Consider the following 140,209-nt stretch of genomic DNA (forward strand, 5'->3'; position numbering starts at 1 on the left):
TGACCTTTCAGACACTGAAAGCTGAACAAGAGTTTTCAGCACTACACTTAATACTACTGCAAAAGTAGTTGTGTTTTTGTCACACCCCTCGTCATGGGAGGGGGTCTGAAAGTTCCCGGTTCGACTCCAGCTCCTCCTGGCAGCATGTCGAAGTGTCCTTGACCAAGACACTTAACGCGATTGGTGACGAGATTGTGCTCGTCCCCAATGCAAGAGACTCCGGTCTCGACTCCCCGAATCAGCGTTGCCTGCGGCTTGGGCCAGTCGTCATACTATGTCAATTGGCAGAGGTAGTGGGTGGAAAGTCGATGGGTGGGGATTGGACGTTGTGGACAGTGACTCCTACAGGTCGGTTGGGTGATGCCTGTACGTGTCTATACTTTTACCAACCGATTTCCAGTTCCGCGTTCTGTGATCCGATTGGCCACTGACGTTTCTGGTCATGTGACATGTGCGCCAATCGCGTGACGGCTGTTTCTGCGCCTATTTCCGTCTCGAACAGCCTGCAAACTACCTAACGCCTAGTTTATCACTGGTTAAGCTTAGGCGACTCTTTCGAAGTTGGTTAAGGTTAGAGTTTGGAATCAGGGCTGGTGTTCCATCGCCCTGCTCTAAGACAAACTCTAACCTTAACCAACTTCGAAAGAATGCCTAAGCTTAACCGGTGATAGAAACAGGCGTCACACGATTGGCGCAGATGTCACATGACCAGAAACGTCAGTGGCCAATCAGATCGCAGAACGGGAACGCTCCTCACCACTGAGAGTTCGCGCTGTCTGGTGAAAAGATGCGACAGGCTGCCTCCTCGTGTACCGGAGGGGACACGTGATGCAAGGCTTCTATCCTCACTACAGCCGACCAGTGAGAGGCATAGTCTAGCAACGTTCAAGACAGGGGAGAATTTAAGGGGAGAATTGGCGATACGAAATTGGGATGGGAGAAAAATAAGGAGAAAAAAGTGGATAAAAAAAAAAGACACTTAACCGCTAACTGCTCACGATGTGCAGGTTGGCACCTTGCATGGTCGTGAATGTGAGGCATAAGTTGTAAGGTGCTTTGGATATAAGCTATATAAATGCAGTCCATTTACCATTTACATTAGTGTCAACAGTAGCAATATGCAGGCAGCATGTGTGATGAGCTTTCAGACACTGAATGATAGTTTACAGCACTATAAAACTCAAACAGAAGCCTGTAACATCATCTTATCATATCAGGAAATTCACACTAGATAAACACCTGGTTAGTTTAGTGAGGTTAGTCCCTGAAGTGGAGATATGGCGATGCTACGGCCAGGGTGTTTTATAGTAGAGAGGCAGAGTCAGCTCTCCTGTGTGATGGAGGGGGCTGTGGGTCTCAGCACATAACAGAAGCAGGTCAAACTCAGAAAACCAGAGAGGACGGCTGTCCTTGAAAGTAACTGTTTTACATGTGAGAAAGAAAGAAAGAAAGAAATGAAGAGATGTTGTGTTTGTAGGTGTAGTATTTCAAATGTCTGGTAAAGGATGTAGCTTTAATTGTTTAATAGTTTGAATAGTGATTTTGTCATGGGTTATCTACAGGCCAAAACTAGTATTCTCAACATCAGAGGTTGGCGACCTTAGGCACGTGTGTCACCATTGGTGTGCAGTAGCTTAAAGTGTGCAAGACAGGAACTTGTGAAATTGTGTGTCCTCTCATCCTCTCAGTTACCTTTCAGTCATTGGCAGTTGCACGGCCTGTTATTTATGGTAGTTTGATTTATATATAAAAAAAAATATCAGAGGCAGAGTAGGGGCAGGTCTTCGCAGGATGTGGGTGGGGGAACATACCAGGGATGACAGTGGCGGTAGAGCAGGTCGTCTGGTAATCAGAAGGTTCCCAGTTCAGTTCCGGCTCCTCCCGGTAGCATGTCGAAGTGTCCTTGAGCAAGACACTTAACCTCTAACTGCTCCTAAGCATGGTTGCCTCTGCCATCGATGTGTGAATGTGAGTGAATGGGTGAATGTGAGCTGTAAATTGTAAAGCGCTTTGGATAAAATCTCTATATGAATGCAGTCCATTTACCATTTACCATATAACGCTGCTGGAACGGCCTGCTAGCTAAGAAGGATAAAGTAAAGACAGAAGAGAAGTGGTTTTGTGTCTCAGAAGGACCGTGCTGTGTGGACTTTATGTCTTGAAGATCGTTGTTTGTCATGGAGTATTAAACACCATGTTGAGACCAAACATGAGGTAGCCTATAGGAAGCAAGCATTTCATAAGGATGGCAGTGTTCTTGTATAGTGCTCATAATATATAATTACAATGTCCTGATTATGGGATATTAAAAAATAAATGTTTTATTAAAACTGCTGGGAGATTTACATTTTGATGTAGTGTCATAATTAATTATAGATAAAATTTTTATGTAGAGTAATCATTGTTTCTTTTTTAATAATACACCCACAGAGCTTTTAGAAAGGTGCTGAATAAAATTATTGCTTTCCCCCCCAAAGAAATATTGATTAATGAATGTATTATTTATTAAATGTTTGCAGAATGAATGTTGTTTACATGTATGCATGTATCACCTTCCTACTTCTCATTTCCCAACATGGAATGGACCCGATTGGATAAATTACATGCTGGTGCTCTAGTGTGACATTTAGTGGCTGAATGTTATCTATAACACTTTTAAACTTAATGTTGATATGGCAACACTGATTAATAAGAATGTGTAAAAAGAAATGGCAAAAAGGTTGCTGACACCTACTCTACACAAGCAATCAAGCTGGAATACATCTCAAATCAGACAGCTGGTTTCTGTCCCAAAACTCACAAAATTGCTATTTGATAGTCACTGGAAACTACTCGATTAGTAGCATTAGCGTTAACATATGATTTTGTTTTTACTTAATAGCGCATGTGAGATAATCAAACAAGAGAGCTAGCTGGCTGCTGTCATAACAGCTAGAGACTTGGGAGTCGGAGAGCATTTTTTTTTTATCCACTTTTTCTCCCATTTTTTCTATATTTTCTCCCATCCCAATTTCGTATCATCCAATTCAACCCTCCCCTGTCACAAACGCTGTTTCTTGCCACCCACAAGCTGGCTGCAATGTGGACTAAGTCATACATAGCACAAGTCCCCTCCGGTACTTGAGGTAACAGCAGTCGCATCTTTTCACCTGCGCAGCTCGATCTCTCAGTGGCGAGGAGTAACGCGTGGGAGGCTCACGCTGCCCCCGACACTTCCTGATTCTACTGCGCAGGCGCACCAACCGACCTGTAGGGGTCGCTGTCCACAACGCCCGATCCCCACCAATCAGTTTCCCACCCCCTAATACGGCCAATGTGTATTAGTATGAACGACCAGCTAAACTGAAAGCAATGTGGAGCGCTGGGCTCGAACAGGCGAGCCCAGCGTCTCCAGCATTCGTGGCGAGCGCCTTGCCCACTACGCCACGTAGCCGCCCAGTGAGTCGGAGAGCATTTATATAGAATGTTACATCACCGATGCTGAAATGTGTGAATTTTGGCAAACGTACAAAACCTTGCTACAATGCAACATCTCCAGTCTCTCTTTCTTCATCTTTCTTTTCTGTTCTCCCAGCTGTTAACAGACTGTTATGCTACCTGGCTAGCTAGCGAGCTGTACCCAGCATACCGTTCAGCAGTGTAACAGTTAATAGGGTCCCCTCTCAATATACTACACAGTGGTGGTAAAAACAAGGGGAAAATATAAGACTTATACTAATGATAGTCATTAAATTATAAGAAATCGAATGAAGGTGCTCCCATAGTCCAGCGGACCTCTGCAGAGTCCAGTCCGCGTACAGTCCACCCGACAATGGGAGCACCTTCATTCGATTTCTTATAATTTAATGACTATTTAAAAATCGATGTCCATCTCTAAACTCTACAGACTGAGACTAACCCTACAGAATGAGACTAACTCTTACTTCTTTCAACAGAATCTCCTTTCAAATAAAGATTTTGGTTTTGGTTGCTCGAGAGGAGGAGCCAGCTTCTGTGGAAAAGCAGCTGCTTTGACCAATCACAGGAGGTCCTCTCTGAGCCTTCAAAATGTTAAAGGAAGAAAAATAAATAATTGAGAATCTGATGAACAGGCTGTGAATCGTAAATAAACAAAACAAGATAATACCAAAGACCCTGGCATGAGTCTGTCCAGTGTCTTTTGTCTGTAGTGGACACAAAGACAGACAGCAGACACGAAAGAAAGCGACATGTCTTCCTGAAAGCAACCAGTGTAATAACAGTTTTGTCCACTGGAGGGCAGGCTCTCATACTGAGATTAAGGCCAGGCCAGTCCAGTCCAGTCGAGTCAAGTCCAGTCCAGGGTGGTCTGCTGGTCTCACCCAATCTGGTTCAGTCTAGTTCAGTAGACGGTCTAGATCATCCACTGGTCTTGATCCTGATCAGCTCCTTCCATATCCACCTGAGACACACACAAGACAGACAAAAACAATTATAATAAAGAATCAATATTTTTGGGGATCAGTCTGATGTCGGTGTGCATGCAACCATGGTGACCAGTGACCTCTGACCTCATTAATCTCTCCATCATCCGGAGACTCATTATAGTCATTCATCTCGTCCATGTCCTGCATGTCCTCCTCGTCTTCACTGTCCTCCTCGCTGTCTTCTTCATCCTCATCATCCTCCTCCTCCTCCTCCTCAAACGCCTGCTACACACACACACAGTGTATCTTTATTATAAAGCATATAATATAAATAATTATTTCCCCCCCGTCAATAATTTTGCTGTTGAAAATGTTTCAGCAAAAAACGCTAATTGATTCTGTTTGTCCACAGCAGCTGGACATGTCAGGTTTTGGATGCATGGAGTAAATGTTTGTGGGCTGTTGTTCCTGTGGTGTAGCTGGTAGTGAGCTGTTCATGCTGTGTAGCTGGTAGTGATTTGATGTTTTGTGGTGTAGCTGGTAGTGAGCAGTTGTTTCTGTGGTGTAGCTGGTAGTGATTTGATGTTTTGTGGTGTAGCTGGTAGTGAGCTGTTGTTCCTGCTGTGTAGCTGGTAGTGAACCGTTGTTCCTGCTGTGTAGCTGGTAGTGAGCTGTTGTTCCTGCTGTGTAGCTGGTAGTGAACCGTTGTTCCTGCTGTGTAGCTGGTAGTGATTTGATGTTTTGTGATGTAGCTGGTAGTGAGCTGTTGTTCCTGCTGTGTAGCTGGTAGTGAGCTGTTGTTCCTGCTGTGTAGCTGGTAGTGATTTGATGTTTTGTGATGTAGCTGGTAGTGAGCGGTTGTTTCTGCTGTGTAGCTGGTAGTGAGCTGTTGTTCCTGCTGTGTAGCTGGTAGTGAACCGTTGTTCCTGCTGTGTAGCTGGTAGTGAGCTGTTCATGCTGTGTAGCTGGTAGACTAGTGAGCTGTTGTTCCTGCTGTGTAGCTGGTAGTGAGCTGTTCATGCTGTGTAGCTGGTAGTGAGCTGTTGTTCCTGCTGTGTAGCTGGTAGTGAGCTGTTGTTCCTGCTGTGTAGCTGGTAGTGAGCTGTTCATGCTGTGTAGCTGGTAGACTAGTGAGCTGTTGTTCATGCTGTGTAGCTGGTAGTGAGCTGTTGTTCCTGCTGTGTAGCTGGTAGTGAGCTGTTCCTGCTGTGTAGCTGGTAGTGAGCTGTTGTTCCTGCTGTGTAGCTGGTAGTGAGCTGTTCATGCTGTGTAGCTGGTAGACTAGTGAGCTGTTGTTCCTGCTGTGTAGCTGGTAGTGATTTGATGGAACACTGTTGTCTATGGAAGGCTACTGTAGGTCTATCATTCATGCTCCTTTCCATACTAGTGTCAGTGTCACTAAATTGTAAAATTATCCAAATCCATATTGCAGGCAAGAAAGTGCAATCTGCATTCAAACACTTGACTGATCTTGTAATTGTTGCATTGTAGTAGGCTACAACCCCACCCAAAAAAGGACTCCATGCGGTTCTGCTCACATTGTGAATAGAGTGACAGGACTGTATACAGGTCGGTATACAGGTTGGTATACAGGACTGTATACAGGTCGGTTTACAGGACTGTATACAGGTTGGAAAAACAGGTGAGCAACTTGTTACAATACGCAAAATTATGCCAATCTTAGTCGATTTGATTATATTAGGAAAATTACAAGTATCATACATAGCAATCAAGCATCATGACCCTGTATTCCAGAGGATTGCACCTAAAAGCATTACTTAACACTTATTTCCAAAGTGGTCCTCGATGGAAAACATAAAAACACACTAAAAACACAATAGAACCAGACATCAAATAAATTTCGTACCTTGCACTACACTGGAAGGTACGAGAGAAACTGGAACATTTGAATAATCTCCAATCCTACACTCCTTCCCAAAGAAGCACCTTTACTTTCGTTTTAAAAACCGCTTTAGTCAGGCTTGATGTTCATAGGCAGGCTCTTCCATAAGGAGATACCAGTGTAGAAAAAAGAGTTTCTGGCTGTCTTACTCTTAACATATCAGGAACACAGCAGGACATAATGCTGGCACTTGTGTTACGGTGGTGTTTATTATCTACATTTGAGGACATATACTCTGGGGCTCTACCATTAACTATATTAAACATGTGGTTTAGTTTTAGTTGTTTAACTCTATCCTCGACTGGCAATAACCCTACTCTTTTCCTTTCTTTGGGACCGATATGAGTCCTGGGAGGAGCATTTAGCATGTATATAATGACATTGGGCCTCATTCAACAATACTCTCTTATTATTTTTCTTATATTCTTGCTTACCTGTCTGTTAAGAGAACAATAAGAAAAGCCACCGCCACATTCATCAAGCCGTTCTTAAAGTCCAAATCTGTTCTTACCCAGGTTTTTTGAATGAAGAATCACACTCATTCTAAACTGGATGCGCGTTCTCACTTCATATAGTAGTTGGCTAGTTGCGCGCTTCTGGCCACCTCCCGCAGTGCGCGCATACACACGTACTGTATACAGTACGTGCTAAATGAATCGTTCCAGCAAAGTACTGTAGGCTTTGTCAATACTGAACGACTGTGCGTTGTCAAGAGCCAGTCGCACAGGTTTGGAAATATTTAACGGTTAAGCAGCCACTCATCTGGCTCTGCAAATAGATCTAGAGTCTGAATATCTCCGCATATATAGCCTGATGACTGGCAGTGCGCATAGTACAGTGCGTGCTCCAAGTCAGACTGGATGACACATCTCTCTCAAATCCATTCTGAGAACGGAACGCAGTGCCCGCGACACGGGTCAAAGTAAGTGGTTTATTTATTTATGTTTTACTGTTTGCATACGAGGTGGTCCGCAAATGTTCTTGATAACAATCTAGTGGTCCGCATAAAACAGAAGTTTGGGAACCACTGATAGATAGACTATCTCTAAATATGCGTTCTATGCTACGTATACAGTACTGCATACCTGTATGTCATGTCATAAATGTCATGATATATATCTGTATATATGTTGTGTATGTCATAAATGTCATTATGAATTGAAAATGGGGGACCCTGATGTAAACAAGACGAAAGTATTTCTCTGGTCTGACTCCCCTTAACAATTGTGTGTATTGAGCCGTACTGTATTGTACCCATTCTGCAATCTGTTAATAAAATCTTCAATCAATCAATCAATGGCCTGGGTGGCCAGAGCATAACCTAACAGCAATATATAATCCATTTCAGACAGAACGCATAATTATTATTGAAAAGTTCTGTATTTTTAAAGTCGTATTTGGGGGCAATTAACCAATGGTATGCTTTTTTTATTTTATTTTTGGTAAGAGTTTCTTATCTGGGTGCTCTCGACCACTCTTAGAATTTGGTCTTGCCTGAGAGAAAAGCAACAATAAGAAAACATTGCTGAATCCCAGGTAAGAACAAAATAAGAAGAAATGCTAGTTAAGAACGAAATCTGTTCTTATATCGCTTCATGCATGAGGCCCATTGTTTTGTGCAACCTGTAATTTGTTCTTAAGCTTTTGAGAAAGGCCACTATACCACACGGAACAAGAGTAGTCAAAGTGACATTGGATTAGTGATGCTACTAAACGTTTTTTTTACCTTGAAATTAAGAAAGTGTGTGTATCGATACAGGAATTTTAGCTTCTTTGAGATTTCGGATAGAGCCTTGGCTGCAATTCCCTCCCCAATAACAGCTTGGTCTAGGGAAACGCCAAGATATTTTACATTTTAAAGTGGAAATGAAGCAGTGCGATAAATACATATTCATAGCATCACATTAGTATTTAGATAAGCCACAGAAGAAATCACGTTATAAAAATAAGCAGTTTCTAAGAAAAAATGATTTGTTGTGTGCATTTCTGAAGCATTTAGCATTATGGGCGCGGCCATTTTGTTGCTGACGTCATGCCGCTGGTTTGGTGTATACACTGCTGGTTAGCTGCCTATAGTGAATGGGTCAGTCAGTAAATAAAATGTTGCCTACAAAACAACGGGACCGCGGTGGTTCTGTTTGTATTGCTCCTGGCTGTTCAAACTAATTTTACCATGTGAGAGAGAGGAAAGTTGGTTAATTTCCACAAACTACCAGTGAAAAAAACAGTGTTGTTGGTATGTTGGCTCAGGCTGGCTGCACTCAGGCGGCGTGATCAGCCTGTTGGACAGGGAAGGAGGATCTGCAGAGAACACTTCATTGCCTCGGATTATGTTGTTGGGGGTGGAAGGTTTGTCCAGAAGACCACTAATCAGCTGAAGCCTGATGCGGTTCCCTCGGTCTTCGACAGACAGACCGGCGTTAGCTCTCGGGAGCGATCGCTAGCTAGTTAGCACCAGCCGGGGACCGGCGTTAGCAACCGGGAGCGTCGCGGAGCATTCAGCCTGCTGGCTACCTAGATCCACTTCAACCAGCGTCGCGGAGCATTCAGCCTGCTGGCTACACAGCTTGTCGGTGTGCTAATAGCCTCTGCAAGCTAACGGTAGCTGGCTAAACAGCTTGTCGGTGTGCTGGAGCCTCTGCAAGCTAACGGTAGCTGGCTACACAGCTTGTCGGTGTGCTGGAGCCTCTGCAAGCTAACGGTAGCTGGCTACACAGCTTGTCGGTGTGCTGGAGCCTCTGCAAGCTAACGGTAGCTGGCTCCAGGCTATTAGCACATCGACAAGCTGCTGGAGCTCCCGACGCTCGGCTGGTTGAAGTGGATCTAGGTAGCCAGCAGGCTGAATGCTCCGCGACGCTCCCGGTTGCTAACGCCGGTCCCCGGCTGGTGCTAACTAGCTAGCGATCGCTCCCGGTTGCTAACGCCGGTCTGTCTGTCGAAGACCGAGGGAACCGCATCAGGCTTCAGCTGATTAGTGGTCTTCTGGACAAACATCCCACCCCAACAACATAATCCGAGGCAATGAAGTGTTCTCTGCAGATCCTCCTTCCCTGTCCAACAGGCTGGTCGCGCCGCCTGAGTGCAGCCAGCCTGAGCCAACATGCCAACAACACTGTTTTTTTCACTGGTAGTTTGTGGAAATTAACCAACTTTCCTCTCTCTCACATGGTAAAATTAGTTTGAACAGCCAGGAGCAATACAAACAGAACCACCGCGGTCCCGTTGTTTTGTAGGCAACATTTTATTTACTGACTGACCCATTCACTATAGGCAGCTAACCAGCAGTGTATACACCAAACCAGCGGCATGACGTCAGCCATGACGTCAGCAACAAAATGGCGGCGCCCATGTTGAAAACAGGGATATTATATTTGATTTTTCAGACAAATAAGATAGATTTCACATTTGATTATAGAACCCTGTCTTACACAAGGTACACAACAAACAAACTAGGATCACATTGCTCACTGCTTCATTTCCACTTTAAAGACGGTTTTAAACTGTTCAAACAGTCATTCGGATTTTTTATTGCACTGCACTATTGCATCATTTTACTCTGTCCATTCTATATTGCTTTTTATTACAGGTTCTAAACTGTCAGGTATTAAACTGTGGGTATCAAGCAAGAAGAAAGACTGTCAGGCTTTAAAACTGTGTAGGGGACCCAGGCCTAGAACTGCACCCTGAGAGGGAGGTTTGCCCTGAGTGGGAGGTTCAAAGGGTCAAAGTGGGTATCAAACATGTTTTAAACTGTGGATACCAAACAGAAAAAGGTAAAGACGACTTTAAACTGTAATCCAGAACTATTTTATTGCACTGTAAAAAACTGATTTTATGTATGCACATTATGTGCTCATTTTATGCATGTCTTTTATTTGCTGTGAAGCACTTTGAGCTGCAATTTTTGTATGAAAGGTGCTATACAAAGTTTATTTTTATTATTTGACTTGCTTTCAATGATGTTTCCTTCACACTGTACCTCGATTGTATCACCTTTCTTGAGCCTTATTTGTGACAAATAGGATGGATTCTGTCTTTCCTATATGTAGTGACAGTTTGTTGTCGATCATCCAGTCTCTAACTAAAGACAGTTCTCTGCGGAGAGTTTCCTCAATAATGTTTGGGTCTTTTCCTGATACGAGTAAAGTGGAGTCGTCTGCATAAATCATAGTTCTACATGACATTGCTGCCGGCATGTCATTGATGTAGATTAAAAACAATAAAGGTCCTAAAATAGAGCCTTGTGGTACCCCCACATGTGACCTCTCTAACTGAGGACAGGGTAAATGGCTGCACTTGTATAGCGCTTTTATCCAAAGCGCTTTACAATTGGTTCCTCACATTTTACCCATTCACTCACACATTCACATACCAACGGCAGAGGCAACCATGCAAGGTGCCAACCTGCTCATCAGGAGCAATTAGGGGTTAAGTCAGTGTCTTGCTCAAGGACACTTCGACATGCTGCCCAGGAGGAGCGTGAATCGAACCGGGAACCTCCGGATTACCAGACGACTGCTCTACCTTCCGAGCCACTGTCGCCCCAGGGCCTCTCCCACTTTCACCTGTTCTCCGTTTGTGAGGTAGGATGTAAACCAGTTTACAGAAACATCTTTTACTTTTAGGGCTATACATTCTAGTTTCATGAGTAGAATTTGATGGTCAATTGTATCAAACGCCTTCTGAAGATCTAGCATGACCATACCGGGGTAATTCCCTTCCTCAATCTCCATTTTTGGAGTGAGCGGTTCTGAATCCTGACTGTTACTTTGGATACACTATTCAAGATTTACACAGGCCTGTAGTTACTAGCCTGGCTTTTACTGCCCTTTGTATACAGGGGAGCCAGTTGCTTTAAGAACCACACCATCCAACTAAGTATAGTTAACAATTCATTACTTTAATATACTTAATCTAATATTAAGGACCCTACCTCCAACCCTCCCCATGGCCCCTACCTCCAAGCCTCCCCACAGCCCTCCACATGGCCCCTACCTCCAACCCAACCTCCCCATGGCCCCTACCTCCAATCCTCGCCATGGCCCCTACCTCCAACCCTCCCCATGGCCCCTATCCACAGTGCTCCCAATGGCCCCTACCTCCAACCCTCCCCATGGCCCCTATCCACAGTGCTCCCAATGGCCCCTACCTCCAACCCTCCCCATGGGCCCTACCTCCAATCCTCCCCATGGCCCCTACCCCCAACCCTCCCCATGGCCCCTACCCACAGCCCTCCCCCATGGCCCCTACCTCCAACCCTCCCCATGGCCCCTACCCACATCCCTGCCCATGGCCCTTACCTCCAGCCCTCCACACCACACACACAAATTGCTCTCTAATTATAGTAGTGGGATTATTAAGTAATTCATTCCAAGTGTTGTCAGGCCAATAAATAGTATACCTCGAAGATGGGCTTCCCAATAGGCATCAGATTGTTGTCCTTCTCAGCAATGCTCTGTAACTGTTAAAATACAATAGAATAGAATAGTTAGAATACAACCTAGAGTTAAAATACAACCTAGATTTAGAATAACAATGTTATATAACTGTTAAAATACAATAGAATAGTAAGAATACAACCTAGCGTTAAATATATATATAATACAGAGCAATGTTATGGACATCATGTATGAATATGTGCAGGTATATATGTGTATAGTGAAATACACGTGAAATTCCAATTTCCATACATGTAAATGTGAAATAATTATAATAATAAAATTAATAATAAATAAACGTAAGTCTTCAGGGGTAGCCTGAATCCAGCGTGATGCTATTAGCTTTTTGGCAGCCGTAAGACCGGACAAGATTATCCTTTTTATAAGTACAGAGTGTGATAACTGAGAGACATCATTCAGCAACAATACAGAAGGCATTACAGGTATTGTCAAAAACAAAAATCCTGATAATAGTGTGGTTATTTCTTCCCAAAATATCTTAACAGGCGGGCATTCCCAATACATATGCATAAATGTACCACTATCACCGTTTGTACATAAGGAACATCGAGAGTCTTGTTTAAGCCCCATACGGTTCAGTCGAATAGGAGTTAGGTAAGTCCTATGAATAAAATTAAGATTAATCTGTTGATGATCTGGGTTACGTGACGATAGCAGAACGTTTGCCAAGACTTCAGCCCAATCAAAATCTACTTCCAAGTCCGGTATATCCCTCCTCCAAACTGAGTCTACGAAGATGTAAGTAAGTGACGGTAAAAGTCCGAGACAAAACCTCTCAATGTCTCCTTTTCATAAAATAATTTGTGATATCTGTGGTGCTCAAGTGGTACCTTTAATGGGACTCCATGAGCCTTCAAACATGCTAATAACTGTCTGTAGAAATAGTATGTGGAACTGGTGAGGTTAAATTTGTTATGTATATCTTGATAGCTACAGAAACCCCATTCGTTGAAGATATCTCCCAATGTATGTATGCCATTCTTTTCCCATTTGGGAAATCTGATTGGTTGTTGTGCAATAAGGAGTGTATTGTTATGGGCGGCTACGTGGCGCAGTGGGCAAGGCGCTCGCAACGAATGCTGGAGACTAGGCTCGAACAGGATGCCTCCTGTTCGAGCCCCGCTCTCCACATTGCTTTCAGTTTAGCTGGTCGTCCACAGTAATACACATTGGCCGTATTATGGGGAGGGAAACTGAAGGGTGGGGATCGGGCGTTGTGGACAGCGACTCCTACAGGTCGGTTGGTGCGCCTGCGCAGTAGAATCAAGAAGCGACGGGGGCGGGGCCCCTCCAAAGCCCAGACCCCCGACGCTGAACGATCGAGCCGCGCAGGTGAAAAGATGCGACGGCTGTTACCTCGAGTATCGGAGGGGACTTGTGCTATGTATGACTTAGTCCACATTGCAGCCGGCTTGTGGGAGGCAAGAAACAACGTTCAAAGACAGGGGAGGGTTGAATTGGACGATATGAAAATTGGGATGGGAGAAAAATAGAAAATGGGAGAAAAAGTGGATAAAAAAAAGGTGTATTGTTATTAAATATGGGAGAGTGTCTATGCCATTTATGTTGGTTAGTACATTTTTTTTGTGTTTCACGCCATATCCGGATCATATGTGTAATAAGAGGGCCAAATTTCATGTTGCATTGCTTAATTGATAGGTTGGTGTATACTACATCCTGCAGTCTATGTGGTGCCACAATGTTTTCTTCTAATGTTCTCCAGGATACGGATGCTTGAGAATCAAACCAGGTGATCAGTGGTCTTAAAGAGTACACTAGTAGTAGAAGTCTGGAAATGCTAGACCTCCGTCGGCTTTATTTCTCTGTGCGGTGGATCTTTTTATTCGTGGAGGTTTGTTGTTCCAAATAAATTTATATGCGGCGGAATGTAATTTTTCCAGTAACCAGCAGGGGGGTAACGGTAGCATTGAACTGAAGAAGTTGATTCAAGGTAAAACATCCATCTTAACTATTGATACTCGGGCCTGTACTGAGTTTTTAAGTTTTGACCACCTGTCAAAGTCATTTGTGATCCTATCTTGGATTCCTGTATAATTATACTTCACTGTTTGGCATATAGTGGGGAATATTTCAACTCCAAGACATCTAAAGTGTTCTACCATTTGTATATTTTCTGGAAGGAAGGTAGCCTTTGCAGTAACATTAACCCATTCTCGGCCGATGACGTGTTAACACGTCATTCTCCGCCATGCGTAATCTGCCAATGACGCCGTAAGGCGTCTTTGAGATCAATATTTCATATTTTCGTCATGGTATTCATATGTCACTCACGGAGTCTTGGGTGATGCTGTCTGGGCCATCACAACTCTGCAACGCTTCAATACCACCACCTCGTGGCCGATCGACGAGTTGCCAAACCGGAAGTGGCCGGAAGTGCTTGGTCCGTCCCCTATTTTCGTCCGGCCACTCGCTTAGCGTCCCGGGGCTCAATACAGACACCGTGGATATTGATCTTTGCCATAACTCAATAATCAACATGATTTGGATGTGTATTAGTAATATACAACCCGGAAATGGATCACATCGATCAACATCCCATAATAGCGATCTTTTTGCTACACTCTCATCACCCAACGCTACGAGGAGACTGGGGTGAGTTTCAGCGTTTTTCTTTACCATTTTCGATACAAACTGCTCTGATCAATATATCACCCATACTACATGAATCATTTAACGTCGGTCATTGAATTATTAATGACCCCCCCCCATAGCTGTCAACCCTACCGTTTTTCCCGGGATTCTCCTGTTTTTTCAACCTTCTTCACGCCCTGTTCACGGTTCACATATTGGCACGTATTTTGTACTTTACAAAATGGCTGCAATTCCCCTCCGTGACGACAGGTGGCAGCAGTGTAGATTAGACCGTTATCACAGGAAGTCAGACCGGAAGAACCGGAAGACGGTTGCGACATGAAGAAGAATAACAACAGCGACCGGATAAAGGAGGGATTTAGCGCAAATTTTGTACATTCTACGATGGACTTGAGAGAGGATTGTGCGGTATGACAAATGCCCGTGTTATGACTACGTTCGTGACGAGAAATACAACAGAGGCTGATTTGGTCACCAAAGCTGAAGTTAAAATGGCCATGATTTGTGCACAAACGAACGTGTCCTTCAGTTTCTGCGACGTGTTCAACCAGAGCGTATCAGATATGTTTCCCAAAGGTTATGACATTGCTCAGAAGTACTCGGCTGGGAAAACGAAAATCACCCAACTCATCAAAGGTAAGATAATGAATGAAAAACTTTATTTAACAGATAATTGTATTAACAGATTGCACAATGGGTACAATACAGTACAGCTCAACACACAATTGTTAAGGTGATGCAGACCAGAGGACTTTCGTCTTGTTTACATCAGGGTCCCCTCCCCTCCCCCATTTTGTGGCTTTCATTGCTAGCCACAGACTAGCTAGCAGCTAACGTTACTAATGAATAGACAATATACTAGCCTAGGTTTACCCTGCGTTCTGTTAAATGGCTGCTGTGAAAAGGATCTATAAATAATACTGTTTGCTAATATAAAGGACAATCAAATCTAATCAATGGACTCTTTTGCTCAACAGGTGCCATAGCTGTGGAGTGTGATGACGACGTTACAAGCATATGTAAAGCTCAGCCTTTTTCATTGTTGATCTTAAGCCTTTGGCTGATTTCAACACAGCCTTTCAGGTGGGTGTCATGACTTGTGATAATGTAAGGGATTACCATATAAATATCATTATGATGATAATGCTTATCATTTCACTGTTGTCTGTCTACAGTCGGAGGGAGTCCAGATTCACAGACTCGAACGCGATATGTGTCGGCTGATCAGGCAGTTCTTGGCCTTCCTCATACCACCCAGGTCCATCATGGGTGTGCCTCTCAAGGAGGTGCACTATGGAGAGGGACATCAGCTGGCAGATGAAGCGCTCTTCATTGGAGAACAGACACGCGCATTCATCGAACAGGCAGACATCCCTGTCTCAGCCAGGAAGAAAATCTTTCAGTGAGTATATTATTTTTTTTTGTATTTTATATTTTTATTATTTTTTAAACACACATATAAGCAAACATGACAACACACGATAAGATACACAAGCATTAATACACAGTGTATATCCAACGAAATTACCATTTATACCAATGTCTTATACAGGATATACCCCTAATACCTGTTATCTAAAAACCTACACACATATGCTCCAGCTCGAACCCCCCCCTCCCGGACCCCTCTATGGATAGTACCTCCATTATCCCTCTCTCCTAACCAGACACTACCATTATAAGCTAGCTTTTATTCTCTCCACCACTTCTAACCACATTGTCATTTTGGATTCATTGAGACCCAGAATTCTTGCTGTAGATATTTCTTGATAAATCACATCGAGATATGTAAGAAACCAAACTTTACGGCATCTTTTTTTCCGGTTGAAACCAGCGTGATGCGATCAGCTTTTTAGCTACTGTGATACCCGATAAAACCAATCTCTTTAGCTGTGGATGTACTGCAAACTCAAAAACATCATTCAATAGTAATACAGAGGGGTGTACAGGTATATTCCAAGATAAGAGTTTTGATAATTGTTGGGTCACATCTTTCCAGAATATCTTAACTGGTGGGCAGTCCCAGTACATGTGCATAAATGTCCCTTCATCCCCATTTGTACATTGGGAGCATTTGGAGTCTTGTTTAAAACCCATTCTGTTCAGTCTTATAGGAGTCAAGTATGTCCTGTGAATATAGTTAAGATTGATTTGTTGATGGTCCGGGTTCCTTGATGTAAGTCGGACATTTGCCCAGGCTTCTTGCCAATCAAAGTCACTTTCCAGGTCTGGTATATCCCTCCTCCAGACAGAGTCTAGTTGGAGGGTTTCATACGAGGACGTTAGTAATTGATGATAAAAATCTGAAACAAAACCTCTCGATGTCTCTCTTTCATAGAAGAATTTGTGGTATCTGTGGTGTTCAATTGGTATGTCTAATGGAACACCGTGAGACTTCAAACATAGCCGTAACTGTATGTAAAAAAAAGCCATGTGGACTTGGTGAGATTACATTTTTTGCATATTTCTCCATAACTACAAAAACCCTGTTTGTTAAAAACATCCCCTAATGAGTGTATGCCTTGCTCTTCCCATATAGGGAATCTTATAGGTCGTTTTTCAATCAAGAGTGCATTGTTATTGAATAAGGGAGTATGATTGTGCCATTTATGTGGGTTAGGATATTTTTTTTGTGTTTCACGCCATATCCGGATCGCATGAGTAATTATGGGGCCACATTTCCGTTCACAATGCTTGATTGGTAGTTTAGTGTATGCTATGTCCTTCAGTCTATGTGGGGCTACTATGTTTTCTTCTAATTTTCTCCAGGATACTAATGCTTGGGGATCAAAACATGTTATTATTATTGTAGTTATGATCTCAACTTGAGAAGTCTGTTGTGTGCCCTGAAATGACACTAATGAATATGATTGTTTTACTGTTTTAGAACTGTAAGAGCCTTCTATGAAGCACTTATACGAAAGATGATCGCCTGCTTTCCAATCGACTCCCAACTCCTGAAGGACCTGACAGTGCTAGACCCTGCATCGCAGCTTGACATAACTCCAATGACAGGTATAGAAACAGTTTGAAGATAACTTCTGTGGCTCCTCACAACAGCACAACATGCACTGAGCTGTGCATAGCCTGGTAGATGGTGCCATCTAGTGGCGATCAAAATGCTTGATTGTGATTGGTCAATAGCGCTCTGTTACCCGTATCAGCGGTCATTATTGCGCGTTGCCCATGCCAGCGGTCAGTTATCGAGAAATAATTGACCGCTGCTATGGGCAACCGAGCGCTATTGACCAATCACAATCAAGCATTTTGGCGAATGTGAAAACGCCATGTAATAACCCTTTTTAAAGACGGGTAGATATTAGCAACAGTTTCCAGTTGAAGACTGATATAATACGTTTCCAGTTAGAATAGAATTATAATTTCCAGTTGAAGACAGCAAAAACAAGTGGCAAGATACTTTGACTGTATTGTATAATGTATTGTATGGTTTTGTTTTACAGTGCAAAGGCTAGGAGCCCTGTTCCCTCAGTTGAGTTTGAATCAGGATCAGCTGTTACAGGAACTCGCCAACTACCATGTGGCCGAGCAGCTCCCCCAAGAAGACAGAATCGACAGATTTTGGGGCCTTCTAGGCAAGGACTTGAGGTTCAGTGAGCTGGTGAGACTTATGAAGGCTCTGTTATGCATTCCACACAGCAATGCCAGCTCTGAAAGGGTATTCAGTATGGTGAAGAAGATTGTCACAGAAAACAGACTGGCATTGGACAACAGTACTGTTTGTGCTTTACTGTCATGCAAGATCAATCACACTGGTCCAGCTGACAAATACACTCCTTCTCAGAAGGTGTTGAAAAATGCTGATGAAATCCTGATGAAAGAACAGATGGTCGCTTTCAAATTACACATCGAGGAACTCAAAGATGAATTCAAAGCACACGTCGACGCTAAACTCGAAGAGGTTATGAGAGCGGTCGCTGTACAGTCCGAGCGAATCACGACAGTGGAGAATACGGTGACAGATATTACACGAGCAGTCAAAATGAACGAGAACACCATCAACGTTGGAATGACAGAGGTAACAAATGAGATAAAAAGGGTGGAAGAGGCATGCCGGAGGAAAATACAAGATGTTAAAGATGAAGCGACGGAGAGGCTACTCGAAACCCAACGCTACTACAGGCGAAATAACATCCGCATTGTAGGACTTGATGAAGCAGTCAATTGCGCAGACGACAACTTTCCAACAGTGCTATCAGAGATTTTGGGTAACAACTTTCTAAACACAGTGCCGACAGTGGACCAAGCTTACAGAATCGGTACTCGGGAGCAAAGAAGCAACGGGCCAAGAGTCATCATTGTTACTCTGCGGAAGACGGCAATAAGGGATGACATCATCAAAATTGCTCGCATCCAAAGGGGGAAGCTGAAACATGGTGAACACTCAATATTTATCTACGAGGATCTTTGCAAAGAAGCCATCGCTCGGCGTCTCCCCTACAAGGAGGTGATGCAGAAATTGTTCAAGTCTGGCCTCAGACCAAGGCTAGCATACCCGGCGCTGTTAACGATCGTGGGCAGGGACAGCCGTAGGATTGGATTACACACGCCTAAAGAAGCCGAGGAATACTGGAATCAACATGGAGCAGAACCCCCAAGGCAGAACGAAACACCGTCTGAAAACAGATAAGCCTTCTCATCTCTCTCTTTCTCTGTGTATATCAGTATTAGAATGACTTTATCCGGGCTCAACAAAAGTAGCAGATGATATGCATGCCGGCTACACCAAGGCATATTGTGATTCGTAATGCATTATATTTTCAGACCTCTGGTCTCCGTGGAGACAAGAACATATCATTGACAATAAGAACAATCTGGAATATTCTGGGCTTATCGCTCGACTGCTCTGGGTCACTTAGAAATCTCCCGAAAATTCTAGTAGTCATGAACCCTGGGTAGGAAGATCATTCTGGAACATAACAACAGTCTGTTAGTATATACTAGTGTATTCTACAACCTTCTAGAATATAATGCACCATTACAACGAAGGCCTGCAACTCTAACATTAACATCCGGTGTGTATAAGCATAAGCATATGATCAATTGACTGAAGTTTAATCAGGCCTTAATAAAACTTAAAAAAAAATCAACCACACCTAAACGTATGAGCACAACAAGGTTATTCTAACAATTTAAGTAATCACTCCACTGATGTAGAGATTGGCACATTGTAGCTCCAAAAGGCTCTGTTTTTCTCTTTTATCTAATTACTCAATTCTGTTCTAGTGGCTTCTCCACGTTGAGTTTTATTCTATCTCTCACTCCTTATTTTTATCTTTTTTTTCTCTCTCTTTTATCTTACATTGTTCTTTCCCATTGTTCTTCATATTAAGGTGTTAATGTTTCTCTACAATCTTTTCCTTTTTTCTGATGTTTCCTACATAAGTTAGTAGAGGGTTCAAATGAATATATCGATGAAAGTTTATTCTTTTTTCATTTTTCATAATATTTCATTACAGTAAGGGAAGGCGCAAGACCAAAAGCAACATTCTATTGTATTAGAATGAAAATGTTAGATCCTATGGCAATTAGCATAGGAAGATTAGGATTACAAAGCTCAGTTTGGGCAATCCGGTGGCCTAAGGGAGGGAGTCATACGCGGAGGATGTGTTTTTGGAACACAGGCCTGTACGACTCTCTGGGTGAGGGGAAAATAGGGGATTTTTATTTGTATATATATATGTTTTTAAGCTCGGCTCTCAACGGGACCTCAATAATTGGATGTACATCTATTGTAGCTTCGCACTCCAGAAGCATTACCAAAAACTACACAAAAACATGCATAGATTATGGCTAGTTTGAATATAATGATATGGAACACTGGTGGGATAAACAAACAACACAAACGCAAAAGCGTGCTCACACTGATGAAAAAAGAACATGTGGACGTGGCTCTACTAAGCGAAACGCACATTTTAGAGGAAGACATAGATACGTTAGCGGATAACATATACCATAATATTAGTCACTCTTCTTTTGGTACGAGAACTCGAGGTGTAGCCATAGTCGTCAGACGTAAGCTAAATATTGAATTAAAGGGGGTATGGTCGGATGCGGATGGACGTATAACTATAGCTAGGATTGTACACAATAACAGGAAAATAGCGTTGGCAGCGGTATATGCCCCAAATTTGTACAAAGAGGGTTTCTTCACTACACTAACCGATGAAATGTTAAACCATCCCGATTACTCATTTATAATAGGTGCGGATTTTAATGCCATTTGGAATCCAAGGATGGACAAATCTTACCTCGCCTTTTCCAGCGAACAAAAAAAATCATCTAAAGCATTAAAGGATTGGTCAAAGATTACAGGTGTAAATGATTTATGGCGTTCACTTAATCCCACGACCCGAAAGTACTCTTGTCGATCGGCGAGACATAACACATTATCCAGAATTGATTATGTCTTTGCATCCCCAAGACTATTTGATAAATATGAAGTGGAAATGATACCCAATGCACTATCAGATCACTGTTATTTACTACTAAAAGCAACATTTGGTATACTATCTTCCCGGGCCCCAAGATGGCGTTTTAATTCGATGCTGCTTAACACCACATTGCCTCATCTACTCAAGTTGATAGAGAACTTTGGTGATTTATCGGGATTTAAAATAAATTGGCCAAAGTCGGCTTTCCTTCCACTTAACACCCATGCAAAAAAAGATACAACCCTCCCAGGTGAGATACCTATGGTAAAACATTTTAGATGCTTGGGTGTGGAAATATTTCCCACCATAAGACAAACGGTGAAGCACAATTACACAAAAATACAGAACAAAATCAAAGACGACCTGGACGCCTATTCCTTAATGACAGGTCAGTAGTGCTGCTTTTGCTTCCGCGTTTTCCCTGATTGGCTGCGCCATGCCCCGCGGCAGGCGCGGCAACCGCAGAGCAGAGCGGCAGAGCGCGAGCGGAATTAGGTAACCGCCGCAGGAATCCGCCATGATTTTCATTCGGCGCTTCAGCTCACCTGGCATAGCAGCGGTCCGCGGTCCTGCGGTTCGTTGTTGACGAGTTCGAATCCCATGATTTTTCTTTTTTTAACGTGATTTTTTTTTTAACGTGTATTCTTTCGCCGGTTAAGGTTAGGCATGGTTAAGGTTAAGGTTAAGGTTAGGCATTGTTTCGGAGTTGGTTAAGGTTAGAACGGTTAAGTTTAGGCGCTGTTAAGGAGCTGGTTAAGGTTAGAGTTTGTCAAAGAGAATGGCAATATTCTTTCTATGGTTAAGGTTAGGCATGGTTAAGGTTAAGGTTAAGGTTAAGGTTAGGCATTGTTTCGGAGTTGGTTAAGGTTAGAACGGTTAAGTTTAGGCGCTGTTAAGGAGCTGGTTAAGGTTAGAGTTTGTCTTAGAGACAGCCTATTTCCGCACTGCCGCTCTCCCGCGGTCACATGGTCAAATTGTCACATTCTTGCACTCATGACCTGTCATAAAGCCACACGCGACCTGGACAGGTGGGCAAAACTTAAAAACTCAGTACAGGCAAGGGTATCAATAGTTAAGATGGATGTACTACCTAGAATCAACTTCATCAGTTCAATGCTACCGTTACCCCCTCCAGAGGGTTACTGGAAAAGATTACACTCCTCCACATACAAATTTATTTGGAATAACAAACCACCTCGCATAAAAAGATCCACCGCACAGAGAAATAAAGCAGACGGTGGCATGGCAGTTCCAGATTTTTTACAATATTTTAAGGCATACACATTAAGACCATTGACAATATGGTTTGATCCCCAGGCATTGGTATCCTGGAGAAAATTGGAAGAAAACATAGTAGCCCCACATAGACTGAAGGACTTAGCACACACTAAACTACCAATCAAGCACTGTGAGCGGAAATTTGGCCCCATAATTACCCATGCAATCCGGATATGGCGAGAAACACAAAAAAATATCCTAACCCTCAAAAATGGCATAATCACACTCCCTTATTCAATAACAATGCACTCTTAATTGAAAAACGTCCTATAAGATTCCCTATATGGGAAGAGCAAGGCATACACTCATTAGGGGATATTTTTAATAACCAAGGTTTTTGTAGTTATGGAGAAATAATTTAGGGGTGGGAATCATCAGTTTCATCACGATACGATACGATATCGATTCTTTGGACAACGATACGATATTTGCCGATATCACAAAGTCTGCCACGATACGATACGATACGATTCAATTCAGGTGTCTGCGATCGATATGAGGCGATATTATGTGCCCATTTAACACAATCAGTCACATTTAGATCAACTAAAAAAAGGCTACGGAAATATCAATTGATGTATTTATTTTTGAGCTCTTCCAGACATTTAAATGAAAAACAATCTATTGTTTTTAATACAAATAGACCTCCTGTTCACTTTTGTTTTTATATATTGAGCTTTAACACACACACAGACACACACACACACACACACACACACACAGTCCCCCACAGCCCCCACCCCTCCTCCTTCCAAGTCCCCTTTCCACTCTCCTGTTCTCTCTCACGGTTAGCTGCTTAGCTTTTAGCAGCCAACGCGACGTTCATTTAGATATTTAACGCGACGTTGGCATAAAGGAATGGCGACGATGCAACGCCTGTTATATGCATTTGACCCGTTGCGGGGAAAAAACTGCACAGACTTATATCGGCTCGCAAAATAGACGCTCTGTAGTGCTTTACAGCAGACGCAAACACTGCTGTAATTTCTACACGGAGTTTCACAATACTGGGCGCCGGCGGATATGACTCGCGGGGATTTTCAAAATAAGAGTATCGCAATATGAATCGATCTTTTTACGTTGCGTCGATCCTATTTGATTATTGATAATAGATCGATATATCGATCTGGATCGATGTATTGTCCCACCCCTAAGAAATATGCACAAAGTTTAACCTCACCGAGTCCAGTTACGCCTATGTTTGAAGACTCACGGTGTTCCATTACACATACCAGTTGAACACCACAGATACCACAAATTCTTCTATGAAAGAGAAACATCGAGAGGTTTTGTATCAGGTTTTTATTATCAATTACTAACGTCCTCGTATGAAACCCTCCAACTAGACTCTGTCTGGAGGAGGGATATACCAGACCTGGAAAGTGACTTTGATTGGCAAGAAGCATGGGCAAATGTCCGTCTTACATCAAGGAACCCGGACCATCAACAAATCAATCTTAACTATATTCACAGGACATATTTGACTCCTATAAGACTGAACAGAATGGGTCTTAAACAAGACTCAAAATGCTCCCAATGTACAAATGGAGACGAAGGGACATTTATGCACATGTATTGGGACTGCCCACCAGTTAAGGCATTCTGGAAAGATGTGACCCATCAATTATCAAAACTCGTATCTTGGAATATACCAGTACACCCCTCTGTATTACTATTGAATGATGTTTTTGAGTTTGCAGTAAATCCACAGCTAAAGAGATTGGTTTTATCGGGTATCACAGTAGCTAAAAAAACTGATCGCATCATGCTGGTTTCAACCAGAAAAAATGTGCCGGAAGGTTTGGTTTCTTACATATCTCGATGTGATTTATCAAGAAATATCTACAGCAAGAATTCTGGGTCTCAACGAATCCAAAATGTCAATGTGGTTAGAAGTGGTGGAGAGAATAAAAGCTAGCTTATAATGGTAATGTCTGGTTAGGAGTGAGGGATAATGGAGGTACTATCCAAGGAGGGGTCCGGGAGGGGGGGGTTCGAGCTGGAGCATATGTGTGTAGGGTTTTCGAAAATAGGTATTAGGGGTATATCCTGTATAAGGCATTGGTATAATTGGTAATTTCGTTGGATATATACTGTATACGGTAAAATATTATTATAGACTTGTTTGTTTTCTGTTTCTGTACTTGCATGTCATTTTAGCCACCTTGATTGTTAGTTTCATTATGCATTGTGTGTTGAGTACTGACTTTTAATCATTTTTGTTTTGCAATAATAAAAAAAAAAAAAATGCAAGGTCTACAACGTATATCTACAACAGGTCCCTGGTCGATGCAAGAGACCCCCACAGCGCATGAAGTGACCCCCACAGCGCATGAAGTATCAGTCTAATTAGATTAAAATGTATTGTACAGTACAATGAAGACATTTGGCATCCAACCAGAGTGCAAATGTAACAGTAAAGTGCAATAGTAATATACAATACTATCAGATGTATGTACAGTACAGATCACTTTAAACAAAATGTCACTTTAAAGGAAGGAGGTATTGTATAGTTTAGATACAGAGTTACAATTGTATATTGTAATGTACATAGGAACCAGTTTTTCAGGAACATGGCATGTCTTTTTTTATCATGCATATCTTTTGTTACCTATTTTTATTGTATTTTGCACAAAATGTCACTTTAAAAGGAAGAGGGTATTGTATAGTTTAGATACAGAGTTACAATTGTATATTGTAGTGTACATAGGAACCAGTTTTTCAGGAACATGGCATGTCTTTTTTTATCATGCATATCTTGTTACCTATATTTTTTCTATGCCTATTTTTTTATTTAGCATTTTGCACAATCAATGCGGGCGTGACCACCTGCATTTCACTGTATGTGACAAATAAACCTCTTGATTCTTCTTGAGTTGTCGTATTAATATGTAGCCTACAGTGATGAAGGTATAAAGACACTATGGTAATACATTGATTGATTGCTAACTTTAACAGATTGCAGAATGGGTACAATACAGTATGGCGCAATACACAATTGTTAAGGGGATGCAGACCAGAGAAGGACTTCTTCCCCCATTTTCAATTCATCATAACATTTATGTATGAATTGTAAGATTTCAATAAATATGAACATGTTAATGCTACTACTACATAAACTGAATTTATACTGAAATTGTCTTACACTTAATGCAGGGATGTTCACAGCATTTCACTTTCAACCAGGTATCTGATTAATTTAATGTAGCAACTAGTTCACCCAGTCCTTGTTGGACTGATAAGTGGTTGCCTAGTGGAGATTTAGGATTCACTGACTGTACACTGTAAGAAAAAAAGCTGCAAGAAAACTAAATGTCTGGCATCTATGGTTTCCAAATACTGTCAAATTACAGTCAAATCAAATACATTTACAGATTACAACCTTTATTTAATGGTTAATATTTTGATAAAAGGTCATTTACTGTATTTTTATAGCATTTACACTTAAAGTAGGAAAACAAAAGTAATCTGTAAAATAATAGTGAATTTCCTTAATACAGGTTTTGACCTGCAGATGGCAGCGACGAGGCAGCTCCATTGGGAGGGGGCGGGGCTGGGTGGGAGGGGGCGGGCCGAGGGGGCGGGGCTGGGAGAAGGGGCAGGGCTAAAATGTGCAAGTTTTTTCTCCTGCCAATGTTGACAGCTATGCCCGCCCCCCTCCGTTCACCCGCAGATGACCAGTCATGACGTTTAGGACCATGTACAGTTGAAATTTTTTATATAACGTTGATCGGTATCAAACTGCATTTGATCATCTAATATATGCATTTATGGCTATATCTCACGTTCTATGAAATACAGCAGAAAACGATAAAAACATATTTATACTCTAGACGGTATTTTAGTATGAATGTGTGAATGAAAAAGTAAAACGTTCCTACATCCTGAACGATAGATAATTGATGTTGAATGGGCCATAGTAATGTCAATTTAGCAATATAATTTAAAAAGTTATAGCCCTGCAAAGAAGGTGAACATCTCCATAGACAAATAGCGCTGGCAGAGAGGGTACAGCGATGGATATAAGATCCGGCAGAGAATGGGTTAAGTGGAAGGAAGGCCGATTTTGGCCAGTTTATCCTAAATCCTGATAGATTGCCAAAATCATCTATCAGTTTGAGAAGATGAGGCAGTGAGGTGGTAGGGTTTTGCATGAACAATATTACATCGTCCGCATATAAACTAATATGATGCTGTGTGCCCCTAATTGAGATCGGCTCTATGGATTGGGATTGTCTTATATACTGTGCTAAAGGTTCTAAGGATAGAGCAAATAGTCCGGGACTAAGAGGACCACCCTGTCTGGACGAGCGCGAGACAGGAAGAGGGGAGGTGAATTTACCTGTTATAACCATGGCCGATGGCTCCGTGTATAGTACTTTAATCATATTAATGAATCCTACTCCTAACCCCATCCTTCCGAGTACTGCCCATAAATAAGACCATTCCAACCTATCAAAGGCTTTCATCGCATCCAAGGATAATATAGCTGTAGGAGGCACGGCATCCTTGCTGGCGTCTATCACATGTAGTAACCGTCTAATTAGAGCTGCCGCGATTACCGCATTACCGCGGTAACGCTGTTACATCACGGCCACCGCAGAGTAGGCTGAATACCGCGTCACCGCTGTTTTTTATAATAATAATAATAAATTACCCTCCTCTCGTTGGGCTTGCGGCTCTGCAGATATACCCTACTTCTCTATTGAGGTTCCAAGCGACCCTATTGGGTACCAGAAAAGTCACGTGAAACATTGCAGACCACTGATTGGTCAGAAGAGAGACGCGTCACACGTTTTTTACGTCCTGAATGTCAGCTCATCACAACACGGCTAATAACGTTAGCTTTAACTCTCCGCCGGAGTGGACTACCATCGCTCTTCAGGAGTACTAAACGAGACATAATGATTTTACTGTCTGCAACGAATGTTATAATAAAAGCCCTTCGTTCTATACACTTGTCTGATTGAAAACTTTATTAACAGACCGCAGAATGGGACAACTCAGCACGCTCTGAGCAAAGAAAGGAACTGAGATATGAATAGAGTATTGCTTGTCTTGCTATGGTCCGGTAAATACGCTCATGTTATTGAACGTATAACTATATAATGTTAATGCCACAAAACGAATGCCTTTATTATAAAGTAGTAACTTTATAGTAATAATAATAAGAAAGGGTCGGGGGGGTTAGGGGTAACCACCCCTGCCCGCGACACCGAGTGAACAGCGCACGACCACTTTCAATAACTAATGCGTGCTTGCCGAATCCCAAACAATATTCATGCTGCAAAGTCATCCTCTAAAGATAGACATTTAGACTAGAGGCAGGCTATATGCTATAAAGAGTAGACTACTACTAAAAATAAAATGCATTCAAACTTTCTTTTTAATTTTTTTTGTGTGCGTGCGCCGTGCGGTAATAACCGCGTCGGTAGGAAATATTTTGCAAATTAGTGCGGTAAGGAAAACATCAATACCACGGCAGCTCTACGTCTAATATTATCCGTGATCAGGCGGCCTCTTATGAAGCCTGTCTGATCAAGATGAACTAAAGATGTCATATGCTTTTGAAGTCTGATGGCTAGTACCTTAGCATACAGCTTGAGATCGGTTCCGAGAAGGCTTAAGGGTCTATAACTACCACATTCGTTGGGGTCTTTGTCTTTTTTATGGAGGACAGATATGAGTGCCATATTGACGTCCCTGGGGAAGTCCCCTCTTTGATTGAGTATAAAATCATATCAAGTAATAGGGGTCCGATTACATCCCAACATGAGAGGTACAGCTCTGGTGGGATACCATCCCATCCAGGAGCCTTACCACTTTGCAATTCAGATATAGCCTCCCTAAGTTCCTCTAGTGTAATAGGTGTAGTGTAATAGGTGTTTCTAACTGTTTAGCGTCTTCCTCTGAGTGTTTAGGTAGGTTAATTTGATCAAGAAATGTATCCATTTTATTATGATCGAAAACCACTTCTGATTTGTACAAGTTGGAGTAAAACTCTCTGAAAGTCTCGTTGATTTTTTTGGGGTCTGTAACAAGTCCTTGTTGGTCCTTAATAGTAGGGATATCAGCAAATTGTGCATTGGATCGTATCTTCATAGCTAGTAGGTGACATGGTTTAGAGCCATGAAAGTAATAATGTTGTCTTGTACTGCGTATTTGAAATTCGAAAAAAAATTTGAACCATTTTTATGTGTCCAATATCCGAAATAAAAATTAACTGAACTGAATTGAAGGTGTCAGCTGCTGCGTTCAAACACATCCAGCATATTTTCAGCAGTCCGATGGTACGCTCGACGGTGGAACGACTTTTGTTGTAGGCCATCTCCTGCTCCATCTGGAGGTTGGTGAGTGGCCAGGGCCCTGATTTATCAACAATTCTTAGAGTGTTCTATTTTCGTTCTTAAGCACAGAATTTAGAATGTGTGTACGTACAGAAAAATCTGGATTTATCACACGTGCGTACACAGGTTCTACGCACACTCCGTGTTGATAAATACCATGTGTTCTACGCTCCGCGCTCGTGCACAATTTTAAGTATTTGCATATAGAACCGCCCATAATTAACCATATACGGTAATGAAACACCCTTATGAAATGTGGAAAAGTGGAGTAAGCCGAGCGAAGCCTGTTATGGGAGAAATACGCGACAGGCTGACAGACATGTACACGTACGGTGATGTTGGATATGATATCAATTAACTTCCTAAAGACCATTGCTGCCTGGACAGCGCAAACACTAATAAAGACCGTTAACCACAACACTGGTAAACAAACTACCCTCCCACTCAGGGCAGTATGGGGTAGAACACATAGTAGCATACTACAAGAACCTAGGCGTCCACAAAGACGATTTCAAACTGGAAGTGGTAACTACAGATGAGGTACTCAAAAAACTGAGCGCCCTCCAACCAAACAAGGCCACTGGCTATGACAACATCCCCTCCAAATTCCTCAGAGACTCAGCAGCCGCCATCACCCCAGTCATCACACACATAATAAACCTCTCCATAAAACAGGGACACGTCCCCAAGGACTTCAAAATTGCGATAGTAACACCCCTGCACAAAAAGGGCAGCAAATTAGACACAGGCAACTACCGCCCTGTTTCTATCCTTACATCCATCTCGAAAGTCATGGAAAAAATAGTATACGAACAGGTCGAAAAGTACCTTGCGGAAAAAAATCTAATCTACGAATTCCAATCTGGCTTCAGAACATCCCACTCCACTGACACATGCCTTCTCTATTTGAACGACCACATCAAGCAAGAGGTGGACGCGGGCAAATACTGCGGCATGGTCATGCTAGACCTACAAAAGGCCTTTGACACTGTCAATCACACCATTCTGATTGACAAGCTAAAAGCAATTGGTTTTGATAGTTTATCAGTGAGCTGGATACAATCCTACCTGGAGGGGAGAGAACAGATGGTGGAGGTAAACGGTACCCTATTCCCCCCCCCCCCCCCCTCACAGTGAACTGTGGTGTTCCACAAGGAAGCATACTAGGACCGCTACTGTTCCTAATTTATGCAAATGACATGTCGTCAGCTTGTGACTGCAACTTGTTCCTGTTTGCGGACGACTCAGCCCTGCTGGTCTCTGACAAGAACAAGTTACAGGTTGAAAAAACCCTCAGCTCGGAACTAGGCAAAATCTGCATATGGCTCGCCGACAACAAACTATCATTACACATGGGCAAACCAGAGTCCATTCTCTTCGGTTCAAATAACAAACTCAGCAAGACCGACGGCTTCTCAGTTACAGTGGGTGACAAAACTGACAATATTGTCACAAGGAAAGATGAAATTACCTACCTGGGTTCCATCCTAGAGGCTAATCTTTCCTGTGACAAAATGGCATCCAATGTAATAAAAAAGGTCAACCAACCAACTCGATTCTTGTACCGGATCTCCTCTCTGGTAAACAAGAATACCCTGAAGACTCTGGCAGGAGCACTCATTCAAGGGTACTACGACTATGCTTGCACCTCATGGTACCAAAGCACCTCAAAGGCACTAAAAACCAAATTACAAACATCTCAAAACAAACTAGTCAGACTACTGCTTGACCTGACTCCTAGAACCCACCTCACCCCTGCCCACTTTGCCAACCTAGGATGGCTTAGAGTAGACGACAGAGTACAGCAACCTGCAATGGGCCTGGTCTACAAGATACACTACACGACCAATGTACCCATGTACATGTCAAAATACTTCCCAAAGGTCAGTGAATACCACGATCACAACACCAGAGGGAGCTCCACAAATCATGTAAAACCCAGATTCGGCTCAAACAAGGGACTAAACACGTTTCGCAATTATGCCACATCAATGTGGAACGCCCTACCCAAAGCTGTAAAGGAATGTGAATCACTACCCACTTTCAAAAACACTCAAAGAACACCTACGGGAGACTGCAATTCGAAACTGGCCCCTACAAATGTCCTAACCCAGTTGTACAGTAAAGACCAAGTATGGCCTTGTTAGTATTCCAATGTACAGTGCCCCCCCCCCTACCCAACCCCCCCCCCCCCCCCCCACCTCCAATGTACAGCCCCACCCAACCCCACCTACCCAACCTCCTCCAATGTAGTTTCTATGTCAAATGTATGTCAGTATTCCAGTGTACAGTGTGTGTGTGTGTCCCACCTCCAATGTACAGCCCCACCCAACCCCACCCCACCTACCCAACCTCCTCCAATGTACAGCTTCTATGTCAAATGTATACACTCTCTGGATTTTTTTAGTATCACAAACAGTACTGTATTTGCAAATCTGGTATGTCATAAATGTATAGATGTAGCAGTACTGTATCTGTATGTCGTGTGTCATATGATGAATTGAAAATGGGGGACCCTGATGTAAACAAGAAAGTCCTTCTCTGGTCTGCATCCCCTTAACAATTGTATGTTTTGAGCTGTACTGTAGTGTACCCATTCTGCAATCTGTTAATAAACTTTTCAATCAATCAATCAATCAATCAACCACTGTTTGTCATTGGTGTCATTAATAACCATGCTGGAATATGCCTTTTCTTCGTTTCGTTAGATTAATACCCAGGGATTAAAGTTCTGTAAATTTTCTACCTGCATATGATTTGTAGAGGCATACAATCTATTTTGATGTCGGTATTAGGTAGCCTATATAAACAATAATACGAGAGCATATACAAGAACAATGAATCTCACTGCCATGTAGCCTACGCCATATGTAGCCTGCCTATATGTGATCAATACAAATTTGAACTTGAATTCCATCATGTCTGTGTGCGGGAGCTCACAAGGCTGTTGTCACAAATTACAATGTAAATAAAAACGTGCACTGAAAAGTTACAGTATGTAGTTGGTTGATTATTTGTATGACAGTCAGTAAACCCTTGCAAAAAGTATCAGTTTTATTTAATTAATTGAAAACATGCAGCATTGCCTTCCTCCTGGCATGCAGCAACGACATGTATCAGGCAAATGCGCATCACTGAGTGGAATCCCTTTTTATTCACATAACTGCATTTGTGATGGAGCTTTGACAGCTACATGGGTGGTACAGTAACAGTCTATTGCTCGATCCATCTCCAATATCACGATGGACCATGCCGGTGGCCAAAGACCCGAGGGTGGAGACTGACTTGAATGTGCATGGGGATGGCATTTGTGCGTTTTGTTCCACGCTCCAATTTCGGTCTCAAATTGCGGTACAAATGAAGGAGGTGTCTCGGGTATAGCGGACTCTAGTTAATATTATGTTCTCTCGGCAATTAGACTGCCCCTCATTCATTCATTCATTCCTATCTGCTATCTCTGAAAACAGTTCCCCGCGAGCGCAGTCAGTGCACCCCATAGGATTCCGATAACCCTATATATAAACCATGCTGCATTCATTCGGAAAGAAATACCTATTCCAAATGCTATATTTATAGGGTTTGACAATAATTACACTACTGTCGCTATTTTAAAATGAACTATAATGAATTACGGGTCATACTACAGAACACGCCAGTGTTGAAACTAATGCACGGAAGCTTATTTCCGCGTTGCAATATTCATAATCTACCACCGGGAGCCAGGTACGCACGGTCGGAGCTGTGCGTAAATATACGCACAAAGTCAAGCACACGTTCAAATTGATAAGAAATGATCGTACGCACGTACAATGACATTTTTTTGAGGATTTTTGAGACGTTTATTTTGAGAATATGATATTTATTTTATTTTAATCATATTATTTTTATTATATGCATACTTTATGTTTTATCCATGTTGAGAGTGAATAACAGGTATAGGCAGTGAGGTGCAATGTACAGTGTATATAGGCTTGCTCAAAGTGAAGTGGACAGCGCGTGGTGCTGAAATGGGAAACACCAGTTCAGTAAGTCAATGTTTATCTATGTCTGTCACTATAGCCAATTAAAATATTATAAATGCTCACGTGGACTCGGAGAACCAATGGAAATTGCGCGCGCTGGTTTCACTTTCCGTTTTGCGCCAGCTGTCATCAGATATCAGAGAGTCAGAGCCTCATGTCTCTGAGTCGCGATGGATAAGTTAACCAATGGAAACCAAAGGGGAAATACCAACTGAGGAGCCAGAAGAGGAAAATACGACCTCCAAGACACAAACAAAACCAGGAGTCATACTTAAAATACGGGTTTATTGCAACAGGTGACTCTCACGTGTTGACGTCCTCTCTGCATAACATGTGGCGACACGCTAGCAAACGAGGCAATAAGCATGACAACTGTGTTCAAGTTGGCAGAAGATAAAGTAGCTGCATTCAACGCGAGTGGACATTCGACATGTTTCAAACATTAGCAGGGATTTTGGAGGAAACAAAAACAATAAGCCCAGGGCAGGGCTGCATTATGGTGAGTTGTGTTTTTCATGCACTCTATTCTGTTCATGTGTTATAAATAATAATAATAATACATTCGATTTATAATGCACTAGCATACCATTCTGCAATCTGTTAAATAAAGTTTTCATTCATTCATTCATTCAGCACCCGCCGCGGTGCTGCATGAAAATCAAATGCCCATCCTACTGATCTGTTCATGTGTTATGCACCCGAGAGGCACTTTATAATAGAAAAAAGACAAAGGTATAATGTTCAGTGCAAACATGTATGTCGTTTACAGTTTATTATGCCACCTATGCAGCTCGTTTATTTTGACAAAGTAAAAAAATTTCCACTATCATTATATTAAATTAGCCATTGTTTTTGGTCCTGGCCCGCCATACAATGGCTTGGGGGAAAATTGGCCCGCGGCCAAACCTAATTGCAGACCCCTGGTATACAGGCTATTAATACTGAAAGATATGGGCGATTTTTGATGTGATTTATAACAGGATAATTAAGTATGTAAACACCTTTACTTATGGCCGTTAAAGTGGTTTTTGGTTTGAAGTTCTGCTCTCTCCCTCATGTGCACAGAGAGGGCCTTTTGGTGTAATAAAGGTCAAGTTGCTAGGCAACGAGACAAGTTAGACGGTTGCACATCTCCAAGGACGGGGGAGCTGCATTCAACAAATAACAGAAAAGCTGTCGGTTTTCAGAGAGAGAAACCAGTTCATTGAGATAGCACAGACAGAAACAGCCAGAGAGAGGGCCCAGTTATATATTCGTACTGGCGAATCGCGTCTCGCTCTTTCGCCATATTGAGATATACCTCATCTCCAGTACCTACTGTACTTCATTAACGAAAACAATGCACCCATGCACTTGACCAGGCCCCGCCCCAGTGTCCCCCTATAAGGCACCGGGCATGGTCACACTCGCCCTTCCTCTTTTTTCATTTTCCATCATGGACGTGCAGTGCATTCCATGAACTAGCTGTTATGAAATGCAGAGAGAAATTGAATAATGTTGGGTTTTCGCCGGAGATTTTTCCAGCCCCTGGAATCTTCTCGGCATGTTCCAACGGCGCGTCGGGCCTGTCCTGGGGTTTCCTCGTCTTCTGACAGCGGATCGAGGGACGTCGGGCTAACTCGCGCTCAGGTAGGCCCTGCGCCATCAGGCATTAATGTTGGCGTTAGTAATACTGCTTGTTGTCCTGGAGACAACCGAGTTGTGTATTGGCGCAAGGGGCAGGATATCTGGGTAAACGTGACTCTGAGTTGGACGTTTTCCCGGCTATCCTGGAGCGCGCTGCTAATGCTAAAATGCTGGGTCACTGTCCCGTTGTTCCCCGCTGTGGGCTGTCACCGTTTTTCCCTCCGCTTAACCGGTTCATTGATGAAGGTCAGTCGGTAGCTAATGTGGGGGGTTTTGCTGAGACTTATTTACCCTTTTTACGGGTAGATGGGCTGACAACAGGGCGCAAGGCAGGTGTACCCTGGCTTGAGAGCCAGGTAGCATCGATCCTTTGCCCTGGCAGGGTTGAACGGTGTCCCACCCGGAAGCCAACGCTTGAGAGCAAGTCGGCCGGGCAGGTGGCAGTATGGACTGATGATGTTTATACGGCCACAGGATGGAATTTAGCTGCGGCCAGTGTCATGGCTCAGCTGACTGTTTTTCTGTCCACATTGGTGTCGGGTAGTGGGGCTGCAGGGCCAGCCGACGCTGAAAACATTGTGCATGTTTTTGGGGTTATAGAAATCTTGAATCAGTCGCAAGCTATAACCGCAGGGAGGATCAGGATGCTATCAACTCTTATTAATAGGCATCTCTGGTTGGAGCAGTCTTCCCTTGGGGAAGAGGAAAGGTTTCTTCTCCTTAGGGCTCCTCTTTCCGCGGAAGGACTTTGTCGTTCTGCAGAAACGCGGGCGGTATTTGACCTGGGCCCCACACCGCCTCACACCATGCAGCCAGAGGTGAGAGCACAGCCTCGTCAGCGACTATGGCGAGGCCCTCAACCAGCGGCCATGTTTCCCCCGCCTGAGGTACCCTGGGCTCAACGTCAACAGGTGTCCACAAGGCCGACAGCCTTGGCGGCCGAGGGATCGGCTACATTGGATGAGCACGCCCTAAAAAAACGTCGCCATCCAGCTGTGTGCAGCCCGCTCTCCGGTCACTCCCTCCCCCAACACCAGCGGGATAAGGGCTCTGATTTGTTTCCTTTGGCTGCGGGCCGCGGGTCTTCAATGAAGCGCAAGCGGCCCCACGTTTCGCTTCTCATGGGGACAGGGGCTGACACCCAGTTGATGGCTGAGACTGGGTCTGTCCGTGAGAATGTTGTGCTGTCACGTGGCTCCCTCGCCACGCGTTCTGCGTCTGCGATTGTTGAGCCTGGTGTTACGTCTGTCACGTTCAAAGGTTGTCAGCAGGGGGACTCGAGGCCTCTTCAGGCTCAGCGCGGGTTTCCCCGACCTCGCCAGGTCGGGTATCACGTTGGTGCCTCCCACTCCGGAGAGCCCGGCAGTGGTCTGGCAGGCGTGCGTGATTTGGGTGGTAGTAATATCACTGCAGGGCTACGGTGTGTAGGAACCCATGGGGGCCTCACACCTTGCATGTCCAGCTGCAGAATAGCTCCTCAGCGGTCCATGTTGGAGGGGTGTTCAGTGGGGGAGCTCTTGTCACCTGGTATGATGTATCAAACCAGCCCTTTCTGTCGGGGTCCCCCCTTGGGTGCGATTGCCTCGTGGGTTGTGTCAGGGACCGATGTCCTGACTCCACGGAACGCCCTGCCCGCACGGATAGTGGGTCCAGGGTTGGCTATGCACAGCGGGTGGGATCGGGCCGCCCCTCTACAGTTCCTAGCGGGCCAGCGCCAAATGGCGGCGGGTGCGCTTTGGGAGTATCATCACATATGGCTACAGCAGTGCCGTATATCGAAGTGGATGGAGAGAACGTTGAGGCAGGGGATTGTGTTGCAATTCGCACAAAACCACCCTCCGTTTTCAGGTTTGGTGCAGACCCTGTTGTCAGGGTCAGCAGCGGTGACAGCTCTGGCCGACGAGATCCAATCTCTGTTGGCGAAGCAAGCAATAGTCGTGGTCCCACGGGAGGACACGATGTGTGGCGTCTACTCCCGGTATTTTCTGGTGCTCAAAAAGTCGGGAGGTGTCAGACCTATACTGGATCTGTCCGTGTTCAATCGTCTGATTGTGGCGAGATGGTTCAGAATGTTGACCGTCAAACACCTGCTAAACGCTGTCAGGGTGAGAGACTGGTTCACCTCCATAGACCTGATTTTCCCTCCTCACAGGAAATTCCTACGCTTCCTGTTTCAGGGTGTGGCGTACGAATACCAGAGGCTGCCGTTCGGCTACTCTCTGGCCCCCTGCACATTCACCAAGTGCGTAGAGACCGCGCTGGAGCCTCTACGTCGTCAGGGGATACGAATTATTTTCTATCTCGGCGACATTCTGCTCCTCAGCCGGTCGGAGGAGGTCGCCAGGTCTCATACCAGGCTGGTGGTGGAATTCCTCACCAAGCTGGGTTTTGCTGTGAACTGGAAGAAGAGTACGCCTCTTCCCAGTCAACAGGTGGAGTACTTGGGCTTGGTTCTAAGCTCAAGGCCCATGAGGGCAACCCTCTCGGAGCAGCGGCGAGTGACTATCCTCGACGCGCTCGGGGGTCTCCGTCCTGGCGGGACGGTTATGGCGCTGTATGTGATGCGCCTGCTCGGTATGATGGCATCTGCTCACTCTGTGGTCCCTCTTGGCCTCCTCTTCATGAAGAAGATACAGAGGTGGTTTTCCAGTCTGAAAATAGACCCGGTGAGAGGCAAGTGGAAACGTTTGAAGGTTCCCTTGTCGATACGGGGGGATCTCGCCTACTGGAGGCCTGGTACCCTCACCGGCGGCAGGCGGTCACACGTCACGGTCTCACAGGATGGGGGGGGACGTGTCGGACCAACGCAGTGGGGGGCAGCTGGACGGTCCATGCTGCCTGGTCTGCTATGCACATCAATGTGTTGGAATTGAAGGCAGTCCTCCTGGTCCTCAAGCGGCTCGGCCACTGGGTTGGGGGGCGAGCACGTGTTGGTCAGGATGGACAGCACGACGGCAGCGGCGTATATCAACAGACAGGGTGGAGTACGCTCCATCCGTCTGCACCGGGCGGCGTTCGAGCTCTGACAGGGAGAATGTGGCTGGGCGGTTTATCACGACGAGTGGGGACATAGTCAGGCAGGTCTGGGACCGCTTCGGGGAAGCCACGGTGGATCTGTTTGCGAGCAGACAGTCTCACCAGTGCCCCTTGTGGTTCTCGGTCAGTCGGGGGGACAATCCTCCATTGGGGGTGGATGCCTTCTCGATGCATCCATGGCCGCCCGGGATTCTGTACGCTTTTCCCCCCATACATCCAATAGGTCAGTTGTTGGAGCGGGTACGTCGGGAGCGCAGGACCTTGATCGCGTCGGACCGGGGCGCAGCCGTGTGGTTCCCGGTCCTGATCCAGCTCTTGGTAGCCCCGCCGTGGCCTGTTCCTTGGTCATCGCGGGCCCTCTCTCAGGCGCACGGGTCTCTGTGGCAGTTCCCTGTGCTGGGCCAGCCGCTGATGGTTTGGCTGTTGAGAGGGTGAGTCTGGAGAGGATGGACCCTTCGGTGGTCGACACCATCCGGAACGCGCATGCTCCCTCCACTATCGCGGTCTACGCAGGTAGGTGGCGTATTTTCCAAGAGTGGTGTAGAGTGGGGGGCTTGGACCCTGTGTCCTGCCCCCTGGACGCTGTCCTTTCCTTCCTTCAGTCTATTTTGGATAAACTGTCGGCTTCGACGGTGAGGGTATATGTTGCGGCTATATCCTCTTGTCATGTTCAGCGTTTCCTGCTTGGCGCTCGGCGGCTTAAGCCGGTGAAACGTTCCGTCTCCGAGTTGGGTCCTCCAACTGGTCCTCGGCCGGTTGTCTGAGGCCCCGTTTGAGCCTCTTGAGCAGGCGTCTTTGGAACAGCCGTCTTTCAAGACTGCATTCCTGCTGGCGATCACCTCCGCTAAGCGCGTGGGTGAGCTTTGTGCTCTCTCGGTGCGGCCTGAGTGCTTGTCTATTTGTGTCAATGGCGGTGCATCTCTGAGGCCTAATCCAGTCTTCGTGCCAAAAAATATCCGGAGCTCTTTTTGCTCCAGGGATATTGTGGTTCAGGTGTTTCATCCGCCTCCTCGCGCTGGTGAGTTAGAGGCGAGCCTTCACCTGTCGTGTCCAGTCCGGGCTTTGGGGGTTTGCCTCAGCCGGACTCAGGACCCCAGGGCTACCGATCAGCTCTTTGTTTGTTACGGTGGCTCTCGTGCTGGTAAGGCACTGTCTAAACAGCGCCTGTCACATTGGTTGTGCGAGGGCATTGCCATTTGCTACACGTTGGCTGGGCTGGCCCCCCCTGGGGGTGTCTGGGCGCACTCCACTCGTGGGGTGGCGGCCTCTGCCGCCTTGTTAGTGGGGGCCTCGGTGGAGGACATCTGTGCTGCGGCCTCCTGGTCCTCCCCGGGTCCCTTCGTTAGGTTTTACCTCATGGACATGACTGGGGGTTCTGTCTCCCAGGCGGTTCTGGGGTCTGGGACCTCCCCTGCGTCCCGCCTTTCGGTGGGTTAGCAGGGGTGTGTGGGTGTGTGCCACGAGGTGATGTGTCACACGTGGTCCCGCCTGTGCTGTGCGTTTTTAGGAGTCTCTAGTTCCCTCTTTTTCGCACCTTGGTGGAGTTGACTGCCGCACCCTCTTCACTAGGAAGGGGGGGTGGACGGGACTCCCCTCCCCCCTGGTGGTAGGGCTTGCGGGTCCTCAGGGGGTACATTTGTCGGGCCACGCGTCTGCTCTGTCCCATATCTCAATATGGCGAAAGAGCGAGACACGATTCGCCAGTACGAATATATAACGATAGGTTATGTATATAACTATGAGTACTGGCTGAGCGTCTCGCTCTTAGCGCGCCCTGGGGTCCCTTGGTGGGGTTTTTCTTGATGGAAAACTTTTTCCCGAGGAAGGGCGAGTGTGACCATGCCCGGTGCCTTATAGGGGGACACTGGGGCGGGGCCTGGTCAAGTGCATGGGTGCATTGTTTTCGTTAATGAAGTACAGTAGGTACTGGAGATGAGGTATATCTCAATATGGCGAAAGAGCGAGACGCTCAGCCAGTACTCATAACTAGGTTAGATACATAACCTATCGTTCACGGGGGAGAGAGAGGGGGGTACGAGGCAGACAGAGAGAGATAGTACGGGGAGAGAACAGAGGGGGGAGAAAGGAAGGACCTTAGGCCTTGTTAATTTATTGTTTAATTTGCTAGACCTTTATAAAGACTTTATATTTGCATTTAATTCTGTTTTAAATCCTGTTATGCAAATAAACGTCCTTCTGCTATAAAAATGGACTGGTCTGTGTACACTTGTCATCTATGCACCGGGAAATATAGTGAGATTCAGACTTAGGGTGGAATGACAGGAATTCCACCCCGTAAGGCGTAAGCGATGCCTCATGGAACAAACAACACAATGAGACAACAACCTTTTGGGGCGATCAAAAGCTGGACAGCTATTAATAATAGGGATGCACCGATATGAAAATGTGCCACCGATACCGATTGTTCAACTAACACAATCGGCCGATACCGATATTTGTGGCAACAATTTTTTTTTAAATATTTTTTAAGTATTTTTTTTTGTAATATATATATATATATTTTTGAAACTACTGTATATTTGTGTTACAAATTGTGCTCACCGATATGAACATAGGCCTCTTTACTTACTTAAAAAAAGGAAACATCAAGAAATAGCACTATCTCTCTCCCAGTATGTTCTGCAGGGCTGCAGCTAGATACTAGTTCTCCCAGCATGGTCTACCTGCTGGGCTGCAGCTAGATACTATTGTCTCAACCAATGACATTTTTATTGACAGTCGATTGTGCCAATTACGTCACACACCGCTTGCACCCGCCTCTGCTGTTACCACCAATCGGCAAGCGCGTATACATTTTTTACTTCGGCTTTTGTCTGCCATTGATTTTGACGAGAGCTTTTCTACAACAACAACAATGGCGGCGCGGCTGACGTTTAGCTCCGCAGGATGACTTAAATGAGGCATAATGATTTTACTGCAACTAATGTTATAATAAAACAAAGCCTTTCTATACATGTGTCTGATTGAAAACGTTATTAACAGATTGCAGAATGGGTAAAACTCAGGGCTCTGTGAGCAACGGAAGGAACTGAGCTAGTATGAACGCTTGCTACGTTCGGGTAAATAATAATGCTGATGTTATTGAACGTGTAACACTAACTATATAACGTTAATGCCACAAAACGAATGCCTTGTTAATCATAAGTAGTAACTTTGATGCAGTAGCTTGTGTGTGTGTGGGGGGGACTGGGGACGACGTTGTGCAGGTCGCGAGTGAACTTTTTTTTGTCTTGACGCTACACAAATTGATGGATATTTATCGGCTACTGCCATCGGCACATTCGAGCTTATAGGCCGATTGCAGTCAACAAGGCACTTATCGGCCGATACCGATACCTGACCGATACATCGGTGCACCCCTAATTAATAACACTACAAAATGGCAATATATGTGTCAAGAGCGGATTGTAGATGTGTCCATTCTATTCCACTATAGCTATATCCGCACGATTGAATTTAGTTCTTATTTATTTATCTTTTCACTGTCATTTGCAGTGTTTGTGTAGTGCTTTTATTTATTTTAGGACATCAGGATGCCTTGTGGAGTCATGACTATAACTGTAAAATATAATTGTTAATGATACTAATACTTTTGTATTTATGGTTATTATAATTATTTAAATCCGTGGATGTCTGTAGAATCGATGTGAACGCAATCTCCAATGATTTCTCACAAATTAAGCCCTAGCCATATTTTCAGAAGATTTGCCTAAAAGTACATACCCAAGTAAATGGAAGATTGCTCCACTTCTACAAGGTCCATTTGTATGTTCTTGGTATATAGGTACATCTATGGACCTCAGGGAATGTATTCCCAGTGTCAGAAATATTGTGTCAGTTACTATGCTTGAGTAAATTGTAATGAACCAAAGCAGAATATAAATTATATATTTTTATTTTCATATTTGACAGTGAATAACACCATACTAACATTGACCAGACGTGAAAAATTCAGCACCATCTTGAGATCAAGTGTACTAAAAGTCTAAGCAAATGAATAAAGGGCAGATGATTTACAGGGTGTTTTGTAGATACAGTACTGAATTTTGCCATCCGGACACATTTTGAAATATGAATATAGAATATAAGGCCTATAAATTACCTTGTTATGGCCAAGTCATACATCTATGGATTGGCCTAAATCTCATCTTTCCAATGGCAGAGTAAAATCTGGATTTAGTACCACCAGGCACCCGTTACAGGGCAGCAAAGACTGTGAATGAAATCTACTGTAAGTACAGTTACTTTTGTATAATGTCCATAGCTCCGCCATTTTACACCAGATTGCGAAGTGTTTTTTTCTAGACATTCACAGAATGGTAAAGAAACAATATACGTTGTATTTTATGGCAATAACGTTCAGATTTGTTTGACCCGTGAGATATAATCACAAAGATAACATTAAAATAATTTTCACGTCAGCCAGCTCCAGCTTCGACAGTGGCTGGTGTGAGCTGGGTAGTGTAGTTTTATGAAATGTCGATGTCCATCGAAAGCTACAGTAGGACTATAACGTTTTCATGACGCCGTCATTTCCTTGTGTCTATATCATCCGGTTTCTGATGCAATGCGCTAGGGCTGGGCAATTAATCGGAAAAAAATCGCGATCTCGATTCATAGACCTATGCAATCTCATTTCTAAGTTATGACGATTTTCTTTTTATATATAAAAAAAAAAGTTTATTAAGTTTTATTTAATTTTTTTTTAACTTTTTACTTTACTTTTTAAATGATTTTATTAGAAAAATAAGAATTGTGAGAGAATCGTGATCTCAATTCTTAGAGAGAAAAAACATGATTCACATTTTAGCAAGAATCGCCCATCCCTACAATGCGCAGAGAATTCTATAAACTCGTATTTAGCTAATAACACTTAACACTTTCTGCGCCAACAACGAGTTATTGGCCGCCAGCGGTTGAGCGCCAACAACGAGTAAACTCGTTATTTGGTCAGTTTTTATTTTTTTCGATTTTAATATTCTATTCAATGTCACGGACCTGTATGTTGCCGTTAAAAGGCATACTGGGACCCCAAGGGTGCAGTACCGGACAGATCCTGCCAGGTGGCAGTTACACTCAAATCCCCCCGGGCGCTAAATTTAGACGAGTAAATCGCTTCATCCGACCACTTGGAAACGCATTTGGCACACTCTGTCCATAAGTTGTGCCAAATTATGTCCGGGACCAGATGGACACCAATACTGGAAATCGCCATCAGACAATTGGAATATTCTTTTTGGAATACCCCCGGCCAAAGGTAAGGACTAATTAACGAATCATTAAAAAAATATACCGTTAACTGGAATATGTTGTTTCTTTACACAAATGTTGGATTATGTAATTGGTTTGTCATGACAAACCAATAAAAAATCGTGCGACTCATCGCCGGCTTCGCGGCTGCATTGTGGGTCCACGACCCTCCGTGCTCCGATCGCCAGCGGGGAGAATATGCTGCCGCGAGCGGCATTGCTGAGCTCTGGTGTCCGCTGGACGAAGCCAGAGACGGTCTTATTATGGGGCTTATGCCGAGAAGCAGTAACACAACAGTGAACACATAGTTGCAATGCATCTGTCAGTCATACTTAACTATGTGTTCACTGTTGTGTTACTGCTTCTCGACACCAGAGCTCAGCGATGCCGCTCGCGGCAGCATATTCTCCCCGCTGGCGATCGGAGCACGGAGGGTCGTGGAATAGGGATGGGTACCGAATTCGGTACTTTTGAGGTACCGAACCGAAACACGTCGGTACTACCGATTATCGAATCAAGTGAGAAACCGAAAAAAAAAAAAAAATAAATAAAAAAATATTTTTTATTAAATTTTTTTTTTTTTTTACTTTTTTCTTTTCATGTCAACGTTCACACGCACAATATATGCTTACCTAGGATTTGACTTGATTCAACAACAAAGCAGTCGGAGCAATGACAAGCCGAAAACTGTCGAAATTGTAGTTATTTGAAGTTTGGATTTTTTTTTTACGACTGAGGTAGGTAGATTAAATTTCTTGAGACTAAAGTACCGAAAAAAGGTACCGTTGGGTACCGATTCACAGGTACCCGTACCGGTACCGGTTCAAATGTGAAAGGTACCCATCCCTATCGTGGACCCGCAACGCAGCCGCGAAGCCGGCGATGAGTCGCGCGATTTTTTATTGGTTTGTCATGACAAACCAATTACATAATCAAACATATGTGTAAAGAAACAACATATTCCAGTTAACAGTATATTTTTTTAATTATTCGTTACGGCGAAATCAATACTCCATTTGTATAAATTAGGTTAACTGGAGCGTAGTATTGCTGCCTGGCTGAGGGCCGCGTCGCGACTCATGCGCGCTCGGCCAATCAGAGCGCAAAACTCGAACGCTGAAATGAAGTTCTGTTGTAGAAGGCATTCACGCTACCGGTCCAGCTGATCAGCGTGTGTAGTGTTCACAACGAATGCAGTTACTGGCAATCAAAGCATCAGAAACGCCCCCCCCCCCCCCCTTTCATGCATTCATGATGAAACATAATACCTATTATATACATTTGATTTGGAAATAGTAGCGTGTCCAGGGATGAAACGCCAATGATTTTAGTAGAATTCACATTGTGCCCTATAACCCAGCCTCCCAGGAATTAGCACGGATCACTCCGAAACTATACTTATATTCACCAGGGGTTAACGCACAAACGTATTCATGAATTTTTTTTTAATTTTTTGCATCTTGGACAGAAGATAGTTACTGTCAAATAAGTCATGACCATAGTATTGTATCCATAGCTATAATATAGAATATAGATATAGCTCTACAAACAAGGTGATGCACTCCTATCTTTTAAAGTGTGGCCTAGCTAGAACAGGATAAGGATAATAGCTGGCAGTGAATGAGTTAAAATCATTGGTAAACAAATGTAGTGCTGAAAATATACAGTTTGACTGTTGTTTTGATAGGGTTAGGGTCTTTACTCTTGGCTACATTTGAAAAAGAAACGCAACATTAATTAATACGGACTGTATTAATCGATTTATGATGTGAAATAAATCTCGGCCCAATACCGGGCCAGTCGGGCTTAAGAACATAAGATCTACGACTGCTTTTCCACGCTCATGGAAAATAACAATGTTCTGTAACTGTTAACAACCTAGAGCTAGAATAACAATGTTCTATAACTGTTCAAATACAACCTAGAGTTAAAATAGCAATGTTCTATAACTGTTCAAATACAACCTAGAGTTAAAATAACAATGTTCTGTAACTGTTAACAACCTAGAATTAGAATAACAATGTTCTGTAACTGTTAACAGACTAGAGTTAGAATAACAATGTTCTATAACTGTTCAAATACAACCTAGAGTTAAAATAGCAATGTTCTATAACTGTTAAAATACAACCTACAACCTAGTTAAAATAACAATGTTCTATAACTATTTAAAAACAACATAGTTAGAATAACAATGTTCTGTAACTGTTAACAACCTATAATTAGAATAGCAATGTTCTGTAACTGTTAACAACCTAGAATTAGAATAACGATGTTCTATAACTGTTATATTAACAAAAGATAACAGACAGGTAAACAGATAGGTAGGTAAACAAACAGGTAGGCCTAAGTAGAAAGACACAAGTAAATGGGCAGGTAAATAAACAGACAGGTAGACAGACAGACAGGTTGGATACCCAGGTCTGATGCTGCTGTTCTTGCTGGTGGAGCTCGGTCTCGTCGACGCAAGGCCGGTCCAGATTAAACCACAGTGACTCGGTCATCCGAGGGAGGAGAGAAGGAAACAGGGTGGACATCCTGACTGTCTGAGAGGGAGAGAGACAGAGAGATAAAGAGACAGAGAAGACAGACTAATGTACATTTCCCTCCCCCTCGTATGTATATATTATTTACTGTTAGGATCTCTGTTTAACAGTACTGTATATTTGCATATCTTGTATGTCACAAATGTAACAGTACAGTATCTGTAATCTAATCATAAATGTCATGATTAGATTAGATTTGATTTTTATATCTGTATGTTGTCATAAATGTCATTATGAATTGAAAATGGGGCACCCTGATGTAAACAAGACTAAAGTCTTTCTCTGGTCTGCATCCCCTTAACTCATTGACCGCCACGCATTAGCCTCATCCTGTAGTAGCTACCACCAGCGCTGTAAACGGTGGGAGTCGCTCACCTTGTTTGCAGGGCTATAATTATTTAAATATTATAGCTATATATGCAATACTATGGCCCATTTGACATAGAGTATCTATCGTTCAAGATGTGAAAAAGGAATATTTTTTCCATCCATACATTCTCGTTTTCTACCTTGGTGAATATAAGTATCGTTTTAGAGTGGTCTAGGGTAATTCCTGGGAGGCTAGTAATAGACCGCAACGCATATTATACTTAATCCATTGGAATTTCGTCCCTATACACAGGCTACAATAAAAAATGCAAATGCATATGATCGGTATATTATGTTCCATCATGCATGCATGAAAAGGAGGGGGGGGGGGGTTGTTTCTGATTAATTGATTGTCAATAACGGCATTCGTTAGTACAACAGCATACGCTGATCAGGGCGATGGCTATGAAAACAATGGACAACCAAGCTGAAATTGACGTTAAATTGCTCTTACCTGTGGCCGATGAGACTCCAAAAAGAATATTCCAATTATTTGATTGCCATCTTCCCAAAAGCGATTCAATGCGATCGGGTGAATATCTTGATCCACGTTACAAGAAAACTCCACCCGGATGACTTTCAATGGCGCACAGCCACATACACAGAGTCAGAAAGGAAGTGAGACATCGGCCGCATACCACCAGGCGGCGGTATCGGACTGTTGCGATCTCAGACACATTGCCACACAGTACCACAGCATACCTGGATGATTTATGAATGTAAATAGCGAATAAAAGAAATAACGATCGGCTTCCGGTATGAGAGCGGCAGAGTAGCACGCGGTGAGGCTCCTGGTCAAAAGAGCGAAAAACTGAGAAATAAGGACCCGAAAAGTGATCAAAAATCAAGATGCAAACGAGAAGGAAGGAGGAGAAAACAAATATGAAGGAAAGAGAAATGGAGAACACACAGGAAGAGGAGAGTTCGATGGAGCAGAACCCCCGAGGCGAGACCGAGAAGGAGCAGGCGGAGGAAGGGGGAGTCTCGGCTGAGACGGACAAGGAAATGCCAGGATGGGCCGTGCTCATGCAGGCCGGGATATTGGCGACCATAAAATTTAACTCGGACACGATGCAGGCGACCATGAAACTGAACTCGGACACGATAAGAAATGATATTGGGAAGTTACGGGAGGAATTGAGGAAGGAACAGGAGGACTTCAGAGGTGAAATGAATACAGAACTCAAAAGGGTGGATGAGAAGATGGCGGAACAGGACAGAAACGTAACAGAGGTACAGACTAGAATGGCGCAAATGGAGGAATGGAACACAGAGATACACGAGGTGTTAACGTGTGCGATTCAAAAACAAGAACAGATGGAGACAAAGATATCGGACATGGAGGGGAGGTCACGGAGAAATAACATCAGAATATGGGGATTGAAAGAAGGAGTCGAAGGGGAATCGGTGATCCAATATGTGGAAGAGCTTATCAAGGAACAACTGAAGGAGACGGGACTGGAAAAAATTGAGATACAGAGGGCCCACAGGGCGTTGGCTCCGAGACCGAAACCGGACAGACCTCCGAGGGCGGTGATTATTAACTTTCTGAGATTTGAGATTAAGGAATTGATACTCAGAACCGCATGGACCAAGAAGATCGAAATCGAGGGGAAAAGACTGTCGTTTGATCAAGATTACTCGACAGCGGTGGCAATAACACGCAGGTCCTACGCGGGACTGAAGAGAATTCTGAAAGAAAACGGAATGAAATTCCAATCGCCCATGACCTCGCTAAGGATTCACTGGAAGGAAGGGACGGTGACATACGCGACGGCGCGGGAGGCGGCGGAGGAGATGAGGCGACGGGGGATGCAGATGGCGGAGGACGGAGAGGGAAGGAGACAGGAGGGCCAGACGCGGAGCCTGCAGCAGAGATTGGAGGGGGCACGCAGATGGACCAGAGTGGGAGATCGAGGCCCGGGAGAGGAGGGAGGAGAGAGGAGAAGGCAGAGGTGAGACGTGACAGACCGAAGGCGGAGACGGACGAGGAGGCCAGAGACGGAGAAGGAGAGGAGGCGGGAGGAGACGAACGGATGAGTACACGCACAAGAGATTGAAAAACTATCCAAATAGACTAAATATAGAAACTGAAATAACATATACATAAACACACATTCCCAGGTAGAGGCAGGATATAGGAACGAACATAACGTATACACATGGACACATAATACACAGGCTGACGGAGGAAATAAATGGAAATATAATTAGGTATGATAGACGGAACACAGAACATATTGAAACAAGTACATGGACACACGCTGAGAGTAACACAGTTGGAAGGGATTAAGGGGATAAATGGACATCACAGAAAATAGAGAGGAGGAAAATAAAATAAAAAGGGGTACACAGAAGACACCACACACGGGTTTGGGAGGAAAGAGGGACATTGGAACATATGAGCCACATTGAGAGGGACCTAGGAAATGGGGGTCTTGGATCAGAATGAAGGACAGAGCGCTTTTGACCAGGAGCACAACAGCAATAAAAACAGTAACAAAGCTGGACAAATATGACGAGCGGTTGGGGGTAAATGTTTCAAACCCCCAAGCCGTCAGGAGGAGGCCTCTCACTAGGAGAGCAATTACTCCTCACCCACCAGCAGGGGACAGGGGGGGACACAGGGACCCCCTGAACGCCTTGGGAGCACTTTATGTAAAGTTTATGTTTTTTTTATTTATGTTAATCATTATATGTATTCGGTGTTTGTAATTGTACCTCATCCCATTTCTGCTTTGCACTAGATAGTACTGTACATTAGTACACTGCATAGTTGTGTATTGTATATTATATGGTAACTCAGAACATTGTACATATGTCTATACCGAACAACTGTGACCTCATTTTCTTCTTCTAAATTCATGCTATATTATGTTATTATGTTATTTGATACTATCTTGTCTAGCACAGTCTCTGGAGCGTAACAGTAAGAAGCATTTTGTATGAAAGTATTCTGTACTTCTGTATGACAACTATTAAAGAACTTGAACTTGAGAACTTGAACGGTGAAGAGAGCGGAGGCTACAACCGGAGGGGGGAATGAATGTGACATGGGGGGGACTGACAGACGAAAGAAGAAGAAAGATGACAATGGTTAAAGGTATAAAAATGATGTCGTTAAACGTTAATGGAATGAATAATGTGATAAAGAGGGGCAAAGTGATGTTGAAATGTAAAAAAAGTGAGATGGAAGTGATTTTTCTGCAGGAGACACATTTGGTAGCACAGGATCATGAGAAACTGAAGAGGTTTGGATATGAAAATGCATACTATAGTTCCTTTAAACGGAACCTGAGGAGAGGAGTAATCACGTTAATCAAAAACAGTCAAATTTGAATTGATCAAGGAAGTAAGAGACAAGGAGGGAAGGTTTGTTCTGGTGAAGGGAAAAATGGAGGGTCAAATGATGTTTATGCACCCCCAGAGAGTGAGAGGGATTTATATGAGACCATTTTTGATATGATAGTGATGGAACTAGAAGGGATATTGATATGCGCGGGAGATTTTAATGTAGTACTGAATCACGACCTAGACACCACGAGTACTAGAAAAGGACGGGCACCAATCAGTAGATATATGAATATTCAGATGACGGAAATGGGAATTACAGATGTTTGGAGGGGGATGCACGCCATGGACAGGGAATACACACATTACTCACACCCGCACGTGACATATGCGAGAATAGACTACTTTTTGATGACGACGGGGGACAGTTACAGGGTACGGGAGAGCAGAATAGGAGTAGCGGACATATCGGATCACAGTGCCATATATCTGACAGTAGATCTAGAAGGGAGACGGAGGAACACGATCTGGAGACTAAATGTAGGAATATTAAATAACAAGGGGGTGGTGAGTCAGATCAAGGAGGAGATAGCCAGGTATAAGGAAGAAAATGACAACGGGGCGGTAGATCCGAACATTCTATGGGACACACTGAAGGTGGTGATAAGGGGGAAATTGATGGAGAAGACAGCAATGCTGAAGAAGGCCAGAACGAAGACATATCACAATCTGATAGAGAAGCTGAAGAAGCTAGAAGGGAGACACCAGATATCAAAAGAACAGGAAACGCTCGGAGAAATCAAAGAAGTAAAGGCCAGGATAAATAGGGAATTATTGACGGAAATAGAAAAGAAAGCGAGGTTCATGAAACAAACGTACTATGAAGGGGGACCAAAAGCGACCAGACTGTTGGCTAGGAGAATTAGGACGCAACAGAAGTTGAACATGATACACACAATAAGGGATATAAAGACTAATGAAATATTTAGAGACCCAGCTGAAATAGAGAGGACATTTAGAGAATATTATGAGAAACTATACACACAGCCAAAAGCAGCGGGAGAAGAGGAAATAGAAGCTAGAGTTACCATCGATAGGGAAAGAACAGAATGAAGAATTAAATTAAATAATTACGGAACGAGAACTGGAAGAGGCAATTAGTAGAGCTAAAAACAACAAGTCTCCGGGGAGCGACGGATTCCCATCGGAATTCTACAAGACATTTAGAACGGAATTAGCACCCATGTTAGGGGCGGCGTTCAGACACACGATGGAAGAGGGAAAAATGCCCCCCTCGTGGAAGGAAGCCATAATCCCCACGATACCGAAGGAAGGGAAGGATAGAGAATTGTGTAGTAGTTTCAGACCTGTGTCCATACTCAACGTGGATTACAAGATGTATACATCGATAATATCAAAGAGATTTGAGACGTTTATGCCAGACATTATGAAGATCAAACTGGATTTATTAAAGGGAGACAGACACAGGACAACGTGAGAAAGACATTACACATAGTAGAGGAGATACAAAAACAAGGTGGTAGCGCGGTACTGATTAGCCTAGATGCAGAAAAAGCATTCGACAGTGTGAGCTGGTCATTTTTATATAAAACATTGATGAGGTTCGGACTGAACGGGAGGGCGATGAAGATGATCAAGGCGTTATATCAAGAACCGACAGCGAGGGTTAAGGTGAATGGCAGCTTGACGGATAGAATCGGATTAGAGGGCTACCAGACAGGGATGTTGTCTCTCACCGACGCTCTTCGCCGTTTTCATAGAACCACTGGCACAACTGATCAGACAGACCGAGGACATTAAGGGAATAAGGATAAAGGGAACGGAATATAAACTAGGCCTATTTGCGGACGACGTGATAGTATACATGAGGCAACCAGACAAGAGCTTCCCGGCACTGATGGATCTACTGAAGGAATATGGCCACTACTCAGGATACAAATGGGTAGGAATAGTGGAAGAGATACAGGATATGGAGAGGATAACACACATGCTGAGGTTACAGGAAGAGAAATTTGGAGAAAGATGGGGTAAGTGGGAGGATTACAAGGGGAACGAAAACGACATCACAGAGGAAGAACCAAATACACCACAAGAGGGCGAAGGGTAAAGGAGGAAAGAGGTTCAAAGAGGGTCTCTGAACCCATGTCACACACTTAATGTTTTCTAATTTTATTTTGGTTTAAGGTATGACAACTGTTTTATGTTTTTTATTTGCTTAAGTCAGTATTTTTATTTTTCGTCCTTTGGGTATTACATTTTTCTTTATTATTTATGACTGTTTAATAGTGTTGTTGAGGATATTGTATATGTCGTGTTGTTTGTCTATAAATGTTTAACACTTTGACTGCCGGGAGCCGTCTTTAGACGTCTTTGCTGGCCATGCTAAAGTTGCCGGGGGACGCTGTACGTCGTCTTTATATCAATATTTCAAAAATCTGCGATCGGATTCATAATGTCCCTCCGCTGGCCTGAGATACACCAGCAGGACCCACTGAGCTCTTTGGCGGTTCAGGAGCGCCATCTGGTGGCCGATCGCGCAACCGCTTAACAGGAAGCGCAGTAGAGGTTGTGCTAGATGTCCGTATTGCTTCCGGCCACTTGGGATAGGTTCCGGAACTCTAGCTCGTCACACTACATAGCGATCGATTGCCAATAACTCGATAAACAACATGATTTGGACGTATATACCATTATACAAGCTGGAGATGGACCGGGTAATAATATATCCCATAATGATAAAATTTCTACTCGACGATGATCGCCCAACGGCGCGCGGAGACTGGGGTGAGTTTCAGCGTGTAACGTTACCGTCTTCGATAATAACTGATATTATCAACATTTGACCCACATTAGATGATTGGTATAACGCTGCCCACGGAATTATAAACGCCCCCTCGCCCATCCGGTCAACATCAGATGACGTGTAGTAACTTCTAGAAGTACGTCTAGTTGGAATTTTTTATATCGCGCTGATTGCCATCAAACTGTATTTCATCATCAATATAATGCATTTGGGGCTATATATCACGTTCTGGAGAAAGCTGCAGAAAGAGATGAAAACATACTTATACATTAGACCATACTTTACTATGAATATGTGAATGAAAAAGTTTAACGTTGCTACACAATGAACAATACATATAGGACTTTGAATGGGCCCTAATAATGGCAATGTAGCAATAGAATTTAAAAAGTTATAGCCCTGCAAAGAAGGGGACTTTCTCCATAGACAAATAGCGCTGGCAATCTATGGTATATCATTAATTTAACCTTAGGCAACCAAAGTGTTAATAAAAAAATGTAAGTTTAAAAAAAAAAAAAAAACGATCCAATAACGAGTATACTTGTTGTTGGCGTTATTCGATTGCCGGCCAATAGCGAGTATACTCGTTGTTGGCAGCCATTGAGTTAACAATTGTGTGTATCGAGTTGTTCTGTACCCATTCTGCAATCTGTTAATTAAAGGGGAACTATCTTATACATGGCCTTTTCCAGTGGTTAGCATTGTTTTCTAGCAATGTGGGGTTGTACCAACACTGACTAGATGTGAAATTCTCATTCAGTCCCATTCCTCCAGTTCAGTTGTTACAAGATCCTCCCCCAGTAAACTAAGCCATTCAGAATTGCCTCGCTAGCCTACGTGATATATGATTTGCATATCTCTTCTGTGGTTGTAGCCACCGCCAGGGCCGGACTGGGGAAATAATTCATACCGGGAGATATAGCCCCAATCAGGCCACTTTTTAAGCGGGGGGTCTGGGGGTCCCCCACCCGGAATTTTTTTGTTACAAAGACTTAATTTCCTGCATTCGGGTGTATTTTAGTGCATGTGAATCACAAACTAATGAGCCAACAATTGCTTAGTACAATGTACTGTTATGAACCTAAAATAAAACTGTTGTGGCACTAGCAATGCTACTCTCTCCACCTTCAAAAAGAAAAAAGCAAGAGCACAACATATTTTTCTATTTACCATTATAATACAGTTAACCACTCTCTCCACCTATTCAAACAGAGCAAGAGCACAATACCATATTCACTTTACTGATGCACTACCCATCAACAGTTAAAATAGCCATTTACACAAACATTAAATAACAGACCTTTCATTACAATACTATAATAACAGTAGCCACTGCCAGAATAGTGACACATGTATCGCGTGTGGTGAGCACACGCATGCATGCACAACGAAGACAAGATTGCGTTGTCTCAATCATTTTAACTATAAAATGAGCTCAAAGTATGAGCTCACTGACTGAAATTTCCAACAAAAAGCATCAATTGTCAAATAATATTGATCATATTAACTAGACTAGATGTTTTTGAGGAAATTAGAAAGGGAACAACAACTTAACCCTTGTGTCTGATCAGATTCTTATTTTTTTGATAACTTTGCAGTGATTATGTTTGTAGCCAATGTGGCAAAGGTGTGTAATCTTTGAATTATCTTGGAATTATTTTGACTCTCTTTCTCATAAATTGTTTATTCAACTTCAGCCCCAATCATAACCACCACATATTGTTTTTTGTAATGTCAGATTTAACAACTCCTTTCAGAAAAGTGGGAGTGTGCCATCTGCCATTCCATTCACCGCCTCCGCTGTCAATCAGTTGTATCGCCTGGTCCCGCCTCCACCAATCACAAGCGGCAGCACGGCTCCATTGTGTGTGTGTGATCCGCGTGAGGGAGAGAGAGTCAGATAGTTCTCCAACTCTGTCGCAGACAGTGAAATCCTGGTTGTTCCCCACCCACCTAGGTTATCTAACTATCGCGCCGCCGCCACAACTAGAAACAATGGCCTGGCAATTTTTTTTTAATTATAATCAAAAATATATATATATATATTTATTTTTTTATCGGTCCGGGCCTGGCCACCACGCACAATCAACAATGACCAAAACGCAGCGAGTGGAAATAATGCAGAAGCGGTTTCCCTGTCAGACAGACACTTGCACTTCGGAGAGAGACAGAGAGGGAGAGGCAGATAGAGAGAGGGAGATCGAGAGAGGGAGAGAGAGAGAGGCTCATACGGAGCGATCTCTCCTCTGTCTCTCCCCCTGCATTTGACAGACACACACTCGCGACTCGAGCCGCACACCCACGCTCTCGAAGCGATTTCTCCTCTCTATCTATCTATCTATCTATCTCTCCCTCTCTATCTCTCTCTCTTCCCCAAAGTTATCTGCCAGTGCAGGTGGGTGACTGTCACTCAAAGTGCATTGCGAGTATGGGCGGAGCCAAGCCAAAAACAGCTTGGAATCTGGAAGTGCAGAAAGTGGTGCTCTACAGTACTTGATTAGAAATACAAAACAATGAATTTTATTGGAAAAAACCTTACAGATGTGTTCCATAGACTCACAGGAATTGTGTAAAATTGCCCATTAGTAGTGTAAAATAGTGAAAGAAATAGCAAAATAGTTCCCCTTTAATTAATTAATTAATGGGGCTATCGTGGACAGGGTGAGTAGTTTTAAGTACCTGGGAGTCCACATCACAGAGGACCTGACATGGACAACACACACAGACACTGTGTTAAAAAAAGGCGAAGCAGCGCCTCTACCACCTGAGACAACTCAGGAAATTCAGAGTATCAGGGAAGATACTCCAGTCCTTCTACTCTGGGGCTGTGGAGGGCATCCTGACTGGGAACATCACTGCCTGGTTTGGCAACTGCACTGCCCAAGACAGGAAGGCTCTACACTACAGAGAGTAGTGCGCTCAACTAGAGCTGCCGCGGTATCGGTATCACCGCGGTATCGCTGTTACATCACACCCACCGCAGAGTTAGGCTGAATACCGCATCACCGCTGTTTTTTATAATAATAATAATAAAGTACCCTGCTCTCGTTGGGCTTGCGGCTCTGCAGATATACCCTATTCCTCTGTCGAGGTTCCAAGCGACCCTATTGGGTACCAGAAAAGTCACGTGAAACCACTAATTGGTCAGAAGAGAGACGCGTCACACGTTGGAGCGTCCTGCAGTGTGTTACCACTAATCGGCAAGCGCGTATTAGGTTTTTACTTCCTGAATGTCAGCCATTGATCAGAGCTCACAACACGGCTAATACGTTAGCTCCCGCCGGAGTGGATTACCGTCGCTCCTCAGGAGTACTAAACGAGGCATAATGATTTTACTGCAACGAATGTTATAATAAAAGCCCTTCGTTCTATACACTTGTCTGATTGAAAACTTTATTAACAGACCGCAGAATGGGCACAACTCGGCACGCTCTGAGCAAAGAAAGGAACTGAGATATGAATTGAGTAATGCTTGCCTTGCTATGGTCCGGTAAATACGCTGATGTTATTGAACGTGTAACTATATAACGTTAATGCCACAAAACGAATACCTTTGTAATAGGGCTGACCTTCGAAGCTTTTTTTGGCAATCGAAGCTTCGGGGCCGAGTTTCGATTTTAATTCGAAGCTTCGAAAAAAAATAGAAAAAAAATAATTTTTTTCTTTTTTTTATATATTTTTTTTAATATTTTTTTTTTTTTTATCTTATGTTGTGGGACTTGTACAGCACTTTCGTAAACTTTGTTGTTTTTAAATGTGCTCTATAAATAAAGTGGGTTGGATTAATTAATTAAGTAGCCCCTTTCGTGACTGTGACGCATCCAACAAGGTTTCACTCGGCTGTGTGATTTAATTCAAGGTGGATCGCTGTTGTCGTTTGAACAACTTCAGATTTCATGGGAACTACCAATCCCCCAAATCAAGAATGTTTAAGATGAATGAAGTAAGATTTTGATTATTTGAAATATGGCCTGTGTAGACTAAACTATGCACAGAATTATGTCAGTCTACAAGGTCCGGATTCTACATGGTCCGGCAATGTAGACCTTGTAGACTCCACTACAGACCAATTATCAGTGAATGTTCATGCATTTTTAAGAAGGGCAACTTCCACAAAAAAACAAAGAACTCACCAAAACATCTCAGTAGCACCTTATCTAAATATTATATTTCATATATGGAGATTCATATTTATTTATGTATGCATGCATTTCTACATTTTATTTCCTATTTTGTTTATTCATCCCAGTATCTTTCTTTCTTATGTGTGGAATTCTACAAGGCGCGCGCACACACACACACACACCTACACACACACTTACATTTAGTCATTTAGCTGACGCTTTTATCCAAAGCGACTTACAAGTTCTGTACGACAAGACAGCAAGAAGGGTACAACTCTATCAGCTGAGTAACAATGTTCATCAAAGTGTTGCGTGTTACAGTGTAGGTTAGTTTATTAGGACAAGTGCATGACAGTAAGGTTAGTCACGGTTAGATTTTTTTTTTTTTATCATTTCAGATAATGGTTGAAGAAGTGAGTCTTTAGTCGACGGCGAAAGATTGGACGGGATTCGGCTGTCCTAACTGGGATGGGTAGCTCTCACACACACACACACACACACACACACACACACACACACACACACACACACACACACACACACACACACACACACACACACACACACACACACACACACACACACACACACACACACACACACACACACACACACACACACACACACACACACACACACACACACACACACACACACACACACACACACACACACACACACACACACACACAAATCGAAGTAAAAAAATATATATATATAAAAAAAAAAATTACATTTTTTTTTTTTTTAAACTTCGATTTTTTTTGTAATGTTCGAAGCTTGTGCCATCGAACGAAGCTTCGAAGCTTCGAAGTATTTAAGACAGCACTACTTTGTAATCATAAGTAGTAACGTTATAATAATAATAAGAAGAAAGGGTCGACTCGGGGGGGTAACCGCCGGGCGTGCCGCTACCACCCCTGCCCGCGACACAGAGTGAACGGCGCACGACCAGAGGGGAGACTACGAATCCGTGTTTCACTTTCAATAACGAATGCGTGCTTGCCGAATCCCAAACAATATTCATGCTGCAAAGTCATCCTCTAAAGATAGACATTTAGACTAGAGGCAGGCTATATGCTATAAAGAGTAGACTACAAAAAAAATTTATTCATTCAAACCTTTAATTTTTTGTGTGTGTGCGGTAATAACCGCAACGGTGGGAAATATTTCGCAAATTTGTGCGGTAAGGAAATCAATCAATCAATACCGTGGCAGCTCTACGCTCAGCAGAGCATACTAATGGTATTGCACTACCACCTCTGCAGGATTTATACAACAGGAGGTGCAAATCCAGAGCCTGCAGAATAATAAAGGACCCTGACCACCCCAACAATAGCCTGTTCAAGCTGCTGCGGTCAGGCAAGCGCCTCCACATCAGGGCTGTACGTTAACTTTTTTTGCACATAGCACTGGTGCTACAGAGGTTGATCGTTTTGTAGCACAGGCCAAAATCTTGTAGCACAAGTATAAAATGTGTTATATTTGTAACAGTCACAAATGTGCCTATTGTATTTGTTATTTAGTTGCAGTGCCATGTTTGGCTGTCATTTTATGCTGACAAGTTGACGTCACACAGCCAGACACGTTACGTGTAAGGAATTATGGGATTTGGTGTTGGGTGTATGGACTCTACTAGGGGTGGGTGTAACTGAGGGGTTACAAAACCCTGACTGTATTAAAGATTGTGATAGATTAAACCACTGCTAGTTATGTACTTTAATTACTGGCCAGACAGTACATCTAATATATGGCAGACACTCATAATAACACGGCACTGACAAAGAAATATCATTTGAGGGTATTTATTATTATGCAGTAAATGTTACAGATATGAGAATTAGGGTCGCGCTTGTATGGCGAAGAATATGCATAAGTCAGTCAGTAGCATAAGTCAATGGGAATAGAATAATTCCTACAATGGGGTACTAGGCTAACGCCGCCTGGCGTAGGATGGCAATTATATGGGGGAAACGCTGGTACCGCTGGAGACAATGGGTTCCTCCCAGAGTTGTAAGCTCTGGAGGAGAGAGGAATGTTCTGATACTCAGTCTGATCAATTGAAGAAGAAGGGGATTCACGTACAGAAGCCAGTCCTTGTAATCCAAAGCTCAGCATCAAAAGCAATAACTGTAATCCAATTGCACGATAGCAATGATGATAGCCAGCTAGCCTCGGTCCATGAGGCCAGCCCGAATGTAGATCCTCAAGGTGGTTAAATCCAAACGACAGTGGAGATTAACGATGCTCTTCTCCAGGTAGTACGTTCCACAATCAATATAATCCAACCAATACTGGTTCTGCAATCGCCGCCGTCGGTTCTCATGTGCACATGTCCAGTAGGTTCTCCGACTAGGCCTCCTCGTGTGCTGGCACCAATGTATTTAGTCCACGCGCACTGGCTAAGGTCCACTAGCTAAACGAACGAACTGCTGGGTAATGCTGCACACGAACGAACTGCTGTTGGCACGATACACAATAATTAACGACTCTTTACTTCACATTAAGCTAAGTCGAACTTGACGTTACTGCATTAAATCTGACACTTTTACTATTCACTTCGCACGTGGTTCTCAACGCTCTGTTAGACGCACTGCTTCTCACTTCACTGTTTTACCGAACTTGATGAACAGCTACTGTTCGCACCTGCCGCCGTATATATACTTAAGTGGCTATCTAGTGCCGAACCTCAGTTCTCGTCTCGAATCAATGCGCTGTCTCCGGGCATGTTGCGACACTCGCCTGGACTCGCCTTTGAACCTGACTTTGGGGCTTGCGGTCTGGCGCCGATAGCGTTATCCAATAAGGAAAGCGAATATTACTATGATTCAAACGCAGGCTTAAAGGGATATACCGTGTATACATAAATAATATACAAGGTATATAAAACAATAAATGTAGATTCTCAGCTTTAATCTGGCCCTTCACAACAGCCGCCTCCTAATTAGTCTGCACCTAATTAGTTAAGGGAGACAGATTAATAGTCCAGTCAACTGCTCAATATATGTTGTGAGGAGTAGGGCAATCTACAAAGTCAGTGGGTCATGGTCATCATCAGGGGAGTCAGGGATCTCCGGCAACTCTATCAGCTTCGCCACGGGTCGGGTGTAGGTCCGCCCTTGGACTATGACTTCTGCCGCTCTGACCTTCCCATCGGCACCAGTAATCACTTTGCTTACGCGGCCGGCCGGCCACATAGCTCGGGGTAGTGACTGGTCTATGATCATAACGACTGTGTCCACCTTCAGGTTGTCCCTGTCCTTTACCCACTTCTGACGGGCTTGGAGGGACGGTAGGTAGTGGAGAAGGAAACTGTTCCAAAACTGGTCAGCCAATACCTGACTGTATCTCCACATTCTTCGGCCGTTCACTTCTTCAGGTCTGTACACCGCCTGTGGAAGGGCAGGGTCCAGCCGCCCCATCAAGAGATAGTTTGGGGTGACTGGGTCGAAGTCTGCTACATCACTTGAGACGTAACCGAGGGGCTTCGAGTTCAAGACGCCCTCGATCTCCGTGAGGACTGTTGTGAGGACTTCTTCCGCCACGGTCTGGGCCCCAAGCACGGCGTACAGAGCTGTCTTTATAGAACGGACTTCTCTTTCCCAGGTTCCCCCGAAATGAGGGGCGTTCGGGGGGTTGAACTGGAATTCGACCCGATAGGGAGCGAGGTGGGTCTTAAGTTCTGGGCCCATGGCCTGGAAACTCTCTCTCAGTTCTCTTTCTCCGCCTTTGAAGTTTGTCCCTTGATCGGACAACAACACACACAGGCTTCCCTTTCGGGATTTAAATCTCCGGAAGGACATGAGGAATGAATCCGTACTCATGGTCTGGAGGATCTCTATATGAACGGCCCGTGTGGTCATACACTTGTATACAATGCCCCACCTCTTCTCTGTCCCTCTTCCTTTCTTGACGTAGAGCGGGCCGAAGCAGTCCACGCCTGTGGAGTGGAAGGCCTTCTCGCCGAGTCAGAGGCGGCAGGGAGGCAGGTCGGCCATCATAGGTATACTGGGCTGTGCTCGCCACTTGCGACAGTCTAGACAGGTCCGTTGGAAGCGACGTACTGCTTCTCTCCCTTGCAGTATCCAGTAACGCCGTCGGATCTCAGCGAAGACTCTCTGCCCCCGCGTGGTGCACATCCTCGTCGTACTTCTTTATGATAAGCTCGGTTACCTTGTGTCGGCTGTTGAGGACGATAGGATACTTGACGTCATCCGTTAAGTCCGGGGCCCGTCTCAGACGACCACCCACCCTGATGAGGTCATGGGTGTCGAGCTCGGGGGCCAACGTGAGCAGTCGGCTGTCTGAAGGGATTGGCTTTTTCCCCTGCAGGCAGTCTAGCCCATCTGGAAATGAGTCTCTTTGGGCTCGCTGTAGCAGAAGGAGTGTCGCCTCTGCGTAGTTCGATGCGTCGATGTCTGTGGTGGGGGGAACCTCAGGGTGGTGCCACAAGAATGTCTTTTTCTGCGCACTCTCAAAGGTTAAGCAGTCGTCTATGTTAGGGTCTGTTGGAGCTGGGACGTGCGTCAGCCCGCAGAACATAGACTTCTTGATCTCTGCCTCCTCTTGACTAGCCTCCCGTGGTGTGGGGGTAGGCCACTCCTCCTCCGGGAGCTTGAGGAACTCAGGACCGTCACTGTAAATGTTGGGACGTGTGAGGTCGTCTAGAGACATCCCCCGTGTGATGACATCGGCTGGGTTCTGCTTGGTGTCAACGTACCTCCAGCACGCTGATCCTACCAAGTCTTGAATCTCGGTGACTCTGACTCCGACGAAGACTTTGTATCTACAAGAATCGGACTGGATCCATGTGAGCACAGTCATGGAGTCTGACCACAAGATTGTCTTTTGCACCGTTATGGTGAGTTCACATTGTATCAGCGTGGCGAGTTGCGCGCCTACCAGAGCTGCGCAGAGCTCTAGACGCGGGATAGATTGTTGCTTGCGGGGGGCTATTCTTGAGCGAGCCAGGACGAAAGCTGTGTGTACTTCTCCTCCCTCCTCTCGGGCTCTCAAGTAAGCCACCGAACCGTAAGCTACTTCTGAGGCGTCACTGAAGACGTGCAGGTCCATCGGACACGTCTCCAGCCGCACTGTGGGTGGGAAGTAGCTCCGGCGAATGTTCACATTTTGGAGCGAGTTGGGTTCTCTCTCCCACTCTCTCCAGGTGGAAGCTAGGTGGTCGGGTATGGGGTCATCCCAGTCCTGCTCCTTGTCCCACAGTTCTTGCACAAGCATCTTCGCCCGAGTGGTGTAAGGTAGGATACACCCCAGCGGGTCGTATTGGCTTGCGAGTGTTCTGTATACGCTCCGTCGAGTGGTCGGTAGAGGGGTCGACCTTCCCTGCTCCTGGGTCAGGGGTGTGTGCTTATAATGGAGCGAGTCTGTTTTGAAGCGCCAGACGAGGCCCAATGTCATTTCCTGTGCTTCACCTGGGGTGGTCGCCATCCAGGTCTCGCTGCTTGCTGCCTTTGTCTCTGGGGAGAGGCTGCGAAGTACTTGAGGGTCACTGCTGGCCCACTGCCTAAGGTCGAAGCCGCCTTTGATCAGGGAGGCTCGGAGCTTAAGTAGAATGGCTTCGGCTTCTTCTGGCGTTGATACGCTTTGTAGACAGTTGTCCACGTAGAAACTCCTCTCTACGCTTTGTCTGACCTCCTCGTCAGCTCCAGGGTCTTCGGTCACGTGCTTTTGTAGTGCGAACGTGGCACAGCATGGGCTGCATGTGGTGCCGAAGGGGAGGACCTCCCATTGATAGATGGAGGGTTGTTCATCGTCGATCCTCTCTCTCCACAGGAACCGCAGCAGGGGCTTGTCCTCCTCCATCAGTCGCACCTGCAGGAACATCCCTTTGATGTCACCGCTGATGGCCACCTTGTCTTGGCGGAAACGTAGTAGTACGCCGAGGAGGGAGGGGCCGAGTGTCGGGCCGGGCAAGAGCAATTTATTCAGGTCCGATCTGGTAGCTGCAGTTGAATACAATGCGGTTCTTGCCGTTGTGGTGGACCTTGTGGTGGGGCACGTACCAGGATTCAGTCGTCTGGTCTGCCTCTTGATTGTCAATTTTCTTGATATGTCCCGCTGTGATCAGTTTGTCGATCTCCGCACGGTATATAGTGGCTTGAGTGAGGTCTTTATCTAGGCGCCGCTCGGTGTTCAGTAGATAGCGTTGTGTCGCTTCTTTTGAGGCGTGGAGGGTGGGCATCCCCTCTCGCCTCAAGAGTGGAGTTGCGTATCTCATCACTCCGTCGACCTCGACCCTCTTTGTCTTCTGCTCGAGGAGAGCTATGGCATACGTGTCTTCCTTTGAACTAACTAGTTTCCGTTCGTTCTTAAAGGGCATCGAGTCTAATGTCCATAGTCTCTCGACGTGCTGCAAGAGGGTGGTGTCGTCTTCGCTTATCCTCGTGTAGAGGCAGCGGGTGGCTGTCGGTCAGTTGGAAGACCCGGAGAGGGGGCCTTGTAGCGTCCAACCCAGGCGGGTCTTGACCGCTGCTGGGCAGCCTCTGGGTCCGATGTGGACCTGGTCCGTTGGGACGATGAGGTCTGCGTGGTTGGATCCTATGAGCAGGGTCGGGGTGGCGCCGTCGATGAACGGTATAAGTAGTTGACGTAGGTGCACGTATTTCTCCATCAGCTGTGGGATGGGGTAGGTATAACGTGACAGACCTATGTCATGGCTTGTGAAGGCGTTAGTGATGCTGTACCGCTTCTCGGGCTGCTCGACCGCTGCTATTGTGAATGAGACGTTTTCACCCTTTATGGTCTTTAGGTCTCGCCGAATAGTACGGATTGTCATTGTTTCTTCGGTACCCCGCAGGCCCAACTGGGCTGCGGCGTAAGCGAGGAGGAGTCTTTTCAGACCCATCGTCGAGGACGGCGTAAGTGTCCAGGACCTTATCCTCGTAGCTTAGGAGCACTCGGACCACCTTCAAGAGCACTCAGGAGCTCCCGCTCTTCGCAGGGTCTATATACATGACATTTACTCTCGAGCTGCTTTGTGGTACGGGTCTCCTCTTGTTGCTGTCGTGCAGGACCTCCAGGTGGGCGCCGTCGCACTTGCTGCATCTTTTCTTCAGGCGGCACTCAGCTGCCATATGGCTGCGCGCGCAGCGGAAGCAGCGGCGGTTCGCTTTGATCCACTGACTCACTTCGTCAGCAGTCAACTTCTTGAAGGTGTCACATTGAGACAGCCAATGTTCATTTTCACAGTACTGGCAGGCAATCTTCCACTTTCCCTTCGCGTGGGGGGTGTTGTGGTTCTTGTGCTGCGGCACTGACTCGGCCTGGTGCATAACTGTCACTGACCGGCGGTTGTCATTGAACCTCCGCGGTCCATCTCTAGGGCTAGAGCCACTCCACACGAATGTGTCCAATCGTAGACTACTGACCTCCCTGGCGAGGAAATCAGCCAGGTCTAGGAGGGATGGTTCTGGGCCGTTGGGGTCACGGTGGTCTTTCTGCCGCCGAAAACGCTCTTGACGGGCTGGAGGGAGCTTCTCCAGTATCCGCTCCACGTTGGAATTTGCATACAGTTCATATCTCCCCTTCTCCTTTTGTGACCCCAGCATCCCCACGAGGGATTGTACCTTGATAGAGAGGTCATCTAGTGCTCTATTGTCTTTGGCTGGGGGGAGGCGGTCGATATCTCGTATTTCTTGGATCACGTAATCCCATATGCGTCCATAGCGCGCGTCGAGGGCCACCAGAGCATCTGAGTAGGGGGTTCTTGAGTTCGAATATGCCAGCGCTATGTTATGCGCTCTGGGCACTTTGAGATGCTTGAGGAGGATGGCATATTTATAAGACTCGTCGTGGACATCGGACATTATAGTCTCTAAACACATGCGTAATTCTGTGTACTGTGCTCTGTCCTCGCGCGTAAAGTCTGGGAACGTCGGTGTTCCAAGGTAAGATGCCATGGATGGCTGGGACACCGATGAGCGTAGGGGGAGAGGCCTCCTGGGCGAGTCTCCCCGTATGGGTGGTCGTGGGTTAGTGCTGGGTGGGTACCAGAGGCTGGGCCCCCAGGTGCTGCTCCTCGGTGCTGACTGTGCGTCAAACTCACCCATGGGTTGGGTCGGGGGTTTGTAACGCAGTGACTCGGGGCTGGGGTCGGGGCTGTACTGGGCCTCCTGGTCCAAAGTAGGTTTGTGCTGGTGGGCTTGCTGTCCTTCCTCGTCCTCCGCTAGGTCCTGGAGTCTTCTAGTTAGTCTCTCGGCGACGTAGGCAGGTTCTCCCCGTTGGCTGGGTCCCGTATAGACCGGTCGGGGAGGGGGCTCGGCGCCGTAGGCAGGTTCTTCCTGTTGGCCGGGTCCTGTGTAGATTTGTCGGGTAGGGGAAGGTGCCCTAGACCCGTGTCGTGATGATCTCCGGGAGCTCCGTGTGGAGGAGGGGGGGGTCGCCCTCTGGATCAATTGTTCTATCATCTGCGCCTGCAGACGGTCGCGCTCCGCTTCGCGCTGTGCATTGGCGGCGTCGCGCTGTGCATTGGCGCGTTCTCGCTGAATGTTCTCTTCAGTCTGGAGGCGCCTCTCCTCCAGTCTGATGCGTTCGTGCTCACTCTGTTGTTGCGCTTGGAGGCGCTCTTGTTCCACTGCAGAGTGTTCGCGCTCACTAAGTGCCTGTGCTTGGAGACGTTCGCGCTCCACTGGAGACTGTTCGCGCGCACTCTGTTGTTGCGCTTGGAGGCGCTCTTGTTCCACTGCAGAGTGTTCGCGCTCACTAAGTGCCTGTGCTTGGAGACGTTCGCGCTCCACTGGAGACTGTTCGCGCGCACTCTGTTGTTGCGCTTGGAGGCGCTCTTGTTCCACTGCAGAGTGTTCGCGCTCACTAAGTGCCTGTGCTTGGAGACGTTCGCGCTCCACTGGAGACTGTTCGCGCGCACTCTGTTGTTGCGCTTGGAGGCGCTCTCTTTCGGTTGATGCAGTTAGTGTGGCAATCAAGGCTTGTGCCAGTCTCTGGTCAGCCTCGCTGGGGGATTGATTGATTGATTGATTGAAAACTTTATTAACAGATTGTAGAATGGGTACAATACAGTACAGCTCAATACACACAATTGTTAAGGGGATGCAGACCAGAGAAAGACTTTCGTCTTGTTTACATCAGGGTCCCCCATTTTCAATTCATCAGGACACTGATGGAGGTGATCGGGCGCTGACAGGACTTGGTGGAGACCTGTTCTCTTGGCGCGCTCCGAGGTCCATCTCTTGAGCGCTGCTTCTTGATTTCTCCCGCGCCCCGAGGTCCATCTCTTGAGCGCGGTACTCTTCTCTTGGTTGCGCGCCAAGGTCTGTCTCGGGTGCGCGCTCTTGGGTCTCTTGCGTTCCGGGGTCTATCCCGGTGGCGCTTTCTTTATCCTGGGGGCGCTCCGGGGTCTATCCCGGTGGCGATGTCTTGGGGTATAGTCAGGTCATGTCCCGCTTGTTCCCCCCCCGTGAGCTAAGTCAGTTTCGTTTGAACCCACTGGGGTCTCTACTGGTGGGGCCGACGAGTCGATAGGATTGGGCATGCTTAAACTATCAGTTTTATCCGTGCTTAACGTCTTTTTAGATAAGCTAGGAGGTAAAACGAAAGCGTAGTCCTCCAGGTGTGGAGGTGGCTGACGTTTGCGCCTAGGGCGTTCTAGTTTGGGAGAGCCGTCTGGAGAGTGTCCGCCGCTGGCCATATCAATATTAATATGATATTAAAGATTACTGATTAGGGATGCCCCGATCAATCGGCCACCGATCGTTATCGGCCGATAATCAGTATAAATATGCGATCGGGGAATTCCGATAATTAGTCATATTCGCCGATCGCGGAAACTGATCAAGTGGATATCTCACTCGCTTGTCTCAGACGCACAGGACCTGCAAACTGCTCCTCCTCCCTAGCCCCGCCCGTACCCGTGTAGAGTTTGTAAACACAGAGGAGGCGGACCTCCTCTGCTGAGTCTAGATAGTGCATTCGACCTGAGCTAACGTTAGCTACCTAGCTATCGTTACTGTTTAAACAAAATTACCCAGTCAACTATTCACTTTTAGTAGGCATTGTCTAACGGTATTTAGCCGGCTAGCTACTGATAGCTCCCATATCAACAAATGCCCCAGGAAGTCTAGTAGTCCATGTTGATATCTCTGTTAGCTTGCGTTAGCTTGCGTTAGCTGATGTTAGTTCACAGTTCAAAACGAAATGTCCGATTGAACTAAATAGTTGTCTTAACGTCATCTAGCCGGCTAGCAGTAGCTACAGATAGCTCCTGATATCAATGTCTTATAACATTGATTGAATGCGTATTCGAGCTGAGGGCTTGCTGAATGTGAAATGACCAAAGCATAACGTTACCAATAGGGTCCCGCTGCAGCGCCGGAGAATCCTTTTTGGAGCTGGAGGCTACTAGAGTACACACAGACAGTGGAGCTGTTTGCAGATAGCGAGCATTTTGACTTGTTGCGTGGTGGCGATGTCTCGCAGATAATACAAGTACAAGTCTAATTATATAATATATATATTTTATAAAAAAAATAAAAAAAATTATATAAAATAAATTTTAATTTCTTTTTAATCAAAAACGATCGGTATCGGATCGGTATCGGCCGATATGGCTCACGACGATTGGTGATCGGTATCGGTGGCAAAAAACGTGATCGGGGCATCCCTATTACTGATACCATCCGGCTCGAAGGACCAAATGTAACTGAGGGGTTACAAAACCCTGACTGTATTAAAGATTGTGATAGATTAAACCACTGCTAGTTATGTACTTTAATTACTGGCCAGACAGTACATCTAATATATGGCAGACACTCATAATAACACGGCACTGACAAAGAAATATCATTTGAGGGTATTTATTATTATGCAGTAAATGTTACAGATATGAGAATTAGGGTCGCGCTTGTATGGCGAAGAATATGCATAAGTCAGTCAGTAGCATAAGTCAATGGGAATAGAATAATTCCTACGATGGGGTACTAGGCTAACGCCGCCTGGCGTAGGATGGCAATTATATGGGGGAAACGCTGGTACCGCTGGAGACAATGGGTTCCTCCCAGAGTTGTAAGCTCTGGAGGAGAGAGGAATGTTCGGATACTCAGTCTGATCAATTGAAGAAGAAGGGGATTCACGTACAGAAGCCAGTCCTTGTAATCCAAAACTCAGCATCAAAAGCAATAACTGTAATCCAATTGCACGATAGCAATGATGATAGCCAGCTAGCCTCGGTCCATGAGGCCAGCCCGAATGTAGATCCTCAAGGTGGTTAAATCCAAACGACAGTGGAGATTAACGATGCTCTTCTCCAGGTAGTACGTTCCACAATCAATATAATCCAACCAATACTGGTTCTGCAATCGCCGCCGTCGGTTCTCATGTGCACATGTCCAGTAGGTTCTCCGACTAGGCCTCCTCTTGTGCTGGCACCAATGTATTTAGTCCACGCGCACTGGCTAAGGTCCACTAGCTAAACGAACGAACTGCTGGGTAATGCTGCACACGAACGAACTGCTGTTGGCACGATACACAATAATTAACGACTCTTTACTTCACATTAAGCTAAGTCGAACTTGACGTTACTGCATTAAATCTGACACTTTTACTATTCACTTCGCACGTGGTTCTCAACGCTCTGTTAGACGCACTGCTTCTCACTTCACTGTTTTACCGAACTTGATGAACAGCTACTGTTTGCACCTGGCGCCGTATATATACTTAAGTGGCTATCTAGTGCCGAACCTCAGTTCTCGTCTCGAATCAATGCGCTGTCTCCGGGCATGTTGCGACTCGCCTTTGAACCTGACTTTGGGGCTTGCGGTCTGGCGCCGATAGCGTTATCCAATAAGGAAAGCGAATATTACTATGATTCAAACGCAGGCTTAAAGGGATATACCGTGTATACATAAATAATATACAAGGTATATAAAACAATAAATGTAGATTCTCAGCTTTAATCTGGCCCTTCACAACAGTGGGAATCACCAGTTTCATCACGATAGGATACGATATAGATTCTTTGGACAACAATACGATATTTGCTGATATATGCCACGATATGATACGATGCAGGTGCCTGCAATCGATATGAGACGATATCATAACATAAGCCCATTTAACACAATCAGTAACATTTAGATCAACTCAAAAAAGGCAACGGAAATATCATTTGACATTTTTATTTTTGACCTCTTCCAGACTTTTAAAGGAAAAACAATCTATTGTTTTTAATACACATAGACCTCCTGTTCACTGTAAAGTGCCACGTTTTGATATATTGAGCTTTAAACTTTAAGTTAAATGTTTTGGAACTCACAACATGCAACCGTTTTATGTTGCATGATCATGAATACATTTATTTTGTATTGTATTTTTTATGTTTAAATATCAACATTATCTGTCCACCCTCAGTACATTTACTATCAATATAATATACTCGTCTGACGTCATGTGATCTTTCCAAACGCACACACACACACACACACAGAGAAGGGACAATGTCTGCCCCCTCCTCCTCACTCTGCCCGTCTGCTGTTCTCTCTATATGGCTATGAACAGCTTGTTGTTAGCTCATGCTAACGTAACGTTCATTTCGGACTTTATGACGCGAGGATTGCAAAGCATGTTATATGCATTTGACCCGTTGTCGAATAAAACAGCAGGGATTTGTTTTGGGTCGCGACAACACTATCCACTAGCTCTGTTTCAATGTCCGCGTTCCAAACGCTACTGTCTGCTGCTGAGACGAGTCCTGCTCACCTGCTGTGTTGTGAGCTGAGCCGAGCGGATATGAGTCACTGCTCGCAACTCGCGGGGATATTGTTCGCTAGGGATTATGGGATTTGGTGTTTGATATATGGAGTCTTACGCAGAAGGGACATTGTATTTAATCGCACAAGACTACAAGTTTTTCTTTTTTCCGCCAGGCACGGGCCATCGCACCAGTGCTATTGAAGTCAATCCTTTCATCGCACAGACTGACGTCAGTGTCGCACGTGCAACATATATGTCGCACTGTACAGCCCTGCTCCACATACACGCAGCAAGAACAGCGAGACTCAGACTCAGCTTCTTCTCCCAGGCCATCGGAACACTGACCCCCCCCCACCCGACATGGACAACACACATAGACAGGGAACAAAATAAGCACCCGCCAAACGCCAATGACATGTAAATTTCCTCTTTGGCTGGTAAATTACAGAGGCTACTCTGTAGCCCCCCCCCCCCCACACACACACTCTACAGGTCACTTTAAACACAATAAAGGTAACTTTAAAAAACATTACTGTATGTTTTTGTATAGTTTATATAACTGTATATTGTATAGTAGTGTATATAGGACTCATTACCTTTAATTCATAAGCTTAGCATTGTATTTTATCTTAGTACTTTTTATCATGTCTATTTTATTATCTATTCTATTTTATTTATTTTTTGCACAATCAAGGCAGGCATGGCCACCTTCATGTCACTACATGCCTCGTGTATATGTGACGAATAAATCGCTTGAATCTTATCTTATATGTTCCATAGCCCCTTTCGTGACTGTGATGCACGCCAACAAGGTTTGGCCGAGTGAATCAATCCACAGTCCCTTGTTCCCCCATAGGAAACCACCCTATTTTAACTCTGAAGAACTGGTCCGGAAATACTAGCAACAATCAATTCAATGCCTATAGACAAAAGTCCAGGACCAGGAGTACTGGAATGACTTGAAACCCATTTTTATGGGAATGATCAACAATTTTGGACGCAATAAGTAGGGATGGGTACCTTTCACATTTGAACAGATACCGGTACCGGTACCTGTGAATCGATACCGGTACCCAACGGTACCTTTTTTCTGTACTTTAGTCTCAAGAAATGTAATTTACCTACCTGAGTCGTGAAAAAAAATAATCCAAACTTCAAATAACTACAATTTCGACAGTTTTCGGCTTGCCATTGCTCCGACTGCTTTGTTGTTGAATCAAGTCAAATCCTAGGTAAGCAAATTGTGCGTGTGAATGTTGACATGAAAAGAAAAAAGGGAAAAAAAAAAATAAAGGAAAAAGAAAAGGTTTATTTTTTTTTATATCTCACTTGATTCGATACTCGGTAGTACTGACGTGTTTCGGTTCGGTACCCATCCCTAGCAATAAGGCACTTCCTTGAGCTTGGCAAACATCACAGTACTGCATAAAAGTGGTAAGGATTAGGGGTGGAACGGTACGCATTTGAACCGTGTACCGAACAATACACACATGCCCCGAACCGTGGAGGTCGTACCGAACGGTACACATTCGGGGCATGTGTGTATTGTTCGGTTATATAACGTTACGTTAGCTACGAGCTAACTAACTTTAGCCGCGAGCTAACTAATGTTAGCCGCAAGCTAACCGTGGAAACGCTCACAGAGAAGTGACTCCACGACACCAGTTCTATTAGTGGGGAATATTGACGAGTTAATACTTTGACAAACGTTGCCTATATTTTTCAGTCAGTTTGGTCTTTGTGTGCCAAACATTATTAAAAGGTAAACCTTTTTTTTTACCAAATAAATGAGAGGATGTTTAAATCAGCAATGCCTCCCCTCTTGCTGTACCAAAATCTCTCCTAGCTCTAACCGTCACTGTAAAAATAATGTGCCTGATGTCAAATGGCCTCATTCTTTCAGTTTTTGCATGACTACGTCCTTGAGAATAACTGAAAAGTTGGATTATTTTTAGGCTATATATCTTATGTTGATGTATGATATTTTTGGAGTGTTAAATACATTTTTTTTTAAACAACGTATACCGAACCGAAAACCGTAAACCTAAAACAGTGATACGAACCGAACCGTTGATTTTGTGAACCGTTCCACCCCTAGTAAGGATCCATTAGACTGTTCATCATATAGACATATACGTCTTTTAGATCATGATTATAAGACTATCACCAAAGCATTAGCAAAAAGACTTGAAAACATTACGCCGAAATTGGTAAACCCAGATCAGGCTGGATTTGTTAAGGGAAGATATGCTACCGATAATATCAGAAGGTTATTAAACATAACCAATCATCTGAAATGAATCTAAAACAGAGGCCCTCTCTGCTCCTATCTCTGGATGCAGAGAAGGCTTTTGATAGAGTTGAGTGGAATTTTCTTTTCAACGTGTTGCATAAACTTAATATAGGGTCAAATTGTATCCAGTGGATTAAAGCAATTTATCAAACTCCAAAAGCAGCAGTTATTACTAATGGTATTACATCTGATCCGTTTCTCCTGATGAGAGGAACAAGGCAGGGGTGCCCAATGTCCATTATTCGCAATAATAATTGACATTTTGGCTGCATCTGTACGAGACAACATTAACATAAATAAATAAATATATCGATAAGGTTGAATATAAAATATCTTTATATGCTGATCATGACATTGTTTTATACATTGAGCAACCAGAAAGCTCCTTATTACATCTGTATAACACAATTGAACAATTTGGAAAGTACTCAGGATACAAGATAAACTATAATAAATCTAATGCATGTCTCCTACATATGAGAGAGTGAACAGTTTCAAGTACCTCGGAGCCCACATATCCGAGGACTTGACATGGACCACACACATTGACAGTGTTGTGAAGAAGGCACGACAACGCCTCTACTTCCTCAGGCGCCTAAGGAAGTTCCAAGTCAGTCAGAAGATCCTTAGGAACTTCTACTCATGTACAATAGAGAGCATCCTGACCGGCAACATCACCTCCTGGTTTGGGAATAGCACTGCACAAGACGGTAGCAGACTACAAAGAGTGACACGTTCAGCCGAACGCACAATTGGAGGGGGGCTTCCCACCCTCCAGAACATTTACAACAAGCGGTGCAAGGGGAAGGCTAAGAGAATTATTAAGGACTCGAGCCACCCGAACAACTGCCTCTTTGAACTGCTGCGGTCAGGCAAGCGATACCGGAGTCTTAAGGCGAGCACAGAAAGACTCAGAAGAAGCTTCTATCCCCAGGCCATCAGGCTGCTAAACGAACAATAAACACTATGCAACAACCATCAAATGCACACAGCACACACACCCACACACTCACTCAAACAAACAACACACTGCAGCACCCACTCTCCACACTTTACACTTTATATTTATTGATAAAGGATTTGCACTATAACTCGTACACCTACTGTGAATTGTACCTAAATTGCACCTCGTCCCATTTCTGCCTTGCACTATATAGTATTGTATATTAGTACACTGCACAGTATTGTATATTGTATGGTAACTACGTCTATTCTGCATTGAACATTGTACATATGTCTAAACTGAACACTGTGACCTCATTTTTTTACTTCTAATTTTACTATGTTATTTTATTTCATACTTATCTTGTCTTGCACAGTCTCTGGAGCGTAACAGTAAGAAGCATTTTGTATAAAAGTATTCTGTACTTCTGTATGACAAATATTAAAGAAACTTGAGAAACTTGAAACTTGAAACCAACCAAAGAAATGCAGAAATCCTACCCATTTCAATGGTCACCAGGAGGTTTCAAATACTTGGGAGTACACTTTACACCGCAATTAAATGATTTATTTGAAAAGAAACTACACTCCTCTTACAAATGAGATTTACACAGATTTATGTAGATGGGACAAACTACCTTTATCCCTTCTAGGAAGGATAAATGTCATTAGGATGAATATCCTTCCGAGATTGAACTTTCTCTTTCAAACTGTACCCTGCTACCTATCTGTAACATATTTTAACATATTGAATAAATGTATCTCAAAATTGATTAGGTCCAATAAAAAACCAAGGATTAAATTACTGACTCTTATGAAACCTGAGTCCATGGGTGGTCTAGGTCTTCCCAATCTCCAACACTACTACTGGTCAGCCCAACTTCGAACTATAGTATCATGGTCATTGGGAGGACCAGACTCACACTGGATACAGATAGAAGCGGGATATGTTGATCCTTTACCTCTAGACTCTCTTATATTTATAAATAATTCTGATAAAATAAAAAATATAAAGCAATACTTCACGGTTGTGAATACCCTGTCTGCATGGAGATTGCTCGAAAAAGTTTGGCATAACTAAATGCATCTCTGTTTATTCACCTATTCATCAAAACCCTGACTTAAAAAAATATTTTCACTCAACTGATATAAACAAGTGGAGACACGCGGGAGTAACTCAACTTAGACCTTTTTCATAAAAACTGGAAATTAAAAGCATTTCAGGAGCTAAGAGAAGAATATAATATTCCTAACTCAGACTTCCTAAAATATATGCAAATTCAAAGCACTTTAAGTTCATTTAAACGAGTGCTATAACCGGTCACTGTTTACAATACCAACATTTGCACTTTTATTTCCTATTACTTATTTACTTATGATTTATTTATTTTAATATATTTTGTTTGTTTGTTTGTGTTTGTTTGTTTATTTGTGTGCGTGCATGTGTACTTGTGCGTGGGCGTGTGTGCGTGCGTGTGCCTGTGTGTGCAAGCGTGAGTGAGAGATGGGAGAATGGATTGGTGGGGAGCACAGTGAAAATTGTTCATGAGAGTGACACTGAACATTCTGTAGATCTGTCGATTGAATGTGAAACCTCATGAAAAAGAAAAAGATTTAAAACTGAAGAACTGGTCCGCCATGAAACGTTCGTTATACAAGTATCGCAGAAAGATTTCAAAGGTACTCACAGTTGCAGGGTCTTGGACAGAGAACGGCAATGGTTTGAAAGCTCGGCGTGTGTTAAATATTTTTTATAAACAGTGTAAACAGAGAAGAACGTATGGCTGCTCTCCCCCGAACGCCGCAATGAGGAGTAGGGTATTATCTGCAGAGCCGCACTGCCGTCTCTGTGATGTTTACATGTTTACCACCAGGGGAGGAAATACGCTTGATCATTGTTACACCCCGTTTAGAACTGGTTACAAGGCAGTACCAGCCCCTCCATTAGCTGGTTCAACAAGCACATGGGATCACAACGCCATCTTGCTTATCCCCGCCTACCGGCAGAGATCACGTGACGCTGTCGTGTCACGTGAGGTAAAGAAGTGGTCCAACCAATCACAGGCCACGCTACAGGAGGCACTGGATGACGTCGACTGGGGGATGCTTCAGGCGAGCTCCAGTGACGTCAGTGAGTTTGCTGATGTTGTTGTCAGTTTCATAACAACACTAGCCGATAGCATTGTACCCACGAAGATGGTTAGCGTCTTCCCGAACCAGAAACCGTGGGTTGACAATACTATCCGAGTGGCCCTGAATGCTCGCACCACTGCTTATAACCTGGGCAGAGCGTCAGGAAATATGGATGAGTATAAGGCTACAGTCTATACTAGGGCTGGGCGATATATCGAGTATACTCGATGTATCGCGGCTTGTTCTACGTGAGATGTAGTAAATTACTATATCGTGAACATCGAGTATATGTTGTCACGTCGCGGCTGATATGAGACTTGCTTTAGTGCAGAGCGTTCCTCTCATTTCATTATAGACAGACCAGCGTGGACCTTAAATGACATGCAATTGTAATTTCATTACACAGACCAGTGCGGACCTTCAATGACATGTAATATAATTGACACGAGCAATGGGCTAACGTTAGCTGCTAAGTTAAACCATAAATAGGCTAAGCTAACTAGCGTTAGCTCTTAGCTGCTAACCCTGGAAGCGCTCAAAGCAGACTCCACGACACTAGTTCCATTCGTGAGAAAAGGGGGTGGGTTATATTGACGACGCTTAACAACAGAGGTTTAAAGATAACTTCATATTTATTAGTTATTCGTTTCTTGCATCCAGTTTCAATCTCCGTGTGTTCAACTTCCTGCGTTTACATTCGAGTGTGACATCATTGCCTACGGCAGCTTATACGGTCAAAACGCTCTCTCTCTCTCTCTCTCTCGCTCTCTCTCTCTCTCGCTCTCTCTCTCTCTCTCTACATTCAATGATTTAAAGTAGCCACACGTTACAGTATAAATACTAACTGGATAGTTGATGATATAAACATTTCATTTCATTATCTGAAATTAGGCCTGTTGCAATAAGCAATAAATCAATTTATCGCGCAATAATGAAAATGAATGCAATGATTTTGATGGGCGCAATTAATTGCTATTTGCGTGTTTGTTTTAATGAGGCGGGAACCAGTACCTCTCTGTGTGGGGAGGCGGGCCGCTGGCGTTACTACAGAGTACAGCACGGGAGCTCCTGTGAGCACCATGCGTATGTTGGGCAGTAGCAACGCTACATAGCTTAACTACATTTCTCAGTAGCGTGATGGTAGCGTCGCTCCTTTTGAACCAAGTAGCGTTCTTTGTAGTGTAGCTATTTTTAGACCCAAGTAGTGATGTAGCGTAAACAAACGCTATACGCTACTGCCCGGAGAAACTGGACTGCTAAATAAAGATTAAAGATCTAGTGTTGATGCTATGACGCTTCCTCCTCATCGTTGATTGCCTGTAGTAGCTGCATCTAACGTTAGTAGCTAACGTTAAAACTAACCTAAAGTTAGTTGTTCACCAACAATCTCAACATTTGTTTTATCATTAGCTCAAAAACACAGAACCGGACGACACAAGTTGTCCGCTCATAGGTTCTGCTAGGATAATAACAACAATACTTCCGGTCGGTGGGTTTCAAAATAAAAGAGCAAAGTCTAAAACACCGGAAAAGACGTTTATTTTGTACAGCGTTTTCCTCCACGAGTACTCAAGTACATCATGTGATCAATCGATCTGTTTTTTTTTGCCCATCCCTAGTTTATCCTGTGCTGAAAAGTCTCCATTCCAATAGAGATAGTATATATTTGTGTTTATTTGATTATTGTTGAGCTATATTTTAATCGAGAGTAACTGGTAGTGTAGCTTACTACATTTTCCAAGTAGCTTGCCCATCACATAATCCGCGAGCCACAGTAAACAAACGTGAGCCACAGTTAGGGTGACCAGGCGTCCCGCTTTTGGTTGTATACTGCACAGCCATTTTACCTAATGTCCCACATCCCGCATATTGAGAGGATGTCCCTCTTTTCGAAGCAAAAAATAAAAACATGGGTCTAAAAGCCCCTTCCTACAGTAAACGTAGCAACCCGCCTCTTGTCCACACACATTGCTCTGATCGTTTTATCATTGCTCTCACGGAGATAAAACTGGGAACGAGGTTACTCTGCTTCTGACGCTACCTCATATCCGATTTGATAGGTAGTAATTTAGGATATTTAAAATGTCTTCCAATGTTAAATAAAGGTTTATTGCACTTTGAAACGGTTTCCTTGCATTATTATGCTATTATCATTATATTAGTAAAAAAAAAAGTTGATTGAAAACTTTTGGGAAATACATTTCTCAAAAAAATTATTTCTCTCAAAACCGCAATAATATCACTTATCGCAATAATTTCTGGGACAATTAATCGCCCAGCAAAATGTGTTATCGTGACAGGCCTATCTGAAATATTCTAAAATCATTAAGTCTGCTCTGCTATAACAGGGCTCTACGCTAACCTAAATGAAAACAATTTAGGAGCACCCAAAAATATTTAGGAGCACAGTGAACATATTTCAAGTAAGTAAGTAAGAGTTTCTTTTTTTTCTTTTTTAAATAAATGTATATTTGTACTGTGCGTGCATGTGCAAACGGGAACGGGACACTAGAGCTGCCGCGATAACCGCATTACCGCGGTATCGCTGTTGCATCACGCTCACCGCAGAGTTAGGCTGAATACCGCGTCACCGCTGTTTTTTATCATAATAATAAAGTTGGCTTGCGGCTTGCGGCTCTGCAGATATACCCTACTCGGTTCCAAGCGACCCTATTGGGTAGAAGTGGTACCAGAAAAGTCATGTGAAACATTGCAGACCACTGACTGGTCAGAAGAGAGACGTGTCACACTTTGTAGCCTCAGTCTGAACAAAAACAGAACGCCGGCGCCGCCATCTTTACTGCCTCGCTAAGGATGCATTTCGTTCAGGATTTGTTTGCGACAGAACCAAGCAATAAACTAAAAAGAATGGATTCACTGTGTATTCTGCCTTATTTATTGATGAAACAAAACCGACATCAACCCAATTTACCACCGAGCGGAGAGTTTAGTGTCACAACAAGATCGCTGATGTGTTAAGTTTGTTGTTGTTAATACTACCGTCAGCCGATATACACGAGAGGTAAAGTTAAACCCGGGTTTGCTTGGTAGAATACACAATGAGAGGTAACGTTAGCTTTGGCAGAATAGACGCAACGAGAGTCTGGTTAATGTTGTTATTGATTGATTGATTGATTGATTGAAACTGTGTTAAACTCTGGCTTGCTGCAAGCCCTCGGACATCTATGCCCACGGAGCTTTCAGTGTACACAAGGGAGCGGCCCCGCCTGCATCCCCAGTCCCCACACGGAGACAAACGGAGTAGTACCTGGCTGCAGTGGAAAAGGAACGAAGTACCAGGTGCCTAAAGCGGGTCGAGTCGAGTAGGTACTATGCAGTGGAAAAGCGCCATTAGACTAGAGGCAGGCTATAAGAGTAGACTACTACTACTAAAAAAAAAAAATGCATTCAAACTTTATTTTTTTTTTGTGCGCACTGTGCGGTAATAACCGCGGCGGTAGGAAATATTTCGCAAATTCGTGCGGTAAGGAAAATATCAATACCGCGGCAGCTCTACGGGACACATCTGTGCAATAGGACATACCACCAAAGTCACTGGCCCACTGTGTGTGTGTATCTGCGTGTGCAAACGGGAATGGGACACAGACATTTGAACTATTAATTAAGTGATTAATGCTTACTGGGCAAAGTTGTAGCCAACAACTATGCCTATTGAAATACTGTACACCTCCAGTACAGAAACATTGTTTATGAGTTTGCGTGTCAGGCACTCTGGCCGTCCGGCGCTGCAGCTGGACCCTATTGCCCACCCCTGCTGTTGATAACGCTAGCCAAGTTAGCTGTACACACATACACAGTGGGCCAGTTACTTTGGTGTAGGGGTGTAACAATGCATCGCAATGCATCGATCCTAAGGGGAAAATTCAACTGCATCGATTTGAAAATGTTAGAATCGATTATCGCAATTTTAATGTGTACACAGTGTTATGTTGTTATCATGTCCGTTAGTCAACACAACGACATACGCTACTGCATCAACGTTATGATTAACAAAGCAAGGCATTCGTTTTGTTGCATTAACGTTATATTACTATTGCTATCGATTAGGGATGTCCGATATTATCGGCCTACCGATATTATCGGCCGATATCGGCATTAAAATGTAATATCGGAAAATATCTGTATCGGTTTTCAAAAAAAAAAAAAAAAAAATTTTGTTTACATTTCTATAGAAATGATGTCCGATATTATCGGCCTACCGATATTATCGGCCGATATCGGCATTAAAATGTGATATCGGTTGATATCGGTATCGGAAATTAAGAGTTGGACAATATCGGTAAAAAAGCCAATATCGAGCATCCCTACTATCGATACATCTAGGTGTTCTCAAATCTATTGCTATTGGTAAGACTAGAATATTACATTAACTTAATGTTACTTGTGTCTCAGAAAACGCCCGCATATCGCAATGGCGGCCTCTCAGGAAGTAAAAGAGAAAATGAGAGCTTCCGATTGGTCATTTCCCCCCCCCCTTTTTTTTTTAAACCAGTCACGTCACTCTACTGTGATTGGACCGTTGGCTTGAGTGCAATGTGGGACTTGTAGTTTTTGAACGATTATAGCGGAGAAAAAAAGCACGATTGAGGCTGTAATCTTGAGTCGCACACCATGCAAGTAATTGATTTTTCCGCTTCGCACACACATATTTCTAGGGGCATATGCGAGCAATATGGTCGCACTGTAGAGCCCTGTATAAGCCATTGTCCCTTTGTGTGCGATTATTATTTTCTCACAGTAGTGTGTATATATATATATGTGTGTGTGTGTGTGTTTGGCTAAAGTGGATAGAAAACACAGTACTGTGCAAAAGTCTTAGGCACCCAATAGTTTTTATATAAATTGTCTTAGATGTAAATACATTTTTATTAGTGTGTCAGTAGACTACTCTTAGTACATTTTCATTTCATTATTTTTTAAAGCATCTTCATGGTTTAATAATGCAAACATATTTTGCAGGGACTTATTATAATCATCATATTGGCGTGACTGTATGCATCAAAGGGTTAAATCAAGCATTTTTAAGTGCTTTAGAGGAAATGTCAATATTGCGATATACATAGTGTATCGTGATATGGCCAAAAAATATCGCAATATCATTTAGAGGCCATATCGCCCAGCCCTAGTCTATACTCTGCGCAAGGCCGTAAAGCTTGCTAAGAGGACATCGCTGGCAAGATGGAGGCACAAATGACCCAGAACGACACAAGAGGTTTATGGCGAGGACTACGGATGATAACTGACTACAAAGTCAGCGCCCCCTCAATCGGGAGTGCCGACGCACGCCTCTCTCGCGGTCGCGGATCATCTCAACTCCTTTTACGTGCGGTTCGGTGCAAACAGTGGCGACGCTAGCTCACCGGCTAACGACGTCACTGACGCACCGGTCGTCGTGGAGGGGGGGGGGCATCCGCAGGGGGGGGGCACTCTCTCATTGACGGAACACAGTGTGAGAAGAGCATATATATATATTTTTTTAAACAACAGATGTATGTTTATTTTGCAGCAATTCTTTGTCGTTGCCGCCATCTTTAGTGTTACATCCCCTCACACTCCAGTTCTCAGGCTGCAGCTGGTTTAAAAGTGAAAGTAAACCGGCTTCTCTGCTGGCTGTGGCTCCAGGGGAGTTGAACAGTTCTGGCTCTGCTAGTTTATTTTCGATCTTTTGGCGCTTTTTTGGTGGACAAACCACCGCACATGTGCACCGTGACTCGTGACTGGAGTCTAGTTCTGCTAGCACACATAGCCTACTGTGTACAGACGGTTTCAAACTGTATTTTAAATTAGAAAGCAAACAAAATAAAAGAGAAAAATAAATCTCAATTTGGTCAGTATTGTCATTTGGACAAGCAAAGCCATTACTTTAAGTTGCAGGCAAGAAAGACAAGTCTGTCCACTGTCTCTGGTTTTAAAACTGTCCTGTTGCGACTTCCGGTTTGACCGCGGAAGAACATGGCTGCTTAACTCGCGAGCTCCCCGACAGCAAAATGATATAGCCCCGGAAAACATTTATTAACAGCACCAGGGTATATATTTAATAGGGATGAAAGAAGGGGCTATCACGAGACGTAGGGCGAACACGATTACAACTGAAAAAGACGACGGAATGGCAGAGAATGACGACGTAACGTGAGGAAAAGATGGCGACGATGACTGAACGAGAGGCCACGCTGTTGAACATATACAAGGAGCTCAAAGACTTCAGAAAAGACAATGAACGTCAATTTCGGGAAATAAAGAATGATATGAACAGAATGAACGACAGGCTCGGTGAAACGGAGGGGAGAATCGGAGAAAATGAAAATGTGCTTGATGCGGCGACGGTTTTAATCAAGAAACTGATACAGAGGCAGGCCGACATGGAGGCTAAACTGCTCGACCAAGAGGGCAGAACGAGGAGAGAGAACCTGCGGGTGTATGGTATCCCAGAGGAGAAAGAGGGAAAGGACATGCATGGATTTCTAGACGGCCTGTTTAAGGACGCACTCGGCCTGCCTCATGACATGGACCTTCGTATCGAACGAGCACACCGGGCATTGGCCCCAAGGCCTAACAACCCGCAGCTGAAACCACGGTCAATCGTGGTTAAGTTTGGGAGCTACAAAATGAAGGAAGAGATAATACGCCGAACGTGGCAGAAGAAAAACGTCTCATGTGACAACGAACGCTTCTATGTCGACCATGACTTCCCCACTGAAATACTGAAGAAGCGAGGAGAATATGCCGAGGCCAAGAGAATAATGAAGGAGAAGAATCTCAAGTTCCAGACACCGTATCCAGCGAAGATGAGGGTATTCTACGAGGATGGCACCCGCCTGTACCAGAGCGCAGCGGAGGCGATGGCGGATATGGCAAAACGTGGATTCAAGATCACCGTGGTGAACCCGACTACTGACCCGGATCGAGAGGAGATACTGCGGCTGTCTACCTGGCAGACAGTGGGAAGAAAACGGGGACCAGGGGACGACATGCAGGCGACGGGGACTGAAGGCCCCGCACAGCAGGGCAATGGACATCACGGATACCGGGAGAAACTACAGGGATTCAGACGGGGACTGTCGGAGGCGGACAATTGAGATAAAGTTCAAGAAGCGCATGGATACAGATAAGTCACAGGGGCATCGTCATAGAATAAATAACATCACAAAATGCCAATATGTATATGAAAGAAAAGACAAAAAAAATAACAAAATTTAAAAAAAAGAAAAGAAAAGAAAGATGTGAAATGAGAATAGAGGGCAATGAATAGGAGAGTATGCTAAAAATGTGGGAGGGGAAATATCCCGGATGGATAAAGAAAAAGTATAACGAAATGAACCACAGTCCATTATGGCTATGTCATAGAAGTTACAATGTACCAATATATATCTAAGAGGTATACAAATGTTAATTGTTGGAAGAGGGGGAAAAAAAAACATTACCGTTTTGACAAGTTCAGTTGAATTGATCGCACTGTATATAGATTACAGTGTGAGCCATACGTTACATCAGGGTATACAAAATAGTAGGGGCACAGTTTTGGGCAACCTGCCTTGTGCCATATGCACTCCTCTGTTAGTCGAGGGGGACCAAGGTGCACGGGTGAGTATCGATCTCACCCTCGGTACAATTGTTCTATCTGGGGTCCTATCGAACGTAGCTTGGGTAAATGTGGGGGGGGGGAATGTATTTATGTTTTTATATGTTCTTTTTTATTTCATTATGTACTATACTATTGTATATATATCTTCACAGTCTCAGGTTCTAGATATAGAAATGTGGGAGATTGCGCCCCAGACATAGGGGTACTACGTCCTGGATTGCACAGGGGAGATACATTACGAGGAATATGGGGCTGATTAAAATAGTATCGTGGAATATAGACGGATGTCATCATCCCATTAAGAGAAAAAAAGATACTGACGTTCTTGAAACAAAAAAAGACGGATATTGCACTAATTCAGGAATCGCACCTGGATGAGGAGGAGTCGGCCAAGCTTAAGAGGGATTGGGTGGGACAAATATTCTATAGTACGTTCTCTTCTAGGAAGAGGGGGGTGGCAATATTGGTGAGAAAAAACATAGACGTAAAGGTGCACAATAGTTTCTCACATGATGAGGGAAGATGGGTTATACTGGATGCTGATTTAGAGGGACAGAGGACTACCTTAGCTAATATATATGCACCCAACGGGTCGTCCTCAGACTTTTTCCATGAAGTATGTGAGGTGATCAGGAAAATAGGGAATAGCAACGTAATCATAGGGGGGGACTTCAACCTGGTTGGAAACACCTTAATGGACAAATCGTATCAACCCAGGACCGCTGACAACGCAGGGAGACTGGCGGTTGGTGTACTGATAGAGGAATTGGGTCTAGTGGATATTTGGAGGGTTATGAACCCACAGGAAAGAGACTAGAGCCATATGAAATCCGTTTTATTATTTTCCAAATTCCATTTTATTTTTTCCCAAATTCCATTTTTTCCGTTTTAATATTTCAGAATTCTGTATTTTGCTTTTTATGCTCATTTTACCATCAGAAATAGTGTCTAATAAGTAGGAATGAATAAATGTCCACAATTGAATAAGATATAACAGTCCATTTAATGTTTTTAAGTGCTGCAACTCAGAAATACAGTTCAATTTTACACAATATTTTTCAATTAATATTGTGACAAAATAAAAATACATATTTCAAGTGTAAACAATAGATACAGCTAGCTACTACTGACATTATCACAATGACAATGTCAGTAACCTAGCTATATCTATTATATTGTGATGAAATATAGTAATGCATAATTTAGGCACCTTTAGTTTAGTTTATTTCGTTTATAAAGGACAGTGTATAATGACAATCGTTTGTATTAAACAAATGGATGGGTGCACTAGATTTAGCAAGAAGCTATCATTTCCATCTATAGTCCTATGTACTGTAACGTTTCATAGCTATTTAAGTTTATTTAGATTATAAAGGGCAGTGTATAATGACAATCGTTTGCATTAAACAAATGGATGAGTGCACTAGATTTAGCAAGAAGCTATCATTTCCAACTATAGTCCTATGTACTGTAACGTTTCATAGCTATTTAAGTTTATTTAGATTATAAAGGGCAGTGTATAATGACAATCGTTTGCATTAAACAAATGGATGGGTGCACTAGATTTAGCAAGAAGCTATCATTTCCATCTATAGTCCTATGTACTGTAACGTTTCATAGCTATTTAAATTTATTTAGATTATAAAGGGCAGTGTATAATGACAATCTTTTGCATTAAACAAATGGATGGGTGCACCAGATTTAGCTAGAACTTCTAGAAGCTATCATTTCCATCTATAGTCCTATAACGTTACATAGCTATTTAAGTGTATTTAGTTTATAAAGGGCAGTGTATAATGACAATCGTTTGCATTAAACAAATGGATGGGTGCACTAGATTTAGCTAGAAGCTATCATGTCCTAACGTTATAGCTATTTAATCACAATAGTGTCGCAAGTGTTTTTGCGGGTCCAGTCCACGGAACGTTGACAGAATTAGCAAAACACCTTATCAACGGAGGCATAAAAGTCATTAGGATATTGTGGAATTTTTTAGCTTCTTCAGGGCTCTACAGTGCGACCAAATTGCTCGCATATGCCCCTAAAAATATTTGTATGCGAACCGTAAAAATCAATTACGCGCACGCTGTGCGAATACAGATTATAGCCTCTCTCGTCTTTTTTTTCCTCCGCTGCGAGATCGTTAAAAAACTACAAGTCCCACATTGCACTCAAGCCAACGGTCCAATCACAGTAGAGTGAAGTGACTGGTTTCATGGGAAATAAAGCAAATGACCAAGATTCGGAAGCTCTCGTTTTGCTTGTTTACTTCCTGAAACTCCGCGATCAGGGCTCTCGTTTTCCGAGACACCAACTTATTATAGTCTCTCTCTTACCAATAGCAATAGATTTTAGAACACCTAGATTTATCGATAGCAATAGTAATATAACGTTAATGCAACAAAACGAATGCCTTGCTTTGTTAATCATAACGTTGATGCAGTAGCGTATGTCGGTGTGTTGGCTGTAACGGACATGACAATAACATAACGTGTACACATTAAAATTGCGATAATCTATTCTAACATTTTCAAATCGATGCAGTTGAATTTCCCCCTTAGGATCGATGCATTGTTACACCCCTACACCAAAGTCACTGGCCCACTGTGTATCTGTGTGTATAATAACTTGGCTAGCGTTATCAACAGCAGAGGTGGGCAATGGGTCCAGCTGCAGCGCCGGAGTGCAAGCGATGTGATGTAATTGGCAGACTCGACTGTCAATCAATGGTCTACCTGACACGCAAACTCAAACAATGTTTCTGTACTGGAGGTGTGATTGATTGAAAACTTTATTAACAGATTGCAGAATGGGTACAATACAGTACAGCTCAATACACACAATTGTTAAGGGGATGCAGACCAGAGAAAGACTTTCGTCTTGTTTACATCAGGGTCCCCCATTTTCAATTAATCAGGAAAGTGTACAGTAGGAAAGTGTACAGTATTTCAATAGGCAACCCTGAAAGGATTATTTTTCTAGAAGAGCAACACAGCCAAAACATAAGCATTGTATGCATAAAAGGGGCTAAAGTTAAGTGACTGAACCTTTTGTAGCAGTAGTTTGATTTGATAGTTTATTTGATAGGGACAGCACATGTTAATGAACATCAAGTGCAAAATACAAAATGTAAACATGCAGGGTTGTAGCAAGAGCTAATTTACACACATGCACGCACAGTACAAATATACATTTATTTAAAAAAAATAAAAATAAACTCTGTTACTTGAAATATTTTCACTGTGCTCCTAAATATTTTTGGGTGCTCCTAAATTTCTTTGTGTGCTCCTAAATTTTTTCATTTAGGAGCACCTGTGCCCCTAGTGAAAAAGGTTAGCGTAGAGCCCTGTTCTTGACGATGTTAACACTGAAGCAGCCAGACGCTTGAGCACCGCTGTGTTGTGTGTAACACGCTGTAGCGTCCCCACCTCCCCGGTCGCGTGTGCACCAAACGTTCCACCCAAAAACGAAATTTCAGTCAAGATTAGGCCAAATTCTGCAATATTCCACGTTTTGCAGTTGATTCCATTTTTATTGGTTAATTCCGCGATTCCGTCCGCGATTCCGTGAACGCGGATTTCATATGGCTCTAAAAGAGACTACACGTTTTACTCTCACCCGCATTCCTCATACTCTAGAATAGATTATTTCCTGATCTCTAGCGCACTGGTAGAACAAGTAGCAGATACTGGGATAGGGAACATTGTAATATCTGACCATGCTCCGGTTGATTTAGTGATCACATCCATGGAGGAAGGGCAACGATCTCGGAGATGGCGATTCAATAATCTGATGTTAAATGATGAAGGATCGTGTGCATACATTAGAACTATATTTAAGGAATTCTGGGAACTTAATGAAGGGTCAATAGATGATAGTGGCATAATGTGGGACACATGTAAAGCTTACATGAGAGGGCGACTCATACAATACGGTGCAATACTAAAAAGGGCAGAGAAACAAAATGACAGCGTTAGATGAGGAAATTAAAATACTCTCGAAACAGCACAGTCAGAGACCAGACCCAGAAACGTGGAGGAACCTAAACAAATCCAAATACAACATATATTTTGTTGTTCAACATATATATTGAACAACATATATCAAAAGAAGGCTGAATATGCGTTATTTAGGACCAACCAAAGATATTATGAACAAGGGGAGAGAGCGGGTAAAATACTAGCGAACAAATTTGCTACAAATGCAAAATCAAAATATTATATCCTCAATTCGTAATAAAGATGACAAGATTATTACAGACAAAAAGGAAATTAATAATGTTTTCAGGTGCTTCTACCAGGATTTATATACCCCACAGAAGGCGGTGGATCAGGTAAAACTGGACGCGTTCGACAAAATCAAATTACCGTCGTTATCGAAACAACAAGTAAAATCAATGGAGGGGGGGGTCTCGATAGAGGAAATACACGCGGCAATCAACAGCCTTAAATTGGGTAAAGCACCAGGAGACGACGGGTTTACTCCCGATTTCTACAAACAATTCAGTGATATAATCGCTCCGAGACTATTAAAAGTATATCAAGATTCATTGTTAAAAGGGGGATTGCCCACTAGCTTGAGATCGGCCACTATTACGTTACTACAGAAAAAGGGCAAAGACCCTCAATACTGTGGAAACTATAGGCCTATATATCCCTGAGCAATTTGGAAGAAAAAGTATTGGCAAAGATACTTGCGAATAGAATAGAAGATGTACTACCAACTTTGGTGCATTCAGATCAAGTGGGCTTTGTGAAGGGGAGAAACTCAGCTGATAATATCCGCAGACTCCTACACATAATGTGGAAGGTCAGGAATGATACAGAACCTACAGTGGCCTTCTCATTGGACGCCGAAAAGGCCTTTGATAAGGTGGAATTTGCATTCTTATTTCACACGCTAGAGCGCTTCGGGTTCGGACCATCGTTTACTGGGTGGGTAAAACTGTTATACACAAATCCGATGGCATCAGTATTGACCAACGGGATCGTATCCTCGCCCTTTAATCTAGGGCGGGGGACGAGGCAAGGTTCTCCGCTTTCTCCCCAAATGTTTGCGCTCTTCCTCGAACCACTTGCTATCGCACTAAGGACTAATCAAGACATCAAAGGGGTAGTAGCGGGGCAGGTAGAACATAAATTATTTTTATATGCGGACGATATCTTATTGGTATCCAGCAATCCCCAAACAGCAGCTGGGGTCATTGGAACTATTATCGAGTCCTTCTCCGAAATATCTGGATACACAATCAACTGGAGCAAGTCAGAAGCAATGCCTCTATCTAAATGTTGTCCCCCTGCTATCAGGAGGGGCAGGGAACAAAATTAACTTTTTGACTTACCAGCCATTTGGCTGGTAGATTTTAAAAACTACCAGCCAGGCAGATTTTTTACCAGCCAAAAATTAAAAATAGCTTTTTAGTATATCGCCTAGGGGTGGGAATCACCAGTTTCATCATGATACGATATGATATCGATTCTTTGGACAACGATACGATATTTGCCGATATCACAAAGTCTCTCACGATACAATACGATACGATTAGATTCAGGTGCCTGCGATCGATATGAGATGATATCATATGCCCATTTAACACAATCGGTAACATTTAGATCAACAAAAAAAAGGTAATGAAAATATCATTTGACATTTGTATTTTTGAGCTCTTCCAGACATTTAAAGGAAAATCAATCTATTGTTTTTAATACAAATAGACCTCCTGTTCACTGTAAAGTGCCACGTTTTTATATATTGAGCTTTAAACTTTAAGCTACATTTTTTGGAACTCAAAACTCACAACCTCCCTCTCCCAAACCGTTCCTACAACAATTTGTTGATGTTGCATGATCATGTATAGGCCTACATTTATTATGTATTATATTGTTTATGTTTAAATAACATTTAAACATCAAACTCCTCTGACCTCATCTTGTCTTTCCAAAGACGCGCGCACACACACACACACACAGAAAGGGAGAATGCTATGCTGTAACATCTACACACACGGAGCTACTGCTGTTGTTCTTGGGCAGATATGAGACTCGCCACAGGATTTTCAAAATAAGAGTATCGATATGAATCGATCTTATTACATCGCATCGATCCGATTCGATTGTTGATAATTACATCGATGTATCGATCTGGATCGATGTATCGTCCCACCCCTAATATCGCCATGTGTTATTATTACTATATAATACTCTCATATGCTATTTTCAATTAATATCATAAACAACATAAGGAATATTAGCATAATTTTGAGTGGACTGAAGGAATGAGTCAGCGTTAATAGTTTTAAATGCAAATAATTTATTGAAACATAGAAGTGGGGTCGGGGACACACACACTGTTTCAACTCACCACCCCCGCATCATATTATAGTCTAGTCTGTCTTCAAACTTCCACTCCTCTCGAAACCTTTTTATATTTGAATATCAACATTATCTGTGCATCCTCAGTAATCCTCAGTTTACTGCAATATACTCCTCTCCTGAGTCCTGACTAGTGACTTCATCGTCTTTCCAAACGCACGCACACACAGAGAAAGGGAGAGTGCCCCCCCCCCCATTTCCCTTTCCCCAGTCCACACTGTCTGCTGTTCTCTATGGCTCTGCCGCTGATCAGGATTAGCTTGTTAGCTTACGCTAACAAAACGTTCATTTCGGGCGATGTGGGCATAAAGGAATGGCGACGATGCAATGCATGTTAGATGCATTTGACCCGTTGTGAGAAGAAAAAACCACAGACTTATTTCGGCTCGCAAAATAGGCGCACTGCTGTGTAGGGATGGGTACCGAATTCGGTACTTTTGAGGTACCGAACCGAAACACGTCGGTACTACCGAGTATCGAATCAAGTGAGAAACCGAAGAAGAAAAAAAAAAAAAAAAAAAAAAATTTATACATTTTTTTTTAACTTTTTTTTAACTTTTTTCTTTTCATGTCAACGTTCACACGCACAATATATGCTTACCTAGGATTTGACTTGATTCAACAACAAAGCAGTCGGAGCAATGACAAGCCGAAAACTGTCGAAATTGTAGTTATTTGAAGTTTGGATTTTTTTTTTACGACTGAGGTAGGTAAATTAAATTTCTTGAGACTAAAGTACCGAAAAAAGGTACCGTTGGGTACCGGTATCGATTCACAGGTACCGGTACCGGTTCAAATGTGAAAGGTACCCATCCCTACTGCTGTGTAGCTCTGCTCTCAGGGAACAAACTTAACTTTTTGACTTACCAGCCAGGCAGATTTTTTACCAGCCATTGGCGGTTGGCTGGTACTTATTTTGTTCCCTGAGAGGGGTTGGCAATACAGATGGATGCCGTCAGGGTTGATATACCTGGGAATAAAGCTGATCCCAGGTCTGAAAGAGTTAATGCAAGCCAATATTGCCCCTATAATCGAACACATTAGTGCTCTGACCCAGAATTGGGCCAAGATGAATATGTCCCTCCTGGGGAAGATAAACGTAGTAAAAATGATATTGGCTCCCAAATTAAATTATATCCTATATATGCTGCCGCTGACTCTCCCGACCCAGTTACTCAAACAGTATGACAAAGTCATTAATGTATATCTGTGGGGGGGCAAAAGGCCGCTATTTGGACGGGCCAAAATGTATTCAGCAAAGGAAAATGGCGGCTTATCCCTGCCTAAACTAGACTGGTATCACTATGCATTCTCGCTCTCCCAGCTCTCCAAATTGAATCACTCGACTGAGGAGGCACCTGCTTGGGTCAAGATGGAGGAGGAAATGATATATCCCTCATCTCTGGAATCCTTCCTGACACAATCAGACAGACCTATACCTTTTAAAAACCCTCTAATGGCATTTATCAGGGAAACTTGGAATCAATCGCACAGAATGACTGGTGATAGCCCATATTTAACTACAAGAGCCTCTATATGGTATAATAAAAAACTAAAGATTGGTAAGAAATCAGTCATATGGGACGATTGGATTAAAAGGGGGATACATGTACTAGGTGATATAGCCGGGGAAGATGGGGTTTTGCCTTTTGAGGATATTAAAGAGGATTTTGATATAGATAATAAAAACTTTTATAAATTCCTACAGATTAGACATTGCAATTCAAGAAATATTCTATAAAGGATGGCGTAGGAAAGGCGGTGCGTCAAGATTTTATGATGTTATAAGAGAATACAATGCACCCAAATTGGCGGGTCTGAGGTTGAGCTGGGAGAACGATGTACGTGAGGATATTACTGAGGAAATGTGGGAGAAGCTGGTGTCCAAATGGAGTAAATTTTCTCGGGAGGCGCAATCACAACTTATCTTTTACAAAGTGTTGAACAGAAGCTATTGGACGCCTAGTAAACTGGCCAGACTAAAATTAAGGGACAGTGACATCTGCTGGAGATGTGAGAAGGAGACAGGCACTTTACTACATATGCTGTACGAATGTGAGAAGGTCCGAAAAATGTGGGATCAAATTGTGATATTCCTAAGTAAGGTTCTGAATGTGAAGATAAATAACTCCCCATTGGCATGTGTTTTGGGTGTGGTGCCGAAAGGGATTAAACTGCCTAAATACCGGGGAATGTGGTATAGAATGGCCATGATATCAGGATGTAGAATTGCATTACGACATTGGAAATCACCCGTGGCCGTGGATATTACTTTTAAAGAATGGATGGAATTAATGTTCCGTACAGCATCATATGAAAGGGTGACATATAGAGTCGCAGGGAGAGAGGATATTTTCGCTGAGGTATGGGACAGTTTTCTACACCTGACTGAACGGTCTGGGGACAAATGATTAAGGTGGGGTTACAATGGTATCAAGGATGAATATGAAAAAGGGGATCTGATCTGATGGTACTTGTACTTTATAATGTATTATGTATGTATGTGCATGGATTTTATGTCCGGATGGTGTATCTATGGAATGGTCACTGTCTCTATCACACTCTCATGTGCGCATGTTTAGCCGCATGCAAGTATCTAGGATACACATATTCGTATGTGTACATAATAGATTTACACACACTCATATGCACAAGGCTAAGTTATACATGTCAGGGGCACACATACTATGCACATACTCACTTATAGGAATTAGGCATACACACACCTACATATACACATAGTTGAAGTATAGGCTCTCACTGACACATATGGGGGATATACATGTACATAGGGGACACACACATATACACATCTGAGATACACACTCACATAGGGGGCAGAGGCACACATGGATACGAGACACACACAAGAGATAGGAGTACAGTCACATACCTGGAAGATGCACACGCACACATAGGTGAGGCATGTACACATGCTTACGTGATACACGTACCCACATACATATATTTGAGACACACATGCATGCATGCTATCATGCACACCTACATTTGTCTGGGACGCTTTCTCTCACATGCAATATGGAGAAGGGTGGCATCCCGATAGAGGATGCAGCACATACCTGCTCGCAGGTAGATCGGTCTACATGCAAAGTATATATATCAGGGATGTATGCGCACAATGTATAGTATAGTATTTTTCTTTTTTCGTAAGTCTTTTTTTATTTCCCATGTCAGTTGTTAATGTATTTGTATGAGTCTTTTACATGTTTTGTATGTTCTTACAAAAAAGAAAAAGGCTAATCTTGGAAGTTGCATATGGTGATGTGAAAAGAGATGTTTTGAATATTGGAGAGATTTGTGCAAAAAATATTAAAAAAAAAAAAAAAAAAAATGCCCTGTTGCAGGTCCAAAAAAACGATTTTTTTTAATATCGATTATTAAAATATATCACGATAATTATCATTATCGTTATATCGCCCAGCCCTAGGGTGAACACCAGAAAAGCAGCTGGCCCAGATGGGATAACAGGACGGATACTTAAGTCCTGTGCTAACCAGCTAGCGCCAGTGTTAACCACCATAATTCAATCTATCCCTGGCTGAGTCCGTGGTCCCTGCCTGCTTCAAGGTGCACTATAATCCCGGTACCAAAAAAATCCTCCCCAGCAGGTCTTAATGATTATACAACGGCATGCAGATTTCTCGATTCTGATTGGCCATTCACACGTCTTTATTGGCAACAATCCACGGTCCTGGGCTCAGGACCCGCCCACAACCAAATCACATAACCCTCCCCGGCTCACTCCGGGAGAAAACAAGATCGCGGACAACAAATGGTTATGTTGAAAGCACCATAACGACTAAATATGAAGCGATTCTGTCAAGGGGAATGTGTTAGTCCTTTAAACAATGTTGGATGATGTAATTGATGGGTCTTGACTCAATCTAGAACAAAAGAAAAATCGCGGATTGATTGATAGATTAATTGATTGATTTAAATTTCTTCCTTCCTACTTTCTGACTGCAGCGTTCTCTCTCACACTGTCCGACGCTGGCGTACCCACAAACACACACACACACACACATACACACACACACACACACACACACACACACACACACACACACATACACACGCACACGCACACACACACTGTGACACACACACACACACACACGCACACACACACACACACACTCCTGTTTGCAACAGCGGGGGATTCAGACTGAGAGAGAAGCAGCGCTGTTTTAAGTGAGCATGGTCTATTGAATTGATTGATTGGTTGATTGCTAATTTTATTACTGTACCCCTGGTTTCCAACTGGTTAAGTTTAGGCTAAAAGAAAGAAATAAAAAAATAGGGCGAAGAAAACGTTTTTTTCCTATAGGGCAAAGAAAACGTTTTAATAAATTTTCAATCAATCATTCCAATAATACACAGTTGGATGTGTTAGTTGGTTGGATGCACTTCAAGCTGCTTCCACATGAGGCAACTTCTCTCAATCATTCCAATAATACACAGTTGGATGTGTTAGTTTGGTTGGATGCACTTCAAGCTGCTTCCACATGGAGTTGTGGGAACTACTTTTTCTGGCGGATGGTTTTTTCAATAAATCTTCGATTAATGTGTGTTTATTGTATAGAAATAAGGTTGGATGAATCTGGCAGTTGTATAAAAGCTTTACACCACGTGCAGTCGTGATTTGTGACCAATAAACCATGCCTAGGGGGGTCTAACGACCCTCGGCTGCGCCTCGGGCCTAACAACCACCCCTAGGCATGGTTTATTGGTCACAAACCACTCCTGCGTGTGATGTAATGCTTAATTCTACAGACCGGTGGCACTCGCCTCTGTGGTCATGAAATGTTTTGAGAGGCTGGTTAAGGATTACATTTGTGCTCAGTCCCTCCCCAGTGATATGGACCCTTTCCAATTTGCATACAGGTCAAACAGTTCCATTGACGATACGGTCTCTCAGGTAGGGCTGGGCGATATGGAAAAAAATCATATCGCGATAACGATATGATAATTTTATTTTATTTCTCGATATCGATAATTATCGAATTGTTATAAGTATTAAAAAAAAACACAATTTTTTTTTTTTTTTTTTAACAACATATATATGTATGTTTATTTTACAGCAATTCTTTGTCGTTGCCGCCATCTTTAGTGTTACATCCCCTCACACTCCAGTTCTCAGGCTGCAGCTGGTTTAAAAGCTAAAGTAAACCGGCTTCTCTGCTGGCTGTGGCTCCAGAGGAGTTGAACAGTTCTGGCTCTGTTAGTTTATTTTCGATCTTTTGGTGCTTTTTTGGTGGACAAACCACCGCACATGTGCACTGTGACTCGTGACTGGAGTCTAGTTCTGCTAGCACACATAGCCTACTGTGTACAGACGGTTTCAAAATGTATTTTAAATTAGAAAGCAAACAAAATAAATGGACAAGAGAAAAATAAATCTCAATTTGGTCAGTATTGTCATTTGGACAAGCAAAGCCATTACTTTAAGTTGCAGGCAAGAAAGACAAGTCTGTCCACTGCCCTGTTGCAGGTCCAAAAAAAAAAAAAAATTATTGATTATTAAAATATATCGCGATATTTATCGTTATCGTTATATCGCCCAGCCCTACTCTCAGGTACTACACAACACAACACCCTCTCTCACCTAGACAGCCAGAAGGGGGGCTATGTGAGACTGTTGTTCATTGACTATAGCGTTCAATACCATAGTCCCCACCAGACTGGTGGACAAGCGGATTGAGCTGGGTCTGAGCTCCGCTCTGAGTGCCTGGATACTGGACTTTCTGAGTGAAAGGCCTCAGGTGGTCAGGGTGGGGGGGTAAGACCTCCAACACCATCACCCTGAGTATCGGGTCCCCCAGGGCTGTGAGCCCCCTGCTGTATTCACTCTACACACATGACTGTGTGGCCAAGTTCAGCTCCAACTCCATAGTGAAGTTTGCGGACGACACAGTGGTGGTGGGGCTGATCTCTGACAACGATGAGAAGGCCTACCGGGAGGAGATTGATGTACTGGCACGCTGGTGTCAGGACAACAGCCTGCTCCTGAACATTGGTAAAACCAAGGAGCTGATCGTGGATTTTAGGAGAACACAGCAGGACACACACACACCACTGTGGATAAACTGGGCTACCGTGGACAGGGTGAGCAGCTTTAAGTACCCCTGGGGGTCCACATCTCAGAGGACCCGACATGGACAACACACATAGACAGGGAACAAAATAAGCACCCGCCAAACGCCAATGACATGTAGATTTCCTCTTTGGCTGGTAAATTACAGAGGCTACTCAGCCACTCTGGCGTGTTAAATAATTGGGAGCCATATGAGCATATTAGATAATTAGAGTATTATATCAGGGCTATACAGTGCGAGCCTTTCACTCGCATTTGCCTCAAAAAATAGATTTGTGCAAACTGGAAAAATTATTTAGGAGCACAGTGTGCGAGTAATAGTCTTGCATAGTGGGTGGCGTGTCAACTGCGCAATTGTCATTTCATAATAGAGACGGAGCAGCGTGGATCATCTCTGTAACAACTCATCTCGAGTCACGCTGCTTCTATGTGCAACGAAAACTCCGCAAGCAGCAGTTACAATTGTCTAACATGCTTTGCATCCTCGCCAGTTATACCCATGTCGCGCTAAAAAACAATATGTAATGTTATCTGCTAACTAGGTCGGCTTGAGAATCATGTTGGCATTCGGGGTCTCGCACTAGCTTGGTTTAAATCCTATTTAACTGATAGAACACACTGCGTGGTCTATAATGATTTAACATCTGAGACCCTCCCAGTGCAATGTGGTGTCCCACAAGGCTCTGTCCTGGGCCCTTTGCTATTTTCGATTTACATGCTACCCCTCGGCGATATCATACGCAAATTTGGCATAAACTTTCATTTTTACGCTGATGACACCCAATTATATATACCTATTAAGCCAAATGATTCCTCCCAACTACAAAACCTTGAGGCCTGCTTGCTTGCCGTCAAAAAATGGAAAACTTTCTACTCCTTAATGCAGATAAAACTGAGATGTTAATTGTTGGCCCCCCAAACCACAGAGGCCTGTTTCAGGACATCTCCCTCAACTTTGATACCTGTCATGTATCCCAGAGCTCCACCATAAAAAACCTCTGAGTCATTTTTGATTCCTCCCTCTCATTTAATGCACATATAAAAAATGTCACCAAAATTGCATTCTTCCATCTTCGTAATATCGCAAAAATACGCCCCATTTTAACTCTGGCTGATGCTGAAACCCTGATTCATGCTTTTGTCTCATCACGTCTGGACTACTGTAATGCACTTTTTTCAGGCCTACCTAATTCAAGCATAAAAAATCTTCAACTCGTGCAAAATGCGGCTGCACGGATACTAACTAGAACTAGAAAATTTGATCACATCACACCAGTTTTGTCCGCCCTACACTGGCTTCCTATCCAAGCCCGTTCTGACTTTAAAGTGCTACTCCTCACCTACAAAATTTTAAATGGGCTTGCACCGCTCTATCTATCCGATCTCATCTCCCGATACTCGCCCGCTCGTGCTCTGCGCTCACAAAATGCGGGGCTTCTATCGACCCCTAGGGTTAAAAAGAAATCCGCCGGCCACAGAGCCTTTGTCTACTGCGCTCCCTACCTGTGGAACAAACTACCTGCCGTCATCAGGGGCGCCTGCTCTGTCGAAGCTTTTAAATCCCTGCTTAAGACTCATCTTTTCTCTCTCTCCTTCAACCTACCCTGATCTCAGCTGGTCGGGGACTGACCTTTAGATTAATCTGTGTAGTTTAGTTAGGGTACAGGGTACTACATGGTACCACAGAGTACTACATGGTACTACATGGCACTACAGGGTACTACATGGCTCTACATGGCTCTACATGGCTCTACATGGCACTACATGGCACTACATGGCACTACAGGGTACTACATGGTACTACAGGGCACTACAGGGTACTACATGGTACTACAGGGCACTACAGGGTACTACATGGCACTACAGGGTACTACATGGCACTACAGGGTACTACATGCCACTACAGGGTACTACATGGTACTACATGGCACTACAGGGTACTACATGTCTGCTCCTTTGCAGCACCACAAACATGGGAACTCTCTAACTCTTCCCCCCCCCCCCCCTCCCTCCCCCTTCTCTCTGAGTGCCCATCTCCTGGCGCTGACTAAGGTGATGGATGCCTCGGGGTCTTGGCCAAGATTGTAGTGACTGCTCTACATGCACCTCCAAGGCCTTGGATCAGTTATTCACCGCCGTCTGTCCGTGGTCCTGTCAACTGATTAACAGTATTAACAGACTGTTAACAGATTAACAGTCAACGCGGTTTCATTGCTGGGTTAAGTACTTTTTTTTTTTTTTAAACTTTGACCAGTCACCTGGTTCTTTTAGCGTTTATCGCTTTTCTTCGCATTCATACTTGGTCAAGTTCGACCGACAGAAGCAGGCTGGGAAAGGCACGGTTGCCGTCCGGGATTCGAACGCACTCAGCCCCAGATCCGCGCGAGCGCGGTTGTCCACGGCGCTGAAATAGCACTCGCGGTACGTGGTGAGCTACTGGAGCTCCCGGGTTAAGTACTTCTATTCTATTCACATAATACGCTTACTTCATATATCTACTCCATTCACATATATGCCTACCACTTGTATCTATTGCTATGTCCGCCCACTACAATCTCATGAGCTGTCTAACGCCTGTCCCGTCTCCCTGTCCCCCTATGACTTGCTGTCCTGGAGTGTTGACCGGAGTGTTGGACGTCCCGTGATGAAGGCCGGGAGGTTGCGAACCCCTCTGCGTGCCCCCCTGTCTCCGGAGGTCTCGTAGTGGTGACCGGAGTGCCGGATGTCCCGCGATGATGTCGGGGAGTTCGCGACCCTCTCTGCGCCGCCCCCTATCTCCCTGTCTCCGGCTGTCCCTGAGCAATGACCGGAGTGTTGAATGTCCCGTGACTAAGACGGGGAGGACGTGACCCTCTTTGCGCCGCCCCTGTGCCTCAAATAGATCTGGTATCAGCTCTATCTTTAATCTTTCAAAATGTTCAGTTGCTATTGCATGCACTCATCTGTGTTTCACTACACACATGAGTGCATGCTTACCAACTGTCCGTCTGCAACACTACTATCACCATAGCTGTCAACACGCACGGTTTGACCGGGATTCTCCTGTTTTGCGACCCTCTGCACGGCCTCTTTACGGCGTACGGATTGGTACGTATTTTGTGCTTATTATTATTATTTTCTTTTTTACAAAATGGGTGCAATTCTCCTCCGTGACGACAGGTGGCAGCAGTGTAGATTAGACCGTTATCACAGGAAGTCAGACCGGAAAAACCGGAAGACGGTTGCGACATGAAGAAGAATACCAACAGCGTCCGGATAAAGGCGCAAATGTATTAGTACATTCTACGATGGACTTGAGAGAGGATTGTGCGCTTCCACCAGCTAAGAAAGCCAAGAGGAGCGGCTGCAAATATCACACCAGGTGGGAGGACTCTTTCCCGTACCTCACGAAGAGCAACATTTCAACACTCTATGCTTTTTGTAAAGTATGCCGAGCTGATTTCACTATCTCACACGGAGGAAAACACGACGTCAGTCAGCATGACAAATCAGCGAAACACAAGCGAGGCATAGAAGGTATGACAAATGCCCGTGTTATGACTACGTTCGTGACGAGAAATACAACAGAGGCTGATCTAGTCACCAGAGCTGAAGTTATAATGGCCATGACTATTGCACAAACGAACAGTTCCTTCACTTTCAGCGACGTGTTCAACCGGCGCGTATCAGATATGTTTCCCAAAGGTTATGACATTCCTCAGAAGTACTCGGCTGGGAAAACGAAAATTACCCAACTCATCAAAGGTAAGATAATGAATGAAAAACTTTATTTAACAGATAATTGTATTAACAGATTGCAGAATGGGTACAATACAGTACAGCTCAACACACAATTGTTAAGGGGATGCAGGCCAGAGATACTCGTCTTGTTTACATGAGGCTCCCCTCCCCCATTTTGTGGCTTTCATTGCTAGCCACAGACTAGCTAGCAGCTAACGTTACTAATGAATAGACAATATACTACTAGCCTAGGTTTACCCTGCGTTCTGTTAAATGGCTGCTGTGAAAAGGATCTATAAATAATACTGTTTGCTAATATAAAGGACAATCAAATCTAATCAATGGACTCTTTTGCTCAACAGGTGCCATAGCTGTGGAGTGTGATGACGACGTTACAACTAGGGCTGGGCGATATGGCCTAAATATGATATCATGATATTTTCTGACCTTTCGGCGATACACGATACGCATCACGATGTTTTTCTTTTTTTCCCCAAAATTCATTATGAGGCTTACCAAGACAGTATTTGAGTTTGCAAGCTAACATTAAAGACAAAATAAAATACCCATGCATTTAGCATTTTTATATTATATATTAGATTTAGATTATTAGATTATATATTGCATATATTTAGCAATGAGATATTATATGGGGGACCCTGATGTAAACAAGACGAAAGTCTTTCTCTGGTCTGCATCCTCCAGTCCGCTGTTGACTGTTGTTGTATTGAGCTGTACTGTATTGTACCCATGCTGCAATCTGTTAATAACGTTCTCATTAATTCAGTCGGCAAACAGAATCATTTTGATTGACAGTCGCGTCTGCCAATTACGTCACATCGCTTGCACCCGCCCTGCTGTTCTTAGCACCAATCGGCAAGCGCGTATTCATTTTTTACTTCCGCCATTGGAGAGCTCAATGACAATAACAATGGCAGCGGTAGCTCGCCGCGGCCGACGTTTAGCTTTTAGCTCCGCAGAAGGACTAAACGACTGGAGGCATAATGATTTTACTGCAACGGATGTTATAATAAAAGCCTTTCCATACATCTGTCTGATTGAAAACTTTATTAACAGACCGCAGAATGGGCACAGTTCTGAGTCAGCACGGGCTGAGATATGAACGACTAATGTTTGCTATATCTAGGTTGACCTCGGTCGTTGCTATGTAAATACGCTGATGTTATTGAAAGTAACTATATAACGTTAATGCCACAAAACGAATGCCTTTGTTATCATAAGTAGTAACTTTTGATGCAGTAGTGTGTGTGTGGGGCGGCGCTGTTCAAAAGTGTCAACGTGTGGACCAGATTGACGCGACACAAGCCTCTTGGGCAAAACATCACGATATCCACGATACGTTTAAAAAGTGTATCGTTAATGAACTGTACCCGATATTTATATAATATCGTCATATCGCCCAGCCCTAGTTACAACCATATGTAAAGCTCAGCCTTTTTCATTGTTGTGCGACGAATCGAACAACAGAAAAAACGACAAAGAATTTGTTATTCTTGCAAGAATCTACGATGAGTCCAATCTGGAGGTGATGACGAAGTTCCTAGACATGCCCATATGCAATGTGGGTAATGCTGAGAACTTGTATCAGAAGATATCCCAAGTATTGAGGTAAGATAATTTCACTGTCTACCTAGTTTGCATTTAATTGTAACAGCTAATATTAGAGCATAGCAGCTTTTGTCAGGTTGTTTTATGGGCATATCTTTATTTTTTTCCAATAGCAAAAGAGGAATTCCATGGGAGAACCTTGTTGCCTTCAACTCCGACAACGCCAGTGTCATGAAAGGCCGGTACAATTCTGTTATTAGCAGAGTAAGGGGAAGCCAGCCTAATGTCCAGGACCTGGGCTGCATTTGCCACCTTGCCCAGCTTGCCACTGGTTGTGGAATCACAGCAGCTAAAGTTCCAGTGGCAAGCATTTTGGCCGGCATGCACAACCACTTTGACGCAAGGTAAAAACTACAATTTCTCTCCTCTTGCCTGTACCCCCATCTCTCCCTTATGCCCCCCCCCCCCACACACACTCATAACTAATCCCATATATTAGTAGCCTACACCATGAGCAGACCTACAAAATATAAACTAGAACAAGGAGGGCTGCAGCGTTCTTGTAGTGTGAATCCAGTGTTTAGATGAAGAGTGTATATATATGAAGAGTGCCTGGAACTTCTTTGTTTTTACCTACAAAATGTTCTTGTTTTCAGTGCAAAGAAGGGTGAGCTCTTCAAGGAGTTTCAGGAGTTTACAGAGTCAGATAACCTGAAGCTGCTAAAGTACTGCGTTATCAGATGGCTCAGTCTGCACACATGCATACTGAGAGTACTCAACCAGTGGGAGGCTTTGAAGGTAAGATTGTAATACTAAACTCCACTCCGCCGATATCTCTATGTATTATGGTATGTTTCCATTGATTATTTTCTCCATATATTCCCCATATAGGCATACTTCAACAGCAATGAGGACGTGGAAAGTAACCCCAAAGTTCGTTTCCTGGCAAACCATTTTGGAGATCCGGTTACGAGAACATACTTTATGTTCTTAAGTTATGCTCTTAAGCCTTTGGCTGATTTCAACGCAGCCTTTCAGGTGGGTGTCATGACTTGTGATAATGTAAGGATTACCATATAAATATCATTATGATGATAATGCTTATCATTTCACTGTTGTCTGTCTACAGTCGGAGGGAGTCCAGATTCACAGACTCGAACGTGATATGTGTCAGCTGATCGGGCGGTTCTTGGGCTTCCTCATACCACCCAGGTCCATCGTGGGTGTGCCTCTCAAGGAAGTGCAATATGGAGAGGGACATCAGCTGGCAGATGAAGAGCTCTGCATTGGAGAAGAGACACGTGCATTCATCGAACAGGCAGACATCCCTGTCTCAGCCAGGAAGAAAATCTTTCAGTGAGTATATTATTATTGTAGTTATGATCTCAACTTGAGAAGTCTGTTGTGTGCCCTGAAATTACACTAATGAATATGATTTGTTTTAGAACTGTAAGAGCCTTCTATGAAGCAACTATACGAAAGATGATCGCCTGCTTTCCAATCGACTCCCAACTCCTGAAGGACCTGGCAGTGCTAGACCCTGCATTGCGGCTTGACATAACTCAAATGACAGGTATAGAAATAGTTTAAGATAACTTCTGTGGCTCCTCACAACATGCATTGAGCTGTGCATAGCCTGGTAGATGGTGCCATCTAGTGGCGATCAAAATGCTTGATTGTGATTGGTCAATAGCGCTCCGTTACCCGTATCAGCTGTCATTATTGCGCGTTGCCCATGCCAGCGGTCAGTTATCGAGAAATAATTGGCCGCTGCTATGGGCAACCGAGCGCTATTGACCAATCACAATCAAGCATTTTGGCGAATGTGAAAACGCCATGTAATAACCCTTTTTTAAAGACGGGTAGATATTAGCAACAGTTTCCAGTTAGAATAGAATTATAATTTCCAGTTGAAGACAGCAAGATACTTTGACTGTATTGTATAATGTATTGTATGGTTTTGTTTTACAGTGAGAAGGCTAGGAGCCCTGTTCCCTCAGTTGAGTTTCGATCTGAATCTGCTGTCACAGGAACTCGCCCTATACCAGACGGTCGAGCAGCTCCCCCAAGAAGACAGAATCGACAGATTTTGGGGCCTTCTAGGCAAGGACTTGAAGTTCAGTGAGCTGGCGAGACTTATGAAGGCTCTGTTATGCATTCCACACAGCAATGCCAGCTCTGAAAGGGTATTCAGTATGGTGAAGAAGATTGTCACAGAAAACAGACTGGCATTGGACAACAGTACTGTTTGTGCTCTACTGTCATGCAAGATCAATCACCCTGGTCCAGCTGAAAAATACACTCCTTCTCAGAAGGTGTTGAAAAATGCGAAGTCTGCAACGTATATCTACAACAGGTCCCTGGCCGAAGCAAGAGCCCCCCGCGCATGAAGTATCAGTCTAATTAGATTAGATTAAAATGTATTGTCATTATACAGTACAACGAAGACATTTGGCATCCAACCAGAGTGCAAATGTAACAGTAAAGTGCAATAGTAATATACAATACATCAGATGTATGTACAGTACAGATCACTTTAAAGGAAGGAGGTATTGTATAGTTTAGATACAGTTACAATTGTATATTGTAGTGTACATAGGATCCAGTTTTTCATGAACATGGCATGTCTTTTTTTATCATGCATATCTTTTGTTACCTATTTTTATTGTAATGTGCACAAAATGTCACTTTAAAAGGAAGAAGGTATTGTATAGTTTCGATACAGAGTTACAATTGTATATTGTAGTGTACATGGGATCCAGTTTTTCATGAACATGGCATGTCTTTTTTTATCATGCATATCCTGTTAGCTATATTTTTTGCATTTTGCACAATCAATGCGGGCGTGACCACCTGCATTTCACTATGTGACAAATAAACCTCTTGATTCTTCTTGAGTTGTCGTATTAATATTAATATGTGCAATACACAATTGTTAAGGGGATGCAGACCAGAGGACTTCTTCCCCCATTTTCAATTCATAACATTTATGTATGAATTGTAAGATTTCAATAAATATGAACATGTTAATGCTACTACTAAAACTGAATTTATACTGAATTTGTCTTACACTTAATGCAGGGATGTTCACAGCATTTCACTTTCAACCAGGTATCTGATTAATTTAATGTAGCAACTAGTTCACCCAGTCCTTGTTGGACTGAGTGATAAGTGGTTGCCTAGTGGAGATTTAGGATTCACTGACTGGAGACTGTAAGAAAAAAAGCTGCAAGAAAACTAAATGTCTGGCATCTATGGTTTCCAAATACTGTCAAATTACAGTAAAATCAAATGCATTTACAGATTACAACCTTTATTTAATGGTTATTTTGATAAAAGGTAATTTACTGTGTTTTTATAGCATTTACACTCTACACAGTAGGAAAACAAAATAATACCGGTTTTGACCAGCAGATGGCAGCGACGAGGCAGCTCCATTGGGAGGGGGCAGGGCCGGGTGGGAGGGGGCGGGGCCACGAGAAGGGGCGTGGCTAAAACCTGTACGGATTTTGAAATCCCAATGTTGACAGCTATGACTATCACCAACATCTAAGAAGGGAGATCCCCCCTTGAATGGCCCTTCTAAGGTTTCTCTCCTCCTCCGCTTTTTTTCCCTATTGTTAGGTTTTAGTGAGTTTTTCCTTACCTTCGCGTGGGGTATGTCTGGGAGTGCTTGCATTCTTTCATTTATTTGCATTCATCTAAAAAATTTTGGACCTTATGGTGTTCTTGTTCTGTTCTTGACTTATTGTGTTATGTTTTCTTCTTGACTTGTTTAAAGAAGACCTGTACGGCCCATGGGGACATTAACGTGTGTTGTCGGTAGAGCTGCCGCGGTATTGATGTTTTCCTTACCGCACACATTTGCAAAATATTTCCTACCGCCGCGGTTATTACCGCACGCACACAAAAAATAAAAAATTAAGTTTGAATGCATTTTTTTTTAGTAGTAGTCTACTCTTTATAGCATATAGCCTGCCTCTAGTCTAAATGTCTATCTTTAGAGGATGACTTTGCAGCATGAATATTGTTTGGGATTCGGCAAGCACGCATTAGTTATTGAAAGTGAAACACGGATTCGAAGTTTCCCCTCTGGTCGTGCGCAGTTCACTCGGTGTCGCGGGCAGGGGTGGTTACCCCTAACCCCCCCGACCCTTTCTTATTATTATTACTATAAAGTTACTACTTTATAATAAAGGCATTCGTTTTGTGGCATTAACATTATATTAGTTATACGTTCAATAACATCAGCGTATTTACCGGACCATAGCAAGGCAAGCAATACTCTATTCATATCTCAGTTCCTTTCTTTGCTCAGAGCGTGCTGAGTTGTCCCATTCTGCGGTCTGTTAATAAAGTTTTCAATCAGACAAGTGTATAGAACGAAGGGCTTTTATTATAACATTCGTTGCAGACAGTAAAATCATTATGTCTCGTTTAGTACTCCTGAGGAGCGATGGTAGTCCACTCCGGCGGAGAGTTAAAGCTAAGGTTATTAGCCGTGTTGTGATGAGCTGACATTCAGGACGTAAAAAACGAATACGCGCTTGCCGATTGGTGGTAACACACTGCATGACGCTACAACGTGTGACGCGTCTCTCTTCTGACCAATCAGTGGTCTGCAATGTTTCACGTGACTTTTCTGGTACCCAATAGGGTCGCTTGGAACCTCGATAGAGGAGTAGGGTATATCTGCAGAGCCGCAAGCCCAACGAGAGGAGGGTAATTTATTATTATTATTATAAAAAACAGCGGTGACGCGGTATTCAGCCTACTCTGCGGTGGCCGTGATGTAACAGCGATACCGCGGTAATGCGGTAATCGCGGCAGCTCGGGCACTATAAATAAATTTGATTTGATTTGATAACCGAGTACTCGAACTAAGCTAACCTGCTAACGCTAATCACTGGAGGTGATGCACTATGCTCAGAGGCATATTGAGGGAAGGGAGGGCTGAGAATCTGTCTCTCTGTCTATCTCTCTCGTGTGTGTGTGCGTGTCTCGCTCTCTCTCCTAGGGCTGGGCGATATGGAAAAAAAATCATATCGCGATAACGATATGATAATGTTATCATATTTCTCGATATCGATAATTATCGAAATTGTTATAAGTATAATTTTTTTTTTTTTTTTTTTTCTTTTAAACAACATAATATGTTTATTTTGCAGCAATTCTTTGTCATTGCCGCCATCTTTAGTGTTACATCCCCTCACACTCCAGTTCTCAGGCTGCAGCTGGTTTAAAAGCAAAAGTAAACCGGCTTCTCTGCTGGCTGTGGCTCCAGGGGAGTTGAACAGTTCTGGCTCTGCTCGTTTATTTTCGATCTTTTGGCGCTTTTTTGGTGGACAAACCACTGCACATGTGCACCGTGACTCGTGACTGGAGTCTAGTTCTGCTAGCACACATAGCCTACTGTGTACAGACGGTTTCAAACTGTATTTTAAATTAGAAAGCAAACAAAATAAAATGGACAAGAGAAAAATAAATCTCAATTTGGTCAGTATTGTCATTTGGACAAGCAAAGCCATTACTTTAAGTTGCAGGCAAGAAAGACAAGTCTGTCCACCGTCTCTGGTTTTAAAACTGCCCTATTAAAATATATCGCGATATTTATCATTATCGTTATATCGCCCAGCCCTCTCTCTCCATCTCTCTCCTGAACCTATTTCAATCAAAAGGAAGATATTGATGGACAGTAGCTATAGTATATAGCTCAGTAGCTGTAACAGAATAATTGTATTAATTACTATTGATTAACTATTATTCAATACCGTTTAAATTATAATGAATTAAATAATTGTATAAAAATGTTTCCATGTTCTGTCATCTAATAATATATTCCATTACCTTTCCTATCTGTATCAAAGTCAAAATGTTGGTATTGTGACAACAGTACAACATACAAAAGCAGCTTGACAACCGATATCCTTTGTGTCTAGTAGGCATGGGCCAATGTGTGATTTTGGTGATATGTGCTATTGCACAGATGTTGACCCTTAGTATGCACATCGCACGCACAGTATAATATGCATGTAATAAATAGTTTGTTAATAAACTCCGTTACTTGAAACATTTTCACTGTGCTCCTAAATTTCTTTGTGTGCTCCTAATTTTTATTTTATTTAGGAGCACATGTGCTCCCTGGGGAAAAGGTTAACGTAGAGCCCTGTATATAGTAATAATAATAACACATGGCGATATACTAAAAAGCTATTTCTATTTTTTGGCTGGTAAAAAATCTGCCTGGCTGGTAGTTTTTTTAATCTACCAGCCACCTTGGCTGGTAAGTCAACAAGTTAATTGTGTTCCCTGCACATAGACTCAGTCGTAAAGAAGGCGAAGCAGCACCTCTACCATCCGAGACAGTTAAGGAAGTTCAGAGTATCAGGCAAGATACTCCAGTCCTTCTACTCTGGAGCTGTAGAGAGCATCTTGACTGGAAACATCACTGCCTGGTATGGAAACAGCAAGGCACAGGTAGAGCTGCCGCGATAACCGCATTACCGCGGTATCGCTGTTGCATCACACCCACCGCAGAGTTAGGCTGAATACCGCATCACCGCTGTTTTTTATAATAATAATTAAGTAGCGCCCAGACGTTGGGCTTGCGGCTCTGCAGATATACCCTACTCGGTTCCAAGCGACCCTATTGGGTAGAAGTGGTACCAGAAAAGTCATGTGAAACACTGCAGACCACTGATTGGTCAGAAGAGAAACGCGTCACTCGTTGGAGCCTCTGAACAAAAGCAGAAAGCCGCCATCTTTACTGCCTCACTAAGGATGCATTTCATTCAGGATTTGTTTGCAACAGCACCAAGTGCAATAAACAAAAAAGGATGGATTCACTGTGTATTCTGCCTCATTTATTGATGAAACAAAACCGACATCAACCCAATTTACCACCGAGCGGAGGGTTTAGTGTCACAACAAGATCGCTGATGTGTTAAGCTTGTTGTTGTTGTGTTAGCCTAATGCTAACGCTAACGTCATTTTAGAGTAGACTAGGTCTTATATAACAAGAGGTGCAAATCCAGAGCCTGCAGAATAATGAAAGACCCTCACCACCCCAACAACAGCCTGTTCAAGCTTCTGCGGCCAGGCAAACGCCTGCGCACACTAGGGCTGACCCCCATCAGTCGATTAGTCGACTAATCTGTCGAAAGGAGCCGTAGTCGACTGGCCAACCTCTTAGTCGAATATAATTAAAAGAAATATAAATTATTTACATTTTTTATTTATTTATTATTTTTTGTATCATTCTTTCCAAAAGACAAGAGGCCTAGAAGCGTGGCTAACGCTAATGGCACGCATACCAGAAGGTAACTGCCTACGAAAACAGGCACAGAGGCACTGAAAGAGGATTTCACCCATCTAATGAACACACTAGACTAGACAAATATCAAGATGTATCCATCAGTGGACCAATTGCATGCTTTTGCAGAGTACAAGAAGCCTTCAGTCGACTCCTTCAGACATTAAGCACCCCCACAGCCCAAATGGAATGATAAAAAAAAATAAAGAATATAATTTTTTTAAATATTATACTTTTTTTTTGTCGACCAATAGTCGACTAACGGCAAATTTTGGCCAATCCTAGTCGACCATCCAAATCCTTAGTCGGGGACAGCCCTAGCGCACACCAGTAACTAGGACAGAGACTTCAGCTCAGCTTCTTCCCCCAGGCCATCAGAGTCTTGAACACTGAACTCTCCACAGTGTTCCATCGATCCAGATCGATATATCGATCTATTATCAATAATCAAATAGGATCGATGCAACGTAAAAAGATCTATTCATATTGCGATACTCTTATTTTGAAAATCCCCTCGTGAGCATATCCGCCCGGCTGGCTGCAACAACAACAGTAGCGTCAGTGTGTAGACGTTAGATAGTATTGCTTCAGAGTCCGCCTATTTTGCCCGAAATAAGTGCCTGTTGTTTTTTTCCCCGCAAGGGGTTAAATGCATCTAACATGCTTTCCATCCTCGCCATTCCTTTATGCCCACGTCGCGTTAAATACCGAAATTAACGTTGCGTTAGCGTGAGCTAACTAAGCTAAGCAGCTAACCGTGAGAGGAGAGGAGAGAGGAGAGGGGACTTGGGAAGGAGCAGGGGTGGGGGCAGTCTACCTTTCTGTGGGGGACTGGGGGCAGTCTGTGTGTGTGTGTGTGTGTGTGTGTGTTACTGAGGATGGACAGATAATGTTGATATTTAAACATGAATACATAATATTAGGGATGGGTACCGAATTCGGTACTTTTGAGGTACCGAACCGAAACACGTCGGTACTGATAGTTTTAATTCATTGATCTGTTGTCAATATCTGTACACTGACGTCAGATGTCTCTGTGTAGACACAGGCCGCCCCAAGAAACGGTCTCTGTGTAAACAGATGGGCCCCCTTTGAAACAGTCTAGACACAGGTGCATGATGATATCAGGAGCATGCACAAGCCTACACACACACACTCACACACACACACACCAACACACATGCACACACACAAATTATATGCCGTCATCTCAGACATCAATGCACACACATAGAGAGACATACACCCCCCGAGAGTGTCTCACTTTAGCACACACACACACCGACACACACACACTCTAACACACCAACACACACACACACACACACACACACTCTAGCACACTAACACACATAAACACACAGAAAAGCATCTGATAAGGAGAGCGGAGGAATCAGCCCCTCCTTTCCCCCATCTAAGCAAACACCAGCACACACACACACACACACACACACCACACAGACACCAATGCATACACACCGAGAGAAATACACACACCATCTGATAAGGAGAGCAGAGGAATACAGCCCCTCCTCTTCCCCATCTAAGCAAACACCAGCACACACACACACACACGGACACACCACACAGACATTCATGGATACACACAGAAAGGGATACACACACCATTCTGACGAGAAATGTATAAATGATGTGACGATGTATTGACGAAACCACCACTTGGCACTGGCTCGCTCTGTGTGCGGAGGTGCGTGGTCCGGATTGTGGTCTACTTGTGCTGTGACGGTTCAGTAAAACTCTGCAGACTGCCATCTGACTCTGTCTCACTCTCTGTTCACCTCGCCGACATTCAATCAAAGAACTATGAGGGAATTCCTTTCAAATGGGGGCTCGACCGGGATTGGTGATCGGAAAGAGGTGAGCAGAGACCGAGTAGATTATCTGCAGAGTTGGCACAGGATGAGTAGATCATAATCTGTTTTTTTTTTTTTTTTTTTGTTATTGTTTGTCTTCTTGTCCGTTTCGTGCATTTCTCCTGGGACGAGTTGAATGGCTGTGTGCGGCAGATCGGATGACGGACCCCGGGGCTGTTTCTTCAATGACGAAAGGTGAGCAGAATACCAAGTTTCTGCAATTGGAAATTCCAAATTTAAAATAGGTTTGTCATTTGAATGAAATATGCCTGCGTCTGCGAGATCTGTGGCCACACACTGTACATAGGACTTCATGCAGTTTTTTATTTTTATTTTTATTTTTTTTATCGAGTCAAGTCCTGAGAGGTTGGAGTCCTGGTTAGGGGTTAGAGTCCCCGGGTTAAAGTTCCCTGGTTAGGGGTTAGAGTCCCCGGGTTAAAGTTCCCTGGTTAGGGGTTAGAGTCCCCGGGTTAAAGTCCCTGGTTAGGGGTTAGAGTCCCCGGGTTAAAGTCCCTGGTTAGGGGTTAGCACCTTTCCAACGTGGCCCCCGTCGTCACGGTCACTATTAGTTAGAAGGAAAGTGGTACGAAAAAGTTCTGATATGTGTGTTGAATTAATAATGTGTAACACATGTATGAAGTTCCATATGATGAGTGAAGCCATGTCTCCAGTCGAGTCAAGTGGATATATGAATATTCATCACGGAACACAAACCCAGTGCGTTATGTTGTTGATAAGGAGGCCACTATCATTATATTAAAATGAATAAGTGGTAGGGAGGCCAACCTATTATTATTAGAATAAATATCGTCCATATTGCATTAGTGTGCTGCTCTGTGGTAGAGGGATGCGGCCGCGGAGCGAGGGAACAGGTCTCTCTCCACATTGCAGTTTAATCATGATCCAATTCTTTAGCGGAGTTCTCACTCGCTGTCTCAGCACACATGAAGCGCGCACCGCGCACTGCTGCTGCTGCTGCTGCTGCTACCCCCTCCCCACCTGTTGCATGTAAACAGAGGCTATTGCCTCACCGTGACGTTAGTCTAGTCAGTGTGGGACCTTCGTGAGATAACGTTAGCTACCGTTACAAAATGACCCAGTCAACTATTCACTTAGTTTAATACATGACTTTGAGGCATTGTGTAACGTTATCCAGCCGGCTAGCTACGGATAGCTCCCGACATCAACAAATCCATCAGCAATAGTCCAGTGCATAATACCTCGGTTGGCTAGGTAACTAGTCACTACGAAATGTCGCAGTAAACTAAATAGTTCACTGAGGCGTTGTCCCAACGCCATCCAGCAGTAGCTACAGAAAGCTCCTGGCATCAATGTCCTACAAGCGTCCTGCAAGCTACCTACAACAACAACATGCGTATTCGAGTCCCTGGTTTACATCGCATGAGTGAGGGCTGCTGACTAGGGTCCAGGTGCAGCGCCGGAGAATTCTTTTGCATGCTGATTCTGAATGTAGCGTTTAGGGTCCAGCTGCACCCCCGGAGAATCCTTGCTCGAGTATACACACAGACAGTGGAGCTGTTTGCAGACAGCGAGGTGGCGATGTCTCGCAGATAATACAACTACAAGTATGATTATATAATATATATATATTTTATTCAAAATAATGATTATATAATTTTTTTTAATCAAAAACAATCGATATAAATAATGGTAAAATAGTTATTTAAAAATTTGCCCCTAAAAAAAAAAAAAAAAATATTTTTTTGCCCCTAAATTTCTCATTTAGGGGCAAGTGTGCCCCTAAGTGAAAAAGCTTAGCGTACAGCCCTGTGGGGGCTATGGGTCTTACGTCTAGGTCAGGCATTATAGCTCAGCTACAATCAATGGGCGCAGAGAGATTTGTGTCAATGTCAATCCGTGACGTAGCATTTTTTAAAGAAGGTATGTTGCGAAATGGGGCAGGAGAAGGAAGGGTGATTACGTTTCCCCCCCTCAATCCCCATTAATCTGTCTTGTGTTCCCTCTCTCTTAGGCCTAAGGGGGAGTGGGTGTAGACTGGAATTGGCTGAGATTAGGGGTAGAAAGGCCTAATACGATACTAAGTGCATGTCTTAAGATTCCAACTAAAACATGTGTGTTGATACAGGTATGAAAGGTTGTTGTGTTTGAGTGATAGATTTTGTTTGTCATGGTTTATTAATAGGTGGTATGAGAAGGTATTAGTAGGTGTAATAGGTGGTATGAGGAGGTGGTATGAGAAGGTATTAGAAGGTTGTATGAGGTGTGGTGGCGACACCTAGCGGGCAGATACTGTCACATCGCTCCCTGGTAGCGTCTGCTAAAATGTCTGGGCGTGTTAACTCCTAAATCAGGGAAGACTGGTTAAATATATATGTTTGTTTTTCTCTCTCTGGTTTAATCAGACTGATTGTATTCAAACTTCCGCTCTTCTTGTTTTATGCTTTTTATTGTATTTAAAATACCCGCAGGGGGAGTTTTATTTCTAAAGATTTCTAATTTTATTTCCTCTCAATTCGTTGTTTCTATGGCGTGACGAGCTATCATTCTACGTACCGATCCAGACTATGGCGTGACGAGCTATCATTCTACGTACCGATCCAGACTGAAAAGCCAGTCGATCCTCAACTCTTTGCGCGCTTTCCCCACGTGGACCGTCTGGTCGGTCACGACTCTAAAAAAATCATAATCTCCATCATCACTTTAATCATGATGTAATTAGACGATACCAAATTACATAACAAAGTTGTTTTGTTACAGAGACTACATACACTGCAAGGGGAAGGGAATCCTCAACGTTCTCATGGTGTAACTAATAACAACTCTGACCAGGAAATATAATACAATTATATGAGTAATACTGTCACGGTGTCCAATGAGCAGACTAGTATGAATGGAATCCAAGTGTGTTTCAAGTTGTTCGCATATTATTGTTTAATTACACTGTAAATACAGAAATGGAGGGGATGCTGGGTACCAGATGATGGTGAATGGAGGGGAGGCTGGGTGTGTAGGTGATGGAGAGGGTGGTATGTATGGTATGGACGAGTTGGAGGCCCTGTTGGGGGATGGAGAGGATGCCCACGAGACGAGTGCAGGATCCGTGCTCAAGGCACCGGCCTATGAGGAGCCCTTGGAGGATGCGCCGGCCGGCTCTCCTCCCCGTCTCTTTCCTGTCCAGCTGGGGTCCCCCGTGTCTGAGCCACCGGACTCTGCTGACATGATGGCATCCGGGGATGAGGATGTGGGGGAACCAACTGCAAGTTTCTATGAGGTCGTGGTAGGGTTGTGAGAATGTGGTCAAGATATTGTTGCGTGTTTTGTTTTTTATTTCCTTTTTATAGTATAATCATTAGAATATTGTCTACTCATGGGATATTGTATACTCTTATGTGGGACAATGTGTGTTTTGTTTTGATTTATGTGAATTTTAGTCTGATTTTCTAATGATCCTTCGGCATAGAGATTGCAACCATTGAAAATCATTGCATTATTTTTTCTTCTTTTTCATTTGTGAGTTTGGGTGATGGTGACGGAGTATGACGCTGATATGCCGGAACTCGGAATCTGAAAGTTGAGTGGTTCTTTACGCATTTTTTTATGTATTTCAATCAATGGGTTTTCTCATAAATAAGTCTGGATGCATTGTACTGGTTGTTGAGTAAGCTGTGTGGTGTTCTGTGTGCTTTGATTCTTCCAACAGGCTATCGGGTTGGGGAGAGGCTGAGCGACCATGGACGCGATGGGGAACGGTCAGCTGTCATCCGCTTCATTAGGGACGCTGTGGTCATGCTGAGAACCGTACCGAGGCCCTTCTCCGCCGGTGGTGGGGTGGAAATACAACCCCGACGATGTCACGAGCTGTTGCTCGCTGCTCGCCTGAAAATATAGGGCTGGTGCCGGATTGAGGGGGAGGGGCCGGCAACAGGACTTCGGCCTGAATTCAGTATGATGCAGTGTCCTCTGGGGGTGATGGCTGACTGACGGTCGCCGCTCTCTGCCTGATGGCCTGCGGTGTTTGGACTCTGTGTGGACTCCACACAGCAACTGAATAAATTGAACTGAATTGGACTCCACACAACAACTGAATAAATTGAACTGAATTGGACACAACAACTGAATAAATTAATAATAGATGAGAAAGTATAAATTGATTGAAATTATGCGAAATGTGACTGAACTGAAACTGAACTGTCTTGAGATATGGTTGATATTGTGCAAAAGAAAACTGACCTGGCTGAACTGTCTTACATAGTATTTTAGGCATGTACATTGTGCGAAAGCGGTCAAGCATCATTTCCATATTTTACAGGTCCTGGTTAAGGTTAAATCAACGTCAGTTTATTGTTATTTTTTTTGTGTTTTCATTCCTCTATGAATTTATATTGTGTGATTGTAATTAGTATTTCACGGGTTGATCTATGGCCTGCCTTGGATTAAGTGCAGGTCTGGTGTATTGATGACAGTGTTGGTGGTCATCCGATATGTAGGTATATGTCAAAGCGATGTACTCTATTTGTTCCTGACCTTGGCCTTTTGACAGGTCCATGCTTAGTGTATGTCTTGGTGATTGATGGTTGTGTCATATTGTTGGGTGCACAATGAATTGTTGTGTTGACATATGGATTTATATGTCAAAAGGGGGATTGATAGTTTTAATTCATTGATCTGTTGTCAATATCTGTACACTGACGTCAGATGTCTCTGTGTAGACACAGGCCGCCCCAAGAAACGGTCTCTGTGTAAACAGATGGGCCCCCTTTGAAACAGTCTAGACACAGGTGCATGATGATATCAGGAGCATGCACAAGCCTACACACACACACTCACACACACACACACCAACACACATGCACACACACAAATTATATGCCGTCATCTCAGACATCAATGCACACACATAGAGAGACATACACACCCCGAGAGTGTCTCACTTTAGCACACACACACACCGACACACACACACTCTAGCACACTAACACACATAAACACACAGAAAAGCATCTGATAAGGAGAGCGGAGGAATCAGCCCCTCCTTTCCCCCATCTAAGCAAACACCAGCACACACACACACACACACACACACCACACAGACACCAATGCATACACACCGAGAGAAATACACACACCATCTGATAAGGAGAGCAGAGGAATACAGCCCCTCCTCTTCCCCATCTAAGCAAACACCAGCACACACACACACACACGGACACACCACACAGACATTCATGGATACACACAGAAAGGGATACACACACCATTCTGACGAGAAATGTATAAATGATGTGACGATGTATTGACGAAACCACCACTTGGCACTGGCTCGCTCTGTGTGCGGAGGTGCGTGGTCCGGATTGTGGTCTACTTGTGCTGTGACGGTTCAGTAAAACTCTGCAGACTGCCATCTGACTCTGTCTCACTCTCTGTTCACCTCGCCGACATTCAATCAAAGAACTATGAGGGAATTCCTTTCAGTACTACCGAGTATCGAATCAAGTGAGATACCGTTTTTTTTTTTTTTTTTTTTCATGTCAACGTTCACACGCACAATATATGCTTACCTAGGATTTTACTTGATTCAACAACAAAGCAGTCGGAGCAATGGCAAGCTGAAAACTGTCGAAATTGTAGTTATTTGAAGTTTGGATTTTTTTCTTTTTTAAGACTGAGGTAGGTAAATTAAATTTCTTGAGACTAAGGTCGCTTTCACACAGGGGCTGTTTGGTCCGGACTTTCGGACCAGAATTCGATAGTCCGGTTTTTCGGGTCTGTGTGAATGCGCATCGAACTCGGTTCGCGGACCAAACAGGCGAACTCTAGTCCGCCTGAAAACGTCGGTCTCGGTTCGGCTTCATCGAACCAAACGTAGGAAGTCACCTGATAAACCATCTTGGGTATATTATTACCGCGGCGCGCATTCACTGGAAAACAAGCACACTGCATCTATCTATATCTACTGTGCATCTTGGGGTAGAACAAGGAAGAAAAAAAACACAGCTGTTATTATTATTAATATTACCACGGCGTGCATTCACTGCAAAACAAGCACACTGCATCTATCTATCTATCTACTGTGCATCTTGGGGTAGAACAAGGAAGAAAAAAAACACAGCTGTTATTATTATTAATATTACCGCGGTGCGCATTCACTGCAAAACAAGCACACTGTGTAAACATGTCTCGTGGACAGACTTGGGGGGCAGAAGACCAAATAAAACAGCTGCTTGTGGGGAATGTGGGCACTCACAAAAACAACGAGGTGTACAAGTTGTTTAGCGAGAGGATGGCGGTAATGGGAATTATAATCGAACGATGGATCAATGCCACGTCTCTGCTACTATCACGCTCACGCAGTTTGTGTTGACGCGCATTTCACTTCCTGAAAGGGAGGGATTTCCACTCTCCATTGTGTCCAATAGACGAGCGCCCTTTTCGACCGCGTGACATTGTTCAGAAGGTCTCGGTCCGCCTCACAGATATCTGTGTGAACGCAGGCGAACCAAATGAAGAATGCAACAATGTTGCAACTTCACCACCAGAACCGCACCGAGTCCTCCAAAACTATATGTGAAAGCGACCTAAAGTACCGAAAAAAGGTACCGTTGGGTACCGGTATCGATTCACAGGTACCGGTATCGGTTCAAATGTGAAAGGTACCCATCCCTACATAATATATGTATTCATGATCATCATGCAACATAAAACAATTGTAGGACGTTTTGGAGAGGAAGGGGTTTTAGCTTGCGTGTTGTGAGTTCCAAAACATTTTACTTAAAGTTTAAAGCTCAATATATAAAAAATTAACAGGAGGTCTATTTGTATTAAAAACAATAAGATTGTTTTTCATTTAAATGTCTGGAAGAGCTCAAAAATACAAACATCAATTGATATTTCCGTAGCCTTTTTTTAGTTGATCTAAATGTGACTGATTGTGTTAAATGGGCACATAATATCGCCTCATATCGATCGCAGGCACCTGAATCGAATCGTATCGTATCGTGGCAGACTGTGATATCGGCAAATATCGTATCGTTGTCCAAAGAATCGATATCGTATCGTATCGTGATGAAACTGGTGATTCCCACCCCTAATGAGCACACACACAACACACATATTTGCTCACACACTAACAGTCACTTTAGCACGAACACACACACATGCTGCACACGCTCACACTCAACGGACCCGCCGTAACTTGTTAGTGGGTCAATGTTGACCTGGGGTCTAACTCAGTACTCCTGACCACTAAAAAGAAAGGAGCATCACTCAATATAGTTAATACTACATCCTAACGAATAGGGGTGTAACAGTACGCGGATACGTACTGTACCGCCTCAATGTGGTGCTCCGGTACAGTATGCGCTGTGCACCGAACGATTGCAACGGTATGGAACCTTTTTTTGCTGAACTTAAATCCCCCCGGCCCTAATATAACGTGCACAACTAACCGGATGTTGTTTGTTCATCCCATGCAGCACGCAGCTACACTGAACAAGAGCTGTAATTCAGCATAGCATATTAGCCTTAGTATGGCGAGTCAATACTAACTGACCAGCCAGAGCTAGAAGATGCTCCCACAACATTCAAGTCTCCCGTTTGGGATAATTTCGGATTCCCAGTTAACCACAGTAATGGACAAAGACAGGTGGATCGCACTAAAGCTACGTGCCGGCTAGCCCCTTTCGTGACTGTGATGCACACTTGTGAATGATGCAAGCCTTGCATCAGTCACGAAAGGGGCTACGTTGCCGGCATTGTTCAACTTTATTGCAAACTTTATCACGCATTTGAAACAGCATCACCCTAATGTGAATATCACTGGTACACCGAAGAAGCAAACCCAGCTCCCTGTGGCATTCAAGCAGCATCTCGCTATTAATTCAGACCGGGCCAAAGCAATAACAAACGCCATATGTGTTTTTATAGCAGCAGATCTGCAACCATACTCCGTTGTTGAGAACACAGGGTTTAAGCACATTTTAAAAGTAATATAGACCCGCTACCTAGTTCCCTCTCGTCCGTATTTCAGCCAGCAAGTCATACAAGCTCTGTATAAACTAGCCCCTTTCGTGACTGTAGCAAGCCCTGCCCCAGTATTCAAGCAGGGCTTGCTCATGAAAGGGGCTCTGTATAAACAAGCACACGCTACAGTTGTCCAAGGCATCTGCTATATAATAATCTTCAGATTTACATATTAGTAAATGGTATTAGTAGGTTACAGCAGTAAGCATTAGTTTGCTCAGTAAATTATGGCCAATTCGTTTTATATTGTTTAATACAGTTAAATAAATAAATAGATAGATAACTGAAAAGCAATATTTTTTTACTGTACCGAAAATAATACCGAACCGTGACTTCAAAACCGAGGTACGTACCGAACCGTGGATTTTGTGTACCGTTACACCCCTACTAACTAACATTATATGCATTCATAACCATATAATCCCATTGTAATTTGATTTTATGGCCCCCAAGACACATCATGTCCCTAATTTTTAAGATGAAAATGAGGTTGTTCAATCATAATATACAAAGTGTGAAACCCATAGATAATAATGTTTTGTGACTATAATAGAACAATATTATAGAATATAACTTCTGAAAAAAAGTTTAGTATATTTATTATTATTTTATTTATTTATATTTAGTATTTTTATAGTTTTATATTTTTATAGTTTTACCTTGCCGGGTCAAGAATGACCCTAACACGGTCACAGTCGTACCTTTTTTTCTGCAGATACCTTCAGAATTTTCAAAATGGTGAAACATAGTTTTGCTGTGCTTATATATGTTGTGGAGGATATCATAAAGCCTTGTTCTAATAAAATTAACTAGTAGTAGTTATTACATATTATAACCTTGAAACGGGTCGCTGGAGACCCTAACACCACATAAGGGTTAAAAAAAACAGGGAGTGGTTCTTGTATAGTAAAAAAAAATTGAAGATAGCATAAGGATATATAGTATAACTGTAGATTGTATAGTATAGTAGTGTATATAAGACCCAGTGCCTCATCCGTAGCTAACATTGTATTGCACTATCGCAGGACCTTAGCATGTCTTACCATGCTTTTTGTAAACTTTATGTACATATACCTGTTACTGTTATGTACCAACCATACCAACCACCATACCAACCACCCTCTCCACCACACCCTGGTGGGGCAGAGCAGCAGTCGCAGCGGACGGCTAATCTCCCTGCACTCACAGACTGAGCGGCATAGGAGGTCCTTTGTCCCCACTGCCATCAGACTGTACAACAGTGTAATATAGTGTGGGGGACCTTGACCTCTGACCCACACACCTGTTTTTACACCTGTTTTTATACACGGTTTTTCATACAGCTGTTTTTTACACACTTGTTTTATACACCTGCTTTTATCTCATCACGCTCTTATTGATATTGATAGATATGATTTAATTGAATTTTATCATATGCTTATTTTTAATTCATGATGCCGACATAACGTGAAACAACTGAATGAGAACTGTCAATGTCTGTATACTGTGTGAGCTGCGAGATACCCTGAATTTCCCCAAGGGGATTAATAAAGTATCTATCTATCTATCTATCTATCTATCTATCTATCTATCTATCTATCTATGTCTTATTCTTATTAGGGATGCACGATATTGATTTTTTGACACCGATAACTTTATGCTCCTCAAGCCGATACCGATATTTATTGTATTATAATATTTTTTTTAACTGTATATATATATATATATATATATATATATATATATATATTTTTTTTTATCAAAATTTTTTTTTTGAGTATTTATAAGCTCCGACGTCATCGGTACTGCTATCGGTACTCGAGAAATTATGAAGGTTTTTTTTGAGGAATTTAAACGTCGCAAACTAGAGCGGGCTGCCTGCTCTCTCCTCTCTTCCCCTCCCACACACTCACTCACACACACACACACACTCACACGGGTGCTGCGCTGCCAAGTCGAGTACAGACAGCTCTGCTCTCATAATGGCGGACAGGACAGTCTGGGTCTATTTTACTAAAGTCGATGCTGACAACGCTCGTTGCCACAAGTGCAACAAGACATTTGCCAGTAATGTATAAGCGCGCTGGTACTTGTCAATGTGGCTGGCGGGGAGATAACGTTAGCTCCGAGTAGAGTAATGGCTGACAATCCGGAGGTAAATAAACGAACGAGAGCTTCTGATTGGTGGTAAGAAGAAGAGGTGGGTGCAAGCCGTGGGACGTAATTGGCATATCGACTGTCTCTCTCCGAATGTAACGTGACTACGTCACAGCCAAGAAAGGGAGCGCTGGATTTGTGAAAAACTCCCTGTTCCTAAACCACACGCTATCAGTTTTACCACAGTACTGGCAAAACGGGAGGAGGCTATAATAAAAACAAGCGCCCTTCATCCAAATCCACCCACACCGGATTTCTTTTAACCAAAAAATTTATTATATGTTATCGGAGCTATCAATAACGTTATCGAGTTTATCGGGATGACATCATAATTGCTGATATCGGCCCGATAATTATCGTGCATCCCTAATTCTTATTACTTGTATATTATTGCACAATCGCTGCGGGCATGACCACCCGCATTTTACTGTATGCTTGTATGCCGTGACAAATAAAACTCTTGACTTGACTCATTAAATAACGTTAGATGTAATTTTAGACTTAACCTAACTACCCCTTCCGTGACTGCGAGCTAAACCTAACTTTAGTTTGGAATATAATGTTCATCTATCCTCCCTTCTGCGACGGCGCAGTTTGTGTGCTGAAATTCACCTCGTATCATCGTACTGTATGATCATATGACACTCAAAAAACATGGATAAAAAAGTTAAACGGTGGGAAAGCGGAGCTGCTAAGTTAAAATCTAAACAGGAAAGGGACAGAAAGAACGCGTTACTTCGGCAAAGCAAAGCAACTATCTCTACTTTTTTCACCCCGTCAGGTGTTCTTTGAGAGTGTTTTTGAAAGTGGGTAGTGATTCACAATTCCTTTACAGCTTTGGGTAGGGCGTTCCACATTGATGTGGCATAATTGCAAAACGTGTTTAGTCCCTTGTTTGAGCCGAATCTGGGTTTAACATGATTTGTGGAGCTCCCTCTGGTGTTGTGATAGTGGTATTCACTGACCTTTGGGAAGTATTTTGACATGTACATGGGTACCTTGGTCGCGTAGTGTATCTTGTAGACCAGGCCCATTGCAAGTTACTGTACTCTGTCGTCTACTCTAAGCCATCCTAGATTGTCAAAGTGGGCAGGGGTGATCAAAGTCCTTTTAGCTTGGCCCTCAGAGCCCACCACTTCTAAATATTCGATATATTTTTTAAAGTGACATAAAAACGCCACTGTGCGTGCGTGCACGACGTGTATGCGTGTGTGGGGGGGCCTCCACAAGAATCTGGCCCAGGGGCCTCTGAAGTCTTAATCTGGCCTTGGGGAGCACCACAAATCACGTTAAACCCAGATTCGGCTCAAACAAGGGACTAAACATGTTTTGCAATATTCATGCCTTGAATATGTCATTTACGACAGGCGCGCTAGGTGCACCTTTCTGTTATGAATACCTGCACACGGGGTCCTGATGACCAGTTGGCTGCTAGCCCTGGATAGTCACACTCATGTTGCTCACTGTGCAATAAACAAGTTCACGTAATCTCCTCGTCCCGAATGATTATTCTCTAAAGCTCGAATACGACATGCCACATCAATGTGGAACACCCTACCCACAGCTGTAAAGGAATGTGAATCACTACCCACTTTCAAAACCACTCTCAAAGAGCACCTACGGGAGACTGCAATTCGAAACTGGCCCCTGTAAATGTCCTATAAACCCAACCCCCTCCAATGTACAGTCCCCCCCCCCCCTCCCCCCCACCTACCCAACCACCTCCAATGTACAGTTTCCCGGGATCATCCCTATGTTCCCCAGGTCCTATGTTCCCCGGGTCCTGCCATCAGACTGTAATATAGTGCGGGGGACCTTGACCGCTCTGACCCACACACCTGTTTTTACACCTGTTTTTATACACAGTTTTTCATAGAGCTGTTTTTTTACACACTTGTTTTATACACCTGTTTTATCTCATCACGCTCTTATTGATATTGATAGATATGATTTTATTGAATTTTATCATGTGCTTATTTTTTATTCATGGTGCCGACATAACGTGAAACAACTGAATGAGAACTGTCAATGTCTGTATACTGTGTGAGCTGCGAGATACCCTGAATTTCCCCAAGGGGATTAATAAAGTATCTATCTATCTATCTATCTATCTATCTATCTATCTATCTATCTATCTATCTGTCTTATTCTTATTACTTGTATATTATTGCACAATCGCTGCGGGCATGACCACCCGCATTTTACTGTATCTGTATGCTTGTATGCCGTGACAAATAAAACTCTTGACTTGAGTCATTAAATAACGTTAGATGTCATTTTAGACTTAACCTTCCGTGACTGCGGGCTAAACCTAACTTTAGTTTGGAATATAATGTTCATCTATCCTCCCTTCTGCGACGGCGCAGTTCGTGTGCTGAAATTCACCTCGTATCATTATAATTGGTACATAAAAAGGTGACAAAACACATCAAACATAACATATCAGATGCATGATTGAGCTTCTTAACGTTATAGTTCTGCTCTTACCCGAGTCTCGCCTACTCGTCTTCGGAAAATTCAAAAAGATTTCATAACAAACCCAAACCGGAAACCGGTGTTTACCTATAACTACTCCTCCAATCCTTCCGCCTGGTTTTAAAGGTTCCGTTTGGTTTTCAGAATCACTGTAGAAAGATTTAGGCAACGCAAATAAACAAATCGATACAAGTGTTTGCTTGTAAATGCTGATATAATTAAAGTAAGTCACAATAGCTTAATTAATATTCACAGTATTCGACATCAGAGACAATTTTCACGGAGGTGCTGCTACATTATCCCATTTCTCCACACTTGGCCGAGGGGTAAGGCGCTCCCATAGTCCAGCAGACTGTACACAGAGCAGACTCCGCGGAGTCTGCTCTGTGTACAGTCTGCTCGACTATGGGAGCGCCTTAACAGTACTGTTTATTTGAATACCGTTTATGTCACAAATGTATCAGTAGTGTACTAAATACCTGTATATGTCCCTATGCCATAAATGTCATGTATGTTGTGTATGTCATAAATGTCTATATGAATTGAAAATGGGGGACCCTGGTGGAAACAAGACAAACGTCTTTCTCAGGTCTGCATCCCCTTAACAATTGTGTGTATTGAGCCATACTGTATTGTACCCATTCTGCAATCTGTTAAATAAAGTTTTCATTCATTCATTCATTCATTCATTCATTCATTCATTCATTCATTCATTCATTCAGTGTGTTTGGTTATTTGATTGATTGATTGATTGATTGAAAACTTTATTAAAAGATTGCAGAATGGGTAATACAGTACGGCTCTGTAACTGTTAAGAGAGAAAATACTTTCGTCTAGTTTACATAAGGGTCCTCCATTTTCAATTCATCAAGACATGATGGATGGCTTAGAGTAGACGACAGAGTACAGCAACTTGCAATGGGCCTGGTACACTACACCACTAAGGTACCCATGTACATGTCAAAATACTTCCCAAAGGTCAGTGAATACTGTAATATTCATGCTTTGAATATATCTTTACTATATTATTCATGCTGTGAATATATCATTTACGACAGGCGCGCCAGGCGCACCTTGCTTATATATACCTGACCAGGAGTCCTCACAGGCAGTTGGCTGCCAGCCGTGAATGGAGTTACACTCATGCTGAACGATGCTTACCTTTGAATAAACATATAAATGTTATCTCCTCGTCCTGAAGATTATTCTATTTAATCGAATACGACATGGTGTCAGAAGCAGGATGAACATGGATATCAACGGAGTCCCGTCGCCACGGATGAATTGGGATTCTCTGGACTTACCGGGAGAATGGAAGAAGTTCAGGCAGCACGCAGAGTTGATGTTTTCGGGCCCACTCAAGAAGAAAGGAGAGGACGAGAAATGTAGCTACCTGCTATTGTGGAGCGGAGAAAGAGGGAGAGACATTCACAACACATGGACTCTCAGTGCAGATGAAGCAAAGGTACTGAAGAGCTACTATGACAATTTCGAAGCATACGTACTTCCAAGGAGGAACACAATCTTCGCCAGGTACAAATTCCATGAGAAAACCCAGCAACCGAGCGAGTCATTCGAACAATTTGTCACTGCATTGAAACTACTGGTGAAAGACTGTGCATATGTGAACAATGATGAGATGGTTAGAGACCGGATAGTGTTTGGCATACACTCAGCAAAAGTAAGAGAGAAACTATTAAACGTAGGATCAGACTTGTCGTTAGACAACGCGATAGATATAGCTAGAGCCCACGAGCTAGCACAATCACAGATAAAGAGCTTTACTGGTGCCACGTGCAGCGCGCAGGAGCAGCTCGTGCACGAGGTGCACAGACATGAACAGAAGCATAGCGCTCAGAGATATCGCCCCAGAGCAGAGTGGACAGAGAGAGCGAACAGAGCGAGCGACACAGACACACGTAAGAACTGTGGATACTGTGGGGGTAGAGCTCACAAGGAAGGGGATAACTGTGTAGCTAGGGGAAAACAGTGCACGAAGTGTGGAAAATGGAACCACTTTGCCAAAGTCTGCAGGGCCGGTAGCTTCCAGAAAAAGTCAGTACACGAGATTAGCATGCGCTCTGAGTCAGGAGAAGAGTCAGACGAACTGTATGTAGACACCGTGACAGACAGACGGTTTGATGCAACAGAACAAGCGTTCGCAGACATACAAGTAGGAAAACAGGGCACAGAGCTTAAATTTAAGTTAGACACAGGTGCACAAGTAAATGTAATTCCTTTGAGAGAGTATCACAGTTTACAAGATAAACGCAAAATACAGCCTACCTCACGCAGACTGACAGGATATGGTGGAGAGAAGCTAGTGGTAAAGGGCACATGCACGTTAAAGTGTAAATACAAAGAGCGTGGCATGTTGTTAGACTTTTACATAGTAGACACTCAGGCACCCCCAGTTCTAGGTTTACAGGCATGCCTGAATATGGACCTCATTAAACTAGTATTGTCAGTGAATGCACACACAGATAAACAGTCCATCATGGAAGAATACCACGACGTGTTTAAAGGGATAGGACTATTCCCAGGAGAGTGTCACATCCATATAGACCCAGACGCCAAGCCAGTAGTCTGCCCACTGAGAAGGACACCGATCGCCCTGCGTGGCCGACTAAAGAAGGAGCTACAGAGTATGGAAGACACACAGATCATCGCTAGAATCATCGAACCAACGGAGTGGGTCAGTGCACTGGTCATTGTTGAGAAACCACGCACAGGCAAGCTCAGACTATGTTTGGATCCCAAGGAGCTAAACAAGGCTATCAAGCGCCCGCACTACCCTCTGCCGACACTAGAGGACATCACACCCAGACTATTTCAGCGTACTGGATGCAAGGTCGGGATACTGGTCCATCAAGCTCTCCACAGAATCATCGAAGCTGACGACGTTCAACACACCGTTTGGACGGTACAGATTCCTACGATTACCATTTGGGCTCGCTTCTGCCCAAGACGAGTTCCAACGAAAAATCGACGAGACATACGAGGGACTGAATGGAGTAGCAGCTATAGTAGACGACATCCTTGTATATGGCGCGACCAGAGAGGAACACGATAAGAACCTACATGCAATGATGGTGAGATCACGGGAGAGAGGCGTTCGGCTCAACGCAGACAAGTGCACCATCGGAGCCACCGAAGTGAGCTACTTCGGGCACATCCTTTCAGCTGACGGCATGAAGCCTGACCCAGGCAAGATAGCTGCCATCAAGGAGATGGAGGCGCCAAAGAGACGTGCAGAACTGGAAACCGTGCTAGGTATGGTCAACTATCTGGCGAAATTCGCCCCGAGCCTCTCCGAGATCAACGCACCCATGAGACAGCTGCTTAAACAATCGAATGAATTCCTGTGGGACGCGCAGCACGACGCTGCATTCCAAAAGATGAAAGACATACTTACCAGTGAACCTGGGCCAGTCCTCATCTACTTTGACCCAGATAATGAGCTCAGCTTATAAGTGGACGCATCAAAGTATGGTCTGGGTGCTGTGCTGATGCAGGAAGGAAGGCCCATTAGCTACGCATCCAGATCACTCACGGACAGCGAGGTCAACTACGCACAAATCGAAAAGGAGATGTACGCAGTCCTTTATGGATTCAAACGTTTCCACCAATATGCCTACGGTCGCCATGTTATGGTGCAATCTGACCACAAGCCCCTGGAGTCGATCATGAAGAAGCCGATCGCCGCAGCCCCACCGCGGTTACAGAGGATGATACTGCAACTACACAAGTATAACTTCACGATCGTGCACCGCCCTGGGAAAGACATCCCAGTAGCCGACACGCTGTCCAGGAAATCACTCACCTCTCACGACGACGGTCTCAGTGAAGGGATGGACCTTCAAGTACACATGGTGTACAACAGCTTACCTGTACACGACGACAGGCTACAGGAGATCAGAGAAACGACAGACAATGACACACAGCTAAAGCTGCTCAGCCAGGCTATCCTGGAGGGATGGCCTGAAGAAAGAAAACAATGCCCCCAGAACATTACCGAATACTGGAATCACAGAGATGAACTATCCAAGACGAATGGAATAATTTTCAAAGGGGAGAAAATAGTCATCCCTACCAGCCTCAGAGGAGATATGCTGATCAAGATCCATGCAGGCCACATGGGAATGGAAAAATGCAAACTGAGAGCACGAGACATCATGTTCTGGCCTGGAATGGGTAGACATATAGAGCAAGTCGTGGAGAAGTGCTCAATATGCCAAGAGCGCCGCCCATCAAACACCAAGGAGCCCATGATGCCTCATCGTATCCCAGACCGCCCCTGGCAGGTTGTAGGGACAGATCTCTTTAACTGGAACAACCAGGACTATGTTGTGACCGTCGACTACTACAGCAGATTCTTCGAACTAGACAGACTTCACAGCACCACATCGGCAGCTGTTATCCACAAGCTAAAGGCAGCCTGTGCCAGGCATGGCGTCCCAGAGACCATAGTCTCGGACAACGGACCACAATACAAGTCTAAAGAGTTCGAGGCATTCGCCAAGTCGTGGGAGTTCACACACGTCACGTCAAGCCCACACTATCCGCAAAGCAACGGACTAGCGGAGAGAACCGTGAAGACGGCAAAATCACTCATGGACAAGGCTAAGGCAGACGGAAGTACCTAAGCCTCCTGGAGTATCGTAATACCCCAGTCGACAACTTCAAATCGCCGGCACAACTGTTGATGAGCCGCAGGCTACGCTCAACCCTCCCGAGCACCAACCAACAGCTGCGGCCAGGGGTAGTAAGCCAAAAAGATGGACATAACAAGCGAGTGCAAAGACAACAGCACCAGAAGAAATACTATGACAGGTCAGCTAGACCGCTGCCCCCACTACATTGTGGTGAATCTGTCAGGCTACAAGAACTTGGACGCTGGAGGCCAGCAGTAGTCATACAACCAGCTGACACTGCGCGGTCATACCACGTTCGCACCCAAGATGGACGCGAATACCGCCGCAACCGCAGGCACCTGAGGGACACGAAAGAGGAACACTTCCAGGACAGCGACGGTATGCCGAGTCCAGAGAGCGTCGATCAACCGCCGGAGACCAACGACCCTGAACTGCCAGAGGACTCAGAAGAGAACTCAGCTTCATACTACACCAGATCCGGCCGAGCAGTGAAGCCTCGGGACATTTTAGACCTATAAATGTACAGGGTGCAGGCGGATCGCTGCCCTATTATAACACCATTTGCCCCATTGAAAAAAAAAAAAAAAAAAAAAGGTGGTGAAATGTAACAAATATTAATGTATGCTGAAATGATGACTTACGATATGTGTTGAATCTATGACCTACTTACCTTGCTTAATTGTCGATATATTCCCATTGTGTTAGCAAGCTACTTCTACAAATAAGAACTGCATATGGTAAGAGTGTTGAGACACGACCAAATAAGCCATGAATACATACCTTATTCACAGCTGAAGTATTCAAATATTAAAGCAGACTATCCAGAATAAGAGGGCACACAATACGAACTGTAATACCTTGATACATGAATCTTTATGTTTAACATATTAATCCTACCTGTTTACATTGCCTGGTCCTGACACAGGTAACGCACTTGTTATTGTTTACAAAGAAACTCTTACAGAGTATTGCACAACCATTCCTAATTTCAATTTTGTTCATAGCTTATTAAGCTTTCTCTAAAAGAAGGAGGATGTAATATTCATGCTTTGAATATATCTTTACTATATTATTCATGCTGTGAATATATCATTTACGACAGGCGCGCCAGGCGCACCTTGCTTATATATACCTGACCAGGGGTCCTCACAGGCAGTTGGCTGCCAGCCGTGAATGGAGTTACACTCATGCTGAACGATGCTTACCTTTGAATAAACATATAAATGTTATCTCCTCGTCCTGAAGATTATTCTATTTAATCGAATACGACAAATACCACGACCACAACACCAGAGGGAGCACCACAAATCATGTTAAACCCAGATTCGGCTCAAACAAGGGACTAAACATGTTTTACAATATTCATGCCTTGAATATGTCATTTACGACAGGCGCGCTAGGCGCACCTTTCTGTTATGAATACCTGCACACGGGGTCCTGATGACCAGTTGGCTGCTAGACCTGGATAGAGTCACACTCATGTTGCTCACTGTGCAATAAACAAGTTCACGTAATCTCCTCGTCCCGAATGATTATTCTCTAAAGCTCGAATACGACATGCCACATCAATGTGGAACACCCTACCCACAGCTGTAAAGGAATGTGAATCACTACCCACTTTCAAAACCACTCTCAAAGAGCACCTACGGGAGACTGCAATTCGAAACTGGTCCCTGTAAATGTCCTAACCCAACCCCCTCCAATGTACAGTCCCACCCCACCCACCCAACCACCTCCAATGTACAGTTTCCCGGGATCATCCCTATGTTCCCCAGGTCCTATGTTCCCCGGGTCCTATGGTCCCCGCTTGATTGATTAATAGATTGAACATTTTATTAATTTTTATTAATTATTAATGTCCGCCTTGTTTCGAACTGGTTAAGCTTAGGCCCTCTTTCGAACTGGTTATGGTTAGAGTTTGGAATCAGGGCTGGTGGTCTAAAATGTTCAATCAATCAAAGCGGGGAACATAGAACCCAGGGAACATAGACATGCTCTCAGTTTCCCCACCCCACCTACCCACCTACCCGACCTCCAATGTACAGTTTCTTCCCCCTCAAATGTATATACTCTTTTTTAGACTATTTTTGTATCACAAACAGTACTGTATTTGTAAATCTGGTATGTCATAAATGTCTAGATGTAGCAGTACTGTCTATCTGTATGTCATGTATGTCATATATGTTATGATGAATTGAAAATGGGGGACCCTGATGTAAACAAGTCAAAAGTCTTTCTCTGGTCTGCATCCCCTTAACAATTGTGTGTATTGAGCTGTACTGTATTGTACCCATTCTCAAGTTTCAAGTTTCTTTATTAGTTGTCAGTCATATAGAAATACAGAATACTTTTTTTTTTAAACTTTGACCAGTCAGCTTGTTCTTTTCGCGTTTATCGCTTTTTTCCTGGTCAAGTATGACCGACAGAAACAGGTTGAATGGGGGTACAGATGGGGGGAAGAAAGTACGGCTTGTCCGGGAGTCGAACTCGCTACCCCAGATCCGTGACGCGCACGGTTGTCCCCGACGCCGAAATAGCGTTCGAGGTACGCGGTGAGCTACTGGAGCTCCCTACAGAATACTTTTATATGAAATGCTTCTTTCCGTTTTGCTCCTGAGAGTGTGCTATATAAAAGTATAAGTATAAAAAGTGATGATGGAGCTGAAGGAGATGGGTCTTTCCTGGGACGAAGCGCAGGCCAAAGCACGAGACAGGATTCAGTGGCAGTGTATGATTGCGGCCTTATGCCCCAACCGGGACGAAGAGGATAAGTAAGAAAGTATAAAAAGTATAATATAAGTATAGAATAGAAAGTCAAGTACGTAAACAAGTGTAAACAAAACAAAAATGTTCAATATACATATACAATACACAGTAGAGTAGAGAAAGGTAGCTGAGTTCCCATACAGTACAATGCAGGAATGTGATGAGGTACAACTTAGCTTAGCTTGTGGTGCCACCTTATGGTGGTGAGGTGCAATGAGGTAAAATATACAAATGTGATATGGTATAAATACCAGTATACCAATCAATATAAAGTGGGTAAAGTGGGTGCTACAGTGTTGTTTATTAAAGTGAGTGTGTACATGTGGATGTGTGTGCTGTGAGTGTATTTGATGGGTTCTGCTTCTTCGTGTACATTTCCGGCGGACTACGCATCTAGGCGTATTGCCGCCCTCCACATGACAGTGAGAGCACTGTAGAAACAAAATTATGGCGGGTCGCGACCACAAAAGCCGCACACCGCCACCCAGGGGCGTAGCTGGGGGGGGGGGGGGGGGTAGCTTAGGATGATTCCAAGGGCCCAGCACTGGGGGGGGGGGGGGGCCCAAACATTTTTTTTCTTTTTTTTTTACTAGACATCACTCAGGTGTATTATTGATGCTCTCATTGATACTATGTTTGTTTCTGAAGTGTGTGTGTGATATATAGAGAGAGAGGGGGGGCTTTGGTAGATTATTGCATTGGTCCATTCATTGAAGATGAACGCAATGTGACATCCTTTACTAGGCTCACCCACCAACAGTGCAGGTGCTGAACTGCTGATCCGAATGTATAGGTAAAAACCATATTATGCGTTTTCATCAATAAAAAAATGGCCTACGCGCGCTCGCATTCACTGGGGGCCTACAAATACATTCTTTCATGGGGCCCAGAATCTGGAGCTACACCCCTGCCGCCACCTACTGCACACACCATTCCACAATAACCTTCTTCTTCACTGGGTATAGTGGCAGATTGCGACCACAAAAGCCGCATACCGCCACCTACTGTACAATCCATTCACCCCCATAACACACAAAACAACAAACCCATCCCTAACATCACCACCCTATCCAAACCTAATCTATGAGTCCCTCCTTGCCTCCTGTGGGCTGACTCTGGCCTCCTTGAACACTCACCACCCCCTTCTCCAACTCTACTTGATCACGCACCCTATTTAACTCCCTTATAACGTCCTCCACTGTCAACCCCTTCATACCCAAGTGTCCCACTGCTGCTTGAACTATCAACTTGGTCCTAACTGTCCTACTACTAATCATCGCTGTTGTAATCACTACTCCTGCCACAAAGGCCACTAAATCCAACTTCTCCCCCCACACCCTCCTTTTCTCCTCCTGAACTTCCTCTACTGTCAGATGCCCTCTTCTAAAACCCTGATCCCCATCTTGCTTTCCCTGATCCTCCTGCACTATCCTCACTGCCAACTCCCCTTCTCTAAACCCCTGACCCTTGCCTTGCTGTCCTACCTTCCTAGCTGCCTCTGCATAAGAAATCCTACCTTCCCTTCTCACCTGCTGGACCACTACCTCTCGTTTCACCGCCTCACAACCCCAATACCCTACACTATGCTTCCCACCACAACTACAACACCTCGGCTCCACTCCCTGTTCACACTCCCCATACTTATGCTCCCCACTACATCTACCACATCTCTGTCCCTTCCTACACAACTTAGCTATATGTCCAAACTCCTGGCACCTGTAACACCTCAACGGTTTCGGCACAAACTCCCTAACCCCATATGCCATAAACCCTAAAAATACCACTTTCGGACTAACCTCACCCTCAAACTGAATAACTATCGTCCCGGTCTCCTCCTTCTCTGCCCCTCTCTTCATCCTTTCTACACTCTTAACTTTCCCATTACGTTTGTCACTCCTCAAATCTCCTAACAGCTGATCCATACTAACCTTAATTGGAATTCCATTAATCACCCCCTTGCAACCACCATCCATTTTCTCCCCTACTATCGCTACTCTACAGATAACCACTTTGCCAATGCTCTTCATTTCCCTTGCCCTTTCTACCTGCACTACACTTACACACCCTATAAACAAGTTCCCATCCCCCAACAACTTTCCGTACCTTACCTCTCCTAACTGCGCTTTAATGAGTTTCGACAGCTGTCTCGGCTCTATATCCCCAACTCCGTTTTCTCCCTCAAATCGCACCACTACATTCAACCCTACAAAACCCTTTCCTCTGCCCTCATCCTCTGACCCACTCGAGCTATCTCCCCTCTCTTTCTTCCTCTTACTCCCCTTCCCCTCACTCTTCTTCTCCACCCTTGTCCACCCTTTCCCCCCCACTCTCCTCCCCACTACACTCCATACCGTCACCACCCGACCCCTTACCCTTTCCCTGGCTATTCTCACCCCCATCGCTGTCGCTCCTCTCCTCCTCGAGATATCTCTCCATGAGCAATTCCCACTCCTTGCGACTCCATTTGCGTATCACGTCCTCACTGAATTTGTTCAAATCTTCGTCCACCCAAAACCCCGGACACTCTTCCATGGGCCGGGGCCAACCACGAAAACTACACTTCTCAAAAACTGACCTGTACGTATGCCTCCCACCACTGCTCACTCCCCTTCGAGCCATCAATCAATCTTCTAAATGACTCTGACTCTGTCTCCACTGAAGACTTCTTCTTCTTCTTAGGCATCTTGCTACGAGTCTCCATCAACGACCAAACTCAATTTTCTCTCCAAACAAATCTCACACCCCGCCGCGCCTCTCCTGCATGCGCACCTACTCGACCCCTTCCTCCTCGGTCGACAACTGAGGTCAGAGTTAGTTCGAGCTGCTCTCCTATTTGATGGGTTGTTACATAGTGTTATTTTCATTGATTGTCATTGAGCATCCTGATGGCCTGGGGATAGAAGCTCCTTCTGAGTCTCTCTGTGCTTGCCATGAGACTCCGGTATCGCTTTCCTGACCGCAGCAGTTCAAAGAGGCAATTGTTTGGGTGGCTAGAGTCTTTTATTATTCTCTTAGCCTTATTTTTGCAACGCTTGTTGTAAATGTCTTGGAGAGTGGGAAGGCCACCTCCAATTGTGCGTCCGGCTGAGCGGGCCACTCTCTGTAATCTGCTGCGGTCTTGTGCGGTGCTATTCCCAAACCAGGAGGTGATATTGCCTGTCAGGATGCTCTCTATTGTGCATGAGTAGAATTTCTTAAGGATCTTCTGTTCTGACTCACGTTGAACCTCCTTAGGCGCCTAAGGAAGTAGAGGAGTTGTCGTGCTTTCTTCACTACACTGTCAATGTGTGTGGTCCATGTCAAGTCCTCGGATATGTGGCCTCCAAGGTACTTAAAACTGTTCACTCTCTCGACCGGTGCCCCGTCTATGCTGAGGGGTCTGTAGTCCCTGACCCCCAACCTCCTAAAGTCCACAATCATCTCTTTTGTTTTGCTGACGTTCAGGGAGAGGCTGTTCTCCTGGCACCATCCCGCCAGAACCTTTACCTCTTCCAGGTAAATTTTCAATCAATTTTCAATCAATCAATGCCCCTCCAGTTGTTACAATCGGATAGTGTACCTTTCTTTGGAACCTTAATGATCATTCCTTTTGTCCAGTCTGATGGTATCTTCTCCTCCACCCAGATGTTGGTGTATAGTGGGAGTAGGATGTTTGCAGCTAGCTCTGCATCAACTTTAAAGAGTTCTGCATTTAGGTGATCAGCTCCAGGGGAGCTGAATGGCTTGGATGATTTATATTTTTGTTGGTGGGTTGATGTATGTCCAGATCTTCTACGGCTTCTTGTGTTTCTATTTGGTATAGAGTGGGATCTCTGGTGAGAATCTGTCTGAAGTGTTCTGTCCAGCAATCTTCTTGTTCTTTTTCTGTGGTGAGTAATTGTCCTTGTTTGCTTCTGATATGCTTGATGTTTCTGAAATGTCTTCCACATATCAGGTTAGTGATTTTGTAGACTGTTCCATGTTGGTTATGGGATGCTGCTTTTTCGGCTGCTCTTCCAGCGAGGCTCTCTTGTCCCTCCTTACTAGCCTTTTCACCTGTTTGTTGGTATTTCTGTACTGGATTTGTAGTTCTTGTTTTATTTCAAGTTCCTTCTCTCTTCAATGGTCTTCCATGATTCATTACTGATCCATTCTTTATGCTGTTTTTTCCTGTGTCCAATAGTTCTGTATCACACTAGCTTCCGCTCAGCGTCTCATTGCATATATCTCGCTTCAACATATATATACTGAATACATTTCAAAATGTACCTTTAAATGCCAGCATTCATCTGGCCACACCCCCATCCGCTTACCTACATAAGCAGGGGTGGTGCCACACACTCATCTCCTTCTCAAATTTCATCACAAGCAACGTGTTGCTCATATGCCCACTTGACGTGGAGAAAAATATTGGCTGACAATGTTTACGAGGAAAGGAAGAACAAGAGATACGTTGACATCATATCTTTATTTTCTCTCTCACTATTTTCGAGAAAATACGGCGATATTGTCTTCGTCACTGGAGTGTCTGGAAGATGGTGATCATTCTAAAATCCTCCACCGGTTTTCATATTGGGAGCACGCCGCTGCATGCCTCTCAACTGCAGTTCCTTGCTGTGCTGGTTGCGGTAAAACCTTTCAGGACACAGCTGAACTGTAGGACGCGCCGCTGTTGTGAGAAGCGGTGAGTTCCAGGTTGGTGAGTGATGTTTTGCTTGCGGTTCCACTTGTCTGTTAGTGCTATGGGGGCTGGCTGACAATGTTTACGAACACCGGCCCCAGATTAAGGTATTTTGTTCAGCCTCTTAGGCAACAGCGGAAGACCTTGATCTGAAGCCCATTATAGTTTAACTAGTGGGCCACGACCATTAACACTGGTGATCCCTGTGTTTTCTGGACGAGTGGATGTTTTCTCTGTCACCGTGTAGGCCCCATCTTTCATATCCAAATGAGAGTATTCCCTCACGAGGAAATATGGGCATAGATGTTCGTTAGTGGAAGATCTGTGTTCAAGTCAGCTACAGGCCAGTTTGGTATTGTGCTGGCTCCGTTGGGTGTTTGTAAAATCACTGTTGTAAAACTGTGTTAACATCTTGTTTCTCTTTTCTCTTAAAAAGTGAGGAGGGTTTCAGAACGGCGGCCTGTCTGAGTGAGTGTTATATCATTGTGTACAAGTTCAGGTGATAGCTGCTTAGCTTACGTGCTAGTGGTGGCCTACTGTTAGCCAGTCAGCTGTTAGCTGCGGCGCTAACCTGCTGTGATCACTAGGTGGCCTACCTAGGCTAGGCTAGGAAACGTTAGCTTGCTGCTATCGGCCGAGGCCCAGCGCGGGGTGGCTCCGGCCCCTCGCGCGCCGCCGCGGTTCCCAACTCCCCTCTCCCTCACGGGGAGTGGCGGGGGGGATTCGAAGTCTCCCCTCTGGTCGCGTGCGCCGTTTGCTCGGCGTCTCGCGGGCAGGGGCGGTAGCGCCCGACGGTTAGAGCGGCCGTTAGCTTAATGCTACTCTGTTGAACGTGCTTTGATTATAACATGTTTTAAACACTCTTGACTACGACGTCATCTTTGACAGAGGATGTTCGTCGAACCTGCCCTGGGCCAGGACGGCAAGGACTGCGTCAACAAGGGGGACCGTAGCGACGGGATGGAGCGGCGACGCTGCCCAGATCGACAACACAGAACGGCTGTGTTTACTACGGTGCCTTGAGACTGCACTTCGCTTGATCTACGCTCCGGGTAGGCAAGGCCTGACCAGACCTTGTACACTTCTTCTGGCTTTCCCTTCTAAATGTTTTGTAAATAACGATGTTTTCCAAAACGAGTGTTGCTGCACTACATTTAGGATACGACGCGAGTTATGTGTGAATTGTCTTGTCACTGGTATTTAGCTTCTCCATGCAAATCGGGTTGTTGTTACAGATGTGAAAATGATCTGGTTTGTTGTGTTGAGAAACATCATGTGTGTTTATATGTACCGTGTACTCACAACTAAGGGGGTTAACTAACCTATAAAGCTATGCTTAGTGACAAATGAGTAAAGAATGATTCTTTTCTCAGCCTGTAATGACAATGAACAGTGTGTTCACATATTAACAGGTTTTCCTGTTTTAACTGGCCGTATTAAGGGTAAAGTAGGAGGATTGTGTTTCCCCCCGGTTCCCTGGGGACTTCTTCATCCTCCTCTCAGACATGTTGTTGCACTACATTGTGTCACTGTGTGGTAGGGATACGATGTAACCCTTAGCTTGATTGCTGAGGTTGTGCTAAAACAGCTGGAGAAACTTTATTTTCCTAAAAGAAAAGATTGTTTGGTCGCTTTCGTGTGTGCTTAGCAAGGCCTGTGGCCGATACTAATCGAGAATTATGTATTCTCTCATTATGAAAAACGGCGTTCCTCTGTAGAGTGTTTTTGCCATTTTTTGTAGGTGATGATGGGTTGTGTGTGTCATGTGACCTACAACTGGGTTGGACTGGCCACAGAAGCACATGTGTAAGTTTGGTACCGGGGCTCTTGGAGAGCCCTCTCTATTCTGTGTTTTTTCCTTAGTAAAAATCAGATAGCAGGTTAGCTCATGCGCTGTGTGAAGCTGTCAGACGCTTCATGGAGCTGACTATGACTGTGTCATACTCTCTTTTTGTCATTACATCGTATCATGGGTGTGGGGTCGTAAAGGGGTGAACTGGTAACCTTTCCTCCCCCTTTTTTCTGTTGGTCAGGGGTAAACCCACCTGTCCTTCAAGGTTCCTGTCACGTTGCGGTTCGGCACGTTACAGGGTGAGGGGGGGGGGGGGGGGGGAGGGAGTTTCCTGGTCTCACGGCCTGGAATATTGGGCGTGTGCACCGCAGAAATTCCCCCGCCATAGAGTACGTCACTGTGCGCGTCTCTGTTGGTAGGACTTCCGTGTGCTGTTCAGGTCCATGTGATGGATCTGTTTCGGGGGGTGGTCAGGGCTCCTCCTCACCAAGCTCCTATTCGGGCCTTCTGTGAGTTGGGACTCTCCTTCCATGTGAGGGAGCCTCCTTCAGAGTACAGAGCCTCCTCCTCAGATTGTCAAGGTGAGTGGACCCTCAAGAAGGAGTCCTACTCTATTGTGTATGTATTCGATTCAATTCGATTATTGAGTGTGTATGGGTTCAGTGCCTCCTCCCCGGAGAGCCCTAAAACCAATTTTTTACATGGCTCAAGGTGCAATATATTCTTTTCAATCTGTACAGCTCGCGTGGGAAGTCTCTCTGGGGATTCCCGTCTCCTTCCTATGGGAGGGTGGTGGGATGTAAAAATGTGAAAAAATTTTACCCCCGGCTGTGTAGACTGGGATACATACTGTTGGTGCTTCCTTCTTTTCTATTAAAAAGAGTTGGAGTTAGGAAGTATCACACCCCTCTTGTCGTTCCCCTGGGCGCCTTGGGGATTCAATGACAGGTCTAAATAGCCTGTTCATTGATGTGGGTGTGTCCCGACGCACATATAGTGCTAGCTCGGGGTGTTCTGTAAACTAGCGACTGACTGGCACGCGGAGGTTTTTTCTCTTCCGACGACCAAATCCGACGACCTGGTTTGGTTATCGACGGATTCTCGTTCATATCTGGGGGATGATGACGGAATGGATCTGAACATATGTAGAGGGGTCTCACGCCCTGGGGGTGGGCCACCGGGCGCGGTTCGCCCGAACGTCTGGGTGGCGCCTTCTTTTCATGTTTAAGATCAACACGCATATCTGCCCCTTCTCCTGGAGTAGGCATGTCGGCGTGGTTAGGGCACGGGACTGGTTCTGGTCACGCTGGTCCGGATCAGTTGAACCCGTTGTCCGCCGGGGATGTAGATCTGCTGTTCTGGTACCCTGAGGGACTTGGGCTTTTTTCAGGGGGAAAAATGCCAGGTCGGTCCGGGTGTCACAGGGTTAAGCGCTATGGAGACCCTGGTTGGGTAAATTTTTTACTCAGCACTGTCGTAATGGCTTACGGCCATGCCAACCTGTACACGCTCAATCTCGTCAGATCTCGGCCGCTACACAGGTTGGTCCTGGTTAGTACTTGGTTGGGAGACCGCCTGGGAATACCAAGTACGGTGTGCTTGGGGCTGGTTCTCCATTCTTTTTCGCTCCTCTCTCACGCATGGCGAAGAGGGGCCTGTTGGGGTGGTCTTTGACCTCCTCTGGTGACCCTGTGCTTCCCGTATCGCCGGGCCCGGTCCGAAGTCATGTTTCGTCGACCCGTAGGCCTGGGTTAACCCTTTTTTGAAAACTGAAACACTTGTACTGCGGTATAGCCGGTGTATACCCGCAGGTGTGTTTGAGTTTTTTTCTTGAGGGGTTATAGGAACAACCACCGCATTGGGTAACACCAAGGTGGTTGATTCCCTGGTGTGTTGGAGCAGTGTCAACTCCCGGGTTCACCGGTTGAGGGTGCCCCTGCACGTTCATGACGTCTGCCAATCGTGTCAGCCTTCTCTGCCTCAACCCCTCTGGGTGGGTTTTTGGCTTGGTCATGCAACAACGCCAGCTTATGCCCCTTCCGCCGGTGCGGCTGTGTTCAGCTGTCCCCTCTGGCGCCTGTCTCGTCCGCAGTCTCCAGGCTAGGGTTAACAGCCTGTTGCCTGGTTTTTCCCCGGTGCGCTGCCTGCTTCCGTTGGTTAACCTTTTTTGTGTGCTTACGGCCATGCTGAATGCCTGTTCTGCAGGGTCAGTGTGCCAGGCGGTGTACTATTGGGGGGACAGGGCCCACTCGGCTGAGGGGCCTTTGTCCAAATACGCTGGCGATGTGGGGGGCGGGGTCACTAAGTGCCCACCTGGTGGGGTCTTGATGCTGGCATCATGGACTTCTCCGGGCCCCCGTTCCAGGGGGTCCAGTCCCTTTGGTGGGTCTGGGTCTTCCTTCGCGCTCCGCTGCTACGGCCTTGCCACAGGGTTGGGTTTGCCCTTGACCCCGTGATTCTGGGGGCAGTAACGAGGTTGTTCCCTCCGTTCGTTCCCGGGTGGCATGCGGGTTGTGCGTGTGTGTAGTCGTGGGGTCAAGCCACGGTCTGCTCACCCTGTGCGTTGAGTTGCTTGAGTGCCTCTTCGCACGGTCGGGTCCGTCGCCCTCCCGTGAAGCCCCCAATAGGGGGGGTGCCCTCCATTAGGGGGGGTTGGGGGTGCTCGGTCCTCCCTGATCTGATGGCTGTGGGGGGCCTCAGCGGGGTACATTTGTCGAGCTTCTAGCTCCCGCTCAGCTCCTATTATGCAATGAGACGCTGAGCGGGAGCTAGTGTGATACAGAACGTTAGGTTATGACTATAACCAAGTTCTGTTAACACTAGTGGACGCTCAGCGTCTAGACGCCGCTGCGGCCCTTGATTTTTCATTGTGGTGAAATTTGTTGCCAAGGAGATGAGTGTGTGGCACCACCCCTGCTTATGTAGGTAAGCGGATGGGGGTGTGGCCAGATGAATGCTGGCATTTAAAGGTACATTTTGAAATTTATTCAGTATATATATGCTGAAGCGAGATATATGCAATGAGACGCTGAGCGTCCACTAGTGTTAACAGAACTTGGTTATAGTCATAACCTAACGTTTTCTTGCTAGTTTCTTTGTATGTTTCAGCTATATTTTCCCAATGCTTGTTGATGTCAATCCCACTGTCAATGCTTGTTGAATACAATCCCATCAACATCATCATCCCTTGTAGTACTGGAGAGAGCTTGATATCCGAGTTGTATTGTGAATTTCTTCATTATGGATGGGTCTTTCAACATGCAAATATCAAATCTTGGGGACCCTTTGGGTGTCGCTATAGAAAACACAAAACACCAGGATAAAAGAAATGGGGGTAAAACTCAAAAGAACCACCACTGCTTAGCAGTTGAAAACAAACAAGAACCCAAAAAGCACTACAAAGAAAACCCTAAAAACATGTACTTGGGACACTCCTCTACTACTGAGGGCAAACATGAAATGGACAAGCATCTGAACAAAGGAAACCAAGCCTACTTAAAGGCACTGCACACCTGATACCAATCAGGTGGCAATCAAGCCCACACACCTGCCATGCCACATGGCAATTAACTGGTGTCTGGTGATTGACAGCTCACAAGAGAAAACGATAGGTTATGTATATAACCTAGTTATATGAGTACTGGCTGAGCGTCTCGCTCTTCGCCATTGAGATATACCTCATCTCCAGTACCTACTGTACTTCATTAACGAAACAAAGCACCCATGCATTTGACCAGGCCCCGCCCCAGCGTACCCCTATAAGGCACCAGGCATGGTCACACTCGCCCTTCCTCGGGAAACGTTTTCCATCAAGAAACCCCCCCCCCCCCCAAGGGACCTCAGGGCGCGCTAAGAGCGAGAGACGCTCAGCCAGTACTCATATAATATATATCGTTATATACTCGTACTCGTACTGGCCAATCGCGTCTCGCTCTTCGCCATTGAGATATGGGGCAGAGCAGACGCGTGGCCCGACAAATGTACCCCGTGAGAACCCGCAAGCCCTACCACCAGGGGGGAGGGGAGTCCCGTCACCCCCCCCTTCCTAGTGAAGAGGGTGCGGCAGTCAACTCCACCGAAGTGCGAAAAAGATGGAACTAGAGACCCCTAAAAACACACAGCACAGGCGGGACCACGTGTGACACAGCACCTCGTGGCACACACCCACACACCCCTGCTAACCCACCGAAGGGCGGGACGCAGGGGAGGTCCCAGACCTCCGAACCGCCTGGGAAACAGAACCCCCAGTCATGTCCATGAGGTAAAACCTAACGAAGGGACCCGGGGAGGAGTGGAGTGCGACCTGACACCCCCAGGGGGGGCCAGCCCAGCCAACGTGTAGCAAAGGGCAATGCCCTCGCACAACCAATGTGACAGGTGCTGTTTCGACAGTGCCTTACTAGCGCGAGAGCCACCGTAACAAACAAAGAGCTGATCGGTAGCCCTGAGGTCCTGAGTCCGGCTGAGGTAAACCCCCAAAGCCCGGACTGGACACGACAGGTGAAGGCGCGCCTCTAACTCACCAGCGTGAGGAGGCGGATGAAACGCCTGAACCACAATATCCCTGGAGCGAAAAGAACTCCGGATATTTTTTGGCACGAAGACTGGATTAGGCCTCAGAGTCGCACCGCTATTGACACAAATAGACAAGCACTCCGGCCGCACCGAGAGAGCACAAAGCTCACCCACGCGCTTAGCGGAGGTGATGGCCAGCAGGAACGCAGTCTTGAAAGACAGCTGTTCCAAAGACTGGCTGCTCAAGAGGCTCAAACGGGGCCTCGGACAACCGGCCGAGGCCCAGTTGGAGGTCCCAACTCGGAGATAGAGAACGTTCCACCGGCTTAAGGCGCAGAGCGCCAAGCAGGAAACGCTTCACAAGAGGGTGGCTGAACAACGTAACGCCCTCAAACCCCACATGACAAGAGGATATAGCCGCGGCATATACCCTCACCGTCGAAGCCGACAGTCTATCCAAAATAGACTGAAGGAAGGAAAGGACAGCGTCCAGGGGGCAGGACACCGGATCCCAGCCCCCCACCTTACACCACTCTTGGAAAATACGCCACCTACCTGCGTAAACCGCGATAATGGAGGGAGCATACGCGTTCTGGATGGTGTCGACCACAGAAGGGTCCATCCTCTCCAGACTCACCCTCTCACCAGCCAAACCATCAGAGGCTGGCCCAGCACAGGGAACTGACACAGAGACCCGTGCGCCTGAGAGAGGGCCCGCGATGACCAAAGAACAGGCCACGGCGGGGCTACCAAGAGCTGGATCAGGACCGGGAACCACACAGCCGTGCCCTGGTCCAGCGCGACCAGGATCAAGGTCCTGCGCTCCCGACGTACCCGCTCCAACAACTGACTTATCAGATGTATGGGGGGAAAAGCGTACAGAATCCCGGGCGGCCATGGATACATTGAGAAGGCATCCACCCCCAAGGAAGGATTGTCCTCCCGTCTGACCGAGAACCACAAGGGGCACAGGTGAGACTGTCTGCTCGCAAACAGATCCACCGAAGACCC

General features: G+C 44.2%; 1 protein-coding gene across 2 annotated transcripts; it reads right to left on the reverse strand.

The window, feature by feature from the left end:
* Positions 1–3,798: 3,798 nt before the first annotated feature.
* Positions 3,799–120,883, reverse strand: anapc15 (anaphase promoting complex subunit 15). Of its 2 annotated transcripts, none has more exons than XM_084317057.1 (5): positions 120,823–120,883; positions 44,807–44,935; positions 11,690–11,749; positions 4,530–4,667; positions 3,799–4,420 (listed from the first exon to the last, which is right to left on the reverse strand). In XM_084317057.1, exons 2-5 carry the CDS (start codon positions 44,924–44,926, stop codon positions 4,373–4,375), a joined length of 366 nt encoding a protein of 121 aa, XP_084173183.1. In that variant the 5' UTR covers positions 44,927–44,935; positions 120,823–120,883; the 3' UTR covers positions 3,799–4,372. The 2 variants fall into 2 exon arrangements, with proteins under 2 accessions (XP_084173183.1, XP_084173182.1); XM_084317056.1 differs by having other exon boundaries at positions 4,530–4,670.
* Between the last annotated feature and the right edge of the window lie 19,326 nt (positions 120,884–140,209).

This window comes from Notolepis coatsorum (genome assembly GCF_963971535.1).
Source record: "Notolepis coatsorum genome assembly, chromosome: 1".
Taxonomy (NCBI): Eukaryota; Metazoa; Chordata; class Actinopteri; order Aulopiformes; family Paralepididae; genus Notolepis; species Notolepis coatsorum.

What these genes read in the sequence shown, in the direction of transcription:
- anapc15 (XM_084317056.1), bottom strand. Translation starts at nt 44,926, where the DNA reads ATGTCCACCCTGTTTCCTTCTCTCCTCCCTCGGATGACCGAGTCACTG. An exon ending in AACAGCAGCATCAGACCTGG is followed by an intron (nt 11,750 to 44,806) that starts GTATCCAACCTG and finishes GTATTTTAACAG; the next exon opens with TTACAGAGCATTGCTGAGAA. An exon ending in ATGATGGAGAGATTAATGAG is followed by an intron (nt 4,421 to 4,529) that starts GTCAGAGGTCAC and finishes TGTGTGTCTCAG; the next exon opens with GTGGATATGGAAGGAGCTGA.